Source organism: Thamnophis elegans, chromosome 2, assembly GCF_009769535.1.
Source record: "Thamnophis elegans isolate rThaEle1 chromosome 2, rThaEle1.pri, whole genome shotgun sequence".
Taxonomy (NCBI): Eukaryota; Metazoa; Chordata; class Lepidosauria; order Squamata; family Colubridae; genus Thamnophis; species Thamnophis elegans.
In genome coordinates, this window is record NC_045542.1 from 4,730,129 (window position 1) to 4,874,307 (window position 144,179).

The 144,179-nt window shown below is 44.1% G+C and overlaps 2 protein-coding genes across 5 annotated transcripts; one reads left to right on the forward strand and one right to left on the reverse strand.

The window, feature by feature from the left end:
* The first annotated feature begins 8,994 nt into the window (after nucleotides 1-8,994).
* On the forward strand, nucleotides 8,995-25,512 carry LOC116504364 (nuclear factor interleukin-3-regulated protein-like). Of its 4 annotated transcripts, none has more exons than XM_032211344.1 (3): nucleotides 8,995-9,158; nucleotides 11,625-12,023; nucleotides 23,276-25,512. In XM_032211344.1, exon 3 carries the CDS (start codon nucleotides 23,767-23,769, stop codon nucleotides 25,102-25,104), a length of 1,338 nt encoding a protein of 445 aa, XP_032067235.1. In that variant the 5' UTR covers nucleotides 8,995-9,158; nucleotides 11,625-12,023; nucleotides 23,276-23,766; the 3' UTR covers nucleotides 25,105-25,512. The 4 variants fall into 4 exon arrangements, with proteins under 4 accessions (XP_032067235.1, XP_032067234.1, XP_032067232.1 ...); XM_032211343.1 differs by having other exon boundaries at nucleotides 11,625-12,019; XM_032211341.1 differs by lacking the exon at nucleotides 11,625-12,023.
* An 11,708-nt stretch (nucleotides 25,513-37,220) lies between these two features.
* On the reverse strand, nucleotides 37,221-108,113 carry MAST1 (microtubule associated serine/threonine kinase 1). The gene is made up of 26 exons (XM_032210788.1): nucleotides 108,028-108,113; nucleotides 94,345-94,433; nucleotides 93,114-93,189; nucleotides 89,457-89,535; nucleotides 86,984-87,144; nucleotides 83,567-83,642; nucleotides 82,448-82,657; nucleotides 82,047-82,148; nucleotides 73,500-73,632; nucleotides 71,375-71,442; nucleotides 68,186-68,271; nucleotides 66,642-66,850; nucleotides 61,705-61,843; nucleotides 61,473-61,605; nucleotides 59,503-59,668; nucleotides 58,426-58,527; nucleotides 57,442-57,564; nucleotides 53,792-53,901; nucleotides 49,620-49,783; nucleotides 47,347-47,612; nucleotides 44,177-44,383; nucleotides 41,420-41,649; nucleotides 41,130-41,252; nucleotides 40,893-41,029; nucleotides 39,731-39,918; nucleotides 37,221-38,583 (listed from the first exon to the last, which is right to left on the reverse strand). Exons 1-26 carry the CDS (start codon nucleotides 108,111-108,113, stop codon nucleotides 37,490-37,492), a joined length of 4,557 nt encoding a protein of 1,518 aa, XP_032066679.1. The 3' UTR covers nucleotides 37,221-37,489.
* Between the last annotated feature and the right edge of the window lie 36,066 nt (nucleotides 108,114-144,179).

A 144,179-nucleotide genomic window follows, 5' to 3' on the forward strand; every position in this document is an offset into this window, starting at 1 on the left:
ATAGAAGGGGAAATAATATAAGGTGAGTGGTATCGATTGAGGATTGCTATTATAAAGAACAGGAAGTTCCCGTTCATATTGTATAAATGTGATATACGTCTAATTTGTGTGTGTTTGTGTATTTTACGTTTGTTAATAAAAATCTTTTTTAAAAAGTAAAAATAATAAACCATGATAATAAACTCACTATTACAGCTCAAAAAAAATAAAAATAAAAAGTTACATAAAATGTTGATGGATAATCTGCCCGGGACAAAATAGACAATGGAGAAAGGGAAGGAAAACTGGTTTGTTTACCAGTTCAAGTATTATATACACACTACATTGCCAAAAGTATTCGCTCACAACTGCTTCTGATTATGTGGATGGGTGAGAGAATACTTTTGGCAATATAGTGTGTGTGTCTGTGTGGTGTGTGTGTGTGTGTGTGTGTATGTATGTTGTATTTGTGCTGATAAATAAATAAAGGGAGACTGGTATAGATCTATTTCAAGCTATTTAGCTCTCATCAGCTAGCCATATCCTTACTGAGAATCGAACCTGTGCTGTACTGCATCTAACTCTTAACATATATATATGCAGCAGAGGGACATTAGGAAAGTTCAAAAATGGGGAGTACCTACCATGGTGCAGGATGGTGAGAGATGCAGCCAAGGACACTCACCGAAAGATGGGACTGGATCAGTGGTGGGTTTCAATTTTTTTTTGAACCTACTGTATGGGTGTGGCCTCTTTTGTGGGAGTGGCTTGCCGGCCATGTGTTCTCTCTCTCTCTCTCTCTCTCTCTCTCTCTCTCTCTCTCTCTCTCCTTCCTTTTGTCTCTCTGTCCCTTTTTTATTTTTTTCTTTCATCTCTTTCTCACTCTTTCTTTCTTTTTTCTTTTTTTATTTCTTTCTTTCTTCCTTTCTTTCTCTTTCTCTCTCTCTGTCAGTCTGTCTGTCTCTGTGTGTGTGTGTGTGGCAGTGGTGGGTTTCAAAAATTTTTGGAATCTCTTCTATAGGTGTGGCCTGCTTTCTGGGTCCACTGGTGGAACCTCTTCTAACCGGTTCGGTAGATTTGACAAACCGGCTCTACCGAACTGGTGTGAACTGGTAGGAACCCACCTCTGGACTGGATGAGGCCACCCAGCTGGTCAAGGATGTGTTTTTCCAAAGCAAATCTTCCACACCACTGGTATTTATTTAATCTCATTTCTTCGCGTGGAAGGATGGAGCCCATTTGGATAGAAAATAGCAATCTGTCCTTGTAAAAATCCATGGGAAAATGGAGTAAGACTCTTACAGAAATAATTTTACCCAAGTGATTAGTAAACACAAAGTTGTTTGCTTTTCCACCCAATGATTAGCATGATTCACCAGCATGGCAAGTTTTGCCTCAGTTTCTTCCATGGTCTGAACTCCATGATTTGTTGGGCTGAAATAACAGATTCTGAATATTATAAATGGCCAATTATTTCCATTATGTTATTTTACTACCGTGGTGGTGGTGGTGGGACATTCTTTGGATATTCTGAACCCCAACACCAGGATATGCTCCATTTTTGCAACCATTCTGTTCTGCAGAATCCAAGATTTTCCCTTAGATGGTGGATTAAGGGTTTCTTGACAGATGGCAAGTTTGTGGACCCACTGGCTTGGGGTGCATTTTGATGTATTTATCGAGCCCAACAACAATTTCAGGGGTCTTTTCTTAAAATGATTTCTTTATTGAAAAACTTAATACACAAAAGGCATACTCTTAGTCATATGCATGGTAACAAGGAAATCATATATGTTAGAGCAGTGTTTCTCAACCTTGGCAACTTGAAGATGTCCGGACTTCAACTCCCAGAATTCTGGGAGTTGAGGTCCGGACATCTTCAAGTTGCCAAGGTTGAGAAACCCTGGTTTAGAGGCATTTTTAAAACATTTTAGAAAAAGTTTTTTTTACAAATATTTACCTCCCCCCTGCCCTCCCCCCCGAACCCCCTCACCTCCCCCCCCCCCGACTTCCCAGAACCAATACAGGGTATAAATCTTTAACAAAGATGTTCTAAAATAAACTTAAAAAAAGTTAGTATCATCGTTCATTTGAGCTTTAACTCCTCTTTGCTAGGCTAGCTCTAAACAGATTATATCATTCCTTGCTTCTTCAGTCATAAGCTATCTGGAATTTCTTAGTCCCGTATTTATTTTGAGTATAGTCAATCCATCTTCTCCACTCCAGTATATATCTCTCATTTGAATTGTCCTTGAGATATGCTGATATTTTAGCCATCTCTGCTAAGTTTGTAACTTTTAATGTCCATTCTTGAATAGTAGGCAAATCTTCCTTCTTCCAGTATTGCACCACCAACAGTCTTGCTGCCGTTATTAAATGCAAGATCAGGTTAATCTCTATAACTGTACAATCAGTAATTATACCTAACAAGACTGAGGGGGTAAACTTTATCCTTTTTTAAAGAACATTTTGCATAATTCATAAGTCACCTTTTCAATGCCATTGTAACTTTGAACAAATGAATGTTCAAAGTGATGAATGCTTGTAAATAATGCTTGTAAGTTGTAAGTTGTAAGTTGAGGACTACCTGTACACATTGATAAATACGTTATCCCATCTCTAAATAGCATGACTGTCACAGCCTGAATTCCAACCACTGTGGATGAAATTCACTCATGTTGCAACACATACATGATGAAAAATGTGACCATTATGTGCACACCAGTGGTGGGATTCAGCCGGTTCGCACCTATTCGGGAGAATCGGTTGGTAACTTTCTAAGTAGTTCGGAGAACCGATTGTTGGAAGAAATCTCCTTTTGTTTTTTCCCACTTTACAGGGCTAATCCTGTAAGGAAGGCAGGAAGGAAACATTCTGGTGTTGTTTCTAGCCTCATCTTTATTGATCTGTTTACAGAAACTGCCTCCCTAGTTAACCTTCATTACCATTGTAACAACTAAGGCGAAGCGCCCATCGACCTGAGTGACATTGACGTGGCCACGCCCACATGATCACATGACCCCTGAGCCCCTCCTACCCAGATAGTCATTAGGGCAGAGAACCGGTTGTTAAATTATTTGAATCCCACCACTGGTGCACACAACATGTTCCACACAACTCTGACCTCACTATCTGGCCCATAGTTAACCATGGTACAAATACTATGTTGAAACTGGGACGCTGGTGAGAATGCGGAGAAATTAGAACACGGTGAGATTTGGAGCACCGATGCGCTTGTCTGAAAGTCCTGGGTTTCCTACAATAAATGAGTAACAATTGTTGGAAGCGTTGGGCCAGGATACAATGTACGGTGGCAGAAAATGGGACAGTAATTGCACCCCCCCCCCAATATGAGATCATATTCAATCATAAGGATACACCAATGCCAAGTCACTAATTTATAAAGCGTTAAATGATCTGAGTGAGAATGTATTCATTTACACCCCATTTTTTAAAGAGGGCCCATGTGGCCTGAGCTTACTGAAGTGCAAATGAAGGCAGACAAGCAGACCAAGTTCTTGCTTTCATGTTGTCTCATGCACCATATTGTAGAGATGCCGTGGCACGTGAGCAGAGCTGTGCCTGATTTTAGCTGATGAAAGAAATGTCCTCCTGGGTTCGGCTCCAAGTGGGTGAAAAGACACTGGAGACATGGAGGCTGCTTGGAAAGATGGTTTATTGTTGGACAGGGCCACATGGCTTGAGCCCTGAACAGAAAAGGTGATCACATGCTTCAATGTTGGTGGAGAAGAAGAGAAGGACTGAGGGAGGGGCTTGCTAGGTTTTTTATACCCTGTTTAGTCCCACCTCTCTGTTTCCTGTTCCTGTGTAAGAAATGCATTCTGATTGGTTGTCAGACTCCAAAGGTGCCATGCAGGGGTGCTACTCTCTAGGCTGGGTTTTGAATGCAGGTTTGGTTGAGTTCTCAGATGCCATGTGGTCAGTTGGGGCCAATATTATCATGCTTTAATCCCACCCCCTTGAGATGAAGGGGAGAAGTCTTTATTATGTAAAGTGGACTAGCTTGGCCTTCTTAATGGCCCATTGACAAAAATGGGGATGGGCAGGAAGCTGCAGGCAGCTATTCTGTCTTTTAAAACACGTTTCTTTCTTTTCATATCCAGAGAAATATTCTGCCTTTTCAATATTTCCTAGGATTATTTCATTTTTCTGGGAGAGGGCTGGGTGATAACTTCCCACATAGCCTCCTCTCTTTCCCTGCATGGCTCAATATTCAGCCCAAAGTAGTACAGAAAACGTTCTCCAATCCTCTCCTGCAAAACTGGACTTTTGGGGCTCGGAAACATGTATATTACTGCTCACTCACAACCCTGAGGGAGAAGTTGACCCACTCACAGGATTTGCTCCTAATAATTGCTTTTTTTTTTTTTACTTTTATCCCATGATGAGGGTCATCAGCTCCATCTTTTCCCCAATTTCATGCTTGGAAAGTATGTTTAAAATAAGGCCTTTAACAAACAGGAAGTTTCGGGGCAGGAGAGAGGAAGCCGCCAATCCGCTGAAGCCACAATTTTGCTGTCAAGGGAAACCTTTGTTCCTCCTCCTTCATAACCACTTTAAAGGCTTCCCAAGTTGGGTTTGGATGAGTAAGTAGCTTTTTACTGACCACATAATTTGTCTAATTGACTTGCCTGGTATATTTATTTTGTTATTATTTTTTTTTACGCTGATCATCTCACCTATAAGGTGACCCCGGGCAGCTTCCAAGTTATAATATTGATCTATGTCCTGTTTTAAATTTTTAATACTGTACTAATACTTCTGTTTGTTCTTAAGCTCACGTAAATTAAGCAGTTTTGGAAGGATTATTTATATGTGATGAAAGAAATGTCCTTCTGGGTTCGGCTCCAAGTGGGGGAAAAGACACTGGAGACATGGAGGCTGCTTGGAAAGATGGTTTATTGGTGGACAGGACCACGTGGCTTGAGCCCCGAACAGAAAAGGTGATCACATGCTTCAATGTTGGTGGAGAAGAAGAGAAGGGCTGAAGGAGGGGCTTGCTAGGCTTTTTATACCCTGTTTAGTCCCACCTCTCCGTTTCCTGTTCCTGTGTAAGAAATGTATTCTGATTGGTTGTCAGACTCCCATGGGGTCATGCAGGGGCAACTCTCTAGGCTGCGTTTTGAATCCAGGTTTGGTTGAGTTCTCAGATGCCATGTGGTCAGTTGGGGCCAATATTATCATGCTTTAATCCCATCCCCCCTGGAGCTGAAGTGGAGAAGTCTTTATTATGTAAAGTGGACTAGCTTGGCCTCCTTAATGGCCCATTGACAAAGTGGGGATGGGCAGGAAGCTACAGGCAGCTATCCTGTCTTTTAAAACATGTTTCTTTCTTTTTCACATCCAGAGAAATATTCTGCCTTTTCAATATTTCCTAGGATATTTCATTTTTCTGGGAGAGGGCTGGGTGATAACTTCCCACATATGGAAATGTAATTTTAAAAAATCTCAGACAAGATGGGTTTTATTTATATAGATGTTTAAAAATCCTACATTTATTATTTTTATTAATAACCCAAGCTGCCAAACATACATATTATTCCTTCCTCCATCTACTTTTTGCAGAGCCACCACCCTGTGAGATGAGCTGAGATAGAGATAGTGACTGTCCTAAAGTCACCCAGCCAGCTTATATGATTAAGATGGCACTAGAACTCACAATTTCCTGGTTTCTAGACTGGTATCTTAACCACTAGACCTAAAAATATAGAGCTTTATAAGAAAGACAAATGTTCTTAGTATGTCCTATTAAGTCAATTAGATATGGCTAAATACTATGACCTATAAGCCACAAACTCTGCTCAGTTAAAATAATTTCTAGAATTCCCATAATGAGCAATCTGTTTCCATTAAAATGTATCTATCAGAATGGTACATAGAGCCCACCTTCCCTTAAGCTCTTAGAGCAGAGAGAGATCTATTGTTAATGTCCCCCGTCTGCATCTATAATTAAATGCACCTTTGCCAGCACACAAGTAATCACAATCTCTTCATGTTTGGGCATGTCTAACTCAATGTTTATTTTTCAGGATAGAGGTTCTGAAATTGTTCACGACGCCGAGGGGAAGCATATGGCTTCTGTAGCAGACAGACAGACTTGGAAGCATTTCCCACCCACCAGCTAAGATTAAAACTCACGATGCAACTCCCCAAAGCTGTAGATGAAGGAAGAGAACATGCGAGCATTTCTGTCACATCACCTCCTTCGCCTATAGCTTCACTAGTTCTCCCACAAAGCACACAGTCCTCGATTCCAGTGGTCTCCAGCCTTGGCAACTTTAAGACTTGTGGACTTCAACTCCCAGAGTTCCCCAGCCAGCTTTGAAATGTCAAAACATGGTTGAAATAAACAAATTTATATATAGACCCGCAACACAAAGAGAGATGTTGTATATAGGCTTCAATTCATGAAAAGCACCGACAGAAGGATATAGCCACGTTTAGAGAAAGCCAGAAATATTCATAGAAATACCAAGCACGTGTATTTTGATCTACTAATCAAATTTTGTATTAATTGATATCTATTCTACCAAGTTATTTTTTTAATTATTTTTTTTTATCTAACACCTCTAACATATGAACAAATTTCAACCATAGAGCTTTGGTTCTCTCTATATAGATCACATGTCTATAGTCTATGGCAGTGTTTCTCAACCTTGGCAACTTGAAGATGTCCGGACTTCAACTCCCAGAATTCCCCAGCCAGCGAATGCTGGCTGGGGAATTCTGGGAATTGAAATCCAGACATCTTCAAGTTGCCAAGGTTGAGAAACACTGGTCTATGGCAATTCACAGTTAGCAACAGGCTCCTCATCAGTTTGTAAGTGTGACATAATGGCATGATGTGGTCCTTGATAAAATATTGGGTGCACTAAATGGGGTAGATTTATTTCCAATCTAGCATTATAAAAATGTATGTAATGAAAGTAACCAATTAAGCTTTGCTGGCTGAGGAATTCTGGGACTTGAAGTCCACAAGTCTTAAAGTTGCCAAGGTTGGAGACCACTACTCTATTCCAATGTTTCTAAACTTTGGCTGCTTGAAGGAGTGTGGACTTCAATTCCCAGAATTCCTCAGCCAGCATGACTAAGGCTAGGGAATTCTGGGAATTGAAGTCCACACATCTTCCAGCTATCAAGTTGGAGAAACACCGCTCTAGTCTCTTTTTCCTGTTATACCACAAGTCTTAAAGTTGCCAAGGTTGGAGACCACTGCTCTATTCCAGTGTTTCTAAACTTTGGCTGCTTGAAGGAGTGTGGACTTCAATTCCCAGAATTCCTCAGCCAGCTAGGGAATTCTGGAAATTGAAGTCCACACATCTTCCAGCTCTCAAGTTTGAGAAACACCGCTCTAGTCTCTTTTTCCTGTTGCACCAGTAGGCGGCTGATTGTACGTGACACATGTGTACACAGCGCTGTGCCCGTTCTGAGTAGGGTCAAAGCTCATGGAAATTCAGACCCTTTTCCCGAGTTTAAAACAGGGAAGAGAGAAAGGGCTCAAGTGAAGTGCTTTTTGGTTTCAAAAGTTTTATTTCTTTTAAGGCAAACATTTCATCATTCCTCAATCAGTAAGACATCGAAGTACAATTTTTGGTATGTCAAAATAATTCTAGTTTACCACCAAATTCTTGTCTACCCTAATATATACCCCTCCCTCCCTCCACCCTCTCCCCCAACCCCCCTCCACCTTCCCCACCCCCCAACTTCCCAGAACCCGTACACGGTATGGATTTCTAACAAACACACTCTAAAATCTGTTGAGGAAAAAAAAAGAAATAAAAAAAATTAATAACATCTCTACATTGACCTTAGCTTCTTCTTGCTGAACCAACTTTAAACGATTTAAATCATTTCTGATCTTAAGCATAGGCTAACTGGAATTTCTTGATCCCGTATTTATTTTGTATATAGTCAATCCATTTTTGGATTGTGAAGTGCTTTTTCTTGACTTATGTAAAGCAATGCATTAATGCAACGTCTCCCTTCCCTTCCCAAAGGTTCTTACAAAATAATTCGGATCCCTTTGTCAGCCTTTTTCCCCCAAAAGGTGAGAATAGACTCAATGCTTCCAGCTTCAACCTTAGGACTCAACGCTGAAAGCTATGAAGAGGTAGAGGAAAGAGCCCGGGGTGTGTGCGTCTTCCCAGCCACTGGGGTATATATTGGGGTTCAGGATCAGCCCTCTTCCCCTGCCTGCCCTTCGCTCCTTTTCTTCTTCGCTACAACTGGTAGGGAAACCCTCGCCTTGCTTCGCTTTTAAGCGATTGTTCCGGTGCCGCAAGTGGCGCGTTCCGGCTTTCAGCTTCAGCCCCCGTCGCTGCCCTGCGATGATGCCTCGGCCCCGCGGAGCCCCCGCCGGGCAGGGAGTCTTTTCCTACCAAACAAGCCAGCTCTCTGGCTACACGTCAGCAGCAGCCGAGATGGGTCCGAAGCCAGGCAGAAGCGAAGTCCTTAAGAGGAGCAGGAAGGCGGCGTTGCAGCGCACGGGCGCGCTTCTTCGGTGGAGCCCAGCAATAGCAATAGCAATAGCAATAGCAGTAGACTTATATACCGCTTCATAGGCCTTTCAGGCCTCTCTAAGCGGTTTACAGAGAGTCAGCATATCGCCCCCAACAACAATCCGGGTCCTCATTTCACCCACCTCGGAAGGATGGAAGGCTGAGTCAACCCTGAGCCGGTGAGATTTGAACCGCTGACCTGCTGATCTAGCAGTAGCCTGCAGTGCTGCATTTAACCACTGCGCCACCTTGGCTCACCTTGGCGACCCTCGGGGAGCTTCCAACGTTGGACGCAAAGCGGGCGAGGCAAAGAGGGAGCGGCTGGCTGGCTGGCTGGCTGGCTCCGTCTCTTCCCCATCAGCGGCGGCGGAGGCGACAGCGCCTCCCGCGTGGCTCTTGGCTCGCTCTCCTCTTGGCTCCGGCCCAGCCCCTCTCGCCCGCTCGTCCGCCTCGCCTCGCCTCTCCCCCGCTCCTCCTCCTCCTCCCCTCGGTTTGTTTTGTGCGGCGACTTCGGGAGCGTGACGGAGGCGCTTATGCAACCGGCTGACCTACTAACACACATTCGCCCGGGGAAAGAAGTAGGGCGGCGGCGGCGGCGGCAAAGACGCGCGGAGACTCCTTCCCGCCGCTGGAGAGGTGGCCGAGGAGCGCCTGGAAGAGGTGATTTCACGCGGACGCCGTGCGGAGGCTCCGCCAACACCCCCCCCCCGTCCTTCCCCCACCTGCAGACCCCTCCCCGGCCTGGGGGGTGGGTGGGTGGGGGTCTCCCGGGGGAGCCCGGCTGGTTCCTCGCTTGCAGGAGTTGTCGGCGGGCGCGGATGTGCTTTGTTTGCGGGCAAAGGTACATGGCGGGGCATGCGGCGCTGGGCTCCTGGTTCCCCTCCCTTCAGCCCCGTTCAGACCAGCTCTGTGGCTGCGCCCGCTTGGAGAAGGGCTGGGCGGCGGAGGGGCCGCGCTTAGGCGTATCTGGGTGGGTGCCGATCCCCTTCCTCGCCTCTGGTTGCAACAGAAACACTCCGGCTCTTCCCTTCCCTTCCCGACTGAGCTACATTTGTGAGGATGGGTCGAGGGTGCGTGGTGGTCGTGTGGAGCGGAGGAGGGAACTCGGGAGGCTTCTAGACGGAGCTTTGGAGTTGCTGAGAAGAGCGAGTGGTAACAAGAGTGACACGTATGTGGCTCGGGAGAGCGATGCGAGTACTCTACGTCTTCACGACCCTTCAATCCACGATTGGGGTTTGCAGCCTCGCCCTGCCAGATTGTCTCTTGAGGAGGGTGCAGAGACCCTCTCCCCAATTACGACACCCACACTTGGCTTAGCAAGAGGATGCAACTACTAGGAGCTACAGAAAGAGGGCCAGGAAGGGTTCCTTCCCTTTCTTCTCTAAATGAAATTCTCCACCTGACCACAGGAAAGTAAATAAGGAACAGGAAGTTTGTAATCTAGTGACTGGTTGGCCCAGAAAGGTTTCATCCCTCATTCCATAATGCTTGTGGCTCTTGCAAGTCAATTAAAAAACCTTTTAGCTTCTTGCAGGGCTGGGCAAGGGAGAGGAGATCCAGTGGCTTCCCTGTAAGCAACTGGTCCCTTTCTGATTAGGAGGATTCTTGCAGATACGTGAAGTAAGTGGGATTTGTTACGATTTTAAAATGTACAGTGGGAAGGATTGCTTAATACGGCTTGCTTATTATTGGAGTGGTTAGGAAATCCTGATTCTGCTTTTCAGATGATAAAACTTGAACGCAAGTAAAATGAAGGACTATCAACTATTCCACTCGGTACATTATTTATATTTTTCTATATATATATATATATTTAAATCCAAAATCCATCAATGCAGAAAAAAAGTACTTTTGGTATTGCTCGTTAAGCCACCTTTATTCATCCTGATCTTCTTCAAATATGTTATTGCAACACCACTGGTTTAATTAAATTTATGCCCCCTCTTTTGTCCATTTTTATTCTTAGAACAACAGCCCTGTGAGGTAGGTTCAGCTAAGAATCAGTGATTAGTGAAGAATCAGTCACCCAGTGGACATCCATGGCCTGGTTCTAGTCCAGCACTTTAGCCACACACTAGATCTCCTGCTGTCCCGTTCTCAGTTAGGAGAGTTGAGAGAGTTGCAGTCTAATATAATAGCAATAGCAATTAGACTTATATACCGCTTCATAGGGCTTTCAGCCCTCTCTAAGCGGTTTACAGAGTCAGCATATCGCCCCCACAGTCTGGGTCCTCATTTCACCCACCTCGGAAGGATGGAAGGCTGAGTCAACCCTGAGCCGGTGAGATTTGAACTGCAGAACTGCAGTCAGTTGAAGTAGCCTGCAGTGCTGCACCCTAACCACTGCGCTACCTCAGCTCTATAATTGGAGATAAGGTGCCATACTGGACTGGTTTTCAATGTAGAAAAATAATATTGTTTCTCTACTTAATTAGTAGTAAAGAATACTACTAATGTGATACATTTCTTCCTGTTTAAAGGGACACGAGAATATTTCCATGTGGTTTTTATATTTTGTGTAACACTTCATGTTCCTAAACTTAAAATGCCCTTTTGAAACATACCTTCACCATGCAGTCTGAAGAAACATAATATATTTAATACTCAGAAATATTTGAAACACTGATAGGTCCAATATGTACAGTAGTGCGCAACTAACTGATTTTGGATGAATAAAATCACCAAGCAAATCAGATAGAGAATCTTCCCTCCCTCCTACAAATGTAATCACAACGGCTGGGCTTGGAACAAGGCTTAACTAACTAATATTCTGGATTAATGCAATACGAGTAACAAATTAATTAAATGTCTTTATACAGGGAAGTGCCCAGTGTGTTGTGTAGTTTAAATGATGGCATGTCTGGGAGGATAACTGCACTGACATAGCTACTTCAGGCCAGGAAATCAATAAAAGCCTTTGCATTATAACATCATCACACATACATTCTCATTTGGGTGTCAACGCCATCTGCTATCTGCAAACCCATATGCATATTTTTTTTTCCCCTCAAGCTTCTTAGGGCAATTTTTACAGTGGCTCCTCCATCCCACCATCATTTTTATCTTTGCAAGAGTCCTGGAATGTTGTTTTGGAGGGTCTGACTTTATGCTGTATGCTTTACATAGGATCGGGATTTTGAACCCAGGACTTCCCAGCCTATGCCTACAGCTAGTCAGCAAATCATAATCTCTTGATCATGGTGGAGTGGAATGGAGGCCCTTGCTGAAGAGGTGGAGCTGATGAGAGGCATCCATGTTGCCGAATGGAACCTGTGATGCTGCGGTTGGAGGCTAAGTATAGAGCAGAAGAGGCTGTGATTCTGCATTTAATTGGGAATACCTGTTTTGTTCACCTGCTTTCCATGCAGATACAAAAAAATCAGGCAAAGGTTTGGCTAGCAAACCTCTGGATGAAACATTCTTCTTCTGCCCATCATTAGCCTCCGTTCTCTTTCATTGGCTGTCTTCCAAAATGAAAATCGGGAGAAAAAAGATTTTGGCCTCTCCTCTTTGTTCCTTGGGTAGGTAGGTGTTCCTTACCCCACTAAGTACTCCGTAGAGCCATTTCAAGGCATTTCAATAGTTGTGCAACACTTGCAATCGTTTTCAAGAGATCCCGTAAAAAATTCTTAAGAGAAATCTGTAAAATGAACTCAGGGGGAACATTTGTATTTGCTCCATTCCTCATTTTATTCAGAATACAAGATAATCTGTACAGAGTTCCCTAATTTTATTTTACTCCGCTACAAGCATCGGAGGCTGGGCTGACAGAGAGTGATCCTTACCCAGATCCCAAAGTGAGATTCCAAGGTTGAGGGTGGGCTTGGGTCTCCTTCCTTCTAGACCAGTGGTTCCCAAACTTGGCAACTTTTAAGACTTGTGGACTTCAACTCCCAGAATTCTCCAGCCAGCAGAGTTCTGGGAGTTGAAGTCCACAAGTCTTAAAGTTACCAAGTTTGGGAACCACTGTTCTGGACCAATACCTTCACCACTACACCCCACTGCCTGGTGCATATTTCAACATGGTCTGTATAAGGGTGAGGCTACATGCTTAGTACAGAATGATTGAGCAATTTTTGCTTTAGAAACACTGCCTGATTCAAGACACTTAGCTCAGCTGGCCAAATTTTTGCAAACAGAAAAAAAAGGGGGGTTGAGTTATAGACATGCAGTGGGAGGCGGTAGCTGCAAAGGCAGTTGTGAAATCTGAATTCTGGAAGCTTGGTTGGCATTAGATAATTCATATGCATGATAAATTTTCTTTAAAAAAAAAATCAGTCTCCTACTTAATATTTGTTTTTTAACAGCAGCTTGAGTTCCAGCCACAGCAAGCAACGATTCACTTCACGTATGCAAAAACCCTGCCTGGTGATTTTTGTGCAGAGCAAACTGTTTTTAAAAGGCAAAAGAACGAGCCAAGCTATTTTCCCTCTTGATTACTTGGCAAGCTTGTCTACCCGTTTATTTTTAAACAACAGCCGAATGTGTAGAAAACAAGCAAGGGAAGTTTTCTCCATTTCAGAAAGGTTTCCCTGTTCATGACTTTTATGCGCAGGTGTCGTTGGAAATGTGTACAGGTGGTCCTCAACTTAAAACCATAACGGGGGCCCAGAACTTACGTTGCTAAGCAATGCAGTCATTGTGAGACGTTGTGTGATTTCACCTGATCTTATGGTGTTTTTTTTTCACTGTGGGTGTTAAAGCGAATCCAGCTTCCCCCATGGATTTCGTTTGTCAGAACCCAACTGGAAGGCTGCAAATGGGGATGATATGATCCTGGGATGCTGTGATTGTTGTAAATAAATATGTGCTGGTTGTCCAGTGTCCAAATTGTGATTGCATGACAGCAGGGACACTCCAAAGGTCGTAAGTGTGAGAGAATTAGCTGTAAGGCACTTTTTTCTGCAACTTTGAACAGGGGTTGAACAAATGGTTGTAGCAATAGCAAAAGCAGTTAGACTTATATACCGCTTCATAGGGCTTTCAGCCCTCTCTAAGCTGTTTACAGAGTCAGCATATTGCCCCCAACAATCCGGGTCCTTATTTTACCCACCTCGGAAGGATGGAAGGCTGAGCCGGTGAGATTAGAACCGCTGAACTGCAATAGCAATAGCAGTTAGACTTATATACCGCTTCATAGGGCTTTCAGCCCTCTCTAAGCGGTTTACAGAGTCAGCATATTGCCCCCACAGTCTGGGTCCTCATTTCACCCACCTCGGAAGGATGGAAGGCTGAGTCAACCTTGAGCCAGTGAGATTTGAACCGCTGAACTGCAGCTAGCAGTCAGCTGAAGTGGCCTGCTGTACTGCACTCTAACCACTGCACCAGTTGAGGACTACCCGTAAACTGAAGTCTTAAAAAACATTGCAGCTCAGTTGCAACTTGGGCTTTATCGGCGTTATCAAGGCTGTGTAGATCCTGCTCTTATGAGTACTCCCTCTGAGGTGTACTTCAATGGGGAAGGGAAAAACAAAAGTCATAATCATAATGGGAGAGGTTACTTTCTATTGTACGGAGAATGAAAAAGGTTTTGAAACGCCTAACTCTGGGTCATTCCTTGTCATTCTTCATCTGCTCAGGCTTTTCTGGAAAGTCTGGCAGGCCGAAAAGAGAACGATGGAATTTGACACTGGGATGCGAAATGTATTTCATGAGTATTGCAGGTAGGAGGGGAGGGAGCGAGAGGGAGAGGGAGAGGTTTCATTGACCTGTCGGGTACCTGTTGCTCTGCCCTGCTGACCAAGTTTCCCCAGGTTGCCCTAAGCGGCGAAACCTTTCAAGCCAAAAAAGAAAAGTTCAGATGAGCTGTGACTCATCTTCCAGACGAGATCCATGAAGCATTTGATCAATTTTACATATAGCAATAGCAGTTAGACTTATATACCACTTCGTAGGGCTTTCATCCCTCTCTAAGCGGTTTACAGAGTCAGCATATTGCCCCCAACAACAATCCGGGTCCTCATTTCACCAACCTCGGAAGGATGGAAGGCTGAGTCAACCCTGAGCCGGTGAGATTTGAACCGCTGAACTGCAATAGCAATAGCAATAGCAGTTAGATTTATATACCGCTTCATAGAGCTTTCAGCCCTTTCTAAGCGATTTACAGAGTCAGCATATTGCCCCCAACAACAATCCGGGTCCTCATTTTACCCACCTCGGAAGGATGGAAGGCTGAGTCAACCTTGAGCCGGTGAGATTTGAACAGCCGAACTGCAGAACTGCAGTCAGCTGAAGTAGCCTGCAGTGCTGCATTTAACCCCTGCGCCACCTCGGCTTGACTATAACCCCTTCAAGAGACCCTTCCCATTTTAAAAAAAGATAAATGAACACACACCCCTTCGTTTTGACATCAGTGCATTATGTTTATGATTCCCAGTCGCTGAATATAATGGGAAAAAAGCAACTTTAGGTCAGAACAAGATGACCTAGCGATGATGATGATGGTCAATTGAAACACAGAGGCCCAAGTTGTAACAGCAACTTCTTTGGGGCTATTAGATCTGGGTTGCAAAAATCTAGACCGAAAGCCACAAAGGTCCTAACAGGAAGCCCCTCGTTCAATTCTGGAGCCGACCGGAAGTCCAGTTCCCCTACCATAGAGTCTCTTCCTAGCACAGCATCCTTTCCCCTCTACCTGTCCTAACCGAAAGTCCTATCAATTGTGGAGCTGACTGGTGACAGGGAGCCACAGCAGAGGGATGAAAGAGCCACACGCGGCTCCAGCCCCTCAGGTTGCTGACCCCCTGATCTAGTCAATCACTAGGTGGTAGAAATGAAATAGAGAAAAACTTCAATTCTTGCTGCTATGTATTTGTCATCCAGACTCTTTAGGTCAATCAATCTTTGCCTAGATTTGCTATCATTGGAGTAACTTGACCTTTACCAGCAAGTTACTACACCTGCTTTACTTCTGCATGCTAAATTGGCTGGTTCCTTTCCAGTTGGTATCTTGATATTTCTGCTTAATTTTATCTTGGTTAGTCCTGAAACAACCTGTGGCTTCCCTCCCCCCCCCCATTGCCCATAGGACCATTGGAAACCCTTTGCTCAACACAGATTCCCCTATGGCTCCTCAGAATCTTTCTTGCTATTTTTCTTTTTTTATTGAAAATTTTGGCTTTTACAAATATTTACCTCCCTCCCCACCGTCTTCCCCAAACAAATACAGGGTATAAATCTTTAACAAAGATGTTCTAAAATAAACTTTAAAAAAGTTAGTATCATCTTTCATTTGAGCTTTAACTCCTCTTTTGTTAGGCTAGCTCTAAACAGATTATGTCATTCCTTGCTTCTTCAGTCATAAACTATCTGGAATTTCTTAGTCTCGTATTTATTTGGAATATAGTCAATCCATTGTCTCCACTCCAGTTTATATCTCTCATCTGAGTGGTCCTTGAGATATGCTGATATTTTAGCCATCTCTGCTAAGTTTGTGACTTTTAATGTCCATTCTTGAATAGTAGGCAAATCTTCCTTCTTCCAGTATTGCGCCACCAGCAGTCTTGCTGCCGTTATTAAATACAAAATCAAGTTAGTCTCTATAACAGTACAATCAGTAGTTATAACCAACAGGAATAACTGAGGGGGTAAACTTTATCCTTTTTTTAAGAACATTTTGCATAATCCACCATATTTGTATCCAAAATGCTTTAACCTTTTTACAAGTCCACCATATATGGCAATACATAGCATCAACACAATCACATCTCCAGCATTTAGGTTGTAAATTCGGATACATGCAAGCCAGTTTTTTAGGATCTAAATGCCGTCTATAAAACATCTTATAAAAGTTCTCTCTCAAATTTTGGCCTTATGTGAATTTTACATTTCTTCTTTTTTTTCTTGATTGAGACTTGGGACAGATTATTATAACTGGGCCATCCTCTCGTCACAGCATTATAATCTGCATTTACTTGTTGAGTTGCTAGCCAGAAGGTTCTTCCCCACCCCCCACCCCCACCCCCCCAAAAAGTGGCAGTATGGATTATGATGAACTGATTATGCAGAATGTGGAGTAGATGTGGAAAGCAAAGGGGGGGGGGAGGCAGCTGAAGGGTGGTGGCTCAGCTCCAGAGTTCCCGACAGGAACAGAACATTCTTGCTTGGAAAGTGGAGACACGATCTGCAACGGTTATTACATCACGAAGCAGTTGTGTGGGAAGCCCTACGGGGAGAGAACCTAAGAGGAGGGAGTGATATTTTGGAAGGGGCAAGTCAAGGGAAGGAATCCGCAGAGCAATAGCAATAGCAATAGTTAGGCTTATATACCGCTTCATAGGGCTTTCAGCCCTCTCTAAGCGGTTTGCAGAGTCAGCATATTGCCCCCAACAACAATCCGGGTCCTCATTTCACCCACCTCGGAAGGATGGAAGGCTGAGTCAACCTTGAGCCTGGTGGGATTTGAACAGCCAAACTGCTGAACTGAAGTCAGCTGAAGTAGCCTGCAGTGCTGCATTTAACCACTGCGCCACCTTCCCTCCAGGAGGAAGTGTTGGCTTGCTTCCTGCAGGGAATTTTTGGATTAATTTAAGTACACCGAAATCCATTCCAAATAAACCAATAGGAATATTAGTCCTGCCATCCTAGAATTTTGCAGAGAGAGAGAAACTGGCCATAAAATTGGTTGTGGATAACTTCTTGTTGCTGGGAAGTGGGAGAATAAAGCGAAGTTGACAGTGGGTATCTGGGACGTTTCTTTCAGTGGATTTGAAGAATCTTAGGTGGGTGTGGTGGTGGGTGCACACCAGTGGTGGGTTTCAAAAATTTTTCGAACCTACTCTGTGGGTGTGGCCTCCTTTGTGGGAGTGGCTTGCCGGCCATGTGAACTAGTGGGAGTGGCTTGCCGGCCATGTGTTTTCTTTCTCTCTCACACTTTTTCTTTCTTTTTTTTTTCTCTCTCTTTCTTTCTTTCTTTCTTTCTTTCTTCCTTCCTTCCTTCCTTCCTTCCTTTCTTTCTCTTTCTCTTTCTCTCTCTGTGTGAGTCTGTCTGTCTGTCTGTCTCTGTGTGTGTGTGTGTGTGTGTGTGTGTGTGTGTGTGTGTGTGTGTGTCAGTGGTGGGTTTCAAAATTTTTTGGAGCCTCTTCTGTAGGTGTGGCCTGCTTTCCGGGTCCACTGGTGGAATCTCTTCTAACCGGTTCGGTAGATTTGATGAACCGGTTCTACCGAACTGGTGCGAACTGGCAGGAACCCACCCCTGGTGCACACCATCCACAGATCAAGAAGCTAATAACATGGAATTTGGATTGTGTCATAGTATATCTGCTTATTTCTAAAGCACCAAAGGCATTTTCCCCCCCTGCAGCAGACAAGCAGTTTCCTTCTGGAAGTTACCTGTCATGATGAGAATGGCATCAAGTTAGATCCTCCGTTTTCTGTGTGGGTAGCCCATTATCCAATGCACTGATTAGCATCATACTAGTTATTCAAGAAGGGAAAATGCCCTTTGGTTTGCCTGGCTTCAGGGCCTTGAAAAGAGAGAGTTCCCGGGCAGAGATTGAACAGAAGCTCTTGCCAGCGTAACCTTAACCATCCTTATTTGCCAAAGATATAGCATTATAGGGGCACGTTTAAAAGTTCAGCCCTGTGATAGCCATGCCGTTGAAGAAAGATGTCCAGAGACTTGATACCCCAGCACTTATTAATCCCAGAAGCTTTAATAGCCCTTGCTATAAATTTGCTGACATGACCTCGTTTTTCCTTTTAAGACAGTGTTTCTCAACCTTGGCAACTTGAAGATGTCCGGACTTCAACTCCCAGAATTCCCCAGCCAGCGAATGCTGGCTGGGGAATTCTGGGAGTTGAAGTCCGGACATCTTCAAGTTGCCAAGGTTGAGAAACACTGCTTTAAGATGTTTTTCCAGGATTATTTAAACTTGTAATTCAGAACTCAAGGAAGTCATTCCAAGAGGAATGTAAACTTGTTCCATTATGACTGCATTCTCACAACACACTCAACTAAATCTGTTCATTGCCGCGTTCACATATCCTGCTGTGTCCAGATAAATAAATCATGTTAATAGTTTACCATGATAGCCTGAGCCGGTAATAATAAACATTGGATTCTTACAGCAAATTGAGTCACAAACAGCCTTATCCTATATTAACTGGTCTAATGTATTGTATAAACCTAACATGGATGTCAATTTGGAGGTATGCCCTCGTTGATTTCATAATCAGCCCCGTGGCACGACAAAACCGTGCTCGACTAAAGCGCGCCCGATTAAACCGCGTCGCTGACGTCATCAACAGGGCGACAACAGCGAGCGCGGAGAAAGAAGGGCGCTTTAAATAGCGCTTTGAAAGCAAGCCGATTCAACTTAAGGTAAGGGTTAGGTTTAGGGTTAGGTTTAAGGTTAGGTTAAGGGTTAGGGTTAGGTTTAGGGTTAGGTTAAGGGTTAGGGTTAGGGTTAGGTTAAGGGTTAGGATTAGGTTTAGCGTTAGGTTAAGGGTTAGGTTTAGGGTTAGGTTAAGGGTTAGGTTTAGGATTAGGTTTAGGGGGGTTAGGTTTAGGTTTAGGGGTTAATTTTAGGTTTAGCGTTTACAGCGTGCTTTTTTCTCCGCGCTGTTGTCGCGCTGTGACGACGTCAGCTACGCGGTTTCGTCGAGCGCCCTTTAGTCAAACGCGGTTTTGTGGTGGAACCAATCAGCCCTTCTGTTCCACATGCTTTTCTGCTTACAGTCAGGTTTGATTTTCAGAACTTCATCGTACTCTTAACGTTATTGCACACTCGTATCCCTTTCCTTTGTGCCGAACGATTTCTAGCCATTCGGCTTTTTATTACAGGAAAAACCCCAAACAGAACTTGGTTTTCAAAGTGAAAACGTTCGAAGGTTGTGTTGTTCTCTTTTAATTTGGAAGCCTGCCTCTGACACTTTTGTGAATGCAAAGCACTTGGCGTTAGTTCAGATGCACGCTTATCTCTTGCTTTTGATTGCTGCTCTTATGTAAGCGTACAACTGTATTTTTATTCTGATGCTAGATTGAATTGGTAAGTTGCAGCTCCTCCTCTGCTCAAAGTGAGTCTCCTGACCTCTTTGGAATCCTATCAGACCTTCTGCCCCAAGGGGGTGACGCAGACTGAGAAGTAGGTCAGCTTCCTATTCATGCCTGAGCTTGTAGGATCCTGGTTGTATACACCCAATCCAGCTTAGTAGTAGTCCCATGTGCCCTCTAAGACACGCGGCCAGGCCCTGTAGGCAGATCAGGGTGTGGGATTTGGGCTTAGCTGGGAAAAAACACTCTTTCTCATTCTGGGTCAAGGCAAGGAAATAATATGTGGACCTAAAGGGAGGATGTTACCTCTCTTTGACATCAAGAACCCAGGAAGGCCGGGGATCTGGTGCACCCCAGCACAAATTGATAGCAATCGCACCCTTTCGATTCAGAACCAGGTGATGGGATTTGGGAGACCAAATAAAAGGTAAAGTTAAAAAACAAAGAAAAGCCTGAAAATGGAGACTGCTCCCTCCTCCATGCTGATCAACCATCTTTTTCTTGTAAAGAATAGAATGGCTGTGATGAGAGCAGAGTCCTCTTTTCATCCTTCTTCATATATATATGATTTTCTCCCAATGATTTTATATTACATATCTATCTATCTATCTATCTATCTATCTATCTATCTATCTATCTATCTATCTATCTATCTATCTATCATTTATCTTTCTATCTATCATCTATCTATCATCTGTCTGTCTGTCTATCTATCATCTATCTATCTATCTATCTATCTATCTATCTATCTATCTATCTATCTATCATCTATCATTCATTCATTCATTCATTCATTTCATTTCATTTCATTTGTCTTGTATGCCGCCCACTCCCGGAGGACTCCGGGCGGCTCACAACAGACAAGGGAAAGGGGATAAATAGACAAGACAACACTTAAAAAAAAAGGCGCAACATTCACAATTTCCGTGGGGCTGGGTGTTTCACAAGCCCCCCGGCCTGCTGGAGCAGCCAGGACTTGGTGGCTTTGCGGAAGGCCAGGAGGGTAGTAAGGGTCCAGATCTCCACGGGGAGGTCATTCCAGAGGGCTGGAGCTGCAACAGAGAAGGCTCTCCCCCGGGGAGTCGCCAGCCGACATTGGCTGGCAGATGGAATCCGGAGGAGACCTAACCTGTGAGATCTAATCGGTCTGAGGGAGGTAATCGGCAGGAGGCGGTCTCTCAGGTACCCAGGTCCGATGCCATGTAGGGCTTTATAGGTAGCGACCAGCACCTTGAAGCGGATTCGGAGACTAATGGGTAGCCAGTGCAGCTCGCGGAGGATAGGTGTGACGTGGGTGTACCTAGGTGCACCCACAATCGCTCGCGCGGCTGCATTCTGGACTAACTGAAGTCTTCGAACACTCTTCAAGGGCAGCCCCATGTACAGCGTGTTACAATAATCCAGTATCTATCTATCTATCTATCTATCTATCTATCTATCTATCTATCTATCTATCATCTATCATCTATCTATCATCTATCTGTCTGTCATCTATCTATCTATATCTATCTATCTATCTATCTATCATCTATCATCTGTCTGTCTGTCTATCTATCTATCTATCTATCTATCTATCATCTATCTGTCTGTCATCTATCTATCTGTCTATCTATATCTATCTATCTATCTATCTATCTATCTATCTATCTATCTATCTATCTATCTATCTATCTATCATCTATCTATCATCTGTCTGTCTGTCTGTCTATCTATCTATCTATCATCTATCTATATCTATCATCTATCTATCTATCTATCAATCTATATATATAAAATCATTGGGAGAGTTAACGAACATCTTCTGAGGCCTATGAATTTCTATGAATAAAACTTAGAAATCTTGGTTTTATGTGTAACTGCTGATGTAGCAGTTACTATTATTATGAATTAAAATCGTTACAGCTACTCACTGCAAGAGACTGTTAGATTTGTTGCCTTTTAGTGAGGGGGTTCTGTCAGTCTATCCTCCCCTTGGATCTTTGCTCTCTGATGGCCATTTTCTAAAGACTGAAATTTCCTCTGTCTAACTGGAGGCTAGTCTATTTTAAACAGACTGCTTTGTTTAGTATGCTGCTGGTAGGGCCCGCTGCATAAATGTTAAGATTTCTATTTGGAATACATACAGTGAGCCTTATGGATTTGTGAGGCATTCTTTTGTCCACGGAAGAGGTTTTGTAGGGCAGAGGGGAGCAAGGAGAGAGGAAATATCTTCTAGAAGAAATGCCCAGGTTTGAAAAAAGAAATGTGTGGTCCAGGAAGACACTTGAATGAAACATGAATATCAAAATGGAAGCTAATATGGTTCGGTGGATGCATTTTAATTTCACCCAAGATTGTTCAAAAGCTCACAAAATATTGACGCTTCCTCTGTAGAACTCTTGTTCGTGGCTTTCTCTGTAGAAATCCTGGACCACCCAAGATACTGAAACTGCTGAATCTGCTTGGAAATTGGAGCAAGGCTGATCGGGGAACTGACTAGTTATCAAGATGGCTCTAGGGCCAATTGTTAGGAGTATTTTCTCCTCTTGGTCGCCAATATTGCCTCCTCTGCCTCCCGCTGCTATTATTTCTCTGCGAAGAAACAGTTTGTGGGCCAGTAGGTTGTTGGCGCTGTGCCGCTCTCTCTTATTCTGGAACTGTTGTGCAATCCATAACCATCAGACCTGTTTTGACTGCCTCGCTTGATAAATATTCAGTGTTTACTGACCTATATTCCTGCTGCCTGTGCCTGGTGCGCGTTAGATCACGTGCGAAGGGAAAGAAAGGGAGGGTTGCCATCATCGCGGGGGAACCGTGCGTGCCACTGGGTACACATGGCCTTGCCTTCTCGGGAAGGAGAGGCTTCAGCATTCCTATCTATGTGTCACGGTGAATGTGGAAGGAAGGTTTGGGGTGGTGTCCTTTATGCAACCTGTCTGGCTTGCTGGCCAATCCCTCAGCGCTCAAAAGGGGGCTGGAAGATTCCCTGCCTTGGATCTCTCGGCTTCAAGGTTAAAAATCCCTTCTTGTAATTCACTTCTTGCAATCTCCTTTACTCTCCCTCCCTCCCTCCCGGTGGTATGAGAATTAGGGGAGGGTTTCTCTCTCTCTCTCTCTCTCTCTCTCTCTCTCTCTCTCTCTCTCTCTCTCTCTCTCCCTCCCTCCCTCCCTCCCTCCCTCCCTCTCCCTCTCCCTCTCCCTCTCTCTCGGGGTGCCTGTATGTGTGTGAGAGAGACGGGGAGAGTACATTTGTGAATGAAATGGAAGTAAGTGGCACATTTTGGGTGTATCAGAGTGGCATTGTCCCTACAGGGATATCTATATGCAGAGATCTCCGAGGGAAAGAGGGGCTTAGAAGAGGAGAGCCTTAATATAATGAGTGCATCCCTGTGATCTGGAAAAGATCTCCTTTGCCTTTCTTGGGGATATGTGCAATTAGGAAAGTAGTTTTTCTCTTGTATGTTTGGGAGAGATCTCAATGTGGGTGCAGCATCTCTGGGGTGTGGCACGCTTTGGGGCTGGGACAGGGAAAAGGTGGGGCATATATTTGGATTGCCAAGCAGAAATTACAGCTGAATGTAGTTCTGCTTTGTAAGGCAGGGTCGTGTCACCCCCCACCTCCCCCCGGGAGAGGCAACCACACATTTGTTTCTGAGGGGAGCCGGAATTTGGGGTGTGGCCCGTGCAAACCGAGGGCCACGGTGATGCTGCCTGAACCTGCTGGATTATGTAAACAGAGCCCGGGGTGTGTGACAGCACTAGGCAGAAATGTAACACCCTCTTTTTTTGTATCCTTCCTCCCTAGGCGTTTCTGCTGCCTTCTGGGCCTGACCCAGCAGTCGATGTTGATTCTCCACCCGTACCACTGTGCCTCTGTTGTCCAGCCACGTCCAGCGCTCCTGTTGTTGTAGCGTTTTGGCAGCAGAGTCACTCCGGCGTTAACTGAGCTGAAGACTGAGGACAGTAAAACCCTCCCAAGGAATCTGGAGACGGTCCCTTTTCGGCGGGCGATTTAGAAGATGGTCTCCTTCTATCGGACAGTTCGTTTTCCATTGATGGGAGCCCAGATCCCGCCTGACTGTAGCAACTGGAGGACAGCTCAAGGCCATATTGGATACAGCTTCCCAGGCAATACAGCTTGGTAACAGTTTGGGGTGCACCGCTAGGAAGAAGTATCCTGCGGGACAGCAGGAGCAACCGCCACCACAGTTCCGAGGAAGGGAAATTCTCCAGCGGGAGACAAAAGTGCATCTGGACGTTTTGCCCCCACTTCCCTCCCTTCCCCCACCCCCCGTGATGGAGAGCCTCAACTCCCCCACATTATGTGTGGCCGGGAACTTTCCCGAGTTCCATCCCAACGGCATCATTCAGAGAGCCCGATCTTTGAAGAGCAAGCCGAACGCTAACTGTCGGCGAAAGCGCGAGTTCATCTCCGACGAGAAGAAGGATGCCAGCTACTGGGAGAAGCGTCGGAAGAACAACGAGGCTGCCAAGCGTTCCCGGGAGAAACGGCGCTTCAACGACCTGGTTCTGGAGAATAAGGTGCTGGCACTCAATGAGGAGAACGTGCGGCTGAAAACGGAGCTGCTGCAGCTGAAGCTGCGTTTTGGCCTCATCAGCACGACAGCCTTCATGGAAAAGAGCCAGCAGCTGAGCACTGCCAGTGCCAACAACCCAGCCCACTTATACGGTGTCAGCAGCGGCAGCAGTTTGTATCCTGGTTCCTTGTCCCGAGCTTCCCACTCAGAGGATTCATCTGAAACAGAGCAATCGAGCCGGGACAGTGTAAGTGTATCGGTAGCCAAGTATTCCCCCCGGGACTCTCTCTCTGACCTGTCTGATAGCTCATCTCGGGACAGCCCTCTCCCCCGGACGCTTGAGGAAGCCCAGGCCATCCATCGTGTCTATGGGGATGCCCCCTTGCAGCCTTACCCGGACCCCAAGGTCTCCGTTCCCCGCAGTGTCATCCTCTTCAGTGCCAATGGCTTCACTGCAGTGCCCCCTCCTCAGCCCTTGCTTCCTGAAGAAGTGGGGCAGGCAGAAGGCTGTGGGAACCAGAGTCCCCAAAGCCACTGTAGGGGGCGTGATCCGCACTGCTTGCAGGAGGAGCTCCAGACGCACTCAGGATATTGCTCAAAGCCCCAGAACTGTAGTGCTTCCGATGGTTATTTGGAGGGCGAGCACATAAAGAAAGTTGAAGAGCCTAGATCCCCCTTTGAGGGTTACACCAGTGAGGAAGGTGAAGAGCCCTCCTGGGGATGTCCCTCTGCTCCCTTCCCCGTGCCGCTGGACACCCACCCTGACGTGAAGACCGCGGCTCTCCCACACAAGCTTCGGCTCAAGTGCAGAGCGCACAGCAGTGGGGTTCATGAACCATTCCCCGGATCTAGCCCTGCTCCAGCTAGCTGCTGCCAGGGAGCCTCCGCAGCCTCCGATTGGGACGGTGACCGACACGAGGAGATGTCGGCCCTGGTGCGGCAAGCCTTGTTTCTGAACGAGCCCCCCGCCTCCAGTGGCAACTTGGAAAGACTTTTGTGCCAGGGCTCAGGGCTGCCCTCAGATCACTCGGTCCCAAAGGACCATGTCAGCAGGTGGGAGGATGCTTGTCATGAGGATGGCCCCAGACCAACTTGAAGAAGACACCTAGGTCTGGATAAAGATTTGGAAAGTAAGAAGAAGAAATTGAACTGGGTGTTGGTACAAGAAAGGGGTTTTTACATGGCCAAGTGAGCATTGGAGAAGGGGGCCATGGCTGACCTGCACCTGCTGATTTCAGAATCGGGGGGAGGGAGAGGGGAATAGGGATCCTGAGATGGCAAAAGAGGGTACGTAGGTTGAACATGGGGGGATAGGGTGGGGTTGTCTCAGAAAAAGACTTTGGAATTACTAAGGTATACTGGGTGATGGGACTCCTATTTTCTAAGGCTCCAGAATTCAGTGTGTAGATGAGATGTGATTTACGGGGTGAATGCCAGAGGTGGGTTCCTACCGGTTCACACCGGTTCGATAGAACCGGTTCATCAAATCTACCGAACCGGTTAGAAGAGGTTCCACCAGTGGACCCGGAAAGCAGGCCACACCTACAGAAGAGGTTCCAAAATTTTTTGAAACCCACCACTGGCTGAATGCCTAATGGTATTCTAACTTGATAACAATTCTGGCATTGTGGTTGATTGGAGAGTACCCAAACATTGGCATTTAATCCATTCTGTACTGATGTTAAGGTTCTTGGATACCCGCAGTAAGGATGCCTAAATGGATTGTCAGTGACTGTATTTTCTCTGTCAGAAATTGCTTGACCAAACCAAGCATTGTGTGTTTTTAATTACTAAAATAAACCTGCAGAAAAATGTTAAGAAATGCTTAAGAGTTGTTGACTGACTTGCGAGCAGAGGAAAATTGACACGGAACACAGAGGTGGGCCCCTAACTCTTTTAAGGGCAAACATTATACCTTTCCATCCAAGATCTTCACAAAGAGAAATAAAACAACATGACGTATACTAAAAATAGCCAATGAATTAATAAAATAACAATTGTTTGGAATGGTGTCCCTAGAACTTTCATGTAAGATCAGGATCAGGCCACAAATTATTCTTCATAAATGAATGACAATCTTAACGGGTTTGAAACCAGCAAAGAAGGATCTAGCAATGTGCTGTTTTCTCTGAGCTTCTGGAAAAATTTGGTTTCACCTCAACCAGAAAGCGGCGTCTGAAAAGGTCAGGGTGCAAGGAAGTTGCCCTCTCTGGTTATGTAGAGCTAAGAAGGCCAAGCTTTAGTAACAAATTGATAGCTGATATAATTCTTTCAATACCAGCGTAATGTGTTTCTTGTATCTTGTGCCAGTAAATAGCATTTGTTTATTTGTGTTCCAAGTCTTCCTTCTAGTTGTTAAGCACACTTGACATAGTTTTAATCATTTGGGGGGGAAATCATCTTTCTCTCCATGTGGATGTGAAATATTTAAGTCTACAAGCAATGGATATTTGAGAGGGCGATGAGGGGTTCGATTAAGCTGTCTTTCAACTTTTGATGTTTTCATCGTGTGCATTTTATTTTCTTGGAGGAAATGTCTTAAAGTTTAGGGGAAAAAAAGGATTCTTGTAATGGAGCATTAGTGTGATTGCTATTTAGTACAGTAAACCCTTGATTTAATGGACCTCTGCTTAGTGGCTGTTGAACTTAAATGGCAAAATCTGCTTAATCCAGGCACTGAGCTATACCCTAAAATACTGGCAAGTTCTGTTTTTGGCAGGTGATGTTTGGCCACAAAATGGGTATTATTGTTGTGAGTAAAGGAGGTTTTCACACGTGCAAGTGTGTTGGGGGGGGGGAGGGATTCCAAAAAGCCTATTCCTTATTTAAAAGGTTTTTTTTAAATGCTTGATGCATTTATCAAACATTGAACTTTAACAGACAACCCTTAATCTTGCTATTAGATGGTGGTGGTGATTATTTGCAAGAGAGGCGTTGCGATTTAGCTCTGGGAAGCCAACCATTTTTGTATTAATTCTATTCTAATGAGACAGGACAAAGACTATCCCTGACCTAAAATTTCTGATTTCTTCCATCATACATGTGTACTGTTAGTCGCTTTGGACAAGGAAGACTTGAGCGAGAGATAGGAGTGATGCTATCCTCTCATTTTAAATCACTTGCCCATCACCTAGTTTTCTGCATCACTGACAGGCCCATTAACCTCTTTTTCAAAGCTGGACTTTCTCATTTGGTTGAATCTGTGGGTGAGGGTAGGATTATCCATGATTACCTGGGGGTGGGTGGGAAGGAAAACTGTGTCATGAAAAGTAGGTCACTAGCGCCCCCCCTTTCCACCCCCACCTGCGCACGCACACAAGCATGCAGCTCGAGGCTGGCTGAGAGCCAGTGTTGTATCAGGAAGGCAGGCCCGCCACAAAGCCTAGCCTGCGTTGCCATAGGAACAGTAGCAGCTGAAAAGGGAGCAGAGAACCAAGAGGGAGCGTGGCCAGCCTGAGATTTTTTTTTTTAATATGGCTCTGCCCCAGTGGTGGGATTCAGCCGGTTCGCACCTATTCGGGAGAACCGGTTGGTAACTTTCTAAGCAGTCTGGAGAACTGGTTGTTGGAAGAAATCTTTTGTTTTTCCCCCCACTTTACAGGGCTAATCCTGTAAGGAAGGCAGGAAGGAAACATTCTGGTGTTGTTTCTAGCCTAATCTTTATTGCCCTGCTTACAGAAATTGCCTCTTCGGTTAACCCTTATTGCCATTGTAACAACTAAGGCGAAGAGCCCATCGACCTGAGTGACATTGACTTGGCCACCCCCACATGATCACATGACCACCGAGCCCCGCCCACCCAGCTGGTCATTAGGGCAGAGAACTGGTTGGTAAATTATTTGAATCCCACCACTGCTCTGCACTGACTACTAAGGGAACTGCTGGTTTGGCCATATTCAAGGGCACTACAGGAACTAGCAATAGCAGTTAGCAATAGCAGTTAGATTTATATACCGCTTCATAGGGCTTTCAGCCCTCTCTAAGCAGTTTACAGAGTCAGCATATTGCCCCCAACAACAATCCGGGTCCTCATTTCACCCACCTCGGAAGGATGGAAGGCTGAGTCAACCCTGAGCCGGTGAGATTTGAACAGCCGAACTGCCGAACTAGCAGTCAGCTGAAGTAGCCTGCAGTGCTGCATTTAACCACTGCGCCACCTCGGCTCATCACCTCGCCCGTCAAAAGAGGAGGATGCAATGGAAGTCAAGCGGTGGTGCCAACTTGTTTTTTTCATTATTATTATTACCAGCCTATTACACAGACCTTTTGCAGATGGCTATCTTCCTCCTGTGAGGGTGAAAGAGTAGGGCCACTCATGGCTGTATTGTAGCAGTGCGCTGCACATGGAGCTGCTCTTGAAGACCACACAAAAGTTACCCTTGCTCCCAAGGGCTGTGGTACATGCTGTGTTGGGACGCCCCCTCGGTTTGCCCATATCACGTGGCAGTGCGAGTTGTACTGGCTCCCATTTTCTTTCTAGATGAAGCCCTACATGCACAAGGCCAGGTTATTTGCATTGGGAGGTTGCGCTCCAGGCCCCATCCTGCCTTTTTTATAGCAGTCCCAGCTCTATGGAGCACCAGGCCCCTGCATTTGGCAAGCCCCGCCCTTTTAATTTGGCTCCTCCCCCAGCACCGGGGCGTAGTGAGATTGGTTATCGGTTGCTGGAAATGGTTGCTGGATGCATTGGACAGCAATGGCTGAGGTGCAGGATTTGGGTTTGATGGTATTTATCGGTTCCACCACAAAACCGCGGTCGACTAAAGCGCGCTCGACGAAACCGCATACCTGACGTCATCACAGCGCGACAAAAAAAGCATGCTGTGAGTGCTAAAGTTAAAATTAACCCCTAAACCTAAACCTAACCCCCCGAAACCTAACCCTAAACCTAACCCTAAACCTAACCCTTAACCTAACGCTAAACCTAACCCTAACGCTTAACCTAACCCTAAACCTAACCCTTAACCCTAACCCTAACCCTAACCCTAACCCTAACCCTAACCCTTAGCTTAACTTGAATCGGCTTGCTTTCAAAGCGCTTTTTAAAGCGCCCTTTTTTCTCCGTGGTCGCTGTTGTCGCGCTGCTGATGACGTCAGTGACGCGCTTTAATCGGGCGCGCTTTAGTGGACCGCGGTTTTGTCGTGCCACGGTATTTATCGTTGTTGTAACTTCCTAGAGTTGTGTTTTTTTGAGATCACACGCATCTTTTAAATTAAAAAAAAAACCCTCTACTCAATTTGTAAATCCATAAAATGTTCAAGAGTGGAATGAAATGCAAAAAACTAACAAACATTCAGGCAACCCTTCAAGAAAAGAGACATAAATTTAGAGGTTGGGTTTAATATGATTTTAAAAAATGTAACCTCCCCAACCTTTTGTAGCTGAAATTCTGAATTTATTAACAGTGGCGGTATATAGAACACACCCATTGTTAGCTGTAGCATTGGCAGAAACCTTCATTCATTTTGGAAGCATTATAGTGATGTAATAACCATATTCAAACATACAGCCAAATAGAAATGAATTGCCCTAAAATAGCTGCCTCCAACAGGATGCCCTTTAAAACTTCTATAATTCCTGGACAGGATGGGTAAGGCTTGTTTAGGTTGCCAATGACTGCAATAAAATAATGCCATATAAAAGTTACGAATGTCATAGAACAGGCGAGAAAGGACGAGGGCATGAGTGACTGTGCACAGAGCATCCCGATCCAGAAAGGGGCGCAGAAACTGACGTATCAGGCGCACCTGGTAAAAGGCCCCCCTGGTCACGGCCGTCAGGTGTTCTAAACTAAGCCCCCATATCCAGGAGGACTCCCAGATTGTGGGCCCTCTCCGAGGGGCGTAAAGTTTCTCCCCCTATCATCAAAGATGGAACAAGATGCACAAATCGGGATGATGGAAACCACAGCCACTCAGTCTTGGAGGGATTGAGCTTGAGCCTGTTCCTCCCCATCCAGATCCGCACAGCCTCCAGGCATCGGGACATCACATCGAGGGCATCGTTTGGGTAGTTTGGGGTAGAGATGAAAAGTTGGGTATCATCAGCATATTGATGATACCATACCCCAAAACCACGGATGATCTCGCCCAGCGGTTTCATATATATGTTGAACAGGAGGGGTGAGAGAACCGACCCCTGGGGCACCCTATAAGTGACGTGCCTCGGGGTCGATCCCTGTCCTCCAGTCAACACGAACTGCGACCGATCCGACAGGTAGGAGGAGAACCATCACAAAACGGGCCCCCCCGTTTCCAACCCCCTGAGTCGTCGCAGTAGGATACCATGGTCGATGGCATCGAAAGCCGCTGAGAGGTCTAATAGGACCAGGACAGAGGAGCAGCTCCTGCCCCGGGCCTGCCAGAGATCATCAACCAACGCGACCCAGGCCTGAAACCCGACTGAAACGGATCCAGGTAGGCAGCTTCATCCAGGTACTGGGGAAGCTGACGTGCTACCACACTCTCGACAACCTTCGCTACAAAGCGAAGGTTGGAGACCGGGCGATAGTTGGCTAAAGAAGCTGGGTCCAGGGAAGGCTTCTTAAGGAGGGGTCTCGCCACCGCCTTCTTCAAAGTGGCGGGAAAGAACCCCTCTCTCAATGAAGCGTTGGTAATTGCCTGGAGCCAGCCTCCTGTCACCTCCCGGGAAGCCGAGACTAACCAAGAGGGACACGGGCCCAGCACACAAGTGGCAGCACTGAGTCTCCCCATAATCCTGTCCATGCCCTCGGGGGTTCACAGGGTCAAACTCATCCCAGATAGTCTCCACAAGATTCATCCCCATCGACTCGCCCGAATCTACCCAGTCAGAGTCCAAGCCTGTCCGAATCTGAGCGATTTTATCTTGCAGATACTGAACAAATTCTTCAGCCCTACCCTGAAAGGGGTCATTCCCAGTTCCTTGGTTAAGTATGGAGCAGGTCACCCTAAACAGGGCGACTGGGCAGTTATCTGCGGACGCGATAAGAGCGGAAAAAAGTTGCCGCTTTGCCGCTTTTATCGCCATTAATCTAGCAGTGTGAAGAGACCTTTGTGCTGATTGTGGGGCAGGAAAAAAAATGAATATGTGATAAAACGGTTCCACCACAAATGCGCGCACAACAAAAGCGCGCCTGACTAAACCGCGGTGACTAAAGCGCGGTGACAAAACCGCGCGACGAATGAGCGACGAATTAGCCCTAAAGCGCGCCGACAAAAGCGTGCCGACAGAAGCGCGCTGTAACGTAACCCTAAACCTAACCCTAACCCTAACCGTAAACCTTACCTTAAATCGCGCTTCTGTCGGCGCGCTGTTGTCGGCGCGCTTTTGACATTGCGGTTTTAGCGCCGCGGTTTTGTCGGCACGCTTATGACGTTCACGCTTTTGTTGGGTCACGCCTCAAACTATTGCTTCATCTCAATGGCAGTATTTGCCCTGAAGATGAAGCAGGGGAGGGATCCACCATGAAACCTACCATTTCAGTGTGAAGGTAAAAGCTTTGTGATTACTGGGAGAGTTTTCATTGTTCCAGGGGCTCTTCGTCCTTGGGATAAGCATGTTGGTAAACTGGGCCAGGAGGTGTTACCTGCCAGTATCTCCCTCAACCAAGAGGAAACAAGGAACCCAGTAACTAGGTGAGATCATCACCACTGACGTTTGAGATCAGGTGACCGCCTAGTCACCTTTTCTCCTTCAAAGCCATGGCCTTCCAGACACTGCTGAGTCACTATATCAAGTGGGTGGTGAGAAGCGAAATCTCCACAGGCTTGTAAATGAGTGTCTGAAGAAAGGCAGCTGCACCTCCTCACCACTGATGAACCTGGGCTTAACCAGCACCTCTGTGGAAATTGTTATTAGGCATTAACCTCATTCTATGTAGGCATTCATGCTCTGCAAGAGGCTGAGAGCAGCTGCTTAAGAGTTGGTGGAATTAAGAATGGGCCTAAGCCAAAGGCAGATGACTCGCAGACCCCAGGGGTTCCCTCTTCCTAATATCAAAACGCCTTTGGAGTAAATTCAGATTTCTAGCAAAAGTGATGGCCCTTGTTATGTGAAGGAGGGGGGAGGGATAGGATGCTGGGCAAATACACAGGAGGGAAAAAATGTGACTTTTCCCCCCTCTCTACTCAACTTTTAAGATATCATATACTTCCCAAAATTTTCTAATGAGCTTCTGACATCTTGGTAGGTCAAGCTCAAATTTAATATTATAAATATAATACTATACTTTAATACTATAAATATAAAATTATGCCGATAGTCTACATCTCTCTTATTGGACTCTACTTTTGTGTACCATCACTTCCAGCAATAGTTTGCCACTTTCTTCAAAAAGCATGCTTCTTAGTATTTCAGACTGATCTTCAGCTACTCATTCACTGATACGGGATTATCCACTGGGAAGTTGTCTGTTTTTTTTGTTTTTAGTTTCCAAGGTGTTTTGTGAGTTTGGGGAACAGGTCTTCATAACTTCCCTTATTTCAGTGCTCCATCCCAAGGTACGAAGGGGAGAGAGCTCCAGATGAGTCAGGCTTAAGCGAGAGAAGACATGGTCATGTAGAAGCCACAGTGTGTGATGGACATGGTTCAGGGCTGGCAAATATTCGAAGATTCATTCTAATTAATTCTAAAATTTAGGACAATGACAGAGGTGGGTTCCTACTAGTTTGCACCAGTTCGGTAGAACTGGTTCGTCAAATCTACTCAACCGGTTAGAAGAGGTTCCACCAGAAAGCAGGCCACACCTACAGAAGAGGTTCCAAATTTTTTTGAAACCCACCACTGACACACACACACAAACACACAGACTCACACAGAGAGAGAAAGAGAGGAAGAAAGAAAGAAATAAAAAAAGAAAAAGTGAGAGAGATGAAAGAAAAAAAGGAAAAAGGGACAGAGAGACAAAAGGAAGGAGAGAGAGAGAGAGAGAGAACACATGGCTGGCAAGCCACTCCCATCAGGTCACATGGCCGGCAAGCCACTTCCACAAAGGAGGCCACACCCACAGAGTAGGTTCGAAATTTTTTTGAAACCCACCACTGGACGATGACCTTATCAATCAACCAGGTCTAGAGTCACAAATTTGACCAATGAAACCATTCAACTGGACCAGAGATAACCAGATCACATTGGCCAAGAATTGCTTTACTGTTTAGTAAGTGTGTTGGCCATATTGAAAGAGTAGCCCAACCAGTCAACCAGACCCAGTGACAGAATAGCCTGGTAGGATGAATTGACTCTGCCCTAGTTTCCTTGTCTTGGCACAGAACGCCGTGTGAGAGGAGCCTCACGTGCACAACAGAAGCCCTGTTTGTAACAGTAACCTCCTGGCACAATGCCTTTGTTCTTATGTAACACCCGGCTCAGGCTGCTGGAGGGAGGAAGCCAGAGAGTGGAATGGGGAAATGATTCGGAGGAGCCATGCGACTCAGGCAGCACATGGAAAAGGCGAATATCCCTTTGGTTAAGGCTAGCTGGGACAACTCTACCTTTCAAGCCCAATTCCTTCCACACCCTGGTTTCTCACCAGTGGTGGGGTTCAAATAATTTAATAACCAGTCCTCTGCCCTAATGACCAGCTGGGTAGGCGTGGCTTGGTGGTCTTGTGACTGGGTGGGTGTGGCCAACTCAACGTCACTCAGGTCGATCGGCGAAGCGCCTTAGCTGTGACAATGTGATAAGGGTTAACCGGAGAGGCAGTTTCTGTAAACGGGAATAAAGATTAGGCTAGAAACAACACCAGAATGTTTCCTTCCTGCCTTCCTTACAGGATTAGCCCTGTAAAGTGGGGGGGAAAAACAAAAGCAGATTTCTTCCAACAACCAGTTCTCTGAACTGCTTAGAAAGTTACCAACCGTTCTCCCCGAATAGGTGCGAACCGGCTGAATCCCACCACTGTTTCTCACCCTAAAAACTTTTGCCCAGTCCTTGGGAGTCTAGGAAAGGAATGGGTGAGACAGGCAGTCTTGAGATGAACCGTCTGCTTTTCCAGCAGGCATTTCCCCTTCCCAACCCAAATAATCCGTAATCAGAGAAGGTAAAAGCCAAACACGCTGTACAGGTTGGTTTATTAACATGAGAATGCTTCTCTGCCTGCGTAAGTCAAAGAGACAGTTTTGACGGTCCAAGAGAAATAACTTCGCAGGCAGATTACGTGGCAGCTTCCTAGCTCCTTGGGATGGAAGATAGGGTATATGTCTTTATTCACAGTACAGATAGTAGAGCCAGTCTCTTTCATCGAGCACTCATGCATTACATCGGAGAGGGGAGAACATTCATACACATACACAATACCTCCCTGTAAGGTAGGAGCTCCAACCCTGGAGGTTCCCTCCTGTCTTCCTAATTGCTTTGCACCCTTATAAGGAAGAGCTCCTTAGCTCTGGATTTGGAAGGAAAACGAACTTTGCAAATAAAACGCTTTCCCCACCCACATATTTGCCTCCCAATACCCTTCCCCAAAATTTAGGACTTCTGCACCGCTCCTTTTCAACCTCTACACAGTAACACTGCATTGCAGACTTGCTTGGAGCAAACCTGATGCCTAGGTACTGGGCCAGCTCTTATGCACCTGGGAGAGGAGTTTTACGGGCCAGGTGTGATATTTAGGGCCAAATAAAATCTGCCATGAAACCTTGCCAAGTGTGCCATGCTGTGTAGCTCTGGGCAGGCAAGGCAGCTCCGTGGGACTGCATTTGGCTTAGGGAAGTGACTGAAGAGGAGCAGGGAGCTTGCGAGGGTTCTTGGGGGACATGGGATTGTGCTATCAGAGTAAATGGGGGGGAGCGTGAATGAAGAGATGGTGATGCAGGCTAATAGGATTGGAATTGAGGAGAATCAAAAGGGGAGAGGGAAACAGACTCCTACTATTGAGTTGATATTTGCATAGAGAATACCTCTCCTTCCAGTTGGAGAGGGAAAGCATTGGTGGTGGTGGGGGGGGGGGGCGGCAGAGACCGTGACCCGTCAAAACCGCGCTCGACTAAACCGTACTCGATTAAACCGCGTCGCTGACGTCATCAACAGGGCGACAACAGTGCGGAGAAAGCCAGCGCGGAGAAAGAAGGGCGCTTTAAATAGCGCTTTGAAAGCAAGCCGATTCAACTTAAGGTAAGGGTTAGGTTTAGGGTTAGGTTAAGGGTTAGGGTTAGGTTAAGGGTTAGGTTTAGAATTAGGTTTAGGGGGGGTTAGGTTTAGGTTTAGGGGTTAATTTTAGGTTTAGGGTTTACAGCGTGCTTCTGTCTCCACGCTGTTTTCGCCCTGTTGATGACGTCAGCGACGCGGTTTAGTCGGGCGCGGTTTTGTGGTGGAATCACAGAGACCAGCAGCTACACCAGGCAGTGGCAGTAGTGCTATTACCATTAAGACCACTTTGATACACTCCTAATGATATGGTGCCAGATCTGGGTTGCAAAATTTGAGAGTTGGACTTCTTTTTCAAGGCAAAGCAACCGAGTCTCAGGATGAACAGAAGGAAGCCAAGGGGAGCAGGCCCTTTTTCTCATCCACTGGACTCCATTGCCTCAGAACTGGCATCTGCAAAACGCTTCTGGATAAACAATCTATTAACTGCAACCTGATTTGAGGTCACAGCTGTACCCTTAAACATGACATTGCTACTTTGCAAGCACCATCACAAGCACGATGGCGTCTTTGCCCAAATACCAGTGACCTAAATTCACGAGTGGGCAGGATGGCAACCTCGTGCGTTTTGACCAATGTGGCCAAGCAGCCACCTTAAATTTTTACAGGATCCCTTTATTGCAACTTAGCAGTTTACATGGAAGCTCCTAGTACTTCCTCCTGTCCCTTTACGAATTCCACAGTAGTTCTGTAATCCCTATCTGTCCTATATGCCAATTCGTAGGCTGTGCCAATTTCCCTCCTATCCCTGATAGTCCTAGGAAGCCAACCAATGTCATCCATTTCGAAAGAACAGGGAGAGGGGAAATTGCAACAGGAGTTTTGAGACGTGTTCCTGCCCTTCTTCGAATCTGAGCTTCACACGCCCTTCCAGATTTACCAGTTTAGATTGCAGCATTCTCCCCAGTCATTGTCTGATAAGGCTTTTGTCAGAAGCCCAACATCACAGTCTGAGAATCCACTTGCATAATGGGACTACCAGGCTGAGAGTGAAACTAAGGGCCGTGGGAGAGAAGAATGAATGAGTGGCTTGGGGTGTTGTGTCTGCCATCAGAGGCAAGGATGTCGTGAAAATTTATCTTTCCAAAAACACTTATGGGCTGGTTGAGGTTTCATCCATTACACTGCAAAAAGACAATCAAAGATACTTTGGGTACAAAGATGTCCCAAAAGCATCCCACATGGTACACCCCTCTTGAAGAACTGCCCAGAGCAAATCCCACTTCCCTGGAGCTTGCATAGTAAAACCTCCCAAACATCATGCCCTTAGATTCAGAAGTATTCTCCATCAATATTTTTGATTCTACAAATCCACTGCTTCAGGAGACTACCTTAACCATGTCTTCATGTCAGGCAAGTTTTTTCAGGTATAAATAAATTTTAAAAAATCAGCTCCTCTTTGGGATGGAAGAGATTTACAACCCCACAACTAAAGGCTGACCCACTTACTCCACCTGCTAACTCACTTGCTATTCCAATTGCTCACATGTGAAGAAAGTAACTGTGTATATAAATCCAACAATTGATCGTTGAAATTAGGAAAGCAAAATGGAATCAAGAACCAGCCTCACCTGAAGCAGAAAGAAAGGCGACTTTGTTATGCAGGTGGAAGAACTGAGGACGTGGATATGGGAGCTGCTCACTCGCAGTTCCTTTAATGCTACTCTGACAAGAGCCCTCCTGTCAACCCCCGTGCCCCAGTGCCAATCATTCCGTGACAAATGTGCATGAAATCGGGACCCTTTGCATGCAGAGATTCAGATGCTCCACTGGACTTTTCGAACTTTGCGAAGGAGCAAAACTTGCCGAGTTCAAACGTTTGCCTGGTGTTCTGCGGCCCAATTCTAATTGTTTCCCTAAACGTCCATTCTTATTACTTTTTATTATACTGATTTCAAGAAATAGCCTGAAGCACAGAACAATGGGTGTGAGGTTGGGGAAAGGGAGTGATCACAGTATTAACCATGTCATGTATAGTTTTACTTGTATAGGTGTGTGTGTATATATATATATATATTTATATATATATATTTGTATTTATATTTATATAAATATTATAATATAATATATATATAGAGAGAGCGAGAGATATGTATAGGTACTTTACAAGGCTTATGAGCAGACGTGCCATTCGCGAAGGGATGGCTGAGGCCGGGAGGCGCTATTACCGCTGCTCTTTGTCGTCACAGAGCGCGTAAAGAGCGCCCCCTTCCAGCTCTGTTGGGAATAGAGCTTAGCTACCTTACCGCTGCCATCACCGTGAAGGCAAAGACGACATTGGTGTTCTACTAGTATGGTCCTGGGGGCGGGGGGGAGTGCGGGGCAGAAGGGTGAGAAAAATCAACTGTCCTCTGGTTCAGTGAGCAGCCCCTTTCTTCTCCAGGGTGGGAGCTGGGGGTGGGGGCGTGTCTCCTGCACACTTGCTCCCCGATGCCAAGACAGGAAGCTCTTCTTTCCCCCGTTTTCCCTTCGCTTCGGCCGAGCTTCGCTTCAGTCCGTTCTTGGTTTCCTCTGGGCAGAGGCAACTGGGTTTTTTGACACAGGTCCCCAACATGGTGTGCTCTTCCACGACCTCCAAGATCCACTTCTCCTTGGGCGAGCCCGTCTTGTCTTGCACGGGGGCTTTTCCTGGAGGGCCAGGATCTTGGATCTCCTTCGGTTCCAACACGATTGGGACAGGGCCCCGTGGGATCACATCTGCCTCCAGGCTGCCTTTCCTGCCTTGCTCGTGCTCTTGGACAGGGCTCAGGGCTTTAGTCAGGGCTCGGTTTGCTGCTACAAACGCCTCCTCGGTCTGCACAGCTTGGCTCCTCCTGCAATCCCCAGGGACAGCATCCGGCCCCCTTGTTTTGGCATTGGTCTCCGAAGTTGCCTCTCCATCTCCGACCCCAAAACTAAGGGGGGATTCCTGCCGTCCCAGGCGCCGGGTGGCCAAGGGCTTCGGAGCGCCAGATTCACTGGGACTTTCCCCATCTGACTCAGCTAGGCTGTGAAGGCCAGGCTCCCCGTAGAAGTCTTTGCGGTACTCAGAGTGCACCACTTCCAGGCTATGCTTTCTCACCACCACCTTCTTCTCCGCGCTTAAGAGAGAGCCCAGTTTTTCCGCTGATTGCACCCGCTTCAAAAGGGGGGAACGGGGGGGCTCTGCGCTCTTGGGGCGTGGCCGTACCACCGGTGGTGAAGAATGAAGCTTGGCGGGAAAGCTCTGGGTGGTGTTGGAGCTGCCCACGGTATGGCCGGGAAGTGGTGGCGGTGAAGATTGTGTAGGTGAGGGCGTATGCGCCAGGGGGGAGAGGGGAATGTTTCCAGCTGACTTGCAGCGGGCCGAACGGTACTGGCGATGCAGTTTGGGAGATAGGCCATGCAGAGTGCTGGGACGCATGTGGTGGGATGTGGTGGCGGGGGAATTGGGTGTACTGGAGGCTGGGGAACTGCTCTGAGAAGAGGCACCTACAGAGGGATAAAGAGAGGAAAGGTGAGATGTACCACGGAGCCAGTGGTGGGATTCAAATAATTTACCAACCAGTTCTCTGCCCTAATGACCAGCTGGGTGGGTGGGGCTCAGTGGTCATGTAATCATGAGGGCGTGGCCAAGTCAATGTCACTCAGGTCGATGGGCGCTTCGCCTTAGTTGTTACAATGTCATAAGGGTTAACCGGAGAGGCAGTTTCCGTAAGCAGGGCAATAAAGATGAGGCTAGAAACAATACTAGAATGTTTCCTGCCTGCCTTCCTTACAGGATTAGCCCTGTAAAGTGGGGAAAAAATAAAATAAGATTTCTTCCAACAACTGGTTCTCCGAACTGCTTAGAAAGTTACCAACCGGTTCTCCCGAATAGGTGTGAACCGGCTGAATCCCACCACTGCATGGAGCCCTTTCTCATGCACCATTTAGAGAATCAGAAGAGGTGCAAGGAAACGGCACAGGGCTTCCATCTTACAGACCCACCGGACGATTGACCAGGGCATGTTCCTCATTCACACATTTTTACACCGATCTAGATCAGTGGCTCTTAAACTGGGAGTACTACGGCCTTATCTTTGGGGTATTGGAACAATTTGTAATGGCTTATTTGTGAGATAAGGATCCAATTTAGGACTGCAACTGCTGTATTTCATGATTTCTTTAAGTGAAAAATGCAGAGTAGAACCTTACAATTTCTCTCAAACCTACTACACAGGATTAGGTGGAAGGGCCACCGGGGGGGGGGACGGGACTCCTAACTGGCAAGGGAAAAGAGCATTTTACCAAAATCAGACCTTTTGAGGATGGGAAGTGGAGAATCTTTGGCTCTTTTGATAAGGCTGATTGGAAATGCTAGCTAATATAACCATTGGGCAATCCTAGAAATTATACCAGCAATCTTTGGATTACTGGTTTCCCATCTGAACTAAAGAATATCACCATTTTTTTATGAAAATAAAGCTTGATAAAAAAAAAAAAGAAGCCAGATGCCCCAGCTACGTCTTTAGTCTTCTTTAAAGGCCAAGAAAATTATTCCCAGCATGTAAGTCAGTTCTCATTATCCTTCTAACCCCCACCATCTAACCCCATCTAATCCCCACCAATAGCAACCACAGCTGTCCTAACCACTTACCTAGGTATGCAGAGTCAGGAGTCGACCGCAGGCTCTGGGTGGGTGAACGGGCACCCAACCCATGGGTGGGTGAGCCAGGCAAACTATCGCTGGAGGATAAGGAGCGATTCAAGGATGATAAGCTACGGCTGGTGTGCAGCAAATTTGACTGCTTGGTGATCTTGCGGAACAAGGAGCTGCGCTTCTTGCTGCCAGAGTGAAGAAATCACATTGAGCAGGGAATTATTAACTATTTGGATCGGGAGGCACTTCAAACGGTTACTCAGGCCCTTGTCACCTCAAGGCTGGATTATTGCAACGCGCTCTACATGGGGCTACCCTTGAAAAGCGTTCGGAGACTGCAGCTAGTCCAGAATGCAGCCGTGCGAGCGATATTGGGTGCACCGATGTACACCCACGTTATACCTATCCTCCACGAGCTGCACTGGCCACCAATTGGGGGGCTACCCTTGAAAAGCGTTCGGAGACTGCAGCTAGTCCAGAATGCAGCCGTGCGAGCGATATTGGGTGCACCGATGTACACCCACGTTATACCTATCCTCCGCGAGCTGCACTGGCCACCAATTGGTCTCCGGACACAATTCAAGGTGTTGATTATTACCTTTAAAGCCCTACATGGCTTAGGGCCAGCGTACCTTCGAGACCGCCTACTGCCTCATACCTCCCAGTGGCCAGTAAGATCCCACAGATTGGGCCTCCTTCAAATGCCGTCAGCCAGACAGTGTCGGCTGGCGGGCCCCCAGAGGAGAGCCTTCTCTGTGGCTGCTCCGACTTTTTGGAATCAGCTACCCCCAGAGATCCGGACCATACCCACTCTCATGGCTTTCAGGAAAGCTGTAAAAACTTGGCTGTTCCGGCAGGCCTGGGGCTGTTGACCTCACTGTTGAGGTCCAGCCCCGATTAGAATGAATGCATGTGATCTTGTGATTTTTAAACTGTCTTTTTTTTCTTTCTTTTTCTTTCTCTTTTTCCCCCCTTCTTTTTTGTAAGCCGCCCGGAGTCCTTCGGGATTGGGCGGCATATAAATTTTGATAATAAATAATAATAATAAATAATTACACTACATGAACTCCCAATGAACATAAGAGGGGATCATCAAGCTATCCTTGATACACCTTGTTCGTTGCTTTCATTCCCCTCCTGTCCTCTCTATGCTGCTCACCTCTCCTGCCCTTCTTTGCTGGTGCTCCTCTTGTTTCTTCTAGCCATTTTGGACTTGTAGCTGCTCTTGCGGGCTGGTCCAATCCGGATGGAAGTGTTCTCAAAGGGCGTAGTAGTCACCATCACCTTATTTCCACTCTAGGGGAAAGAAAGGTAAGCTAGCTGTAGGAAAGTAAGAGAAACACCGTTTCTCGGCCCCATCAGAGGTTCTCCTCATTTCTTGCATATTTCTGCTTACCTTCAGGATGAGTTCCACCACCTCAGTGTGCACCAGACCATGTACTGGCTCTCCATTGACATGAGTAATGAGGTCCCCTGCACACAGACCTGCCTCGTGGGCTGGACCCCCTTCCTCCACATGCTGCCAAGACAAAAAGCCAAGAGAAGGTCTCTCAAGACCGCTGCATCTCATTTATTCACAGGACAACAGGATCGTCGTTGTGACGGGAGAGTCCTTGCGACTGGTTTCCATCTCATTGGCTACAAGGCTCTTTCTTGACCATTTCCCTACCCAGAAGGTCTTCTCACCCAGACAATGTGATCCACGCTGTAGACGTCGCTGTCCCCCAGATACACACGGATGGCGCGCAGCGTGAAGCCATACTTCTTGCCTGACCGTTGGATAGTGATTGGTGACCGCAAGCTGGTGACCGCAGGAGAGTAGTCTCGGGATGGGGAGGAATCTCGGGATGAAGGGTTAGAGGAGAGTGACCGGGGAGACATTGGGCTGGCCAGTGGTGAGCTGCTGTGTTGCTCCACTGAAAGGAGAGAGAAGAAGAACATTAAGGGGGAAGCAAGATGCTTTCCATGGACACAGAGGACAAGCGCACCACAGGGGTCTTTGCTTCCCTGCTGTAGTAACTGGAGACCAGTTTCTTGTGGGGTTTGGCACCAGCTTAGCTCTAACCTCTTATTTTGTTCCCTGCCAGCTCCCAGGACCTTTTTGGCAAGGGAGCGGTACAGAATTTAGAGCACTGGGGAGTTACTGGAGGACAGGTCACCTTAAAAATTGGTCCGTAGAGGGTTTTTAGTGAGGATCAAAGTGTGTTTCCAAGGTGGGGCGTGGGAGGAGTCACTGAATGGGTATTGTTATGGCCCAATTGCCTGGAGACTGAGTTAAATCTGAGGACACTCCCTCTGTTCCTCCCCAGATTAACCTCAGTCTTCGGCCTAACAGGAGCTATTCAGTGACTCTCCAGTAATTTAGTTTTTAGTTTAGTATTTTTGTAGTATTTTTTTTCCCTTTCTAGCTTTTTGCAGGAATTTTTCCTTAGCTACCTTTTATTTTTCCCTCTTCTGCCTCGGTTTCGCGCCCTTTTGCCAGGCTGCCTAAGCGCCTTCTGCGCTCGTTGCAGGCCCCGCAACACCGGCACCCAGTGGAAGGCCCCCCCCCCCCCGAAAGCTGCTGCCCGGAGCCCCCGAAAGCTGCCGTCCGGAGGAAGGCTCCAGAGGTAAAAAAAATATCCAGTACAGATAGTCCTCGACTTATGACCATGATGGAACCTGCCCATTATGGTTGCATGTCGCAATGGTCTGCGACAAGCTTCTGTTTGCTTGTGTCGTTTCTGGAGCCTCCCTCAAAAAAAACAGACCCCTTACAATCTTGCGAGAAGGTACTACTGGCTTGCAGAATAGCACGAGAAAGCTGAGCTTCCCTTCGCATCACATCTGCAGGGCTCCTCTGTGTGCTGGTCACTTCTGCTAACTGGCTTTAGGCTCCCATTGTGTGGCTGAGCGGCTGGCTTGGGAGCAGGCCGAGCTTTGCAGGGACCCAGTGGGATGGGTGAGGGTGATAGGTGGAGTATCCCTGCGGTTGATGGTGAGGATAAGCAATGGTGAGGGCACTTGTAACACAGTGGTGGGTTTCAAATTTTTTCAGAACCTCTTCTATAGGTGTGGCCTGCTTTGTGGGAGTGGCTTGCCGGCCATGTGACTGGGTGGGAGGGGCTTGCCAGCCATGTGACTGGGTGGGCGTGGCCAACTTGTAAAATTTGGTGAAACTCACTTAACAACGCTCTTACTTAGCAACCAAAATGTTGGCTCAGAAACTCTGGCATTTGAAGCACGCAAGTCTTAAAGCTGTCAAGTTACAAGACCCTTGCACCCCTAACCCTTTAGAGAAAAAAAACCCCAGGGGAGTTCAAACTTGACAGCTTTAAGACTTGTGGACTTCAACTCCCAGAATTCCTCCTCTCTCGCTCTTCATCTTGATGATGTGCGGACGGGCGGGGGGGAGGGAGCTGGAACCGGTTCTAAACGGCACTGTAGATTTGTGGAACCTCTTCTATAGGAGAGGTTAGAACTGGCAGGAACCCACCCCTGTTGTAACAGCAGTAACTTTGAAACCAAGTCATATAAGCATCTTGGGGGAAGGGGGAGGGATCTGTTGCAACTTTGAATGGTCCTTAAGCGGCCAGTCATAAGTCGAGGGGCTACTTGTATTGTGTTTTTCTAGCTGGAAATGTTTCCCCAAACAATGCATCGTTGGGATATTTTAGGCGACTCTTAAGTACATGGTACTGATACATACGGGGAACTATGAGGGCTGCGGGTATGGTGCATTTTCAAGCTGCACACAGGCTTCCCTGGCACAAAATACGCCCTTCCTAGCCTTGATGGCTAGAGAGATCCAACCGAATGCGTGCCAAGCAAGACCTCAGTGGGTATGACTGAATCAAGATTCTTGCTCCTGGTCAGGTGAGGAGATTTGGGGTGCCTCCCCCCTAGCTTATTGACCTCTTCCCATAAGCAACAGAAGCAGAGGGTTTGAACAGAAATATCAGCCATGCAAAGAACATTCTAACAAGCAAATCGGCTTCCTTTGCATAAACCCTACGAGGAGTTGCAGCATTCCACTTGTGTTGTGACAGGCTTTTTTTTGCAGAATACACACAGCCCAGCAACTACACTAGAAGAAGAGCCAAAGGGCAGGGTGGGTGGGTGGAAGAGATCATGCAAAGCCACAAGACAACCATTACGGGGACGCTACTGAAGGCAAGTTGTTCGGTGTTGATTCCTATTAGAGTGGGGAGAGAGAATCCCTGGACCAGAGAAATGGGGGAATCTAGAGGTGCTCAGGGCTCAGAAGGGTGAAGGGAGCATGATGTGCAAGAGAGGGGAGTGTGCCTTAAGCCAGTGGTCTGTGTGGTGGGGCAAAGACAGAAGGTGACTGGAGGGTGTTCAGTGAGTGTGGCAGGCCGGGCTCACAGGAGGATGGCATAACTAGGGGTTTGGGGAGTGTGTGTCGGGGGGGGGAGGGATGAAGAGGAGGAGGAGGGGGCGTACCTGTGGGGATTATGACCGACAATGCAGTAGCTGAGGCAGATTTGATGACCTTGCCCCCTGTGCGGGAGCTGCGCTTCTCAGCCGTGGCGGTGTCCCCTGAGAACTGTTGGTGCCGGGCCCGACGCAGCACCAAGTCATTGGTAGCTCTGGGGGCAGATGGGTCCAGCTCTTTGGGGGGCTGTAGCTCACCCGCTTTTGATTTATCGCCTATTGGGGAGGGGAGAGAGAGGGACGATGACTCAAGCCCTGGATCACAGGACCACACTCAGGGAACCCCGCCTCCAAACGAGAGCCACAGGGCACCACCACATGAACGTCCCACCATCGCCTCCCCGCCCCCCCCCCCCCAGGGCATTGCAAGGACTACAGATCCGCCCCAGTTCTTTGAAAGGACCACTGGCAAATAAACCACAATGCTGCTCGTCACACCCTTCCCACGGTTCACCGACAAATGCGCACTCGACAAAAGCGTGCCGCCGAAAACGCGCTGAGAAAACCACGAGTTTGAAAGCGTGCCGACGAATGAGCGCAGAAGCACGCCGACAACAGCGCGCCGACAAAAGCGCGCTCTAAACCTAACCGTAACCCTAACCCTTACCTTAACCCTAATCGCGCTTCTGTCGGCGGTCTTTTGTCGACGCGCCTTTGTGGACGCGCTGTCGACGTTGCGGTTTTATCGCCACGGTTTTGTCGGCGCGCTGTTGTCGGGCGCGCATTTGTCGGGTCACACCTTCCCACAACAACAGCCTTCGTCAACCTGATGCTGTCCGTGTGTTGTTTCAGCAATCCCAGCCAGCATCATTAAAGGAAGATAAAGCAGCAGGTAGCAGGATTCAATAGAAAGTGGAGATTGCGATGTGAGAATGCATGTTGCCTGTTTGTGTGCATGTACACCGAGGCCTTTAATCTTCATCCTCATGTAACTCGAAAGGCTTAAGCTGAGGTCTCTGGTCCACGTACCAATAGGAACGTTGTGAAAAGGAATGACAAATGACAGCTGATCTTTTAAAGGGTGAAATGTGCTTGCCTTGGTATTGCTATTGCTACGCGCCCAAGAGGGCTCTTCATGAACAGGACAGTCTCGTGGTCTGAAAGAAGGTGCTGTTACACAATCGAGATTGCCACAGAGTCAAAGCTGTGCAATTCAAGATTCTCGGGCTGCAAAACTCTTAGAAACCTTGTCTGTTTTTTTGCTGGCCTGTTAGAGAGCATGCAAAGGGATGGAATGGGTCCTGTTTATTCCCCTTGGGACTCATCACCAAGGATGTTGTGAAGCGGCTTGTGCCTCGCAACTGTCTCTCTGTTCCACAAAGGGGTAGAACCACTTTTACATCGGTTCTCAAGGCATTTGTAAAGCAGAGCTGGAGTTTAATGGTTAGGAAATCCCAAATTACAATCTACCATTCAGGGGACTCCAAATTCAGAACAGTGAGTGATGAACAGCTTCCAAAAATCACATCACATTTGGAGACCCTGAACACTTACAACTGAGCAGCCTCTTGCTGGAGAGGAACCAGGTCTTCGAAGCATCGAAAGCCAAGCACAAGGGAGAGCAGACTTCCCATTCAGACAGGAGGCAAAGCTTCTACTGTGCAGAGTTTCTTATTAAACATGTCTCCTGGTTCTCTTTTCCCACATTAAGTAAGACATACCTTTCTTAGCAGCAACGTAACGATAAAATGTAGCTCCAACCTTTTGTTTACGATACAAAACTCAGCTATGCAAAACGAACACCACTATGTTGTAAATAAAATGGCGTGGGGAGGGAAACAAGTTTCTAAAGCTAAATCACGCACACATTCTCTGCTAAAGGGAAACAAACACGACTGGGATAAAAATAAAATAAAACGGGTTCGAACGGCACTGTCTTTTTAGGGCTGCTAATATGAAGAAGGGGCTCTCTTGTTTCTGCAGAAGTAAGGCAGCGTGGAAGCTTTTATGCATACATAAATAGGCACACAGTTGTAGAAGGAAGCGTTGCGTCACTCAATGCCACTAAATAGCAATAGCAGTTAGACTTATATACTGCTTCATGGGGCTTTCAGCCCTCTCTAAGCGGTTTACAGAGTCAGCATATCGCCCCCACAGTCTGGGTCCTCATTTCACCCACCTCGGAAGGATGGAAGGCTGAGTCAACCTTGAGCCGGTGAGATTAGCAATATCAATAGCAGTTAGATTTATATACCGCTTCCTAGGGCTTTCAGCCCTCTCTAAGTGGTTTACAGAGTCAGCATATTGCCCCCAACAACAATCCGGGTCCTCATTTTACCCACCTCGGAAGGATGGAAGGCTGAGTCAACCTTGAGCCGGTGAGATTTGAACAGCCGAACTGCAGAACTGCAGTCAGCTGAAGTAGCCTGCAGTGCTGCATTTCACCACTGCGCCACCTCGGCTCTTAAAGTTTGAAGCCATCCCTCTCAAAAGGAAGAGAGTTGCAATGGTCTTAAGAGCATCCAAAATCTTCCATCTCTGGGTGTATGTGCGCATGGGAGCACAATTCCTGCCTTAGGCCTCCCAGTCAAAGGCCAACTTTAATATCCATTGCCACTATTTGGAGACGTTGCTTGAACATGCACATCTTGCAACAGCTGCGCTACCAGTGGGAGTGGGAGGCAGGGTGGAAATATGCATTTTCTCAAGCCAAACCCTGAGGCAGGCATTTCGGAAAATCACGATTTCCTCCAAACGGATGCCTACGCTGGGGAAGAAATCGTTGAATTCCCCCCCCCCACACACACACCTGCTGGCATCTGGGCATCCAGGTTGCAGTATCTACTGGGAAGACAACCAGACTCTGAATAGGTATTTCAGGTAAATACTGAAAAGGAACCCCCAGGGGCTTGGAAGCAGTCAAAGGTGACTCAACCGACACTATCCAGGTGCTGTGCTATCCAATACTTCCAGGGAAATGAGATCACTTTGACCAGGAATGCTACTCCTCCCTAGAGATTGGAAGGGAGCGGATTTGGGGGCCTAGAAAAGAGAGGTGAAAAGAATGGTGGTGGACCAAAAACTGGTTTAAGCCTTAGTGCAGAGATCCTGCAATGTAGGAATGTAGGAAACCTTTGAATCTGGCTTCTTCTTAGCCCATCAAAGCCACAGGGTGGTGGTGGTTGTTGTTGTTGTTGTTTTGGCAAACGGCTACCTACCTTGCCATAGCCTGTACTCACCAGCCTCAGTCTCCACAGGAGCAGAACCCTGTGCAACGTCTCCTGCTCCTTCCTTGCTCTCCTTGCCTTCAGACTGAGGGGTGGGTCCTACAGGCCCATTTTCTGCAGGAGCCTTCAACGGCCCCTTGCCGGGGACCTCGTTGTCACTTTCCAACGGCACAGCAAAACGGTTGGTGTCCATCAGGGCAGAGAAACGGCGTCGGGCTCCCAGTGGGGGACTCGAATCGCTCTCGGTGTAGGATGACTCCGAGGCTGAGAGTTGCTTCCTGTGGGATAGAAGCCAGCAAACTGACTTAGCCTCGAGATGTTTGGGCCAAAGCAGGGGCGGGTTCCGGCAGTCGCTACCGCTGGTTTGCTCGTGGGTGCTTCGCGCATGCACTTGACACGTGCTGTGCATGCATGCGCAGTGCAATAAAAATGGCTCTGCGCCTGCGCAGAAGCAAAACACAAGATGGCGCTGCCATAGGCACCGCCCAAAGAACCAGTTTGGGGGCGTGGCAGGCCTGGGTCGCTGCCGGTTCCAGCGACCCAGACCACCAAACCACTACCGCTTCGGCTGAACCAGGCCGAAGTGGTAGGAACCCACCAGTGGTGGGATTCAAATAATTTACCAACCAGTTCTCTGCCCTAATGACCAGCTGGGTGGGCGGGGCTCGGTGGTCATGTGATCATGTGGGCATGGCCAAGTCAACGTCACTCAGGTCGATGGACACTTCGCCTTAGTTGTTACAATGGTAATAAGGGTTAACTGGAGAGGCAGTTTCTGTAAGCAGGGCAATAAAGATGAGGCTAGAAACAACACCAGAATGTTTCCTTCCTGCCTTCCTTACAGGAAGTGGGAAAAAACAAAAGGAGATTTCTTCCAACAACCGGTTCTCCGAACTGCTTAGAAAGTTACCAACCGGTTCTCCCGAATAGGTGCAAACCGGCTGAATCCCACCACTGGAACCCACCACTGGAAGGTTGTCATGAATAATTCTGCCAGGGCTAACTGAAGTCCACAAGTTTCATCAGGTCTGGTTCACTGAATATCAATTTGGTTCTGCTTTAGTCCATGATAACAAATTGTAATCAGTGAGGTTGAAACTGGGCCCATGAGCGCTCCTCCTTTTGGCTGCTTTGCATCTTTAGAGTTAATACTACGTGAATAAACAAGACCTTGTAAAATATGACCTTCCCACTTAATAAGCAAATGTATTATTTTTACATTTTATCATTGTTTTTTTTTTCTTGAAAAGCCATCTAGGTTTCATTGGGACAGATAAGTTTCTATTTCTACTCGCCAACAGACATTTTGATTGAGTTCTTCTTCCTTTTCAATCATTTTTTTTAAAAATAAGAAAACATGTAAAATGAAAAGCAGCACTTTTTACACCTCTTCTATTTCTCTCCCTCCCCTCCCCCCCTCTCTCACGCACAATTAAGCTGCTGCTGATTATGCTAGATTTATGAGCCGTTTTCTCACTGCCACATCACCAAGCATTTGAATCAGTGGTGGGCTTCAAAATTTTTTAGAACCTCTTCTGTAGGTGTGGCCTACTTTGTGGGAGTGGCTTGCCAGCCATGTGGCCAGGTGGGAGTGGCTTGCTGGCCATGTCACTCGGTGGGCGTGGCCAACTTGTAAAATGTGGTGAAATTCACTTAACAATGCTCTTGCTTAGCAACCAAAATGTTGGCTCAGGAACTCTGGCATTTGAAGCGCGCAAGTCTTAAAGACCCTTGCACCCCTAACCCTTTAGGGGAAAAAAAACCCAGGGGTGTTCAAACTTGACAGCTTTAAGACTTGTGGAATTCAACTCCCAGAATTCCTCCTCCAGTCATGTTGGCTCAGGAAATCTGGCATTGAAGTGTGCAAGTCTTAAAGCTGTCAAGTTACAAGACCCTTGCACCCCTAACCCTTTAGAAAAAAACCCCCAGGGGTGTTCAAAGTTGACAGCTTTAAGACTTGTGGACTTCAACTCCCAGAATTCCTCCTCTCGCTCTTCATCTTGATGATGTGCGGACGGGCGGGGGGAGGGTGCTGGAACCGGTTCTAAACAGCACTGTAGATTTGTGGAACGTCTTCTATAGGAGAGGTTAGAACTGGCAGGAAACCACCCCTGATTTGAATGTTCAGAAAGAGTCCTCCCATCCTTTGTTGCTGAGTAGCAACAGCCAGCTCACCAGATCTCCTCAAACCCACAGTGATCTTCTCTTTCCCTAGCCACCCTAAATATAATCCTCCTGCCCTGGGAAAGGGGCAGTCACTGCAGAACAGCCCAGGTGAGACTCACATTTCTGGAGAGCTGGTGCGCCAGCTCTTGTCCCGAAGCGTGAAGCTACCGAGGCTTTCCCGTTTGCTAAGCCGGTCGTCCTTGTGTTTGTTGCTCTGATCCCTCTTGGTGACACCTGAAGTCTTTTGCTCATGCTGGGAGAGGTGCTCCATACTGCTGTACACCTGGAATAAAAGGGCACAGCAGAAGAGGAAAGAGATAGCAATAGCAATAGCAGTTACAGGAGGTAATTGCACTCAGCTGGTGGTAATTAGGCTCCTCTCATGACTATAAAAGGAATGATTGTGCACAACCCCTTTGCAGGAGTCAACATATTCACTAAAGTTGGAGAACTTTCATGGCTAGCTTGGCAGGCTGGATTGCTGCCAATAGCAATAGCAATAGCAGTTAGACTTATATACCGCTTCACAGGGCTTTCAGCCCTCTCTAAGCGGTTTACAGAGTCAGCATATTGCCCCCACAGTCTGGGTCCTCATTTCACCTACCTCGGAAGGATGGAAGGCTGAGTCAACCTTGAGCTGGTGAGATTAGAACCGCTGAACTGCAGATAACAGTCAGCTGAAGTGACCTGCAGTACTGCACCCTAACCACTGAGCCACCTGGCTTGTACCAGTCTAATAAGAAATATTAGGGGAAGATATACAACACAATCCTATTCAAATTCACCTCCCTTCCCAGGATAGGAATAAAAACCCTCTCCCCAACACAAGGATTAATGATGGGCCTTCACAACCTCCTGTTGGCCAATTCTCCCACTTTCCAGTCTATCCCAGATCACTTTTTCCACCTATCAAGGTTTGATTGATTTGATTTGATTTTATTACATTTATATGCCACCCTTTTCCCCAAAGGGGACTCAGGGCGGCTCACAATTCAAATCAGGGAAGGGGGGTACAGACAGGAAATAAAAAGATGAAACATAACAATACATAATTTAAAAACACACAACAGTCATACCATTCGAGGCGGGGGGCAACAGCTCTTTAGCCCCAGGCCTGTCGGAACAGCCAGGTTTTAAGGGCTTTGTGGAAGGCCTGGAGGGTGGTGAGGATTCGAATCTCCACGGGGAGCTCGTTCCAGAGGGTCGGAGCAGCCACAGAGAAGGCTCTCCTCCAGGTAGTCGCCAGTCGGCATTGGCCGGCGGATGGAATTCGGAGGAGGCCTAATCTGTGGGATGTAATCGGTCTATTGGAGGTAATTGGCAGCAGGTGGTCTCTCAAGTACCCAGGTCCAATACCATGAAGGGCTTTATAAGTGACGACTAGCGCCTTGAAGCGCTAGGAGGAAGGAAAATCTTGGTAAGAGGTCATGTAGAGCAGCGTCCCCTAACCTTTCTGCCTCAATGGACTGGCAGTGGTTGTGGAGGCAGTGACGGCGGGGGGTATGGTTTTCGCATGTGTAACCTAGATCCTGCGCGTGTGCAAAAGCTTCATTTGCATAAGCGCAGGTTCTAGGTTATGCTCACCCAGCACTTGGGTGCCCCAGTTCCCAACAGGTTGCAGACCAGTAGGGTCTGCGGGCCAGGGTGTTGGGGAGCCCTGGCCTCTGATATAGAGAATTGGCCAGGGCCAGAGAAATTAAGCCCCCCTCCCCTGCAAATCATTTCGTATAACTGGACTCCCCTTAGTTTAGTTTAGTTTAGTTTTATTAAACTTGTATGCCGCCCTATTCCCCAAGGGGACTCAGGGCGGCTAACAAACTAAATAGGGAAAAGGGGAAGTACAAAAAACAAGAAGAAAAGACAAATACAAAAAAACAAATTAAAAACTCGTCAACAGCCGCACAATTCGAGTGGGGCTGGGAACTCATCAGCCCCAGGCCTGCCGGAACAGCCAGGTTTTAACTTGAGAGACCGCCTTCTGCGATTACCTCCCTTCGACCGATAAGATCGCACAGACTGGGCCTCCTCCGAATTCCATCTGCCAGTCAATGCCGACTGGCGACTACACGGAGGAGAGCCTTTTCTGTTGCAGCTCCGACCCTGTGGAACGATCTCCCCGTTGAGATACGCACCCTCACCACCGTCCAGGCTTTCCGCGCAGCCCTTAAGACCTGGCTATCCCAACAGGCCTGGGGATAAGTCTTCGATTTGCCCCACCCGAGTGTGAATGTTGAATGCAAGTTGTGTTTTTATTATTTTACTTATTTTGTGCACATATTGTTTGTTTTGAATTTCACCCCCCCCCCCCTAATGATTGTAAGCCGCCCTGAGTCCCCTCAGGGAAAAGGGCGGCCTATAAATCCAAATAAACTAAACTAAACTAAACTAAACAGCTTTGCAGAAAGCCTGAAGGGTGGCGAGGGTCCGAATCTCGACAGGGAGATCGTTCCAGAGGGCCGGAGCAGCCACAGAGAAGGCCCTCCCCCGGGGGTCAACAGTCGACACTGGCTAGTTGATGGAATCCGGAGGAGGCCTAATCTGTGGGATCTAATTGGTCGTAGGGAGGTAGACACAATCTCAGCAAATATGGAGGTGGGAAAACACATGGCAACTTATATGTGAGGGAAAAGGTATTTCATAGGATTGTGGGATAACCATCCCCAATCCATGCTTCCTTATGCTTCTTTGTAACATTGTAACATAAAATATCTGCATATCCATGATGTAAATCTCAGACCTAATCTGTTTTCATTTCAACCTTGTATAATCTTTTGGATAGATCAAGCTAATAATAAAAGCAGCAGAAGCATCAACTATTTCGCAGAATTATTCAAGTGTCTGCACATTTTATCTTCAATCTTGGCTTCAGATTTTGAGGCATTATTTGTTAGCTTAAAAAAGATACAGGATATAGTCAAATAAAGGAGGGATAATGATGACAACCTATATATATATATATGTGTATGGGTACAATATAAGGAAACTAGATGAAAATTGCCAACGGTGATTTGGAAAGGAGGATTAGAAAAGTTTGTTATTAAATATTATGGATATTTAAGAGCCAAGGTGGCGCAGTGGTTAAATGCAGCACTGCAGGCTACTGCTAGATCAGCAGGTCAGCGGTTCAAATCTCACCGGCTCAGGGTTGACTCAGCCTTCCATCCTTCCGAGGTGGGTAAAATGAGGACCCAGATTGTTGGGGGCAATATGCTGACTCTCTGTAAACCGCTTAGAGAGGCCTGAAAGGCCTATGAAGCGGTATATAAGTCTACTGCTATTGCTATATATTGCTATTGGATGTTTAGCTAGAATAGGACATAAGGATTCGGTGTTATTGGAGGATTTTAGAAATATTAAATGAAATGCCAGTATGTGGTTATATGTATTAAATCTTGGTATATTTTATGATGAAGGACGTTTAAATAATTATAGTCAAATAAAAATGGAGGTATAAGGGTAACATGTATAAATATTTGAGTTAAAATACTTGAGCTAATATGAATTATGCTCGATGACTGTAGAAGAGATGCACGAAAACCTTTTGTAACCAAGTGATACACTTTCTACAGTATGTAAAGGAGGAAGATTTTATGCGTTGAAAATAAAAACAAATTCTATTTTTTAAAAAAAGATTTAAATATGCACTTTAAAAACAGAAAAGATCGTCGTGTGAGATGGGTGGCTATGCAAATGTAATAATAATAAATGAACACAATTAAAATGCAGGTGAATAAACGAGGATATGAATCTAAGTTGGCTTTCCCTATCTTGGTTTTAATGGAAGCCAGTAACTGTATTTTCTGGTTTGTGTTTACTGGGAACAGTTTGCAACTTGCTCATACATCCCATGGTTCTTACAAAGCAAATGGCAAACTTTGGTTGCCGTAACACTTTTCCTAATTCAGTGATGAATATGAATCTGGCACTCTCCAAGTTGTGCTCTAAACAACTGGATGGGTCACAGAATACCCACCCCTGCTCTTTATATGTACTCCACAGCATTGGCACAAAGGTGTTACCAATCCAAATCCATATTTATTATTAGATTTTAAGCCCTTTTTTTATTTTGTACAACTACAAGGGGCATACACAGTGCTCCCTCCACTTATTTTCTCCACCATAGTCAGCTGTGGTTGGAGGACAGGGTCGAACTGGCCCGAAGTTCACCCAGCCCATTTCCATGCCTAAGGGAAGACCAGGACTCAAGGTCTCCTGGGCATTTTGTCCTAATCCTTTATTCTCAACACCAAAGTGGCCGTCAGGAAGAACTGCAGTAAATAAGGGCTTTTACCTTGCTGAATCTGGGAGAACAAGATGAAAACTGGCGTATCTCCACTGGTTCATCTTCGGTCGTATCTTCATCATCGTAGGAATTAATGTGGTGGTAACGATCAGAGCGGGCTGAAATGAGAAAGAAGACCTCGTGAGGCTCACAGAAATCCAGGTAGTGTAACTTCTGGCCCGATAATTCTGCTTCTCTTTGCCCGCTACTCAGTGGTGGGTTTCAAAATTTTTTGGAACCTACTCTGTGGGTGTGGCCTCCTTTGTGGGAGTGGCTTGCCAGCCATGTGTTCTCTCTCTCTCTCTCTTTCCTTCCTTTTGTCTCTCTGTCCCTTTTTTCTTTTTTTCTTTCATCTCTCTCTCTCTTTTTCTTTTTTTTCCTTTTTTTATTTCTTTCTTCCTTTTTTTCTTTCTCTCTCTGTGTGAGTCTGTCTCTGTGTGTGTGTGTGTGGCTCTTTGCCTCTCTCTCTCTCCCTCCCTCCCTCCCTCCCTCTGTGTCTCTCTATGTGATTCTCTCTCTGTGTCTGTCTCTCTCTCTGTGTATCTCTCTCCTCCCTCCCTCTGTGTCTGTCTCTCATTCCCTCTATCCAATAGTGGGTTTCAAAAAAATTTGGAAGCTCTTCTGTAGGTGTGGCCTGCTTTCCGGGTCCACTGGTGGAACCTTTTCTAACCAGTTCGGTAGATTTGATGAACTGGTTCTACCGAATATGTGCAAACTGGTAGGAACCCACCTCTGCCGCTACTTAAGTGACCTTAAGTAAACAATATCTCATTAGAGAGTGCTCTTTCCCATGCACCTGGAAAGAGTTCTCTTTTAATGTCTCGTAACTGACTGGACTACAAGAACAATGAAAGTAACATTTCTCCTGTCAGAATCGCACAGATCTTGTTTTCACAAGACAGTCAACGTCATAATATACAGATAGAGGAGTAGATAGATATGCTTTAAAACTTTTCCTGGAATAGAGGCAGTGTCTTTTCACAGTGCCAGAACGTTGGCTCAATGGATGCCAGTTGCTGTCTAGGAAAGTGCTTTTCAAAATTAACAACTTTTACAGATAATCCTTGACTTTACAACCAGTGGCTTAATAACAGTTGAAAGTTACAACAGACTCAAAAAAAAAAGTTGCAACTGCTTCACTATCCCCAATGGTCACGTGATCACATATCAGGCAACTGGCTCACACTTACAACCAGTCATATGATCATGTTTTGAGATATGATTTTTTTTTGCTGTTTTTTGACAAAAAACGCCTATTGGATAAGCCAATTGTCAGGCCTGCAGTGGTTTCTTTAAGAATCTTTGGCCTGCCACACTCTCATTAAGGGGAGGGGGGCATTTAGCAAGGGGTAGAATGTGTTGTTTTCAAAATAAAAAATTCCTTTCTAGAAGACCAAGGTCATCTTTTGTCTCCGCACCTTTGCACCTGACCGGAAGCAGCTGGGTGTGGATGCCAGCGTGGAAGAAGAAGATTGGACCATGTGATGGATTGTGGGCGTGGGGACAAGATCATGAACTTTTAACTGGGTGGGATTCTGATGTAATTTCCAGAATTGGGATTTCATAGCATAATGCCAAGATGTCTGATTTATTAAACTGGAACTTTAAGGATCGTTTTGCCTTGGACTCTGATTTAATTCTACATGATACTTGGAACGCTGACATTATCCCAGTTCTCCCTTAAGAGAAGTTATCAGCATCCCAAGCTGGGAAGCTGTCAGGGGGCACTGAATCCAATTTGGCTTTCTGTGACCACACGATTCATTTAATGATCACTGTAAAAATGGTCATAAAATGGAGCCCAGGCCAATAGTGATTCACTTATGATTGCAATGACCGATGAGTAAAATTCTGGATTCAACAGTGGTTGTAAGTCAAGGACTACTGGCTGGAGATTCTGAGATGTCCAGACATCTTAATGATGCCAAGGTGGAGAAACACTGTTCTAGGATGTTTTCCTGCCTTTCTTGGAAATATCAGACAGCTATTCTGCTTGGCAAACAAGAATAATTCCACTAAACTACAAAGCCTTCCACCCCCTCTCCCCCTTGTTGTGGTTCCTATGAATATTGCTCATTCACAGCTGCTATTTTATCAAGAGAGGAAACAAAATTACAGAAGTATTTGAGATCTTTCTATAAAGGCCAGGCGAGTGATGGGTGTATGGACAGGGGCAGCTGGATAACTGACTTCAGAGAAGTTCAAACTATTAACCAAAATATTCAGGTTTCTATAAAGAACTAACAGAATTAGACCAGATATTAACAGGGACAGATTAAAAACTAATAAAGAAAATATTTTTTAACTATCAAGAAGGAAGATGAGCAAGTAAAGGAGACAATGATAGTATGGGCTAAAATATATGGTTATCCAACTGAGTTAGATAAATGGCAGAAAGTATGGGATAGAAATTATAAATTAACAACGTCAACTGCATATAAAGAAAATCTTTATAAAATGTTTTATAGATGGCATTTTCCACACTAAAGGTTAGCAAAGACGTTTAAGGATATGTCTGCAAAATGTTGGAAATGCCATCAGATACCTAGTTTGTACTTTCATATGTGGTGGCATGGCACGACAAAACCGCGCTCATCAAAATAGCGGTGATAAAACCGCGTCGCTACAGCCGCGACATCATCACCATGCGTCATCACCGCCACGACAACAGCGCGGCGACAGAAGGGCGCTTTAAAACAGCGCGGCGGCAGAAAGCCGATTTAAATTAAGGTAAGGGTTAGGGTTAGGATTAGGTTTAGGGGTTAGGTTTAGGGTTAGGTTTAGGGTTAGGTTTAGGGGTTAGGTTTAGGGTTAGGTTTAGGGGTTAGGTTTAGGGTTAGGTTTAGGGTTAGGTTTAGGGTGCTGAGTGCTTTGGAAGGCACGGATTTGCCCTCGCGATTATGTCATCGCAGTAGGGTCGCGTTTTTCCTTAGCGCTTCGAACGGCGCGGATAAGGGCTTTGCGGTTTTGTGGTGGAACCATGTGGTAGACATGCCCAAAAGCAATATATATATATATATATATATATATATTGGACAAAAATACATACATGATTGGAAAAAATGGTAGAGCAACATCTTGATCTGAAACTAGAAATATTTTTGTTGGGCATTTTACCGAATAAGTAGAATAAAGGGAATGCATCTTATTTTACATGCATTGGCTGCAGCTAGAATTGTATTTGCCCAACCATGGAAAAGTGAAGAGATCCTACAGATGAAAATGTGATTGAAAAAAATACTAAAATGTGCAGAAATGGACAGGGTAACACAATTAAGAAAAAGAAAGAAACTGAATATTTTTTTAACCTGGATTTATTTTGTCAATGGTTAGCTGATAAAAACAGGAATTAGAAACGGGGAAATATAAGGAAGGGATCAATGATATAAGGAGGTATGTTAAAATGGATAAGTAGTTATAGTTATTATTGTTACTATCATTATTATCATCAGCACCGTCAGCATCATCAATACTAATGTAATGAACACTGTTGTAAATATTTTGATTACTATCTCCTAAAACTATTTGTACTCAGACAACACACTATTTAATTGAAAATGGAATTTTTATATGTTATAAAATAAAATAAAAACTTGATGGAAAAAAAACCAAAATATTCATTCGAGGCAGGGAGCTTTTACAGAAAGGTTAACACTTGCTGTCAAAATAGCTGGTGTCTTCCTCGGATTCCAGGTGAGGAATGAACTCAGCTTTCTGCCTCAGAAGCCCATTCCAATCTAGTTCTTTGAAAAACGCATGCTGTTTCACTTCATAGGCGCCACCTGTGTAAATGAAAGAAAACAAGGGTTTGCTGTCCTCTACTGGACAAGATCAAAAATCACTCTAAGTAAAAAGAATGAGCCAAGCAGCTATCATGATGCTTAGCTAAGAAATTTGGATCCTGTGGCCAGAGATACTTTATGGAGAGAAAGGAGGGGGTACTGGGAATGCTTCAGTGGTGGGTTGCTCATCCCGTTCCAACCGGTACGGTTGGAACGGGGCTGGCGGCGTCCTCGTGCACGCGCGCAGTTCACACCTGCGTCTTAGTGCCTGCACGATGCTCCAGCTGCTCGCGGAGAATTGCGCAGGCGCTGTATGTGCCATGTGCCTGCGTGGAAGCACAGAAGCCTTCAAAGACCGGTAATATAGCAGTAATAGCAATAGCAGTTAGACTTATATACCGCTTCATAGGGCTTTCAGCCCACTCTAAGCGGTTTACAGAGTCAGCATATCGCCCCCACAGTCTGGGTCCTCATTTCACCCACCTCGGAAGGATGGAAGGCTGAGTCAACCTTGAGCCGGTGAGATTAGACCCGCTGAACTGCAGATAACAGTCAGCTGAAGTGGCCTGCAGTACTGCACCCTAACCACTGCGCCACCTCGGTTCTCTACCTCTCCACCTCGGTAAGGAGCGCGGGCGGGCGGGTGGGCCCTTCGGCGTTCCCGGAAGTTATTTACTTCCGGGTTCACCGACCAACCGGTCCGCGGGGACCGCTGCGAACCGGTTGAAACCCACCCCTGGAATGCTTGCTATGACCATACTTGGTCAACCCTTTGAAGCCTAAGAAGACAGAAAACAACCTCTCTCCTGATGAGCTGGAATGCTCTACCCATAGCTCCTTCACTCTCTTGTCTGACCTTACCTGCTCCCAGGCGGAGGAGAGGATTGGTTTGCAGGAGGCAAGAAATCAGATGCTGAGCATCTGAAGGGAGCGCCTCCTCTCCTTCTGGCCACAAGATGTCATCTGAAAGCAAGGAAATAAAGACAGGCTGTTGCAATCTGATAGCGGCACTTGGGAAAGCAGATTAGGTCGAAGAGGCTGGAAATAGGAGGGGTTATAAAAATAGGTCCTCCTACTGAGGCTGCAATTTAAGAATACAGGGTAACAGGAGCCGCATCTCAAAACATCGGCTCTACACAATGCTTCCCTCACAATATCATGTTGCTCTTCACTTCCTCCACCTTACTGCTTTATCTAAAGCAGTGTTTCTCAACCTTGGCAACTTGAAGATGTCTGGACTTCAACTCCCAGAATTCCCCAGCCAGCATTCGCTGGCTGGGGAATTCTGGGAGTTGAAGTCCGGACATTTTCAAGTTGCTAAGGTTGAGAAACACTGATCTAAAGGAAAAGCCACCTTTGAGATGAACCTGTTGACTTCATGGAAATGCCCATGTGGTCTTCTTGGCAAAAAAAAATATAGTAATTTGTATTTCCTCTCCCCCCTTTTTTTAACTTATCAGTTCAGTCTAAAATCCACCTACAAATGTGGAACAAATTCTAAAGTAAGTAACTGTTGTGACTCAGCAGATGTCTGCTGTGAGTCTTGTCGGAATGCAATGATTAACGACGCAGCTGGGGCTCGTTAGTGGGGTTTTGGAGATAAAAGGATGGATACTGCCACGCCCTAGTTGCAGGAGTCAACATACGTTCCTTCGTGGGTTTCTTGGTTCGTACAACATTGCTTGTTACACTTGGATAAGTGCTTCGGTGTTTCAGGTAAACCTGATTCGTGGAGACTTTGGAAGAAGTGCATTGCTTGTAAGAGTTTTTGTTTTGCATTCTTGTCGGAGACTTGTATTTATGTTAGTTTGAACTGAAAACTGATAAAGAAAGACTTCCTTTTAAGTTTTGTCTGCCTGCCTTTGTTAGGAGCCATGAAGGGGGGGACAGAACAGTCACCAATGAGCCCCTAAGAGAAGCAACGCTTGTTCTACGTACCAGTGATGACTTGGCCAAAGAGCTCTTCAGGAGTGTCTCCAAAGAACGGTACACAGCCCACCAGGAATTCATAGAGGATGATGCCCATGGCCCACCAGTCCACGGGCTTCCCGTAACCTTGGCGAAGGATCACCTCGGGTGCAATGTATTCCGGGGTCCCACACACCTGTTGAGATAATTGTCTTTATTCAGCTGTCAAAAATCCACTGAGTCTCAGGTATCTCAAAACTTGCAAGTGCATATGGTGTTAATTGGTTCAAATTAAATTTGAGAACACTATAATTTTCTCTCTTATTTATTTATTTATTTATTTATTTATTTATTTATTTATTAGACTTATATACCGCTTCATAGGGCTTTCAGCCCTCTCTAAGCGGTTTAAAATTTTTTTTTTTAGCAAATTGAGTCAGCAACTTGCCCCCAACAGTCCGGGTCCTCCTTTCACCCACCTCGGAAGGATGGAAGGCTGAGTCGACCTTGAGCCGGTGAGATTAGAACCGCTGAACTGCAGATCACAGTCAGCTAAAGTGGCCTGCAGTACTGCCCCCTAACCACTGCGCCACTTCGGCTCCTTACATATAACACAATTCGACATTGTTTTTTTCCCCTAAATATAGAGGTACTGATCTGTTGAAATGAAGCAGTAAACAAAGCTTTTCTTTGATCATTAAAAAGTCAGCGTGCTAAATAGTTAGAAGTCCACCACAGATGTTAAAAAATGAACAAAAAGATTGCTATCAGTTGCAATATCATTTTGTATTATCATATATTTGGCCTCCGTAGACCTCTTTCAAGTGGCATAAGAACTGTGCAATACTTTATAGGTTTTCTCTATTACTGTATTTCAAATGAAAACACATAACCTCAGAGCTGGAGTAAAAGAAATCAGAATGGAAAATCTACTAGATTTATAGATATATTCATAGATTCAGCATGGCTCAGAAACAGTGGTGGGTTTCAAAATGTTTTAGAACCTCTTCTGTAGGTGTGGCCTACTTTGTGGGAGTGGCCATGTGACCAAGTGGGAGTGGCTTGGCAGTCATGTGATTGGGTGGGCATGCCCAACTTGTAAAATGTGGTGAAACTCACTTAACAACGCTCTTGCTTAGCAACCAACACGCCAGGAACTCTGGCATTGAAGCGTGCAAGACTTAAAGCTGTCAAGTTACAAGACCCTCGCACCCCTAACCCTTTAGAAAAAAAAACCAGGGGTGTTCAAACTTGAAAGCTTTAAGACTTGTGGACTTCAACTCCCAGAATTCCTCCTCTTACTCTTCATCTTGATGATGTGCAGACGGGCGGGGGGAGGGAGCTGGAACCGGTTCTAAACCGCACAGTAGATTTGTGGAACCTCTTCTATAGAAGAGGTTAGAACTGGCAGGAACCCACCGCTGCTCAGAAACCAGGAGACTGTGAGTTCTAGCCCCATATTAGGTATCACGTCCACCTGGGTGACTTTGGGCCAGTCATTCTCCCTCAGACCAACCCACTTTGCAAGATTTTTGTGGAGAAAATAGGAGGAAGAATTAATATTCGGTATATTCGCCATCTTGAGTTAAGGGGCACAGTGGTTAGAATGCAGAACTGCAGGCTACTTCTGCTGATTGCTGGCTACCAGCACTTTGGCAGTTCAGGTCTCCCTGGCTCAAGGTGGACTCAGCCTTCTGTCTTTCCGAGGTTGATAAAATGAGGACCCAGATTGTTGGGGACAAAATGCTGACTCTATAAACCCCTTAGAGCAGGCTGTAAAGCACTGCCAAGTAGTATATAGGTCTAAATACTGCTGCTATTGCTATTAATAAAGTAACAAAGATGGGATAAAAATCTAATAAATGCATCAATAATAAAATAACGCATCACTACTTTCATGCAGTTTTCTGACAGCTTTAGCTTTTTGAGTATCTGACTTTTTTTTTACATTTAATATATGCGCAGAATCACATAACAAACAGACTTAAACAGGGCTCCACCTGTTTGTCTAGAAACTCCCTGGCATCCTTCTCAATATGACCTTCATACAGGTTTGTGGTAAGGCTCATCAGCCCCATCTTGGAAAGACCAAAATCCGTCAGCTTGATATGTCCCATGGAAGTGATAAGTAGGCTGCGGAGAAAGCAGAGGAACAAACATCAGTCCGAGAGAACCAATCATAGCCACTTCCTAAAAACACCTAAAGACAGGCCTGGTCTTTTAACTTCATACTTGTCAGGCTTGAGGTCACGATGGACGATGCCATAGTTATGCAGGTACTCCAGGGCCAAGACAGTTTCAGCAAAATACATGCGGGCCATTTCTACAGGCAGAGCCCCAATGTTCTTCAACAACGTTGCACAATCCCCACCTGCTAGGAGGAAGGTGAAATGGTTAGGAAGACGGCTAGGATGTCATTCTGTTTAGCCAGCTACTCTCGCCAGTTCTTCGACTGAAACCCGCGGTCTCAATAATGTAAGAAGTATGATTCTGGAGACTGTTGTTAGCCTTCTTTAGCAGATGCTTATAGGGGACCCACAAACAAAATAAGTATATAAAAACTTCTTCAAGCACCTCTATCTGCACCTGATATTCAAACATATTGTAATCAGACATTATTATTTTTTTATTTTATCAATTTCATATATACATTCACAATTATATGATCTCATAACTGTTATTAATAATATGTATTTATAACAATTTTTTCCCTACAGGTGACAATATACTTGAAGATTGCTTTCTTACCATCCCATAGATCCATCTTATCTTACAACGGTCCTACTTCTTCTTCCCTCCCTCCCTCTTTCCTTCCCTCGTTTCTTCTCTCCTACTCTCCTTCCTTCCCTCCTTCCTTCCCCCCTTCCTTCTCTCCTACATTCCCTCCTTCCTTCCCCGCTTTCTTCTCTCCTTCTCTCCCTTCCCTCCTTTCTTCTCTCCTTCTCTCCTTCCCTCCATCCCTCCTTCCTACCCCCCTTTCTTCTCTTTCTTCTCTTCTTCCTTCCTTCCTCCTCTCCTTTCCCTTCTCTCCTTCCCCTTCCTCCCCTTTACCCTTCCCCTCTTCTTCCCATTCCTCCCCTCTTTCCTACTCTTACATTCCCTCCCATTCTTCCTCTGCCTTTCCCTTTCTCTTCAGACATTATCTGAAAATGGGAGATAACAGCCTCAGTCAGGAGTCATGCTAAGCCAGAAGTTTGGGGGATTCTCAATTATTGGTGCATACCAATTTATTATGGTCTTTTATTACGTGACCCGACAAATGCACGCACGACAAAAGTGCACCGACAAAACCGTGGAGAGAAAGCCGCGACATCTGTTGATGGCGCGCTTTTGTCGGCGCGCTGTTGTCAGCGCGATTTCGACGTTGCGGCTTTCTCGCCGTGGTTTTGTCAACACGTTTTTGTCATGCACGCATTTGTCAGTGAACCCTTTTATTATTATGATAAACCAAACTTGTAGGGCTCATATTGATATGGTAAGTAGATGCTGATAGCCTTATTCTCCATGAATTTGTCCAATTAAAACCTAGCGACACGTTTACCTTTCTTCCTACCTAAAACCATTTTTTTGTAATATTTTACAAATGTATGTGTTATCCATTCCTGTATGTTTCTGGGTAGCAAAGATTCCACTGTCAAGCGCATCAAAACTCAAAACAGAAGTTGCGAATCCTATTAAAATGTAATTTAATGAACAACCTCAACGACAATTGCCTTTCCATAGAAAAAGCTGCCTTGGCTAGCAGTTGTGAATATTTTAAAGGTAAGAGTTAAAAAAATGTCCCACCGAAAATATAGGACCAATTGCATGGGAGTAGGCGGCTTCCTACTTTGTCTACCCTATTTAGGTCCATGCCTCAGACTTACTTTCTGAAAGTATCAGTTCAGGTAGTTTTCTGCCCTATATCTTCTAGAGGGAAGACAGGTGGAAATAATTCATTCAGTTCTCTGCAGTCCTTATCTTCCTTCTATATTTCTTTTCTTCCTTTGTGATGTAATAGCCCAGTTAGTTTTTCCTGTTTTAGATGTAATTATTGTTAATTGTTGCCTTTAACAATTAAACTCAACTTTCTCTTTTATAACTCTCATTATCTGTTCATTTTGTCCCCTGGCCTCTTCTATTATCTTATTTACACAGAGTTTGTAAGATAGTGATTATGGACTGCATGATCTCTGGATTTCAAACCTCAATTTCTTCATTGCAAAAATAATACAGGATGCTAAAATGTCTTCTGAAATTCACAATCATAAAGTCTTCTACAACCTGTCTTAATTTGCAACTGTTGGAAAACTCTTCTCAAAGTTTAACCTATGTTTATTTGGTTAATGAAGGATGCATATATTTTATACTTAATAGTATTTGCTAATAATTATTCTTGGAAGAGTGTTTCTGCAAATCGCATATGTAAATTTTAATGTGGAATTTAAAGTGATTGATGTGAACTTGTCATGCTACAGAATGAATCTGCTATCATGCTAACTCCTCCTCACTCCTTTATGTGAATAAAGAGCAAATTAGATGTACCATTTACTCTGAATTCCTGTTTAGGTGTTCTCCTTTCATAGGGAGGAAAACCTGTTTTTCCCCTCCATCCACTAAAGGGAGGAAAAAATCTGTTTTTTCATACTTGGCCTATTTATATCAATCCTCTTGATTTAAAAACTCCTTTCCTGCCTAGTGGAAAGGACTGGTTTTATTAATAGGAAAAACAAATTGGTGGATAATGTGATGTGATTTCTTAAAATTAAAAATAATTCTGGCTGTATTAAAATGAATAATAAATCAGTAGGGCAAAAAGTGCAGTCCAATGGCCACAACAGTATCCCTTTTGCAATCTTCAAATCCTGTCTAGTATGACACTATTTTGCAATTTTGCAAGGTCAGGGGATGAGTCAATGAAAATGGTTGATTAAAGCTAGCCTGGTACACATTTTTTGTTTGCAGAAGTTGTATATTCTTGTAATTCATTTCATTGCCTTAAATATATTAGTTATAAGGTAAAGGTTTAGGTTTCCCTCGCGCCTATGAGCTAGTCATTCCCGACTCTAGGGGGCAGTGCTCATCTCTGTTTTAAAGCCGAAGAGCCGGCGCTGTCCGAAGACGTCTCTGTGCTCATGTGGCTGGCATGACTAAATGTCGAAAGCGCATGGAACGCTGTTACCTTCCCGCCAAAGGTGGTTCCTATTTTTCTACTTGTATTTTTACATGCTTTCGAGCTGCTTTGTTGGCAGAAGCTGGGATAGGTAACGGGAGCTCACTCCGTTCCGTGGTGTTAGTAAGGATTTGAACTGCCGAACTGCCAACCTTTCTGATCGACAAGCTTAGCGTCTTAGCCACTGAGCCACTGCATCCCTTGTTTGCATTAGTTATAAGGCAATGCCTAATTCATTGCCATTGTGTAACTATTGGTGGATTAAGTTTCAGATGCTTTTTCAGATGCTTTCCAGGCATACAGTGGGTTAAAAGAGATCCAAATAGACCAAGTCAGAACATGGATCTCTTGAGAATGAGGAAATCTGTAATGTCTTAGAAAGACAGGCTAATGGGATTGGCTGCAGTACAGAATCAGTCTTGTCTTCCTGGCTGTAGCTGCCCGATTCAGTCAGGTATGGAAAACCTATGCCAAGTTCTCAAAAGTTTTTGTAGTATGGTATCTGCATAAATGCCAACTGATTTTCAAGTCCAACCAAAAAGGCAAGTTGGAAGAAAATAAATTTGTCAATGTCCCAAGCTTATTGGAGGCGATAGGAATTTATTGGATACTAATCCTCTTCTCTTCATATTTTTTCATCTCAGCTCTTAAAGTTCTTCAAGTGTTCTCTGCAAAGTCAGGACTGAGTCTTTTCAGCGTCTTCGAGAGGTTGTATCACATGATCAAAGAGCGTCAACAGGATATTAGACTATAATTTGGACGTGGACAACTTCAATGGTCATAATTTCCAATCTAGAAAGTTGTATTAAGTCAATACACTAGGTAAGTGAGCTCAAGAGTGTCCGTGACCTGACAATTGCGCGATAAGACATATGCGCGCTGACAAAATAGCGCCGATTAAAACGCGACGTCGAAATCACGCCCACAAAATCGCGCCATCAAAATCGCGCCGACAAAAGCGCGATGACAAGCACAATAAAATCGAAAATTTTTTAGGGTTAGGGTTATAACGTACGTATACGCCTCCCACTATGTTAAAGGCCCAGCACACTCACTGGGCTGTCTATAGTTGGTTGATGACGCGATTTTGTCGTCGCGCATTTGTCGTCGCGATTTTGTCGAAAATCAATTAGCGATTTTGACGCCACGATTTTGACTTCGCGGTTTTGTTGGCGGGCATATGTCTATTGCACATTTGTCAGTGAACCAAGTGTCTACCTGGATGGAACAGCTGATTTTCAGAGTTGCAGGCAAAATCTTCCCTCACCTTACCTGAGCATTTCAGGGAATAAACGTACATTCTTCTGTACATAAGATATCTGCTTAAGTACTAAGTTACGACAACCTCCTAAACTATCATTCTTGTAGGCAATCCATTTCTTGACACATTTATTATTATATTTAAGTAAGATATTTGTTATATTCTTTAGGAGTTCTTACAAATAAATGTGCTGTTAAACTTAGTGTTTTCTTTATAAGGTAGCCTTTTCAAACCAGCTGCTTCCAAATAGACTAACATCACCTATAATGCTGCAATCAGTACTGCCTATGTCCAAATCATAGATTACAGAAGTTGAAGTCTAAAATATTTGGAGTCCAGTTTGGACAAAGCCGTAAATGACCAGTATTTAGAGCATATCAATGCAACCAATTCCCATGGATTGCTGCTAACATGACATAACTATGTTAAGAGCCGAGGTGGCGCAGTGGTTAAATGCAGCACTGCAGGCTACTTCAGCTGACTGCAGTTCTGCAGTTCAGCTGTTCAAATCTCACCGGCTCAAGGTTGACTCAGCCTTCCATCCTTCCGAGGTGGGTAAAATGAGGACCCGGATTGTTGTTGGGGGCGATATGCTGACTCTGTAAACCGCTTAGAGAGGGCTGAAAGCCCTATGAAGCGGTATATAAGTCTAACTGCTATTGCTATTGCTAACTCTTGCATGATATTGGATGGAGACTTCCATAAAGACTTTGCATCTCACAAGTTCCAACCCTTACAAATTCTGAGACTGCGTACCTTCAACATACTCCATGACCATGCAGAGGTACCGCTTAGTTTCAAAAGAGCAGAACATGCTGACCACGAAGGGGTTCTCTGCAAAAGTCAGAATGTCACGCTCCACAAAGGCTTGTTGGATCTGATTGCGCAGGATGAGGTTCTGCTTATTAATTTTCTTCATGGCAAAGCGCTGGCGGGTCTCTTTATGTCGCACCAAATACACCGCTCTGAGAGAGAAGAAGAAAGCAGAGGTCAGCAAGAGGCATTTTTAGGTTCTGCCCCAAAAGTCTATATTCGCCTGCCACAAAAAAGGAAAACCTTGCAAAATCCATGTATCATAATCCTTCTGTAAACTACCTTTTATTTTCATCAACTTTAAAGAAAGATTGCGGAAGCCTTCATATTTATTAGAGTTCACCTCCTTTTATCAGCTGGCTAAAAAAAAATCTAACATTTACAGAATGCTTTGTACAGGAGAAAATTAAACATGGTTATACGTCTTTCTAGTGTACTTTGCTACAGCACATTTTAATATAGAAAAATCTACTACTCAGCGGGAAGTCAGAATCCAGAATTATCCTGGATTTGAGATCTTGGTCTTGGAAAGAATACCTCCTCCCACCTATTCACTAACATTATCCTCAGAGCAGAGGTGGGTTACTACCAGTTCGCACCTATTCGGTAGAACCGGTTCGTCAAATCTACCGAACCGGTTAGAAGAGGTTCCACCAGTGGACCCGGAAAGCAGGCCACACCTACAGAAGTGGTTCCAACATTTTTTGAAACCCACCACTGATCCTTGGATATGATTATTCTACACTATCATGCTCCTATTTCTAAAACTCAGTGCCTCTGTGAAAGGTAAGGATGACTACTGCGTTTGTGGTGCAATCAGAACATTGTGTGGGTTGAGGTTGTTTTAACGCAAACCAAAGATGCCTTTTAAAAAACAAGTTTACATCGTATTCTTATGCACGCCAGTGCTGTGTGTGGGGTAATTTAAGGTGGTTCTGACAAGTGTCGTCGGCATCTTCATATCCGGTCACATGGGTGGGAAGCCACTCCCATCCGGTCACATGGGTGGCAAGCCACTCCCACAAAGGAGGCCACACCCACAGAGTAGGTTCGAACAATTTTTGAAACCTACCACTGTCTCAGAGGTTCTCCTCCAATTTTCCATATAGCCCCAGGGATGCTAGTATCTTCTCGAGGAATGTCTTCGTCAGACAAGCTTGTTCGGGCACTTAGTCATACCTCTTCAATATCAGGCTAAATTTTATTTTATTTATTCATTAATCAACTAATCCAAATAGTGAACTTGCTTTCAAAATCACCTATTTTTATGGCCTCTTTGAACCACTGTTGTAATTTATACTCCAATTTGCTACAACTGCTATAATTTTCCCCTTCTGAGCGACATCATCATGGTAAGAAACAGAATGACTGGCTCAAATAAACATTTGGAGGCCACGCGATTTGGAGCTCCAATTGTCGACCCAGAAGCAAAGATCCTTTCCTGCAGCCAATGGACCCAAGGACCCTGATGCTAAGAGTGCACTCACCCGTAGGCCCCGTTGCTTATAAGTTTAATAGTTTCAAAGTCTCCTTCTCCTGGCGGCTTCTTTGGCTTTGGAGTAGTCCCACGGCTCTGCAACATTAAACATTCTGAGTGTGAGGCCATAAATGGTCCATAAGGAGGCAACAATTCAGTTCTAACAGAAGTTTACCTTATAGGATGCTTTTAAAATACAAGTTAACATTTGAATCGTTCAGAAACAGGAGTCATTTTGTTGCAGGAAATGACAGGCTTTAGACTTCTCAGGATATAGGAAAAGTTTATTTGGCAGCCAGGTTCAGAAAGCCAGCCCATGGCTTAGCATTGCAAGTTCTGAACCACCTTCGTTATCGAAGCACGCGTTCTTATACATTCTCAAAGGCAGCGCAACACGGAAATACTTAACACATTTCTTAGTGGTTACCTTGAGGAGAAAGCCTTATAAGGAGATGGGGTCTTACACGTATGAAGTACGTGTCATTAACGAACTTTAATTGAACCTTGTGGTTTGGACTTTTGACATAGGTTTTGACATAGGGACGTTGGCTAGAACATCTTCTGGTTAGGCATTTGCTTCCTGTTCTTTTGCAAGCTCCAACTCTGTCTATGTGGCTTTTTAATATAGAAGTAAAGGGGCCCCGAGAGGCTGTCCAGCCTGACCCAGTAGGTTTCACACTTAATGTCCAAATCTCACTTTACGTCCTACTTTATCTTCATTTATAAATTATTCATTTATAAATGCAGAAATATCCAAATTTAAGAAGAATCAAGTGCGCAATGAAATACACAGTTAAGCAACAGCATTCAAGTCCTAATAAAGCATATATATATATATATATATATATATATATATATATATATATATATATATATATATATAATCAATCTATCTATCTATCTATCTATCTATCTATCTATCTATCTATCTATCTATCTATCTATCTATCTATCTATCTATCTATCCATCCAGGCAGAATCTCTGTTCTTCAGTAAAGAGCTACTATCATAGGTATGTTCATCACAGTCTCACCAATAAAGAACAGGAAACTTAGAATAAAGCTGCCAAACCTTTTCTAAATTGCAAACCACAATAGATCTCGCAGTGGCCTAATTATGAGCTGATACCACACTCCATAAAAGTAGAGCTAAGATAAACTATGCGGGAGAAATACCAAAATTATAAGCCATTCTATGTAAACTTTTAATCTTCCATTGGAAGTTAATCCGAGCCGAGGTGGCGCAGTGGTTAAATGCAGCACTGCTGGCTACTTCAGCTGACTGTTAGCTGCAGTTCGGCTGTTCAAATCTCACCCGCTCAGGGTTTGACTCAGCCTTCCATCCTTCCGAGGTGAGTAAAATGAGGACCCGGATTGTTGGGGGCGATATGCTGACTCTGTAAACCGCTTAGAGAGGGCTGAAAGCCCTATGAAGCGGTATATAAGTCTAACTGCTATTGCTATTGCTATTGCTACATTTCAGCACTTCCCCCAAAACGTTAACTGCTTTAAACTTTAAAATGTGAGATGTGAAAATCCTAAATCAGCCTACAGGTTTTACTATATTTAGTCAGTAGTTGATTAACTAGTAGGATTCCAAATTAAAGGCGCATTTATTTCACTTTTTATTGAACAAAATATTAAAGATAGCCTGTCCTTGTAACAAGCAAAGCTGGCATTTGTTTACTACGTTGTACCTAATTTCAAACATTCTTCAACAGCTCAAAAACCACACACACACCCAAAAAGGTTGAAATATAATTAAACAAATCCATGAGAGTTTGGATGGCTGTATTTTAGTTTCCACCTGCCCCTCATTCCAAACAACCAATGTAAAAATAATTGTTGAAACTGACGGAGGCTTGCAATATTGTAATTTACTGGATAAATAGCATTATTAGTTGTCCAAGGGAAAAAAAAGTAAGAAAAAGGTAGTGGGTTAGTGCAAATCTCTTCCACAAGCAAAACCTACGGCTCTTTGAAATTAGGTTTCTGATTTAGAAATAATATTTATTGTATCTTAATTAATTTTTTCTAGAGCACAGCGTGCATGAAACTTAAGGGGATTAACTTCTGCAAAGAAATGCAATCTATGTTGATTCTCTCATATAAATACATATTAATTTACATAAGACTGATGTAAAGCATATTGGGGGGAAATTACTTTGGAAAGCTAAATACAATATAAAATGAACATATGAAAGATACAATAGACGACATAGTGATTGAGCAATGCCACTTCCACTACCAAAAGCAACACGGTTCTCTGGAGATCAGAGAAGTAATGCTGCTATTTAAGTAGCACCTCTCCTCACGAAGCATCCATATTATTGATGTCTAATTTATTTCCGATTGCTGCCAGTAGAAACAGTATAGAACTTTAGTTATATTCCTGAATTTCAAAGACTAGGAATTCTAAACATGGGTGTCTGTGGAAGGAAAAGGCAAATGACATGTGCCTGGTAAATGCCATAATTTATATTTTTACACCAATACAGTTTTTGAGTATTATACTGTTGCAGAAAATGACAGGCTTTAGATTTCTCGGGATACAGGAAAAGTTTATTTGGCAGCCAGGTTCAGAAAGCTAGCCCATGGCTTAGCATTGCAAGTTCTGAACAACCTTCATTATCGAAGCACGCATTCTTATACATTCTCAAAAGCATTGCAACACGGAAATACTTAACACATTTCTTAGTGGTTACCTTGAGGAGAAGGCCTTATAAGGAGATGGGGTCTTACTTCTCCTTTTGTTTATGGAGTATGTGTCATTAACGAACTTTAATTGAACATTGGACTTTTGACATAGATTTTGACAAAGGGACATCTTGTGGTTAGGCACTGGCTTCCTGTTTCTTTTGCAAGTTGAAACTCTGCCTATGTGGCTTTAATATAGAAGGGGCTCTAAGAGACTGTCCAGCCTGATCCAGTAGGTTTCACACTTAATGTCCAAAATCTCACTTTACGTCTGCTTTATCACCATCATGCATTTTTACTTAATCTCAGCTTGTTATGAAAATTTCTTTCTTCTTACACAAATGGGATGTTCCTCTGAGGCTTAGTAGGAATGACAGGCTGCAAAGGAGGCATTTGCACAGCTTAGTGAACAAATCACAATAAAGTTGTCTCTGTGGGAGTCCCCGTGTGGGGGGAAAAAAACTGGCTAGGATGGGGTTGGCCAAGCCGACCTGTATACTAACCTCGGTGAACTCCTCTGTCTCAGGTGTGTTGGATCCTCCACTATCGTGCTCCTCCACATACAGCACATCTGACGACAACAAGGTTTGGGAAGAGCCAAAGGGAGAGCCAAGGGAACAAGGCTTTAGCAACCCCATCGTCATTTATGAAAGCACAGAAAGGGTGAAATCTAGACACACACAGAGCCATGCATATACACAACGGCACATGCATGTGGTATAAATGGGTATATGTGAAAGCTCCATGTGTTCTAATGGCAAACCAGAAGATTTCAGCCATGCACTTGCAAGCACATCTGCATGCAGCCTCGACACACCGCAGATATGCAAAAGCCTCTTTTATGCTGATGTGCACATTTTGGCAATTTTACTCACGCTCACAACGCAATATAGATGCACTCATGAAATCCGGCTTAGGGAAATGTACACATGTATATGCACGCATTTAACACTGGACGCAGATGAGCATATGCTACCTTGCCCAGTGTGAAAAATGTGCATTGACCAGCTGATGCAGTAAAAGATAAATTGTCCTAATGAAGAAACATGCAACAGACCTTCCAGCACCTGGGGCCTCTGATCTACCACTTTCCAGAATTTGTATGCAAATTCCATAACTACTTCTCTGGAAATCCAGATCATGGTTCCTAGTTAGACAACTTTCAACAATTATCAACCCTGTTTCAGGATCAACCACACATGATGAATCCATACAACGCGCTTCCACCGTGGAGAGGAAAGAGTGAAATGGAGAATCAGTTTTGAATGGGAAGCCAAGTTGAAGGAAAGTGGTTAACACCCCTCTTTTGCCCAGATGCCTACAGCAAAGGTCCTACAAATTAAAACAGAAGCCATTCCAAAAAACCCTTCACATGGTGCACTGTTTGTTCTTAGTTTTATTCAGATGAAGCAAGCAGGAATCTGTCACTTGTAGTAATTTCACAACCCTGGATGTCATGGTTGGAGTATCAACATTTAGATAATTCAGCCCAATTCAACACACAACAAATACAAAGTTATTCGGCTTGGTAAAAGACCGAAAGGAGGGAGATTGAGAGATTTTTATGTCAGTGTCTTTCCACACAATTTTAATGGCTATGTTATATATATTTAGCTACAATTGATTGGGGGGGGGGGGGAGACAATGGGGTTCCAAATTTCATTGTCACCATGTGTATGTAGACAGCTGATGCTGTAAAATAAGGTTTTCCGTAACCCTGAAAACTTAGGTTTGAAGTCAAGATGAGAGACGACTTCATCCAGCATCTTTTTGTCATGTGAAAGATTCCGATCTCCTATCATAACCAGACTTCTTCTGTAACTAGACTGATTTTCCTTTTCACTATCCCATATGAATTTCAAATAAAAAAAAAAAGAAGTATGCATGCTTGGGATTTCTTAATAATTAAGGCCTCACTGTCAGTTTTTCTCTTATTCATCTCCAAAAAGTGCCTATCCGCTCCAGCATTCTTGAAAAGAATCCCAGAAATCACCAAATACAAGATGGCAATCCAGAAATTTACTCGTAGACGACAATTTACCTTATTCTCTTTCTACTGGACAGTTTGTTAACAAATTCTTAATGGCTCTTTAATAAACCTAACTTCAGTATTTAGAAATATGCCTCTAGGCCAGTGTTTCTCAACTTTGGCAACTTGAAGTCCTGTGGACTTCAACTCCCAGAATCCCCCAGCCAGCCTGTCTGGCTGGGGGATTCTGGGAGTTGAAGTCCACAGGACTTCAAGTCATCATCAAGGTTGAGAAACACTGCTCTAGGCTATCCTGGCTAACGTCTTTTTTTCAACCGTCGAACTAAATTCTGTGTCGATTTATTTATATCCTACCCCCTACGTAGAATAGGTAGTCAGGCAGATTTCCCTCACAAGCTGCACAAGGAACAAACATGGCCAAGAATAAAGGATCATATTGAAGAAAACAAACAAATTTGTGCTATGTGGAATCCATGTAATGTTGACAAATTGCCACATATCCAAAGAAGTTATGAGATGACCATGCTAATACATGCAAGAAATGACACACGAGTATGGTCACTTGACATATAAACAAATACTGGGTACATGTACAGAGACAAGGCCACTTGGATAGCAGACAATTTTGGTTGTATTACCTGGAAATGGGTCTCGAGTCAGTCCCAACTGGCTTATGATGTAACGAGGAATATCTGTCTTCACCAAATGTCCCTCTTTGGCATGGTCCTCAGCTGCTTCCAGCAAGTGGTAAAACTCCTCAGGGTTAAACTCCTAGAGTGAAGATGCAGAGCAGGCCAGAATTAGGATGGAGATTAGCAGAGGAGAACTGATTTCAGGGAACTACAAAAGAGACAGCTAGGGAGATGTAACGCTAAAAACAATGGATGTAGACCTGGGTAACAGCGTGACCCGTCAAAACCGCGGTCCACAAAAGCGCGCTCGACGAAAGCGCGCATTTGACGTCATCACAGCGCGGCGAAAAAAATTAAAAATGGAAATAAAAATAAAATTAAAGCAAGCCGATTCGCATAAAGGTAAGGGTTAGGGTTAGGGTTAGGGTTAGGTTAAGGGTTAGGGTTAGGTTTAGAGCGTTAGGGTTACGTTTAGCGTTAGGTTAAGGGTTAGCGTTAGGTTTAGGGTTAGGGTAAGGGTTAGGTTTAGGGTTAGATTTAGGGTTAGGTTAAGGGTTAGGTTTAGGGTTAGGTTTGGGGGGGTTAGGGTAAGGTTTTCGCTTTATTTTTACATTTATCGATCACAGCGCGATGTTTTCGTCGCGCTGTGATGACGTCATGTACGCGCTTTCGTCGAGCGCGATTTTGTCATCCGCGGTTTTGTGGTGGAACCGGGTAACAGGACTCACGGGATCCATAAATTGAAATAGCTGCTGTTGCTCAGGCTAACAGTTCCCTCAGCGTTTTTAGATGGAGTTCTACCATCTCAGTTCTACCAGATACCTTGCAGCTAGTTTCCCCCCCCCCCTCCTTAAGGATTTTTTTTTTCTGGAAAGAAAACAAGATAAAAATAGGAATGGGAAAACATGGATCATTTCTTATGGAGGTGGTTATCTGAAGTGCTTATGAAATTCTGTGAATTAGGTTGGGCAATTTCGTAGTAAACATCTAAGCGGAAGCCTTTGTAGGGAAGAAAAATAGTGAGAATCAAGAGGAATAGTTGCTAGAGTTGCTATGTCCTGAAACCCTTAGTAGACAAATATGACATTTCTCATGGCTGTTCCTTGAACCTGACTATAAATACAACTCAGGAATGCAAATGCACATCAACATAGTTAACAGACAAATCAAGGAGGAGGCTTGGATAGATAAGTGTTCCGACCCCCCCCCCCCTCATCCTACACCAAAGCACCCCGAGACAAAGATACTACAAGGATTTATTAACACACAGACAGGACCTTGACTGTAGTCTCCGAACACTCTTCAAGGGCAGCCCCATGTAGAGTGTGTTGCAGTAATCAAGCCTATGGGGTCGCAATGGGTCAGACATGACTTCGCAACCAATAACAAAATTCCTCAAAATGCTGGCTGCTGAAAAGAAGCAGTGGGAGAAGGCCTTGCCTGTTGGATTCCCAGAAACATTTGCATTGATGGATACAAGATACTGACTCCCTTCCCTAATCAGATGATAGTTAATCCCTGATACTGAATACATGGTTAAAATGGTCTATCCCAGTGTTTCTCAACCTTGGCAACTTGAAGATGTCCGGACTTCAACTCCCAGAATTCTGGGAATTGCGAAGGAGAGAAGAAAGGAGGGAAGGAAGGAGGGAATGTAGGAGAGAAGGAAGGGGGGAAGGAAGGAGGAAAGGAAGGGGGAAAGGAAGGAGAGAAGGAGAGAAGAAAGGAGGGAAGGAAGGAAGGAAGGAAGGAGGGAAGGAGAGAAGGAGGGAAGGGGGAAGGAGGGAGGGAAGGAAGGAGGGAAGGAAGAAGAGTAGGAGAGAAGAAAAGAGGGAAGGAAAGGGGGAGGGAGGGAAGAAGAAGTAGGACCATTGTAAGATAAGATGGATCTATGGGATGGTAAGAAAGCGATCTTCAAGTATATTGTCAACCGTAGGGAAAAAATTGTTATAACTCTGGGAGTTGAAGTCCGGACATCTTCAAGTTGCCAAGGTTGAGAAACACTGGTCTATCCTATCGGGTGGCAATTCATATTAGTCTTGCTTAGCCTGGCCCTGGGAGTTGAACTGAACAACAACTCCCATCATATCCTGCCATCATGCTGTGTCTGACTGGATTTTCAACTGGTGGCTCTAGTAGGGATTACATTGGGGAAGATTGCTATGAGGAATTAAGAAGCCTGTTTACGGCTCCGTTTATAATCTGACCTGGATGAAAAGGGGTGGAGGTGGGGAGAAGAGAAGCCAAATAAACAGAGCATTTTAATTTTGTTTGCAAGGAAACCCTTCTGAAACCCATGTTTGAAACACAAGCTTAGTTTGTCTTCAATTCCAGGTTGGAGGAAAAGGAGGGCATAAAGAGGAACCCTTGTCTGCCAACCTCCTCCTTCTGATGCTCCCATGTTTCTGAGCAGGACAACAAAGACAGCATCAGCCTAGCCAATGCAGCACACAGCAACTGGCCGGTTGAGAAAACATGTTCTGGGATTGGCGGTTGTGTTGTCAAGGTAACACACAGGAACCTTCAGAAGTAGCCTAAGCCAGTGTTTCTCAACCTTGGCAACTTGAAGATGTCCAGACTTCAACTCCCAGAATTCCCCAGCCAGCATTCGCATTCGCTGGCTGGGGAATTCTGGGAGTTGAAGTCCGGACATCTTCAAGTTGCCAAGGTTGAGAAACACTGGCCTAAGCAGATACAAGCTGGGTTGATGATCTGAACCCTCCGATGGTAAAGGGAAGAGCCCAGATGGGGAGATAGAAGGGATTCTTGAGCCAGGTTGAAGCTTGCTCATGCTCAGCTCGGAGCATGGTTTTCAATACCTGACTTAAAGGAGTATGGGAAGCAGAGGTGGGTTCCTACCAGTTCACACCTATTCGGTAGAACCGGTTGGTCAAATCTACCGAACCGGTTAGAAGAGGTTCCACCAGTGGACCCGGAAAGCAGGCCACACCTACAGAAGAGGTTCCAAAGTTTTTTGAAACCCACCACTGGTCCTTGGATATGATTATTCTACACTATCATGCTCCTATTTATAAAACTCAGTGCCTCTGTGAAAGGTAAGGATGACTCCTGCGTTTGTGGTGCAATCAGAACATTGTGTGTGTTGAAGTTGTTTTAACGCAAACCAAAGATGCCTTTTGAAAAACAAATTTACATCCTATTCTTATGCATGCCGGTGCTGTGTGTGGGGTAATTTAAGGTGGTTCTGACAAGTGTCGTCGGCATCTTCATATCCGGTCACATGGGTGGCAAGCCACTCCCATCCGGTCACATGGGCGGCAAGCCACTCCCACAAAGGAGGCCACACCCACAGAGTAGGTTCGAACAATTTTTGAAACCCACCACTGATGTGAAGCAGCAACATGGTGCTCTACCTTGGGAACTGAACTAGAAGAAGCTTAATTCCAGCTGAAAGAGGATCTCACTTCCTCCAGGAGGGCTTGTGATCCTAGTTTTGGTGCTGAGGCAAAAATCCAAATTCTCACCAAAAAAATAATAATTCCCAATGACCCATCATGGAATAGCATGATATACTATCCACATAGACCTCTGCTGAAAATCCCATTTAGGCAAACAGCAAAACCACTTCTTTAAAATAGGCTGTTTACTCATCAGTCTTTTTAATTGAGGGCAAGAAGAGCCGAGGTGGCACAGTGGTTAGAGTGCAGTACTGCAGGCCACTTCAGCTGACTGTTATCTGCAGTTCGGCAGTTCAAATCTCACCGGCTCAAGGTTGACTCAGCCTTCCATCCTTCCGAGGTGGGTGAAATGAGGACCCAGACTGTGGGGGCAATGTGCTGACTCTGTAAACCGCTTAGAGAGGGCTGAAAGCCCTATGAAGCGGTATATAAGTCTAACTGCTATTGCTACTGCTACTGTCAACAGCTATCACCAACACTGTTCACAATCACTTTTTATAAATATGAATCTCTTGAAAGTTTAAAACAGTGTTTCTCAACCTTGACAACTTGAAGATGTCCGGACTTCAACTCCTAGAATTCCCCAGCCAGCATTCGCTGGCTGGGGAATTCTGGGAGTTGAAGTCCGGACATCTTCAAGTTGCCAAGGTTGAGAAACACTGGTTTAAAACAATCTCCCAAACATTAACTCCAACCTCCCAATCTCCATATTGAGCCAGCTGCTAGTAATTTCAAAGGCCAAATATGTCTTTTAATAAACCAAGAAAGTAGAGGCCAATCTCGTTTCTAAAGAAAACAGTTCCACATTTGGAGATAGGAAAAAACCTTTCACGCAGACCAGATGGATGAGCCTCTAGGACAGGGGTGTCAAGCTGGATTTCTTCGAGAGCTGGATCAACATTCTAGTTCTCCTCCATAGGCTGGGGGAGGGGGGGGCAGGACGGATGCCTTCTGCAGCACCCTGCTGGCCAAAAGGAGGCACGGGGAGTCTGTGCGCAGCCCGACTGCACCTTATTTTGGGGGCTGTTTTCAGCCAGCAGAGTGCTGCAGGAGGCCATAGAGGGTGAAAACGAGGGGCAGAAGGGCCACACGCAGCCCTTTTTAGCTGCCAAAGGCGCCGCGGGTCAGTCCTTTGATATTTCCAGGCCAGCCCCATGGATCGGATTTAAGCACCCTGTGGGCTGGATGTGGTCCGGGGGCCCTTGAGTTTGACATTCCTGCTCTAGGAGAAATCTGGTAGATTCCTCAAACAGCTATAAGTAGTCCTCAACCTATGACCATAGTTGAGTTCAGAATTATGGCCATGTCATTGCAGTCATCTGTCAAGGCATCACATGAGTGGATAAGTGGTGGGATTCAGCCGGTTCGCACCTATTCGGGAGAACCGGTTGGTAACTTTCTAAGAAGTTCAGAGAACCGATTGTTGGAAGAAATCTCCTTTTGTTTTTTCCCACTTTACAGGGCTAATCCTGTAAGGAAGGCAGGAAGGAAACATTCTGGTGTTGTTTCTAGCCTGATCTTTATTGCCCTGCTTACAGAAACTGCCTCTCTGGTTAATCCTGATTACATTATAACAGCTAAGGCGAAGTGCCCATCGACCTGAGTGACCTTGAGTTGGCCACACCCACCCAGTCACAAGACCACCAAGCCCCACCTACCCAGATGGTCATTAGGGCAGAGAACCGGTTGTTAAATTATTTGAATCCCACCACTGGAGTGGATCAAATGTTGGGGGCATTTTGTGTGGCAGTTGTTAAAGAGCCGAGGTGGCGAAGTGGTTAAATGCAGCACTGCAGGCCACTTCAGCTGACTGCTATCTGCAGTTCAGCGGTTCTAATCTCACCGGCTCAAGGTTGACTCAGCCTTCCATCCTTCCGAGGTGGGTGAAATGAGGACCCAGACTGTGGGGGCGATATGCTGACTCTGTAAACTGCTTAGAGAGGGCTGAAAGCCCTATGAAGCAGTATATAAGTCTAACTGCTATTGCTATTGTTCAGCAAATGAGGCAGTAAGTACCCAATGGGCATTCTGTGACAGAAAGTGGAAGTCGATGCTATAAATAAGCAAAAAAAAGGTCTGTAAAAAATCAGTCACATGACTGTATAATGCTGTACATGACCATAAAGGTGAACTGGTTGACAATCACCTAAAATGCAATCATGTGATTGGGGGAGAATTATGGCTATCTTAACTTCAAAATCAGATCGTATTTTTTGGGGGGCGGGGAGCGGGAAGTGTCTATCATAACTTCAAATAGTTGCTAAACGACCATTCATAAGTTGAGAACTACCTGTAGTCCGTAACTTGTTCAAAGCTTTAAGAGTTGGAAAATAATCAGTTATCTTTCAACTTTGGAGTAATACAGTTAAAAAACATCATATACTGGTTAGAAACCCAGCTCTCACGTTTGACAATGAAATTACCAGACCAGCTCTTCAAAAGTACTGAAAACAAGCTGCTACGATGTTAAGTGTGATAAAGACCAGATGTGTGTCCTTCCGCTTATCACTCTGAATTATTTCCAAATCTTTTGATTGATTTAAATACTTTTATCATTCTTAATGGTGTCTCTTCCATTTTCTATTACATAAATAATTTCTGAGAGCAGCTTTTCCCTGCTTCTAATTTGCTGGCCTCTTAAGTTCTACCAGTATAGACCATGTCTGTACACACTAGGAGCAAAAGGAAATAGCGTGTCCTCAGATTTACTGGAATAAAAAAATGACTCTTAACAAAAAAACCTTCTCTAAAGGAGAGAAGAAAGGAGGGAAGGAAGGAGGGAATGTAGGAGAGAAGGAAGGGGGGAAGGAAGGAGGAAAGGAAGAGGGAAAGGAAGGAGAGAAGGAGAAAAGAAAGGAGAGAAGGAAGGAGGGAAGGAGAGAAGGAGGGAAGGAGAGAAGGAGGGAAGGGGAAGAAGGGAGGGAAGGAAGGGGAGTAGGAGAGAAGAAACGAGGGAAGGAAAGAGGGAGGGAGGGAAGAAGAAGTAGGACCGTTGTAAGATAAGATGGATCTATGGGATGTTAAAAAAGCAATCTTCAAGTATATTGTCAACAGTAGGGAAAAATTGTTATAAATACATATTATTAATAACAGTTATGAGATCATATAATTGTGAATGTATATATGAAATTGATTTAAAAAAAAACCTTCTCTATCACCTAAATTACATTCATCCCGCCTGGTTATTTGGTTCTTGTGTTTCAAATCCTTTTCTGCACATTCCATTTTCTTCTTTTTAATAAGAAATGAATGAAAATGTGCTCAGTTTTTCAGGAGTCCAGTTTTTTGTTTTATTTTTTAGATATGTTCTCAGTGTTTGAAAGTGTATTATTTCAATGACATTATTAGCTAATGATCTTGCCCATTTTCTCCTTTTCCTCATGGTCTGCGTGCCAGCCTACCTGCTCTGTCATCTTCCTCCAGTGGTGGGTTTCAAAAATTGTTTGAACCTACTCTGTGGGTGTGGCCTCCTTTGTGGGAGTGGCTTGCCACCCATGTGACCGGATGGGAGTGGCTTGCCGCCCATGTGACTGGATATGAAATTATGAATTAGTACTTAGGTCAGTCCAAGTAGCTATTCAGAAACTCTGGCATTGAAGCATGCAAGTCTTAAAGCTGTCAAGTTACAAGATCCTTGCACCCCTAACCCTTTAGCAGTAGTGGGTTTCAAAAAATTTTGGAACCTCTTCTGTAGGTATGGCCTGCTTTCCGGGTCCACTGGTGGAACCTCTTCTAACCGGTCCGGTAGATTTGACGAACCGGTTCTACCGAATAGGTAGAATCAATCAATCAATCAATCAATCAATCAATCAATCAATCAATCTATCTATCTATCTATCTATCTATCTATCTATCTATCTATCTATCTATCTATCTATCTATCTATCTATCTATCTATCTATCTATCTATCTATCATCTGTTGTGGCCCAGCAGGAGCCATCAGAGCGGCTACCAGACTCCGACAGCGAGGGGCCCTATGAGTCGGCCCTGGAGGATGTGGACGACCCTGGACAGGGTTCCGACTCCGAGCAGGGCACAGAGAGACTGGTTGGCCACCAGGAGGCACCTGAGCCCTGGATCAGTGGGGAGGAGACAAGGGAGAGTGATCCAGAAACCAACAGTGAGTTGTTCCAGGATGCACGCCGTCAAAGAGCTACTCGGCGTCAAGAACAACTACGTAACTACAGGAGGTAATTACGCTCAGCTGATGGTCATTAGGCCCTTCTCCAGACTATAAAAGAGACTGCTTGTGTCACGCCCTTCTTGCAGAAGTCAACGCTTGGACTAAAGAGAAACTAACTTGGCAGGCTGGATTGCTGCCAGAGTTTTTTTGAATTGCTGCCAAGGTTTGTCAGACTTGCTGCCAAGGTCCTTATCTGTTTGTTTACTTGGCTTTCAACCACTGAGATTCTAGTCTTGTTATTAAAGGACATTCCATTTAATCTTGTCTCGGTTTTCGTTACTGGATGGAGGAGGGGGTCAGAACATCTATCTATCTATCTATCTATCTATCTATCTATCTATCTATCTATCTATCTACCTATCTATCTATCATCTATCTATCTATCTATCTATCTATCTATCTATCTATCTATCTATCATCTATCTATCTATCTATCATCCATCTATATCTATCTATCTATCTATCATCCATCTATATCTATCTATCATCTATCTATCTATCATCTATCTATCTATCTATCTATCTATCTATCTATCTATCTATCTATCTATCTATCTATCTATCTATCTATCTATCTATCTATCTATCTATCTATCTATCTATCTTTGTGTCTGCATGTTTAAGAATGGGGTGTGTGGAGTCACTGTGCATTCCACAATGACTCCACAATATCACAAGCAAATTTTAAGGCCAAATGAAATAAATATAAACAAGGGGAAAGGAAGACCAAAACCATAACAGTCTTCTTCCTAACTCTAATGCTGCCATTTCCATACCTGTTAATTATGTGCTGATCTTCCATGTGTGGAATGTTATATAGTCACTAAGAAAGGCTTAGGATAAGTTCGTATATAAAAATCTATTGGCAACAGTGGCACACACTTTGGATCTTTCTGCCGATTCAAAGCATACCCACACATATGCATGCACTCCACCCTTCTATGCCTCACCAGGCATTCTAGTAGGCGAGCCGGACGGGAGATGATGATGAGTAGCTTCTTCACCAGTTGAGTGACAAAGGTCACCTCTTCACTTTCAGAACGTTCATAAGCCTACAAGCAACAAAAGAGATGGCTCATTAGTGGAGGAATTAGCCTGCCATTATGTAAGACCACAGCACTTATCAAAGCTACCTCGTCCCAACCTCATTATTGGAGCCTCTAATTCCACCGGCGGACTAGGCACGTCATGTAAGCAGCCTTCCCAATTTCCATCACTTAAATCCATTTTTCCTCGTAAAGCCTACTCCAAGCCAACTTGCTTTTTCATACCCCACCCCCTTGTGAACCAAGCGATCTATAAGTTTTATTCATATTTGCGATATTTTATTTCCTGGGCTGCTGACACTCACATCTTTCAAGAGCTTCTCCATGTTCTCTTGCAACTCATAGAAATAGACCGTAGTGATGAGACCCTCCTGGGACTTGGCTAAGCAGTCTCGTGCCAGCTCAATGACTTGGTGGTGGATGAAACTGAGCGCCCCATCAGCCAAAGGCAATACACTGTCTGGCTCGTAAGATTTGATGAAATCTTGTAGCTTCTCTTCCATCTGCGCTGTGGCCTATTGGGGTAAGAAACTTTAACTTTAACTTTTAATAAATTTATATGCCGCCCAATCCCGTAGGACTCCAGGCGGCTTACAGAAACAAATTAAAATAAGAAGTTAAAAATAAAAAGAAACAAGAAACAATTTAAAAACAACACACCATACACTCAATCTAGGTGGGGCTGGACCTCATTCATGAAGTCAACAGCCCCAGGCCTGCCGGAATAGCGAGGTTTTAGTGGCTTTTCAGAAGGCCGAGAGAGTGGGAAGGGTCCGGAACTCTACGGGTAGGTCGTTCCACAGGGTCGAAGCAGCTACAGAGAAGGCCCTCCCCCGAGGGGCCGCCAGCCATCACTGTCCGGTCGACGGCATCCGGAGAAGGCCCAGCCTGTGAGTTCAATTCTTGAACTCACAATTCTTGAATGAGGTTAAAAAAAAGGACAGTCCCAATAAATCAGACTAAGCCCCATTTTTTTTAAAGCCCAGAAAAGAATGTGATAATTTTACCCTCAAACTTTACACTGCGGTGACCACACTATCCAGATTATCAGAGAGAGAAAGAGAGGGAGGGAGAGAGATCTGGATCATAAAGCCATTCCTTTATTACTGTCTTTTTAATGGGAATTATTCAGGATATTAGAGCTGTTTTCTTTAAAAAGTGTGCTCTATTCTTGTATCAATAAACCTGTTGTCCTCTGACTTTGTTTCTTTCCTCAATTCTTTTGTTGGAACATTATAATATTCAGGAGAAAAAGGGACAATCTAAAGTGATTCTGTTCATTCTCAGATTCATTTAAACGTCAAAAATAAGAAGGTGGGATAGACCCAATTTTTCTCTGTCCAGCTTGGCCACTGTTTTTTTTTTCCTCCTGTGTAAAACAGTTTGAGCTTCAATGATTAGGCTCTTCCCTACTCAACCCTTACCTTGGGGAATCGTTCCTTGTAAACATGATTCATCATGACTATCTCATTATCATAGGAGGATGGAGACCGGCCCGGGCTGCAAAAAAAACACAAAAAAATCACAAATCAGTTCTTGGTGATAGTCTTTTCCATTTCTTTACACTTTCTTTCCCTCGTTTTATTTGGAAAAAATCTCATACTGTGTTTATTTTGCTTTATTCAGTGAGGCGGTATATACTGTATTGCAGAGGTTGGCAGACGGCAACTAGGCATGTACTAAAAGATACCTATATAAATTTCCACAGGTTTCTCACTTTAAACTAAATAATAATAGCAATACTCGAAGAAAACCCTGCCTTCTGACATTAGATAGTTCTATTTTTATTTATTAGATTTATAGGCCGCCCAATCCTGGAGGACTCCGGGCGGCTTACACAGAACAAGAAAGAAAAACAGACAAAAAATAAAAATAAAAATTTAAAAATTCTCCAACACGCATACATTCAGATTGGGGCTGGACCTTATATAATAAGGCCAACAGCCCCAGGCCTGCCGGAACAGCCAGGTTTTAACAGCTTTTCTGAAGGTCATGAGGGTGGGTGAGGTCCGGACCTCTGGGGGCAGCTCATTCCAAAGGGTCGGAGCAGCCACAGAGAAGGCCCTCCTCCAAGGCCCCACCAGCCGACACTGTCTGGCTGACGGCGTCCTAAGGAGGCCCACCCTGTGGGATCTTATCGGCCATTGGGAGGTATGTGGCAGTAGGCGGTCTCGCGAATACGCTGGTCTTGAGGCATGTAGGGCTTTAAAGGTGATGACCAACACCTTGAATTGCGCCCAGAGACCAATTGGCAGCCAGTGCAGCTCATGGAGGATAGGTGTAATATGGGTGTATCTCGGTACACCCAATATCGCTCGCGCGGCTGCATTCTGGACTAGCTGTAGTCTCCGAACGCTTTTCAGGGGTAGCCCCTGGTTGGGAGAAAAAACTGTGCGCACGGGAAGGAAGGATGGTCTAAAGAAAACTATTTGTGCAACTTTCTTGTGAGCACTGAAAACAATTTTCTGGTTAAGTGTGTGCTTATCCTAAGTTCACATCCACCCTAATGAGCCAGTATTTTGCATCTAGAGTCCACTGCTCAGTCTAGAAAGAAAGCAAAGTAGATCCCACAACATCAAATAATCCTACTCTTAGTGCACTCACTTCCATAACCAGTAATCATTACACACCAACAAAAGAGTGCACAAAATCAACAATAGGTAACAAGCTGGTTAAGGGGATGTCAGCTGGGATGGTAAAAGCGTACAATGATAACCCCCATCTTATGTCCAGGGTACCATCTACAGCAGGTACGACGGCAATAAAAGGTGAAACCTACTGTCAGCCTCTGCTTTGCTGTTGCTTCGACTGCCATGAAACGGGGAGGGAGGGCATGGTATTTGGGAGGGGTTACTCATTGTGCTGGAGGAAGGTTCTGGAGTTCAGCTGCCTGTCGGACTACGCGTGCATAGGAGATTCCCGCCAGGACTAACGGCACCGACATTCCATCTTCGTGATGCCTTTTGAAGTTATCTCACACCTGACACTTGGGAGAATTATGATTGGACTGTAACTGTGATGCCAAGGGGTGGGGAATGGGTTATTCTATATATCAATCGCTTTCGCGCCTAAATAATCAGACTTCACTTCGCTATGCCTTTAATCATTTATAATTAGTAAAAGTACACTTGATTTCTACTCATGGAGTCTTGTGGTCTTCTTTCCTAATTATCTAATGGAGAGGATCTGACACCTACAAAATGAGATCACTCTTCTATTATGCAAGTTTAACTTTTGATTAAGGTAGTGCATAATAATAGAGGAAGAATTGTAAAAATATTGCCACCGCTTTGGAAACAGTATGGCATCCTTCCCCAACTTATTGTTCCTTAGAGACTACAATTCCCAGCATTTTCAGCCAGCACGGAATTCTGAAAATTGTACTACAACATATCTGGAAGACACTAAATTGGGAAGGCTGGTAGAGGAGAATTGCAACAGAGCCCTTTGATTATAGATGTATTTCACTAATTGTACTGCAGGAACCTTTCAATACAGTTAGTATAACTTTTCTTTCACCCTTCCTGTTTGGCTCATATTAGAATAGCAAATTGATCGTCTCAGGAGTAACCGCCAATGAGATTTTGATAAGTGTACATAAGGCTGTCTCTTTGAAAATGTGAACTACAACGTATTTCATATGGTGTAAGTGATATTTTGCAATTATTTTGTGATAAATGATATGACATGTTCTATTCCAGTGGTTCCCAAACTTGGCAACTTTAAGACTTGCGGACTTCAACTCCCAGAATTCTCCAGCTCTGCCACTGTTCTATTCTATTCCATTTTCTCTTTTAATTTCAAAGGTTTTATTTCTTTTAAAACACAAATATTTCAACATTCCTCAATCATTAAAACATCGAAGTACAATTTTTTTGTATGCCCCTCCCTCCCTCCACCCCCCCTACGCCCCTCCTCCTCCACCCCCCGACTTCCCAGAACCCGTACACGGTATGAATTTTTAACAAACACAGTCTAAAATCTATTGAGAAAAAAGAAATAAAGAAATTAATGACATTCTACATTGACCTTAGCTTCTTCTTGCTGAGCTAACTTTAAACAATTTAAATCAAATTCTGATCTTAAGCATAGGCTAACTGGAGTTTCTTGGTCCCGTATTTATTTTGTATATAGTCAATCCATTTTTTCCAATCTCGTTTATATCTCTCATTTGAGTGATCTTTAAAATATGCCGATATTTTAGCCATCTCGGCTAAGTTTGTAACTTTCAATGTCCATTCTTGAGTTGTAGGCAAGTCTTCCTTCTTCCAGTATTGCGCCACCAACAGTCTTGCTGCCGTTATTAGGTGCAGAATCAAGTTAGTCTCTACCACTGTAAAGTCAGTACATATACTTAGTAAAAATAACTGAGGAGTAAACTTTATCCTTCTTTTAAAGATATTTTCTCTTTTAGAAAACTAAGTCCATTCCTTAAAACTATCATACTGCCCTTTCAAAAGTAGAATCATACTTGCTTTGGATGATATTATTTTAGGAATGAGGAGTACCCTAAATTACATAAGAGATATTTACCCATACTTCATAACAGTCCTATAGATTTTAGGACTGGTAGCAAAGAAGCATCTCCAACTATTTCAATTTGTAAAATTGTGGTAGACGTTAGTGACTCGCTTAAATATATAGCTGTTGTACGATTCCAGAAGGGGGTTGTTTTAAACTCTTTGGCATAAAGTGTCCCTTCAGGGTTGATAAGGGACAGAAAAAAGAAAGCACATCATACGGAATTGGTAATGCAGAGGGGAAAAAAATTAGAAAGCAGATTTTCTTTGTATGTCATAATATAAAAAAGTATTGCTGTTTAGGCTTGTCTTGGCGGCTACCTGAGGCTCCGGGACCGAGGCCGTACTGCGGGAGACCGCCGCCCCCCGTCATCATCGGTTATACTCTCGGTGCTTCCAAAATGCTTGGACAGGAAGTGTAGCTCATCCATAGTTGGCTGATAAGGCAGCTGATGAAGGCGCTCTTGGGAGGAGCAGGACGACTGTGAGGAAGAGAAGGGACAGAGTTGGCCATGTGACCATTCATTCATTTCATTTCATTTGTTGAATTTCTATGCCGCCCAATCCCGGAGGACTCCGGGCGGCTTACAGAAATGAAAAAAAGAATTAAAAAAGAATTATTAAAATAACGGGACACAAGAAGTTAAAAAGGAACACAATCAAACGGGGCTGGACCACCATCAAGGGGTCAACAGCCCCAGGCCTGCCGGAAAAGCCAGGTTTTAATGGCTTTGCGAAAGGCCATGAGAGTGGGTAGGGCCCGGATCTCCGGGGGCAGCTCATTCCATAGGGCCAGAGCGGCAACAGAGAAGGCCCTGCTCCTAGGCGTTGCCAGCCGGCATTGTCCCGCTGAAGGTACCCAGAGAAGGCCCATCCTGTGCGATCTTATTGGTCTGAGAGAGGTATGTGGCAGAAGACGGTCCCGTAGGTATCCGGGTCCTAGGCCATGTCATCATTCACCATTGATGAGATGCAGCAGCTCTATCGTGTGTGCGTGCCTGTGTGTGTGTGTGTGTGTGTGTGTGTGATTTCAAACCTCACACTGATATCTCCAGTTCCTCTACATGGGACATTCAGCTTTCCAATACATCCCACAACACTTGGCAAAAAGCAAAATATCATCCAACTGCTAATTACAGGTAATCCTTGACTTACAATAGTTCATATACTGACCGTACAACTTCACTGAAAAAAGTGACAAGACCATTTTTCACACATACGGCCACTGCAGCATCCCCTTGGTCACATGATCAAAATTCAGGTGCTTGGCAACTGACTCATACTTACGACAGTTGCAGGGTCCCAGGGCCACGGGATCACCCTTTGGCACCTTCTGACAAGCAAAGTCAACGGAGAAGCCAGATTCCCTTAACAACCATGTTCCTAACTCGACAACTGCTGTGATTCACTTAGCAAACGTGGCAAGAAAAGTCGTAAAATGGGGCAAAATTCACTTAACAAATATTTCACTTAGCAAAAGAAAATTTGGGGCTCAATTGTGATCATACGTCAAAAACAACCTGTACACATCCGTATTACAATCAATCTATCTAGAGCTCTTCATCAAGTCAGCATCAAAAAGAGCCGAGGTGGCGCAGTGGTTAGGGTGCAGTACTGCAGGCCACATCAGCTGACTGTTATCTGCAGTTCAGCGGTTCAAATCTCACCGGCTCAAGGTCGACTCAGCCTTCCAGCCTTCCGAGATGGGTGAAATGAGGACCCGGACTGTGGGGGCAAGTTGCTGACTCAATTTGCTAAATAAATTTGTAAACCGCTTAGAGAGGGCTGAAAGCCCTATGAAGCGGTATATAAGTCTAATAAATAAATAAATAAATGAATGAATAAATAAATAAATAAATAAGTCAGATCGCTGTCTTATGCAGTTCAGTACTGTCAATACTAACCAACAGGAACCTTCGTATTTTTGGTGGTAAGCCTACTTCTCCTTAGCAGTGAAAAGAGATTGAACTAGCAGGGGTGGGTTTCAACCGGTTCGCGGTGGTCCCCGCGAACCGGTTGGTCGGCGAACCCGGAAGTAAGTAACTTCCGGGAACAGCGAATGGCCCACCTGCCTGCCCGCGGTCCTTACCCGGTTTTGATGAGTTCTGCGCTTCCACGCATGTGCAGGACGCATACAGCGCCTGCGCGATCCTCCAGGAGCAGCTGGAGCATCGCACAGACGCTAGTACGCATGCGTGCCCTGCGCGCGTGCACGAGGACGCCGCCGGCCCCGTTCCAACCGAACCGGTTGGAACGGGGCGAGAAACCCATCCCTGTGAACTAGGGCCACTGCCATGCTCCCCACATGACCTGCCACATGATAATTAAATGCATGTTCATCTGTAACCCAAGAAGCTTGCGTGGCATTACAAACAGTGAATTGTGCACATACAGCATTATATAGATGTGACTGCAGCCAACTCTGTGGAATTAAAGGGAGCGGGCAGATCCAATCTGTTGCCTGTGTTCCATTATCTCACCTATCAAAGCAGAGAGCTTAACATTATGTAAACATTTCCCCTAGAAGTGCACTAATGTGCCTTAACAGCAGAGACCGAATCATTCTCTTTCCCCGGCCCCTTGGATGACTTGCATTATGCAGAGAATACGGCATATAAAACTTTCTCGATGGTGTTGTTTGTGTGAGCAGTTGTCCTCTGGTGATGAGTGAGCTGGTTTTAACAATTTCTTCTGAACGCATCCATTATTTCTAGTTCTCTGGGCATAGTGTTTCATAAGCAATTCTGGCCTATAAAAAAAGCTCTTTTATCTAGACAGTTTTGGTTTATCTTACTGATACTGTAGAACTTGGAGTGTTGGTTCCATATCCAGATGATGGTAAGGAAGCCAAAGACCATCGCCGTCCATCTGCCCTGAAAGTAACAGGGTGAATATAAAAATGGGAATCCTGAAGATGGGATGAGTTGAGGCAAATCACAAAATGTGTGTGACAGAGGTGGGTTCCTACCAGTTCGCACCTATTCGGTAGAACCGGTTCGTCAAATCTACCGAACCGGTTAGAAGAGGTTCCACCAGTGGACCCGGAAAGCAGGCCACACCTACAGAAGAGGTCCCAAACATTTTTTGAAACCCACCACTGATCCTTGGATATGATTATTCTACACTATCATGCTCCTATTTCTAAAACTCGGTGCCTCTGTGAAAGGTAAGGATGACTACTGCGTTTGTGGTGCAATCAGAACATTGCGTGTGTTGAAGTTGTTTTAACGCAAACCAAAGATGCCTTTTAAAAAACAAGTTTACATCATATTCTTATGCACGCCAGTGCTGTGTGTGGGGTAATTTAAGGTGGTTCTGACAAGTGTCGTCAGCATCTTCATATCCGGTCACATGGGCGGCAAGCCACTCCCATCTGGTCACATGGGCGGCAAGCCACTCCCACAAAGGAGGCCCCACCTACAGAGTAGGTTCGAACAATTTTTGAAACCCACCACTGGTGTGTGACAACATCACTGGGCAAATGCTGTGACATATGTACTACTATCACTGGGATGTAAGTGTATAACTGCTGCTTTACACACAGATTCCGTCATCACACGTATAATTATCTTAATATCGCTGTAATGCTCCAGATGTCATTAAACTTTAAGTGACTCTAATACTTAAGAATGAAAGGCAGAATTAATCCTGATTAGAAAAAGCAATTTTGTTATAAATACCAGTTTAGCCAATTGCGTCTCATTTGCTGAAATGTCATTTACTGTAAATAACTAATATCAACAAGATGAGTCAAATTTAGCTTTTTGGAAGATTTGGGGCCATTTAACAGATTCTTGAGAAAATGTTTGTTACAAAAACTAGTTTAACCCTAAATGCTAGGAAATCTAAGATTCTAAAAAGTCAGTTAGAAACAGCACCCACCCCAAGATGTTAAACTGAGTAAATGCTGAGACACGATAAAGGTTTACTTGCCCTCTAAATCTTGGTCGTATCAAAACCTAGGAGCTGAATTAAAATGTATAAGATTAAGGCTAAAGCCATCAACAGCTGTGGAGAGTCATACTTTTACTCTGTTGAAAAAAAGGATTTTATGCATCAAGAAATAAGACAAATGCAGCACAGGGAAGCTATGAGACCGTTAAGAAGGTATGACAATATCATATGCCACTCATATTTTAACCATAAAATATGATGAATGACTCCCAAACTGTAATAAACCCTCACCAAATAAATGTAGCTCTGGCTTATATGTCTCCAAGATTGCAGAGTGGTGCTTGAAGCAGCCTTCCCTAAATTGATGCTTCCAAATCAGTTGGCATTGCTCATATTGATCAAATGGGATAGCAATCCCACCCAAATGGAAAGCACTAGATTGGAAATATTAAACCAAAGGGTCAATATTCTTATATTCCAGCATGGATTTACGTTTTTCTTCCCAGGTATATTTCTTCATTCAGACCTACCAGTGTTATACTGTGTCACCAGTCCAAATCTGTCACTGATTCTTCAGCAATATATCCATATGTTGGTAAAACTATTTTAGTACTGAATGGATCTAGGGGGACAACATTTCTGCGCAACAAATGAAACTTTTGACCCAAAGGTTCATGATTTTGCTTGCAAAGTTGGTTTCCTTTCCTACAGGTCCTATATATCAAATGCCTTTTGCTACCTGTTCTCCAGTATGAATCCGTATGACCTCCAAAAAAGGCCATTTAAGATAATATATGTAAAAAAAAATCAATATATCTAGGAAATGGTATGTGTGGTGTGAAGCACATTCAAAGTGTTCTTTCCTGCTGTAAGACTTTCATGTGGCTCAAGTATTTTTTAGGAAAGCATCCAGAAATGTAGAACATTCTGTCAGAAGGAAATTATTCGTGACTGTATAATAATGACTGTAATTTGGGTTATACTTCCCCTATTTACTATCAATTAACCATATCAATAATTCACAGTGTACCAGATTGCAATTATATAATTCCGATCTCTTCATCTAATTTGATTACATAAACTTTATCAAGCATAGGCTTTACAAGCAAAAAGCAATAAAAGCACTCATGCCTTGAGGTGCAATGCAAAAAATTTGCAGAACAAAAATATGTCAACAACCCAGAATGGATTTACTCAATATTTCGCTAAGGGCCTGATGGAACCTCACAGTCTGTTCCTTTGGTTTTGTGGGTGGAAGTGGGCAGGAGAAGTTTTATGTCCGTGTCTATAAAAAGAGCAGAGAGCAGATGGGAAGTAGGGAGCAGATGGGAAGTTCTTCCATAACCTCAAATGTCCCAGATGGGATGGCTTAATAGATCAAATACTAGAACAATAGCCAAAATCCCGCCTTCTCCTTCAAAGCTTACAACAGCCAGGAAGCTGATTGAACCAACAACATGACAACCAGAATGAGAATAGAGAGCCGAGGTGTGGCGCAGTGGTTAGGGTGCAGTACTGCAGGCCACTTCAGCTGACTGCTATCTGCAGTTCAGCGGTTCAAATCTCACCGGCTCAAGGTTGACTCAGCCTTCCATCCTTCTGAGGTGGGTAAAATGAGGACCTGGATTGTTGTTGGGGACAATATGCTGACTCTGTAAACCGCTTAGAGAGGGCTGAAAGCCCTATGAAGCGGTATATAAGTCTAACTGCTATTGCTATTGCTATCTATCTATCTATCTATCTGTCTGTCTGTCTGTCTGTCTGTCTGTCTGTCTGTATGTATGTATGTCTCTCTCTCTCTCTCTGTCTATCTATCTACCTATCTATCCATCCATCCATCCATCCATCCATCCATCCATCCGCCCATCCATCCATCCATCCATCCATCCATCCATATCTCTTATTTATCTATCTATCTAGAGCCGAGGTGGTGCAGTGGTTAGGGTGCAGTACTGCAGGCCACTTCAGCTGACTGTTATCTGCAGTTCAGCGGTTCAAATCTCACCGGCTCAGGGTTGACTCAGCCTTCCATCCTTCCGAGGTGGGTGAAATGAGGACCCGGATTGTTGTTGGGGGCAATATGCTGACTCTGTAAACCGCTTAGAGAGGGCTGAAAGCCCTATGAAGCGGTATATAAGTCTAACTGCTATTGCTAACCAAATATGGAAAGGTTGTGGCTGAGAATAGTCTAATTCCTGTATTATAATGGCAGGCTTGAATTCATAAAGACCAGGCATCACCAAAGGAAGTGGTGGACATTAGAAGGAAAGAGGCAAATACTCAAGACTGCAAATACAAAGAGCATAGGAGTTTGGTATTTTTGTATATAAAAATATTAGCTTTTTTTGTTGTTTTCCAGAGGAAGGCAAGCAACTTCCTCACTCTAATTCTGGCATTAGTACCTTTCCTATAGAGGAAATATTACTGTTACAGTACAGTTATTGTGGACTGCTAACAGCTGATAGGTAAAAAGGAATATAAAGTATGGATCGCCAGTGGATCTTCTGTGCAATTCATGTTTCTCTTGAGTCCCAGAAACGGAGGCCCCCCCTCTTACCTGCGGGAAGAAGCGAAGGAAAAATGGGCTGGTGTGTTGGGGGAGAAATTCCGAGGACTGTCAAGGGGGCTGCTTCCTGCGGACAGGACAGGGTAGGAACATACAAAATACAATCAAATGTGTTGCTCTATGAGGCTGCTATTGAACTATGATGAAATCGAATCTATTTCCAGAAGCCAGCAAATTCTAGAGTTTGAAAAATCAATCAAGATGGCGCAACAGTTAGCTAGCAAGATTGAAAAGGGCATAGAGAAGCTTGTTAAATATGAAAACAGCAGACAAAAGGAAGCCAAGAAACAGAACACTGGATGGATGGATGGATGGATGGATGGATGGACGGACCAATGGCCAAACACAGCAATGGATTGTTGACTGACTGTTAAATGGTAGATTAGAAACTAATTAGGGGAAAGATGGAAAATCAGGCTAACGGACAGACAACTTCGGAGAGTTAGAAGGATGGATAAAATACATTTTGGATACATTTACATACATACATTTTGGATACATTTACATACATACATTTTGGATACATTTACATACATAAAATCCATTATGTTAATACTGTATATATGTGGAATAAAAAGGCAGATGCCCTGGATACATAAAATAATGAAAAAAACAAAGAAGGAACAGGGTGTAGAGAATTACAGGAAAATGGATGCACCACTTCAGACCAAAACTGCTTCTGAATAATTTTCATAGGACTACTTTGGAGTCAATGTCATGCTTGCTGCCAAATACACAGATAAACTCATAAAGATGAATAAGGTGTGAGCGAACATAAATTCAGATTTCTGTGGACATTTTGCCTCACTATGGCAAATAGGTACAACATAAAATTATGGAAGACTCCACCCCCCAACCCCCCCCCCCACATATATCACATTTGGTCAGTTCCGACAATGAGAAGGAATCCCACTTTAAAGACGAGGGACAGAGCAAAGATTAAAAGACAAAGAGATATGCCCTTGATTTTTTTTTTAAAGGGCGTTGAATGATTCCTGGATAGGGACATTAACAATCGGGATGCAATATGTTCCTTTCTCAGTAACTTATTCAGTCTTAATAGGCAGCTTATTTAAAGAATGGCTTCTTGTCTAGGCAAGAACAGAAAAGCAGGACTTAAAATGCCAGGAATTTACAGTGTCTCCTGCAAAATATACAGTTTTGCAGAAGGCACATCAAGGCTGGAATTCTTGGAAGAAGGAGGGCCAAGGGCCTAACTCACCAATATGACCTGGGAGTGGAGAGTGAGGTCGTGGCAGTGTTGGTGATGTACTTGTCAGGATCAGGCTTTTTCTGTTGCTGGTTCGGCAGCTGTACAAAGAGCAGGAAAGAAGAAAGGCTTAAATCAAGGTGTGTGTGGACAAAGAGCCGAGGTGGCGCAGTGGTTAGGGTGCAGTACTCCAGGCCACTTCAGCTGACTGCTATCTGCAGTTCGGCGGTTCTAATCTCACCGGCTCAAGGTTGATTCAGCCTTCCATCCTTCCGAGGTGGGTGAAATGAGGACCCAGATTGTGGGGAAAATATGCTGACTCTGTAAACCGCTTAGAGAGGGCTGAAAGCCCTATGAAGCGGTATATAAATCTAACTGCTATTGCTATTGCTGTTGCTAGAATGCCAGCCAGGAAGCAGGCTCCTTAGAAGACCACAGATGGAAAATTTGGCCAATTAATTAACTCCAGCTCAATTTGACGGACTACTCCAAACTGTAGCAGATGGTTACCTTTTGCAATCTCCCACTTGATTATTAGCTCAGCAACGAAATATGAAGTTGGATTGTTCCACTGAGTCAGACCATTGATCTGCCTTACACAATGTTGCTTGTTTTGATTACTGGGTCTCAAGCTGACAATTTTCCCAGCCCTGCCCCACTTGAACTGGAAGGGGTCAAGTTATCTTGACCCCTTCCAGTCCGGCTTCAGACCTGGTTACAGCACAGAAACCGCTTTGGTCGCATTGACCGATGATCTCTGGAGAGCCAGGGATGGAGGCCATGCGTCCATCCTGGTTCTCCTTGACCTCTCGGCGGCTTTCGATACCATCGACCATGGTATCCTTCTGCGACGACTGCGGGAGGTGGGAGTGGGAGGCACTGTTCTGCGGTGGTTCTCCTCCTACCTCTCGGACAGGTCGCAGTCGGTGTTGGTTGGGGGGCAGAGATCGTCCCTGAGGCCCCTAACTTGTGGGGTGCCGCAGGGTTCGGTCTTATCCCCCCTACTATTTAACATATACATGAAACCGCTGGGCGAGATCATTCGGAGGCACGGGATAAAACACCATCAATACGCGGACGATACGCAGTTGTATCTGTCCGCCCCGTGCCAACTCAATGAAGCGGTGGACGTGATGAACCAGGGTCTTGAGGCCGTTAAGAACTGGATGAGAGCTAACAAACTGGTACTCAACCCGGACAAGACCGAATGGCTGTTGTGTTTCCCTCCCAATAATTTGGCCAGTATTCCATCGCTCAGGCTGGGGGGTCAAATTCTACACCCCTCAGATAGGGTTCGCAACTTGGGAGTCCTCCTGGACCCACAGCTGACTTTTGACCACCATCTGTCGGCTGTGACCAGGGGGGCATTTGCCCAGGTTCGCCTGGTAAGCCAGTTGTGACCCTACCTGAACCGGGAGGCTCTCACAACAGTCACTCGAGCCCTTGTGATCTCTAGGCTGGAATACTGCAATGTGCTCTACATGGGGCTGCCCTTGAAGAGCATCCGGCGACTTCAGCTAGTCCAGAATGCGGCCGCGCGAGTGATAGTGGGCGCACATCGGTACGCTCACATAACACCCATCCTCCGCGAGCTGCGCTGGCTACCTGTTGATCTCCGGGTGCACTTCAAGGTCCTACTTACCATCCATAAAGCGCTCCATGGTAGTGGATCTGAGTACTTGAGAGACCGCCTTCTGCCGATTACCTCCCTTCGTCCCATCAGATCGCACAGAGTGGGCCTACTCCGAGTTCCATCCGCCAGTCAGTGCCGACTGGCGACTACGCGGAGGAGAGCCTTCTCAGTAGTAGCTCCGACTCTTTGGAACGATCTCCCCGTAGAGATTCGCACCCTCACCACAGTCCAGACCTTCCGCACAGCCCTTAAGATCTGGCTATCCTGTCAGGCCTGGGGATAAGATCTTCATACACCCCACCCGAATGTTGAATGAATGTTGTGTTTTATTGCTATTTTTATTTGTACTCATATTATTTTACGTTCTGTCTTGCACCCCCTTCCCATGAATTGTAAGCCGCCCTGAGTCCCCTCAGGGAAAAGGGCGGCCTATAAGTGACAATAAAATACAAAAAAATACAAATACAAACTCTGTTAACCATAGAAACTTGGAGCAGAGGCCTCTCTTTTGTATAAGTGAAGTATGACCTCCTTCTGGGGTCAGGCCAGTTTTGTTCATCAAGTCATGGATCCAACATGGCGTATGATGCAAATCTACAGCAATGGGAGCCCATTATAAATGGGAAGGACTTATCAACAGATGTTGCAAAAGTGGAAGTACTTACTAAGTTCCCTCATTCCTTCAACCTGACTTCCTTTTTTTTATCGTTAAAATGTTTTTATTTTCCATTTTCCATTTTCAAACAGTCACATATATACTGTGCATAACCGGGGCCATACAACATTAAACAATAATCACAGCAGTTCCTCTTGTCAGCAATACCCCCAGAAATATAAATAAAATAAAACTCAAACTCAAATAGAAACCCAATATACCTCTTCCGCTCTCCATACACCTCTTTCTTCCGCCCCCCTCCAACTTTCCATCTTCCCTCCATCATTCCCCTCTACCCTACTTCCCCTCCCCCTCTTCCCCTCCTCTCTCCCGATCCACTCCCTTCCTTCCTTCTCACCCTCCCTCCCATCCTCTCTCCCGCCCTCTCTAGCCCTCTTCCTTCTATCCCATCCTCCTCCCCTTGGTGTATTTCTACTATATGTCAACGTATTCAGCTTGTCCTATTTTTACGGAGAAATTAAAGAGAAACAGTATACATGTGAAATCGCATTACGTTGAAATCTAACTCATAGTATATGTCCCCCCCTACCCTACCCTCCCCCCTAACACCCCAAACCTGACTTCCAACTGGAGCTCTAAGTACTAGATTCTCTCTTTCTTTCACTCTCTCGCACATATTTTTTTTAAATTTATAAATTTTGGATCCATTCTTGACAACTAGAACCACCAGATTTTCAGCTTTTTTCTCCCCTGAAAGACAAGCAGGAGGGCATTTGGCTGTTTAAGAAGCTCCATTCACAATCGCAAAACAAATAATTTAAATAATCAATAAATAACATTTGTAAGCATGATTAGCAGCCTTACTTTCTCTCCCAAAAATTACAGTGCCTTTCACCCGCGGTACAGAAGACTCAATTCCATACTTGTTACACCTTGCCATGATGAAACTGTGAGTAATTGTCACATTATATAATGCAAAATATGCAATAAGCAAAGCACTCAAAACAAAGATGCTCCGCCAGAATATGTAGGGTATGTAATTGGGGCTGGTACAGAGGTGGGTTCCTACCAGTTCGCACCTATTCGGTAGAACCGGTTCATCAAATCTACCGAACTGAGGAAGGAAGGGGAGAAGAAAGAGAAGAAAAGGGGGTAGGAAGGAGGGAGGGAAGGAGGGAGGGAAGGAAGGAGAGAAGGAGAGAAGAAAGGAGGGAGGGAAGGAAGGAGGGAATGTAGGAGAGAAGGAAGGGGGGAAGGAAGGAGGAAAGGAAGGGGGAAAGGAAGGAGAGAAGGAGAGAAGAAAGGAGGGAAGGAAGGAAGGAGGGAAGGAGAGAAGGAGGGAAGGGGGAAGGAGGGAGGGAAGGAAGGAGGGAAGGAAGGAGAGTAGGAGAGAAGAAACGAGGGAAGGAAAGAGGGAGGGAGGGAAGAAGAAGTAGGACCTTGTAAGATAAGATGGATTTATGGGATGGTAAGAAAGCAATCTTCAAGTATATTGTCAACTGTAGGGAAAAAATTGTTATAAATACATATTATTAATAACAGTTATGAGATCATATAATTGTAAATGTATATATGAAATTGATAAAATAAAAAATTAATTTAAAAAAAAAAAAATCTACCGAACCGGTTAGAAGAGTTTCCACCAGTGGAGCCGGAAAGCAGGCCACACCTACAGAAGAGGTTCCAAATTTTTTTGAAACCCACCCCTGGTCCTTGGATATGATTATTCTACACTATCATGCTCATATTTATAAAACTCAGTGCCTCTGTGAAAGGTAAGGATGACTACTGCGTTTGTGGTGCAATCAGAACATTGCGTGTGTTGAAGTTGTTTTAACGCAAACCAAAGATGCCTTTTAAAAAAGAAGTTTGCATCCTATTCTTATGCATGCCAGTGCTGTGTGTGAGGTCATTTAAGGTGGTTCTGACAAGTGTCGTCGGCATCTTCATATCCGGTCACATGGGTGGCAAGCCACTCCCACAAAGGAGGCCACACCCACAGAGTAGGTTCGAACAATTTTTGAAACCCACCACGGGGCTGGTACCATTTAGATGTGCACCTTGAGAAGGACCAGCTAGGATTACCTTGCAGTTCCTCAGGTGCAAGTGGTTGGATTTCGGCATTATTCTGCCAACTCTTGTTCAGTATTGCAAGAGCGCTACGGTGTAAGTTACTAGCTGTAGACAAGGCTGGATGTCTGCCCAAGCCTGTTGCTGTCAGATCCTCAGGTTGAACGGCAGCTCATATTAAACTTGTGTTTTATTGAGGTTGATTAACAAATGGGTTGGATTAACAGGGCAAGAGGGAGGGGAGGGGGCACAGCTTGACCTGTGAACAACAGAGGAGAGTAAATATGAACCAAGGAGACAGTCGGGGGGGGGGCACAGGAGAGTGCTAGTTGGTTTAAACCCCCCTTCTCCCCCCACCAAAAAATAATATTCCCTCACCTGAAAACAGCCTCTTGGGATGGCGAGTTACCCAGCACGAGGGGGCTTGTAGAGAGAGTGGGGGGGGGGGGGGCGATGCTAAGTCCCACAAACGAGGGAGGGGCTCGGAGGCAGTTACAAGCACGGGAGGGAGGGGGGGTGAGGAAAGGAAACCAAACATGATTGACAGGGACCAGAGTATAACCCTGCCCCTATACTCCGCAGAGGATAGGTCCCTGTCATTCCCGGCCAAGGGGTCTTCCTGCCCCAAGGTTGCAGACAAAAGGGGGCTCCAGTGAGGAGGAGGAGGAGGAGGAAGAAGAAGAGTAGGGTTTAAGCCAAGCTCAGTAACCAGAGCGGGGGACACCCCCCCCAAAAAAAAAAACATCGTAACCTCCCAGCATGAAGTGACCCGAATTCTGGGAGTTGGTCCAGACCTCTTCAAGTTGCCAAGGTTGAGAAACACTGATCTAGATTCCTCACTGACTTTCCTTGTCAGAGGGTTGCGAAAGGTGATCACATAAACACTGGAATACTGTAATAAGTACATGCCAGTTGCCAAGCATCTGAATTTTGATCACATGACCAGGAGGGTGCTGCAATGGTCGTAAGTGTGGAAAACTGTCGTCTTTTCCAGTGTTTCTGGAATTTCAAATGGTCACTTAACAAATGGTTATAAGTCAAGAACTACCTGAGTTATACAGGATTGATAGCATAGCTAATATTAAAAGAAACACAACAATACGCATAAGAAAAATGAATCTATCTTTCTCTAAGTCAAACTTGGCTTCAGCAAACTTTCAAATAGAGGAATGGACTCTGAAAAGAAGAACCAACGAGCATCCCAATTGTTGCTTTATATCAAAGGATACCACTAAAAGTCAAGTCACCACCACTTGTTAGCCAGACATAATTTCCAGCAACTTCCTTTTCCTTTTTTGAAGTCTTGGACAAGCATGAAATATTTGGGAGGGGGAAGATATTTTATTTGCACTGAGGAGAGAAAAAAAGACAAGTCTCCCTCCCCCGCCCCGAAATTTCTCCAATTTTGCTGTAAATGAGAACATACTCGACCATCCTTTCATCCTTTTCAATTAATTAAGAGGCAAGAGGAAAGGAAGGACTTTTCTGCAGGGATAAAATGAAGGTTATGAACATCTATAAGATTAGTTATGATCAAGGAGAGATTTATGGAATCCTACTCAACAGCAATTACTATTACTGGAAGCTGTAAAAATCCCGATGTGTGTCTGATCTCTACAAATATTTCATTCTAAATTACTTAATTAGTATTAGAAGTCAATCCTTATGATTTCCAAATAGTACACTTGATTCTGATTATTCTGATTAATCAAACATCTGGAGAGCAGAAGGATGGGGGGAAAAACAAGGAAAAATGTTAAGGAACACATAAACACAAACATACCATTTTTCATAGATTGTTGTTCTATGCTGAATTTCCCCAACCATCAGAAGTATTCAGAGAGCACCAAGGACCCCACATATTTGTTTCTTCCAGATAATTCTTTAAATTCCATATCTAAAGTTAAAAATTCCATATCTACAGAGTACAGACAAAACTGCTTATAGATAAACGGTAGATATCTTGTGAAATGCAGCTTGGACACTTTTACTCTGTTTCATCTTCTGCCACCTGAGGTTACAGGCAATCTATCCCAAAGCTTAATAATTATCAAATATATGCTTGAACTATGTATGACTCATTCTGGCGGTTGAAATCTCTAAATAAGGGCTGGGATTATGGATCCATCCTTTCAGAAAGAAAACTAGATCTGGTGCAATTTTAAGTTTGCAGGAGTGGTTTTGTGTTTTTTTTTAAAGAGTAAAGTCTTGATAATCTAAACCAAACCTCATTACTATTAACCATTTGTAATATTTTGAATTATGTATATTTTCGGGCCTCGTTAAAAGGCTGATATTATATTATTCTGTAGCTCTGGTCAAGAAATCCCAGGACTTGGGTTGGGTTGGGAAGTTTTTAAAAAACGGCATTGAAAGTGAAAGAAATCCATTTCTATATAACTCTTGGGAGTCTGTCTGTCTGTCTCTGTCTCTCTGTCTCTGTCTCTCTGTCTGTCTCTCTGTCTCTCTCTATCTGTCTTATCTATCTATCTATCTATCTATCTATCTATCTATCTATCTATCTATCTATCTATCATCTATCTATCTATCTATCTATCTATCTATCTATCTATCTATCTATCTATCTCTATCTATCTATCATCTATCTAATTTATAAGACTGCCCATCTCATAAGAAGAGATGAGCCTTTGCAGCCTACAGCAAAAAGAGAGAGAGAGAGAATAAAAACAATAAACATGCCAAGCACAGTCATTTTTAATAAGAAAGCAAACAAGAGATTTGATCATCAATAAAACCACCTCAAGATCTCATTGTCTGCGGAGACCCACAGGACCTATAACAAAAGCCAAGCCTTGAAGGGACTTCAGGAAACTAAGGATGGATGGAGCTGGCCTCATTTTGGGGTGTGTAGGGAGAATGTTCCATAATGTGGGTGCACCAGCAGAGAAGGCTCGCCTCCTTAAGCCTACCAAGTGTGATTCCCTAAAAGGCACGGCCTGAAGCGTGCCTCCCTTGCCCTATCTGATGGGAAGAGCAGATGTAACTGGGGAGAGGCAGTCCTTCAAATTTCAGTTGAGCTTTCAAAAACAGGAGATTCACATATTACCTTTGTACTTGAGAGACCGCCTGCTGCCAATTACCTCCCAAAGACCCATTAGATCACACAGATTAGGCCTCCTCCGGGTTCCGTCTACTAGCCAATGTCATCTGGCTACTACCCGGGGGAGGGCCTTCTCTGTGGCGGCTCCGGCCCTTTGGAACGAGCTCCCCGCAGAGATTCGGACCCTCACCTCTCTCCAGGCCTTCCGAAAAGCCGTTAAAACCTGGCTGTGTCGGCAGGCCTGGGGTCGATGAGTTCCTTTCCCCTCTCGAATCATGTGGCTGTTGGTTGTTTTAAATTCCCTGTACTTTTTGTTGTAGTTCTTGTGTTTCCCTTCCCCTCCTTTGGGTTTGTGCGCTGCCCTGAGTCCCGCCGGGAATAGGGCGGCATATAAATAAAATGAACCTCGAACCTTGAACCTTGAGTATCGAAGATATCCAACTTATAGAAACTCTTGTACAAATTTATATGCTTCATAAAAGACAATGTAGGAGGAGCCAAGCCACGCATCTTATGAAATGAGTGTATGCATTTTAATAAATTTCTTAGTCTGAAAAGATGTTACTGGACACTTCATAGAAGAATAATTAATCAGGCTGGATGAATTAAACTGGTTCCTTACAATTTCTTAAGATGTTACTTACAACCTCTATAATTAATCATTATGTGATTTCACATCACTCCATGATTCATAGCCGTCTCCAATGAGAAAGATTAATTAAAGTTTGGAATAATTTGGAAAGTTCATCTTCAGGGCAACGGAAGGAGAAAAGCCTCAATCCCAGAAGTCCTATGCCAGAACCTTACTGCAAGAAAATGTTATGAATTACTTTTACTTATTACATACCAACATACTGTATATACTCGAGTATATACCCCGCAGAGATTCGGACCCTCACCTCTCTCCAGGCCTTCCGAAAAGCCGTTAAAACCTGGCTGTGTCGGCAGGCCTGGGGTCGATGAGTTCCTTTCCCCTCTCGAATCATGTGGCTGTTGGTTGTTTTAAATTCCCTGTACTTTTTGTTGTAGTTCTTGTGTTTCCCTTCCCCTCCTTTGGGTTTGTGCGCTGCCCTGAGTCCCGCCGGGAATAGGGCGGCATATAAATAAAATGAACCTCGAACCTTGAACCTTGAGTATCGAAGATATCCAACTTATAGAAACTCTTGTACAAATTTATATGCTTCATAAAAGACAATGTAGGAGGAGCCAAGCCACGCATCTTATGAAATGAGTGTATGCATTTTAATAAATTTCTTAGTCTGAAAAGATGTTACTGGACACTTCATAGAAGAATAATTAATCAGGCTGGATGAATTAAACTGGTTCCTTACAATTTCTTAAGATGTTACTTACAACCTCTATAATTAATCATTATGTGATTTCACATCACTCCATGATTCATAGCCGTCTCCAATGAGAAAGATTAATTAAAGTTTGGAATAATTTGGAAAGTTCATCTTCAGGGCAACGGAAGGAGAAAAGCCTCAATCCCAGAAGTCCTATGCCAGAACCTTACTGCAAGAAAATGTTATGAATTACTTTTACTTATTACATACCAACATACTGTATATACTCGAGTATAAGCCTAGTTTTTCAGCCCACTTTTTGGGCTGAAAAAAGCCGCCTCGGCTTATACTCGAGTCAGTGAAAAATTTGCCCGAAATGGAGGAGAAAAAGGGGCGGGGCCATGCTGCTGGGTGACACTCGTGAATGGCCCAGTGCCCCTGTGAGTTTCCCCTCCCTCTGTGTCAGTTTGCCGCGCAGTGCGCACCGCACCATCCCCCCTCCTCACGTTCTAATGTAATGCAGGGCTGTCTTACGATTCCCCTTCCTCCCCCTCCTGCCGCTCTGCAACGATGTCCCACCTCCTCCTTGTTATGGCAAGCAGCCACATAGCGATGTCCCACCTCCTCTGGTACAGTGATCCAATGATAGGAATCACTGTGCCGTGTGTCATAGGAGGCGGGACATCGCTCCCGCGGCTGCACGGGACATCATCATCACAGCGGGACATCAGCATCATGAGGTGAGTGAAGTATTTCATTGAATACACCGCTAGTTTACTGTTTTTCTTTGAAATAAATATTCAAAAACATTATTGGTATCTATTTTTATTTTTGAAATTTACCGGTAGCTGCTGCATTTCCCACCCTAGGCTTATACTCGAGTCAATAACTTTTCCAGTTTTTTGTGGTAAAATTAGGTGCCTCGGCTTATATTCGGGTCGGCCTATACTCGAGTATATACGGTAATTGTTGGTTTTTATTTATTTTATTTTTGTAGAACTTTCTAAGGAGCCCTGAAAAAAATTATCATAAAAATGTGGCATATTTATGTATAAAAGATTAAAGCGAGCCCTTGAGACAGAACAGTGAAACCTTCTTTGAAGAGAGGACTCATTCGTTTGCATAACTGGAAGTAAATAGGATTACGAGTTTACAATTCATATTCAGCATTTCCATAGTGCTTTAAAGAAAGTGCAGCTGGCTTATTCTGGTGTCAGGCCATGCATATGCAAAAGAGCAGTGGGATTGGGTTTTTAACAAGCTGGACATGTGAGTTGGAGGTCCTTTCTCTTTTTTCATACTGCTGCTTCCAGAATTTTAATTCCAAAATTGATTTTAACTCCCAATTTATGTTTCACAGGACCAGTGGTGGGATTCAAATAATTTAACAACCGGTTCTCTGCCCTAATGACCAGCTGGATAGGCGGGGCTTGGTGGTCATGTGACTGAGTGGGCATGGCCAACTCAATGTCACTCACGTCGATGGGCGCTTCGCCTTAGCTGTGACAATGTAATAAGGGTTAACCAGAGAGGCAGTTTCTGTAAGCAGGTCAATAAAGATTAGGCTAGAAATAACACCAGAATGTTTCCTTCCTGCCTTCCTTACAGGATTAGCCCTGTAAAGTGGGAAAAAACAAAATGAGATTTCTTCCAACAACTGGTTCTCCGAACTGCTTAGAAAGTTAACAACCGGTTCTCCCGAATAGGTGCGAACTGGCTGAATCCCACCACTGCATAGGACTATAATATATAGGTAATGAAGTACTGGGAAATATTTTAGAGGCATTCCCTATCTGGACTACAAAATTCCAGATGACTTCTAGAGGTGGAGATGGCTTTCTACATCCATCTATACATTGGACCTTTACAGACTAATTATGGTATGTCAACCCTTTCATATGGGAGTAAACCTGATTGCACACAAACTATTTTATCTTCATTTTTTCTAGTCCTGGTGCCCAATAGAGATTTTGGCTAGGGAGGGTGGGGGGTTGTGATCTAATCAGGACTGTGATAATTTTGAAAATGATTAGGAAGAGGTAGATCAGATTCTTGCAAGAACAAACACAATTCTTTTTTGGGGGGAGGGGGAGAGGCACAATAACAATGGTTATTAAAGGAGCTGCTTGCGTGGAAAGCTGAAAAAATCAGGTTGCCCTTAGTGCAGTGGTTCCCAAACTTGACAACTTTAAGACTTGTGGACTTCAACTCCCAGAATTGGCTGGCTGGAGAATTCTGGGAGTTGAAGTCCACAAGTCTTAAAGTTGCCAAGTTTGGGAACCACTGCCTTAGTGAATACCATACTGCACAGATGCTTCTGTTGTACAAGGTAGAAAACATTTGTTCTGGATGTATGCCACTACATTCAATATTATATATATCAGTTGCGGCCCTACCTGAATCGGGAGGCCCTCACAACAGTCACTCGAGCCCTTGTGATCTCCAGGCTGGAATACTGCAATGTGCTTTACATGGGGCTGCCCTTGAAGAGCATCCGGCGACTTCAGCTAGTCCAGAATGCGGCCGCGCGAGTGATCGTGGGCGCACACGGTTCGCCCACATAACACCGATCCTCCGTGAGCTGCGCTGGCTACCTGTTGATCTTCGGGTGCGCTTCAAGGTGCTACTTACCATTCATAAAGCCCTCCATGGTAGTGGATCTGACTATTTGAGAGACCGCCTTCTGCCAATTACCTCCCTCCGTCCCATCAGATCGCATAGAGTAGGCCTCCTCCGAATTCCATCCGCCAGTCAGTGCCGACTGGCGACTACGCGGAGGAGAGCCTTCTCAGTTGCAGCTCCGACGCTTTGGAACGATCTCCCCGTGGAGATTCGCACCCTCACCACCCTCCAGACCTTCCGCACAGCCCTCAAGATCTGGCTATCCCGTCAGGCCTGGGGATAAGACCCTAACCTTGCCCCACCCGAATGCTGAATGATTGTTGTGTTTTACTGGTTTATTTTTTTTATTCACATTTTTTTTTCTTATGCTTTGTCTTGCACTCCCTTCCCATTAATTGTAAGCCGCCCTGAGTCCCCTCAGGGAAAAGGGCGGCCTATAAATGTCAAATAAATGACTAAAAAAAAAATGACTAAAAATATCCGTACACCAAGTTAAAGAAGACTAGAAAAACGAACAAGGGATGTGGTTGCCACTATTAAATTTGGCCTAGCCTTTAATTTGCAGCTATGTCTCCAAACACTTAAAGAAATCATAGCCAAGATTTAGAAAGTAACAGGAACTGTTTTTTGAAATCATTTTTCCATTTCCCCCAAACTACACTTAGATTCCTCCTTAATTATTAAGTCTTTCAGTTCTCAGACTATCCTACTTGGTCAATCCATTGAGAAATAATCTTTACAAACACTGCTCAGAATTCCTCAACGGAAGAAGGATAAAAATGTGAGGGGGGGGGGAAAGCCATTCAGCCAATTAACAAATTAGGAATATTCCTCAAATAACGTAATTCTTGAATAACTTAGAACGTAGCTTTCCTATAGATGGAGCAATGGGGCAGAAGATAGTTCTGTCTGTCTGTTCTCGGGTTCAGCTCCCTTCTTTTGCTACAAATATTGTGCTTTTTAAGTCTCCCAGATATTATGTGCTTTAAAAAAAGCCTAAACTTGCTTTGTTAAGTGTCTTTTTACTATTGTAATTCCATGCAAAGAGTTACTGTAAACCACCTGGACACTAGCTGAGCTATATCATATATATCTATGTCGATTATGCCCTTCCATTACCTATGTATATCTTCTGCACAGGTCTACTTTCTCATCTTATCTTTTTATTGAGTTATTAAGCCAAAAATCCATCCTTCTGATTATCAATGTTTAAACAAAGGGCCTATTCTCTCTACAGAGAGATAAATGAGGCACAGTTAACTGAACCTCTCCAGTAGAAATATGTAAATTTCTACTATGTTAGCACAGCAGGGAAAACCTAAATGCAAACCTTAGCTGTGCCATAATCCTTAGAGACCTGCAGAGATAAGAATGCAGCTCTGCAGCCGAGCAATCCTGCAGTTGTGTTGCATTAGGTGCGTAGTGCCGATTAGAAGCATGGCATCTGCATCTATTCCCAGGCCTTACCCACCACTGCCCTCCCATCCCAATAGGAACCGCATTAGTGCTGTGCAGCTGTTATCAGTTGTGGTGAGTAGGAGAGGGAAGAGTTTATGTTGCTTTAAAATGCTTTCCATGCGATCATCCCCAAATGCTACAGAACCTGTGTCGGATTCTTAAGTGCCAACTGTGGTAGTGGTAGCATGAACATGATGACCACCAAATCTCTGCCCCACCTCTAGGCACCCATCTTTCTAAATCAACAGTAAAATGCCTTCGGCTCTGCACCTCTCCATCAATTCAGCCCCTCGTAATATCCCAAGTACTCTCAACCTCCCTCCAGTCCCTCCGCTAGTCTCCCCATCATCCTCAGGTCCCCCCCTCTGGCCATTCAGCACCCCTACGCAGGTCAGAGAGCAAAGGATTCAGACGATGGGGCACTCCTGGGCTGGAATCTGGGAGAAAGATGCAGAGAAGGACAGAGCAAGAGGAAGAACATGCCACTTCTCCATAGGCTGGGTAGCATCCATATACATTGCTGGCTGTTGCCATGGCATCCTATTTTTCACAAGCCCTTCCCCCAACCCCTACCTCCGTGAACTGCGCCACATCCCCACCAGCCACTGCAGCCCCCACACACACCCCAGAGCCTCCTCCCCAGGGATCCTGAGCTGCCTGGCCAGGATTTTCAGGGAGGGGGGAAATCACACCCCACCTCCCTCTCGGATGCAAATAGCTTTAGAGTCTGTAAGTTTCAAGGCAGGAAAATCAAGGGAGGATGCCGCAGGAGTTAAGAAGAGGATAATAATGAAAAAGAGATGGGAGAGCAGGAGGAGGGGTGGGGGAGAAAGTGACAGGAGCAGCAAGGATGGAGGAACAGAAGCAGGGGAGAATGGGGAGGGGCTAGCAATGGATGGAGGAGAAGAAGGATGGAGGGCTCCCTTTCCCCCTCGGTACTGTTTGTTACCTTTTCGTGCGGCGAAACATGTTGCTGTCAAGGAAATCGGGCATAGAGAAATTGGAGAGCGCTGTCCACAAGGACTCAGACATCATCCCCCAGGGGGGCCATAGTGGTGAGAGTCTGGGAGGGTTGCCTACTGCAGAAGCTACTTCTCAGCCCCAATGGAGCAGGAGTGGAGGCAGGGGGGGGGGAGGGAAACCTTTCCTTTGGAAGAAGAAAGGAGATCTGCAACGGAGTGTGGAAGAGAGCAGCAGAGAAATAGAGGGAGTGAAGGGAGGGGCGCAGAGAGAGGGCGAGGAGGGGGAGGCGTGAGGGGGCGGTGCTGTATATGAGTGGTAATGTGTGCTAGAACACACACTGAAAGTGCCTGTGCTCTGCAAATGGGTGTGGATTGTGTACACACACGTTTGTTCGGTACAAAGACAAAGGTTTGGTTCATGCAGTATTCCTTCCAGTCAAGGACTGGAACCAAATAAGGACCCACTGCATGCAAATAACCTGATATTTTTCTACAAATAATACACTACTTCTCAGCTACATCTGTATACATCACTACCTGGAATGCAAAGTAGCCCTGAGCTATAAAAATCCAAAGATTGTTTATGGACATTCATAGATATGCACAAGATGCCTGACTATATGTGATGCTGTAGGTGTTGTCATCAAAAACCAAAATAAAACAAGGAAACTCTACCCAAAGTTGGAACACAATTGCCTGCTTAATTTTAAACTGCTCAATCTGGGTTGATGATGATTCATCTACCTAACAGCAGCTGATCTGCAATTTAATGCTAAATCTGGGAAATGGGACACCAGTCACTAAATGGGGATTCTTTGGCTTACAATATTTCCAACAAGGATCCATTATTTGTTGAGTCAGTGGGACTCAATAAAATCATTTAGAGATGGATATTAATATGAGGCTTGGGATCAAGCCAATAATAATAATAACAACAACAACAACAACAGGGTCGCTGAGAAGGAACATGAAGAAATCGCGAAATACCAGGACTTAAAAATCGAAATTCAACGACTATGGCACAAACCAGCAGTGGTAATTCCAGTGGTAATTGGCACACTGGGTGCTATTCCAAAAGCACTGGAATTACATTTAAAACAGTTAAAAATTGACAAAATCACCATCAGTCAAATGCAAAAAGCCGCACTGCTTGGATCTGCACGCATATTACGAAAATACGTTACGACGTCCTAGGCCCCTGGGTGGGGCCCGACTAGTAACCAATGCCAAATCCGGCGAAACAAGTGGCCGCTGTGATACAATTCTGCTGTTGCGAATAATAACAACAACAACAACAACAACAACAATAATAATCCCTAATATGTGTTGTCTCGATTGCAATTGGTGATTTTCTATCCCACTGAAAATAATTTATAGGCTGGGAACCGAAATGCAAAAACAGATTCCTGCATGTGGCAAATTAATCCAAGGGTCAATCTGCCTGAACAAAGAATTATCACAATTACGTTTCAATTATGATAACTGCAGTACTTGGACTGAGCAAATTCTTCTTCGCATCTTTCCTGTTCTTTGCCCTACCTGCTCCCATCTCTTCCACAGCATGTCTTTATTCCTCATACAGCTATGAAAAAAAGATAGATTTCTTTGCCTCCACCCCAACCCCCCTACTGATGTTTGAGAGAAAAAAGCAAATGTTGTCTTTTATCTAAGAGAGTAGTAGAATGTAATCTAATGGGTAAATTGTTGAATTAGGATTAGGAAGATTCGGTGTCATTTCCATCTCATTCCTGCAAGTTTACTAGATTCCTTGGGGTAATATCACCATCACACATTCCAACCTACTTCATAAAGGCCGTGTTATATAGGATGTGATTAATGTCACCTTGAAGTCTTGGAGAAAAGATGGACATTTATCTAACAATAACTCCGATAATAAATAAACCATATAATTTAGATATTCAGCTGGGCTGGGAATTTGGGCATAATCCTCCAAACAACAACAACAAGAGGGCTCTTCGATAAAACCTAGACAGACTTGTGTGAAGGTTTAGGTATAGGTTTATTAGATTTATATGCCACCCGTTGGATTGTGAGCCGCCCTGAGTCCCCCCAGGGAAAAGGGCGGCATATAAATAAACCTTCTAAATCTAAATCTTCTCCCAAGGACTCAGGGCGGCGTACAACATTAAAAGAAACACATAATACAAAATTTTAAAAAAAATTAAATAGAATATCCCAAACCCAATTAAAATTGACAATGACATTTTTTTAAAAAAAATTCGAATTAAAATTAACAGTGATCAATAATTTATTTTGCTTTGTTCAGGCCAGGCTGGCTTGCTGGAAAAGCCAACTTTTTAGGGCGTGTCGGAAGGACCAGAGGTCGGGGATTATACGAAGCTCCGGGATCAGCTCATTCCAGAGGGAAGGCGCTCCCACAGAGAAGGCTCTCCCCCTGGGGGTCACCAGCCGACACTGTCTGGCCGACGGCATCCTGAGGAGGCCAACTCTGTGGGATCGCACTGGACGATGGGAGGCTACCGGTGGCAGTAGGTGGTCTCGCAGGAGCCCTAAACAAAATTTCCACATAGATGGAAAGTTTGGTTCCACCACAAAACCGCGTTCGACTAAAGGGCGCTCGACGAAACCGCGTAGCTGATGTCATCACAGTGCGACAACAGCGCGGAGAAAAAAGCACGCTATAAACACTAAACCTAAACTTAACCCCTAAACCTAAACCTAACCCTAACCCCCCACTAAATCTAATCCTAAACTTAACCCTAAACCTAACCCTTAACCTAACCCTAAACCTAACCCTTAACCTAACACTAAACCTAATCCTAACCCTTAACCTAACCCTAACCCTAACCCTAACCCTTAACCTAACCCTAAACCTAACCCTAACCCTAACCGTAACCCTAACCCTAACCCTAAACCTAACCCTAAACCTAACCCTTACCTTAACTTGAATCGGCTTGCTTTCAAAGCGCTATTTAAAGCGCCCTTCTTTCTCTGCGCTCGCTGTTGTTGCCCTGTTGATGACGTCAGCGACGCGGTTTAATCGGGCGCGCTTTAGTTGAGCGCGGTTTTGTCGTGCCACGGGAAAGTTTAAATGTAATGAAAACAACTAGAATAAACACCTTCTGTTTTGTACTTCCTCATCATAGTGAGGTTGGGGAACAGAGTGCATTAAACCAATAATTCCTGCTGGTCCATTCCCGTAACTATAAGCACTGCCATAACAAATATAGATTTTGAATGCTTACTGTTGTACGAAATGATGCATGAAATCTTCAAATCTAAAAACAAAGTCTGTAAACTATCTGTGAATCGTTCATCTCTCTACTACTCAAGAAGGCAACGAATAAAATCCATACACGGTGATATACAATATACCAGGCTTCAATAACATTCACACATCATTTTTTTTGGTAGTTGACAGAAAGTGAAACATACATAAATGTACAGAAAATCTTCTTCAGAGATATATGTAGAAATACCCTTAATTGTAATAAATGCTAAGAGTATTTATCAAAGAAACTACACTATTAAGAAACAAGTATACAGGTGTCCACCTAAACTTTAATTTTACTTTAATACATTATTATTTTTGCATGAATGAAAAAGGCTCTCTTAAAGGTATGATGCCTTTTAAGGTTGGCTTAGCCTATTTTGCCATTTCAAATATGTGGACTGCCTAAGATGCCATTGCATCCTAAGGCAGGGGAGAAGTTTTTCCATTTTTGAAAAGGTGACGCCTTGCTCTAAAAATTAGAAGTACTCGGAAAGAAGTTGAAAGCTTGAATTAAAATCTCAGAAACATTAAAACCTTGTCTTTGACTTCCCCTGCCTATCATTGGTCATTTGTCCCTAATATTTCTACACTTCATCTCTGCTCCATTCAATGCCTTTGACTTCACCTCAATGTCGTTTTAAACCAGAACAGTGCTGGGGAATGCAGCAAAAACATGCATTAAACACAGCAGCGGTATTCATTTTTGTGCAAACGGCATGTTGACATTATAATGCAAGTGAAATGCAAACAGTGTTGGGGAGTTGGAAGGGGAGGTAACTCGTTTCTAGCTTCTGTTATCTCAGTTCTGGACCAGCAAAGGATCGCAATCAAAAGTTGGAGAACAGTTTTGTGTCTAATAAGAGTAAATTAATGTATGGTGTCTGTTCTGACCCCCCTCGTTCCACATCAAAGCACTCCAAGCCAAAGATACTTTACGGAATTTATTAACAGACAGACAGGTCCTTGGCAGCAAACCGGCACAGATAAGCCTTGGCAGCAATCCAGCCTACCAAGCTCACAATACTGTTCTCCAACATTAGTTAATGCGTTGACTTCTGCAAAAGGGGTAGGTGGACAATCATTCTTTTTATAGTCTGGAGAGGAGCCTAATGACCACCAGCTGAGTGCAATTACCTCCTGTAACTGCGTAATTGTTCCTTACGCCTATTAGCTCTCCAGTGGTGGGCATCTAGGAAAAACTCCCTTAGCTCCTCCCCACTGCTGACATCCAGATCACACTCCCTTGTCTCCTCCCCACTGGTCCAAAGTTCAGGCACCTCCTGGTGGCCAACTAGCCTCTCTGCGCCCTGCTCGGAGTCGGAACCCTGTCCAGGATCGTCCACATCCTCCAAAGCCGACTCATATGGCCCCTCACTGTCGGAGTCTGGTGGCAGCTCCAACGGCTCCTGCTGGGCCACAACAGGTATCTATACCTGAATAGGTCCAAGGATAATACTAGGGTATACTGTTAAAAGATGTGGCTCCATCTGAATGTTTTGTCTCTACTGACAAGTTGGTGTTTCCATATATGTCTATGAATGAAAATGAAAACCTGTACTCTGGAATTCTATGCAATAATCCTCTACATATAAGGCCAAGTGGTCTGTCCACTTTCTCTTGAACTATTTCACCATTCTGTGTTAAAAAAGATTCTACAAAAAGCTGGAGCCAAGAAAATGATGCTAGATCAATATGAAGCTAGGCTTTCATTTTATGAGATAGCTACTCAAATTCCTCCAGAAATGAATTAAGAAGTAAAGTCCCTCACCTGTTGGGAAAACCATAAATATCCTTGTGATATCAATAGCCAATCCCTATCAATTGTACAATCAGTGTACAATCAGTGTAAATCATTTCAGATTTACTTCCATACATAGCAACTTATACAATGCAAAAAAATCCGTCCTTAACAGATCTGGAAGCATCAGGTAAAGAATAGATGAGAGCATGCAAAAAATAAGCAAGAACCTTATAAATACACATTTCTTGTTTTCTCCATTTTATAAGTTGATAACTAGTAAGTACATTTTGAGGGAGAGTATTTATAGCAGTAATAGCAGTAGACTTATATACCGCTTCATAGGGCTTTCAGCCCTCTCTAAGTGGTTTACAGAGAGTCAGCATATTGCCCCCAACAACAATCTGGGTCCTCATTTTACCCACCTCGGAAGGATGGAAGGCTGAGTCAACCCTGAGCCGGTGAGATTTGAACCGCTGAACTGCTGATCTAGCAGTAGCCTGCAGTGCTGCATTTAACCACTGCGCCACCTCGGCTCTTCAAACACATTTGTCTAGAAACATCTCCAGAATTCCCAGTTAGCATGGCTTTCTTCAGTTTTGAAAGCTACAATTCAAACACATCTGTGAGCTTCCAGGTTCTGATGAATCTTTGCTAAATAATCTATACGGACCAGGAATTTCAGAGTAGCTTCGTTTTATACATGCATCTCTATTTATCTCTCCATACATGGAGAAAATGCAAGAGTAATAATGTAAAAATGAAAGTGTAAACAATACTGGGGCTTAAACAAATTCTTTCGAAAGTTTATTATACATTAATTCCAACATTAGATATGAGACATTAGTTTTAATTTAAACAGTTTATTCAGGAAGGTAAGTGTACTTCAGAATATTTGACCACAGAACTAAAAATGATATATATTCCACAATTCCCAAACTACAATATTCAATAAAGAAGTGAAACAGGATTTTTTTAACAGTGGTATAATCATCAGCCATTAGATTATTCCTCCAAAGTTTGTTGCATACTGCTTACCATTGAAGCAGAGACTTAGCAACTGCTGAGAAAACTTTGTTCTTAAGGAATACAAACACAGTTGCTGATAAAATGGTAAAAAACAACAACTGTAAAGGTATTGTCTACAGGCTACTTGTGAAGACAAATATCTTAGCCTTAGACATATTATTATTCCTTGGATGGATTTCCAAGAAACTTAACTGCTATGCAGGAAAAAATATACTGAATAGAATCTGGATGTGTCCTAGGTTGCAATTAACCAAGGTACTATCATTTCTCAGCAATTACAAATGTTTCCACTACATTGCCTCATTCCAGTCCATGAGTGACACAGATTTAACTTGGCCATATTGGGGTTAAAGTAGCCTTTCTTTTGGAGGTGAGGGGATTCTCTACCAGCATTGGACGCTTCTGCTGCTGTTTTGCTATTTGTTTCCCAAAGAGTTGGATTTAGCGGTTCCACCACAAAACCGCGAAGCCCTTATCCGCGCCGATATAAGTGCGGAGGTCAAATCCGCGCCGTTCGAAGCGCTAAGGAAAAATGTGACCCTACCGCGATGACATAATCGCGGAGGGCAAATCCGCGCCTTCCGAAGCACTCAGCACCCTAAACCTAACCCTAAACCTAACCCTAAACCTAACCTTAAACCTAACCCTAACCCTAACCCTAAAGCAAACCCCTAAACCTAATCCTAACCCTTACCTTAATTTAAACCGGCTTTCTGCCACCGTGCTGTTTTAAAGCGCCCTTCTGTCGCCGCACTGTTGTCGCGGCGGTGATGACGTCGCGGCTTTAGCGACGCGGTTTTATCACCGCTATTTTGACGAGCGCGGTTTTGTCGTGCCACGGGATTTAGCAGGATGTAAAATTTTAAGGAAGTTATTTGGTCTATAATGCGAACCTTTACTAATGTTAGTTGGTCTGTAAAGTTGTAGAGCCTGAACTAGCCTAACAGAAAAGTAGTGTAACAGTGTAAAAGTGTAATAGTGAAATATCAGGACCAATACACACTCCTTATTGTCTCTACAATAGAATGTTTAGAAGTCTGCATGTCAACAATTGGTGACTACAAAGAAAAAGAAAAAGGGAGAAATCCTAAATAAAAGTACTGCGTTCCCACTATTATGTTGCCAGCATGGAGTCTAAGACTCCAATAGAACAGAATATTTGTAACTCAGGGTTGAACTGTGGGGTCCTTGGTGCTCTCTGAGCTTTGTGGGGTTTTTTATAGATGTTTCACTACTCAACTAGGTAACATAGTCAGTACTACTTAGTTTTAGGCTCTTCTGCACTGCAGCCTTAAATTGCTTGATTTCCATGCACAGCTGGATGGAAAGAAAGCTGGCTTAAGACATTTCTTTTCAGACTTCCTAAACTATTCCTAAACACAATAGCAGATGTGCTGACCATGGCCTCTGGTGGGAGAATTCTTTATCCTCCCAATGCCACAGCAGCTGCTTTCTTTTCTGTGAGTGGGTCTTTATGGATACGTGGTCCCCACTGTTAGATTCAGAGGGATCTTGGACTCTTAGTGGACAACCAGCTAAATATGAGCCAGCAGTGTGCAGCAGCAGCCAAAAAAGCCAATACAATCCTAAACTGCATTAACAGAGGGATATAATCAAGCTCAAGTGAGGTACTAATATAAAGCCTTAGTAAGACCACACCTAGAATACTGCATCCAGTTTTGGTCAAATATAAAAGAGTCACACTATAAAAAAAGATGTTGAGACTCTGGAAAGAGTGCAGAGAAGAGCAACCAGGATGATTAGGGGACTGGAGACTAAAACATATGAAGAACGGTTACAGGCACTGGGCATGGCTAGTCTAGTGAAGAGAAGGACCAGGGGAGACATGATAGCAGTCTTCCAATATTTCTGGGGCTGCCACAGGAGTAAGGGGTGAAGTTATTTTCCAAGGCACCCGAAGGCCAGACAAGGAATAATGGATGGAAACTGATCAAGGAGAGATTCAACCTAGAAATAAGGAAGAAATTTCTGACAGTGAGAACAATCAACCAATGGAACAGAAGTTGCCTTCAGAAGTTGTGGGCATGGCACGACAAAACCGCGGTCCACTAAAGCGCGCCCGATTAAAGCGCGTACCTGACGTCATCAGCAGCGCAACAAATACGACCGCGGAGAAAAAAGGGCGCTTTAAAAAGCGCTTTTAAAGCAAGCCGATTCACATAAAGATAAGGGTTAGGTTTAGGTTTAGGGTTAGGGTTAGGTTAAGGGTTAGGGTTAGGTTTAGGGTTACGTTAAGCGTTAGGGTTAGGTTTAGGGTTAGGTTAAGAGTTAGCATTAGGTTTAGCGTTAGGTTAAGGGTTAGGTTTAGGGTTAGGTTAAGAGTTAGCGTTAGGTTTAGCGTTAGGTTAAGGGTTAGGTTTAGGGTTAGGTTAAGGGTTAGGTTTAGGGTTAGGTTAAGGGTTAGCGTTAGGTTTAGCGTTAGGTTAAGGGTTAGGTATAGGGTTAGGTTTAGGGTTACGTTAAGCGTTAGGGTTAGGTTTAGGGTTAGGTTAAGGGTTAGCGTTAGGTTTAGGGTTAGGTTAAGGGTTAGGCTTAGGGTTAGGTTTAGGGTTAGGTTTGGGGGGGTTAGGTTTAGATTTATGCATTAATTTTAACTTTACCGCTCACAGCATGCTGTTTTCGTCGCGCTGTGATGACATCACGTACACGCTTTCGTCGAGCGCGCTTTAGTCTACCGCGGTTTTGTGGTGGAACCAGTTGTGGGAGCTTCTTCACTGGAGGCATTCAGCAGGAGATTGGACTGCCATTTATCGAAAGCGATGTAGGGTCTTGGATGGGGGATTGGACTAGATCACCTATAAAGGTCCCTTCCAACTCTGTTAATCTAATCTATTCTAAATGTTATTATTTTCCAGACTTTTTGTATGAGCCTTCCAATAAACCAGTAAAAAACAAAACACCAGAGTTTCACTAGTTCACAGGTGAAATTAATAAAACCAAGCCAAATCGGAGATTCATCAGTCGTGATCCCTTCCGAAGGGGACAGGCAGCCCAACAACCTAGGACAAAATCACTGTGATGGGTAACTGGAGAGGCAGAAGCATTCCTGCCACAATGCAATCAGCCTATTTATTTATTTATTGGATGCGTACAGCTCCCCATCTCACACACGTGATTTTCTTAAAGCACAGGAGGAAAACCACTCAGAAGTACTTATACCGGCACAAGTCGGAAAACATTATTTTTTATTGCACAGAAGGGAAAGAGAGATGGAGGTGGTCCTCCCATTAGCTTGAGGACACACAGAAGGCAACATCATGCCTTCCTGCTCCTAAGAAGCAATTAGTGGTCGTACCTGGCTGTGCCAATCAACCTTAAGAGAAATGGCAGACAGAATTCTGCTTTCAGACTTACCCCTTCCTGCCATGGTGTCCTTACGGGTGGGTTTTGTCCCTGCCAGCAAGTAATAGCTTGAAAAGAAAGAGCAGCAAAGCCACAAGACTCAACCAATGTCTTTGGCTATCATATGTTGCATATACATCCATGCAGAGGTGGGTTCCTACCAGTTTGCACCAGTTCGGTAGAACCGGTTCGTCAAATCTACCGAACCGGTTAGAAGAGGTTCCACCAGAAAGCAGGCCACACCTACAGAAGAGGTTCCAAAAATTTTTGAAACCCACCACTGACACACAAACGCACACAGACAGACAGACAGACAGACAGACTCACACAGAGAGAGAAAGAGAAAGAGAAAGAAAGGAAGAAATAAAAAAAGAAAAAAGAAAGAAAAAGTGAGAGAGAGGGGAAAGAAAAAAAGGAAAAAGGGACAGAGAGACAAAAGGAAGGAAGGAAGGAAGGAAGGAAGGAGAAGGAGAGAGAGAGAGAGAGAGAGAGAGAACACATGGCCGGCAAGCCACTCCCACCAGGTCACATGGGTGGCAAGCCACTCCCACAAAGGAGGCCACACCCACAGAGTAGGTTCAAACAATTTTTGAAACCCACCACTGAATAGCATCATTCAGCAACAACTCACAATAGGCACCAAAGAAGCAGGGTAGCATTTCAACGTAATGCTCTGCACCTTCAAAAGTAGATGAATAATTCAGTAAAGAGATAAGACCCCTTGTCCCCATTATTCAAGCTGAGTTTAATAAAGTAGGACAGGGGCAGGCTGGGTGGGAAATTAAAGAATAAATAATAATAACAGCAAAAATACTGAACGTTAGTTGTAGGGGCTTTAAAGGATAACATTAGAATGGCTCCTCTGTTGCATTTACTAAACTTTTCCTCCTTTAGTTATTCTCCGTGATTAAAAGTTCCACACCGTGTTCTTTACCAAGCCAACTGTAGACAATTGTGCTCATCTTGTGCTTTCCAGATGTATTGGGACTGCCACTCTCACAATCCCCAGCCCCGAGGTTATCAGGTTAAGAAAAGGTGAGATACACCTTCTGTTGAGGATGTGAAGCCTGGAAAGAGCACCCTGCACACACCAGGGCAATTTAAACACCGTTGTGCACATAAAACATTATTATGGGAAGGTTTGGCCACCATATGTTTCCTTCATTTATATAAATTCTTCAGCTAGAATAGAATAGAATAGAATTTTATTATTTGTATGCCGCCCTTCTCCGGGAGGACTCAGGGCGGCGAACAATTCAAGGGGGAAAAAGGGGGAACATAAAAAAACAAAATACAAATAATAAAAGTAAACAACAGTCGCACAACCATACATGTCGAGAGGGGAGGGAACTCATCGACCCCAGGCCTGCCGGCAAAGCCAGGTTTTGACGGCTTTTCGGAAGGCCTGGAGAGAGGTGAGGGTCTGAATCCCTGCGGGGAGTTCATTCCAGAGGGCCGGAGCTGCCACAGAGAAGGCCCTCCCCCGGGTAATAGCCAGGTGGCATTGGCTGGTAGATGGCACACGGAGGAGGCCGACCCTGTGCGATCTAATGGGTCTTTGGGAGGTAATTGGCAGCAGGCGGTCTCTCAAGTACCCAGGTCCAATACCATGAAGGGCTTTATAAGTTACGACTAGCACCTTGAAGCGTATCCGGAGACTAATCGGTAACCAGTGCAGCTCGCGGAGGATAGGTGTAACGTGGGTGTACCGAGGTGTACCCACAATCACTCGCGCGGCTGCGTTCTGGATGAGTTGAAGTCTCCGAATACTCTTCAAGGGCTGCCCCATGTAGAGCTAGGGAGACAGCACGGATCATTACCAGGATAGGAGAAACGAACAAGGGCTACAATCATTCACCCACTGAAATGTTCTGATCAGTGAAAAATATGTTACTCACCTGCTGCTTTTTCTGGGCAAAGGGAGGTCCTTCTGGAAAGGAAAAAACAACAATACTTTCCATTAGTTACATCTCCAAACTGAGAGCCAAGAGAAGGGAAAACTGATTGCTCATTTTCACATCCTATTCTTTGTGGGAAATAAGCAGTAAACAAATCAGTCTTTCCCATTTCTTGAATATAGCCTTGTCATCAAAAGGGTATTCTGGTTTATACCAATATAAGGTAAGGAGATTGTTTATATGGAAACCAGCTGTTCTACAGGCAAGAGTCACCGCAGCTAGTCGGAGATTATTTTCTTCAATTGAGAAAGTTATAACAATAAAACCCAGTCAGAAACGTTGATACAGACTAGATTCCACTAGACAAAAAAGAGGATGAGGAAATCCAGTAGGGTTAGAGCAGCAGCTAACACAAAAGCAGCTGAATTTGTGACTATGCAAGAATGGTTTTCAGGAGGTTGAGGGAAGGATACGTATTTGTTATGATTGCAGGAAAGCAGAGGAAAACAAAAGGAAAAGACAATGATGATGATTTGCACATAATTCAGCTTCCTCAATTAGGACCCTTGTGGAGTAGACAGAATTCTACCTCTCATGGTAGGGAAGTTGTAAGTATTTAGTCACCACGCGTCTGCTGAAATCTCAGAAGCTGAAGTGATTATTAGCAATTACTTTAGCTTCTGAGATTTCAGCAGACATGCAGTGACTAAATACAGTTCCTGTGCTCCAAGGGTGAAGGCATTCAAGTCCTCCATACATTTGCCTCCTTGCTTTGAATAAATGATGTAATATAATGCAAACGAAAAGGCAGAGTAAATTACACAAACAATAGAAAGTAAGCAAATTAACTGACTTTATGCTGTGTGAACACATTGAAAACCTTTTTCCTTGGGTCTTACAAGGGGGGAGAATTTTAATTAAAATGTTGTCATAGAATAGACAAATTATGCTTCTGGGTTGATGGGCAGGAGAGAAAATGCTTCTGAGGCAGTGTTACAAATAAAAATGAAAAAGGAACAGGCTGAAGGTTTCCATAGACTAGGAGTGTGTGTGTGTGTGTGTGTGTGTGTGAGACTGAAACACATACACGCACAAATTTATTTTGACAGAGATATTGGATTTTCCATTTTGATCACATGCCAGAACATATACTTATAAAATGCAGTACACTTGCCAAAACTGTATTTAATATTACTGTTTTGAAGCTTGGATTCCAGTGGCAGTCATTCATTTTGAACTGAAACCTCCCTTTTTTTCTGACGCGATGAAAAAATGTGATATCAATGATTACCAGGGTAGCAGGATTCAAAAGGTGATTTTTGTAAACACTCAGGAGGGAGAGGGAGGAGAGAGAGAGAGAGAGAGAGAGAGAGAGAGAGAGAGAGAGGGAGAGGGAGAGAGAGAGGGAGAGAGAGAGGGAGGAGAGGGAGGAGAGGGAGGGAGAGGGGGAGAGGGGGAGGGAGGGAGGGAGGAAGGGGGAGAGAGAGAGAGACAGAGAGAGAGAGACAGAGAGAGAGAGAGAGGGAGAGAGGGAGAGAGAGAATAAATATATCCCTAAGCTTCATATGGTCCCGGATGAAAACTGTCAAAAGCATTATAATGTGATTTTATTTTTCATAAAATTGCGAAGAAAAACCATAAATACATCGTGCAATCCTATTAACTATCATTTTAATTCAGCTGAACTCCAAGTGAAATGAAATCAAAGTTAATGATTGTCTGGATCCGATTCCCTCCCCCAACTTTCTAAAGATTTTCATCCCAGAAAATATTGTGTGGCTCTGCCCTATATAAGCAATTTTCAGGAATCAGAATTTATTACAGAAAAGACAGGTCTGTGGCGGAGTCTTTGTGCTCAGTGGAATACAAATTGGTTTTATTTGAAGATGATGTTATTTTGTTTATTTCTCATCTAATTCTAATTCCAGTGTTGATAAAAGTGACAGATATTTTTAGTAAAATAGCAGGATGTTATATTAACTGATCCAAATTGAAATTGATGCCAATATGTGAAATTTCATTTAAAGAATATCAATGCTGCGTTTATATGTAGATTCCAAAAGATATAATTTGGTTAGCCATAAATTTATATACCACTTCACAGTGCTTTACAGCCCTCTCTAAGTGGTTTACAGAGTTAATATATTGCCCCCAACAATCTGTGCTTCTAGTTATGTGTTTATTATTTTATTATGTTACTGTAAACTACCCAGAGTCACTTAGATGAGAAGGGCAGCATAGAAATGTAATAACTAAATAAATAAAATGTAACATATAAATAAAATATAGGAAGATATTGGTTTAGATATCGATAATGAGAGTCATTAAATCTTATCCTTTGGGGGGGGGGGAATGAAAATTCTCAAAATGAATATTATTCTCAGATTTATATGTATACTGAGAGGAATCTTAGTTCATGTACCTGGAAAATATTTTCAAAAAATACATTCTTTGTTTAGAAATTTACTATGGGGTTCTTTGATTCTGACAATACTTTACAAAAAATGCAACTACACAGTTAATGAGGGAGAAATCAATTTTCCAAATCAGAAACTATATATCATGCTTATTAAATATTGGGAGCCAGCAATTGGTGTTAATTTTTTGATTTAGGAAACTTTGGAATATATTTGGTTGTATGGACAGTATTAGAATCAAAATACACCAGAACTCTAGTACCTATGGAAACAATGTCAGAACATTATTTTAGTCTACTTATTTATTTGGATATTTTTTTAATCCTGCCTTTATTATTTTTATAAATAACTCAGAGGAGTGAACATATCCAAGATATATTTCTCCTCCTATTTTCCGTATAATAATAACCCTATCAGGTGGGTTGGCCTGAGAGAGGGTGATTGACCCAAAATCACTCAGCTGGCTTTCATGCCTTATTAAAATCCAGAATTTCCTCGTCTCTAGGTTGGTACCTTAACCATCAAACTTTGGACCAAATGAGAAACAATAGAGGTGATTTTAAACATATATGAAGAGATAAATATCATTTTCTAGATGTAATCCAGTCATAGCATTTATTAACAAGTTTCTTTGAACCAGCAGGATTTTCAGCTTCTGAGAAATCTGAGATACTAAAACAACTTGTTAAACCCTTTATTTTTTTAAAAATAAAACCTACCACAGTATGAGTTTTTGTAGATATTTGTTGTCAAACCACTTGATATGCAGATACTAAAAAATAAATTAATGGCCTAATGGTTATCCAGGAAATTGTCTTAATCTCTATATCAAGAGTGACAATAGACTTTAAACTATGAGTTATGCAGCAAAAAAATAATATTTATAATTTAATGGACTCCAGTAAATTTAATAGAAAAGGTCTAATATTTTTTTGAATCACATGCACAGAGCCGAGGTGGTGCAGTGGTTAGGGTGCAGTACTGCAGGCCACTTCAGCTGACTGTTATCTGCAGTTCAGCGGTTCTAATCTCACCGGCTCAAGGTTGACTCAGCCTTCCATCCTTCCGAGGTGGGTGAAATGAGGACCCAGACTGTGGGGGCGATACGCTGACTCTGTAAACCGCTTAGAGAGGGCTGAAAGCCCTATGAAGCGGTATATAAGTCTAACTGCTATTGCTATTGCTATTGCTATGGATATTATATGGAATTTGACAACTGGGCAATATAAATGGATTCTCGATGCCCTCACTATGGCCAAATGGTGATACTGCAGCTTTGAAAAGATAAATGTATGGCCCCATTCACTCAATGGCTTAGAGACTGATTACACTTGCCACCTATATAAAAGATGTAGACTTTATATGGACAAGCATGATGAAATATGGAATTCATAAAAAATACAGTAAATGAAAATGATAGTTATATAAGTGTATTATATGTGGTGTGTGTGTGTGTGTGTGTGTGTAGTTCAATAATATTTATATTAGATAAGTACTGAATATACAGAATTATAACTACTAACAATAGTTACAGTTATAATATAACAAGTATTATAAAACAAGTATTTATTTTTCATTTTTCTGTTGTATTTTTTAAAACCTTTTTCAAGGTTTTAAAAACCAACCTTACTTGTGTGGGTTTATTTTCTTGAGAATGTTAATCTTTAATTCTTTTTCTGTTACAGTTACTATTTTAAAAGCGATAAATAATAAACAATAATATTTGAAATATCAGCAGCTACAATATCAACAATGATGTCTATTTCTATGAAGAGATTATTTCCAAAGGATGCTAATGAAGGAATGACAGATATGAAGCTATTTTTCCTGATGCAAACGCACTAGAACCAGAAATACTGGGTAATAAGAAAAGTGGGAATTATATGACAGAGAAGACATCTGAAGCTGAAACACAGATGACAAGTGAAGAGCATGGCCTAGGTGAAGACTTTCCACTGGATATACAAAAAAGTTGGTTCTTTTTCAAAAGCTTTGAAAATCAAAGTGGAAAGCCAAACGACAAATCTAGACAACGGCCTAGACAATGACTTTTTACTGCCTTTACAAAAGAGGTTTGGTAAAGCATTGAAGAAACCTTTGTGACGAGAAAAAGAAAAATTGAACCAAAATAAAATCCTATAACAATATCTGACTGAGTTAAAGATTGAGATTGTCAGAAATAAAAAGGAAAAATATATATACAATTGACCAAGGTTAAAGTAAGACATTTCTATAAAGCTCTGTTAACTCTTTACAGATTTTTTGGCTGACACTATGGTTCAAAAAAGGGTTAGGGGTGATAATTTATGGATATGCATATACCCTGTTTCCCTGAAAATAAGACTTCCCTGGATAATAAGCCCCATCGGACTTTTGAGTGCATGTGCTAAAATAAGTCCTCCCCCCAAAATAAGCCCTCCTCAAAGATATTGCAACACAGAAGCAGTCATGAGGTGACCACGCTCGCCGTCTCCTGCACCTCAAAAATAATAAGACCTCCCCGAAAATAAGGCCAAGCACTTATTTCCTGGGGTCATAAGAAAATAATACCCTGTCTTATTTTTGGGGAAACGCAGTAGATAAAGAATCTGTTATGGGAAGAAGAAATATTTGCAACATTATAGAGGGGGAAGAATTAGGTTTGTGTATACTTGTTGCTTGTTGGAAGATTGCAGGTCACTTTTTTATTTCTCTTAAAAATTACTTCTTTTTTTTGCTTTTTTCCTTTGCATTTTATTCTTTCTACTTCTCCTTCTCTCTATGAGTTTAGTTTGTATTTGGTTTTATTATTGTAAATAAAATCCTCAGTAAAAAGATCATTTTAAAAGAATACCTCTCTGCCTCTGCAAATTGTCATCTCATCATTCTGCCAGGCTGTTTGGAAGTTTAAAGGAGTGGTTAATGGACTATCTTGCTCAGATTATTATTATTATTATTTATTAAATTTATAGGCCGCCCAATCCCGAAGGACTCCGGGCGGCTTACAGAGTAGAAAAAAAAGAAAAGAAAAATAAAAAGAATAGTTTAAAATTCACAACACGCATTCGTTCTAATCGGGGCTGGACCTTAACAATAAGGTCAACAGCCCCAGGCCTGCCGGAACAGCCAGGTTTTAACAGCTTTCCTGAAGGCCATGAGAGTGGGTAAGGTCCGGATCTCTGGGGGTAGCTCATTCCAAAGAGTCAGAGCAGCCACAGAGAAGGCTCTCCTCCGGGTGCCCGCCAGCCGACACTGACTGGCTGACGGCATCCGAAGGAGGTCCAATCTGTGGGATCTTATCAGCCGTTGGGAGGTATGTGGCAGTAGGCGGTCTACTGTCTTTAGGACACTTTAGGAAACAAAGCAGTGGTGGGTTCCAGATCCCGGTGCAACTGGAACGGTGCAACAGGGCCGGGCGTCCACCACATGAATGCGTGCAGCGTGCATGCATGCGTACTTACCGCCTGCGACACTCCGCAATGCCTCTGTAACGCTCCAGCTGCTCGGCGGAGTGTCACGCAGGCACAGTATGCTCGGCGGAGTGTCACGCAGGCACAGTATGCTCCGTGCGCGTGTGCGGAAGCCCTGAAAACCTCTAATATCGATAAAGAGCGCAGGCGGGTGGGCGGGCCCTCCAGAGCACCGCACCAGAAACGTACCTGTTGCTCCCGGCAGGCACTGGCACTGGCAGGGCGTACCAGTTATAACCCACCGCTGAAACAAAGTGATATGAATTTTCGGGTTCTTCTTTCATATTCTCTTCCAGCCCACTTTCAGTATTTAGCTGTCTGCAGAAGCCTCTGGCTCCACCTTCTTGAATGCAGATACATCACATGGTTATAATTTCATTTTCAAATGAGAGTTGGAACTTTTTATTTCTTCCCCAGCCAGATCTATTCGACTACAACTCTAATAATGCCCTCTGTTGCTTGGGGAGATGGGAGTTGTGATCGCAAGTATCCGGAGAGTACAAAAATCACAAAAGTTTTTTAGGCTCCTATTTTTTGCCAAGCAACTAAGACTTCTCCAGACTCCTTCTAACTGTATTTATGGATGGTTGATAAACCTACTATATATTGCCATCTAATGGACATTGGGAACTTTGCAGCCCAGATATGATGGTCCTCCTTTTTCCTGTTTATCTCATCTTCATGGATTATAAACATGAGATAAATATGCAGCAAAGGATGCTCCTTTTGATGAAAACCTACTGATTGAATTGAATTGAATTTATTTCATTTATATGCCGCCCTTTTCCCCGAAGGGGACTCAGGGCGGCTCACAATCCAAGTCAAGGGAAGGGGTACAAATAAAGAATAAAAAAGACGAACAAAACAATACACAATTTAAAAGCACACAACAACCATACGATTCGAGGGGGGGGGGCAAAAGCTCTTTAGCCCCAGGCCTGTCGGAATAGCTTTTAAAGTTTTAAGGGCTTTGCGGAAGGCCTGGAGGGTGGCGAGGGTTCGAATCTCCATGGGGAGCTCGTTCCAGAGGGTCGGAGCAGCCACAGAGAAGGCTCTCCTCCGGGTGTCACCAGTCGGCATTGACCGGCAGATGGAATTCGGAGGAGGCCTAATCTGTGGGATCTAATCGGTCTATTGGAGGTAATTGGCAGCAGGCGGTCTCTCAAGTACCCAGGTCCAATACCATGAAGGGCTTTATAAGTGACGACTAGCGCCTTGAAGCATATCCGAAGACCAATAGGCAGCCAGTGCAACTCGCGGAGGATAGGTGTTACGTGGGTGAACCGAGGTGCACCCACGATCGCTCACGCGGCTGCATTCTGGACAAGCTGAAGTCTCCGAATGCTCTTCAAGGGCTGCCCCATGTAGAGCACGTTGCAGTAGTCCAGTGCTTTATTTCAGTGACAAAGCCTTAGTTCAGTCTTCTTGCCATTATTACATACAGTAAACAGAGGGGGGAAAATCCATGAGTTGCAAAGTCCAACTGTCAAGGATTTGTAATGTAGATCATGGGTTGTCAACCTGGTCCCTACCGCCCACTAGTGGGCGTTTCGGGATTCCAGGTGGGCGGTAGGGACTTCGGAGGTTAAAACCTCCTTTCGTGCGAGTGCGCAGTTGCAAAATAGGAGAAGCAAACACGTGGGAAGGGAAGGAGGGGATAGCAGGGACAAGCGTAAGCCGAACAGAGCAGTTGCAAAATAGGAGAAAGAAAAGTTATAGGCAGGAGAGAATTGTTGGCTAATAATAATAAGTGGGCTAACTAGCTCAACCTTACTTTTGTACATTGCCCTAAGGAAGGTTAAAAAAAAAGGAGATAAAAAGGTAAAGATCAAAAAAAAAATTAACAAAAAAAGGGAAGAAAAATAGAGAAAAGGGGATAAAATAAAGGAGGAGAGTACGCAGTGTTTAGTCTGGCTCATAAGGTTAAAAACATTATAAACTTGCATAAAGTAGAAATAAAAAGATAAGTGTACGTACATTTCTTTTTTTAAAAAAAACACCCTCCTTTATAAAATATATTCCGCACTTGTGCAAAAACTGGTGGGCGGTAAGGAAAATTTTCCATCAAGAAAGATCCATTAGAGGGTGGGGGGGAGGCGAAAAGGAAGGGGGGGAGTGGATCTGGAGAGAGGAGTGGTAGAGGGGGAGGGGAAGTAGGGTAGAGGGGGATGATGGAGGGAAGATAGAAAGTTGGAGGGTGGTGGAAGAAAGAGGTGTATGGAGAATGGAAGAGGTATATTGGGCTTTTATTTTCTGGGGCATTGTCGACAAGAGGAATTGATGCAATTATTGTTTAATACTGTATGGTGTATACATGTGAGTGTATGAAAATGAAAATAAAATATATTAAAAAAAAAAAAAGAAAGATCCATTAGTGGGCGGTAGGTAGAAAAAGGTTGACTACCACTGATGTAGATAATGTTGAGATACATAAAGGTTATTTGACCATCATGTGCCAACATGTCCTGCATTTACAGGTGATGCTTTTTGTGCTGGATATTTCGCAGGCCCCTCCAAAAATACGAATGCCTAGAGTTCCTTGAGTAGGCTTCATACAAATATTAATGAAAGATAAATGATTATCCAAATAACAAGATTAATTATTTAGCTGGTCTGCCTATAGACGTTTTCTAGTTTAAAAATATTTGCAGAATATCTAAAAAATATATTGAATTAACTACACTTGGAAATAATGCAATTAAATAAAATTGTAATTTTAATTGCGGGACTGCGGGAGGTGGGAGTGGGAGGCACCGTGTTGCGGTGGTTCTCTTCCTACCTCTCGGACAGGTCGCAGTCGGTGTTAGTGGGGGGGCAGAGATCGTCCCCTAGGCCCCTAACATATGGGGTGCCTCAGGGCTCGGTCTTATCCCCCCTACTATTCAACATCTACATGAAACCGCTGGGAGAGATCATCCATAGGCACGGGATCAGATACCATCAATATGCGGACGATACCCAGTTGTATCTGTCCGCCCCGTGCCAACTCAATGAAGCGGCAGACGTGATGAACCGAGGCCTTGAGGCCGTTATGGACTGGATGAGGGTTAACAAGCTTGTGCTCAACCCAGAAAAGACCGAGTGGCTGTTGTGTTTCCCTCCCAAAGATTCGACCAATATTCCATCACTCAGGCTGGGGGGGTCCAATTTTATACCCCTCAGAGAGGGTTCGCAACTTGGGAGTCCTCCTGGATCCACAGCTATCGTTTGATCACCACCTGACGGCTGTGACTAGGGGGGCATTCGCCCAGGTTCGCCTGGTGCGCCAGTTGCGACCCTACCTGAATCGGGAGGCACTCACAACAGTCACTCGGGCCCTTGTGACCTCTAGGCTGGAATACTGCAATGTGCTCTACATGGGGCTGCCCTTGAAGAGCATCCGGCGACTTCAGCTGGTACAGAACGCGGCCGCGCGAGTGATTGTGGGTGCACCGCGGTTCACCCACATAACACCTATCCTCCGCGAGCTGCGCTGGCTACCTGTCGATCTCCGGGTGCGCTTCAAGGTGCTATTAGTCACTCATAAAGCCCTGCATGGTAGTGGATCTGGATACTTGAGAGACCGCCTCCTGCCAATCACCTCCCTGCGACCAATTAGATCACACAGATTGGGCCTCCTCTGTATTCCATCGGCCAGCCAGTGCCGGCTGGCAACTACAAGGAGGAGGGCCTTCTCAGTAGTAGCCCCGACCCTTTGGAACGAGCTCCCCGTGGAGATTCGTACCCTCACCACCGTCCAGGCCTTCCGCACAGCCCTCAAGAACTGGCTAGCCCGTCAGGCCTGGGGACAAGGATAGCCGCCCCTCCCGAATGATGAATGTATGTTGCTTATTACTTTTATTATATGTGTCTATGTCACTGTTTGTACTTCCCCTCCCTGATTTTATGTGAGCCGCCCTGAGTCCCCTCAGGGAAAAGGGCGGCCTACAAATGTTAATAAAATCATTTAAAATCATTTAAAATCATTTAATATAGTTCACATACAATTACAATGAATCTTACCATGCCAAACTTTGACAATCTTTATCTTTGCTTAACTTATTCCCCTACTGTTCTTCCTTGGTATACAATTCCAAAGACTTTCCTTGCTCACCTTTCTTATATAGCAATAGCAATAGCAATAGCAGTAGACTTATATACTGCTTCATAGGCCTTTCAGCCCTCTCTAAGCGGTTTACAGAGAGTCAGCATATTGCCCCCAACAATCCGGGCCCTCATTTTACCCACCTCGGAAGGATGGAAGGCTGAGTCAACCCTGAGCCGGTGAGATTTGAACCGCTGAACTGCTGATCTAGCAGTAGCCTGCAGTGCTGCATTTAACCACTGCGCCACCTCAGCTCTTCTTATAATCCTCGCACTTGGATTGGACAGCTTTTTGTTTGAAAATTATCTTATGTAAAGTAAGGGAACAATGAATTACTTAAGATATAAGCACATAATGCTAAGACAAGCTTTTAAAACCATGATGTATTGAACAAGTTATAATGATCTGGATTGCACATATTTCTAAGTCATACAAATGTGCTTGTAAGTGTGCTACATCAAAAACAAATCATATTATGAAGTAATGAATGTGTGAATCTAACCGCTATGACTGTTAATTGAGTTGGTGACCTGAATTTGTCTCCCTTTCCAGCGTCCAATTCTACTTAATAGATGCCACAGTCTCTCTAGAGAAATAGCTTGATGATTACTCATTTCATAGGATAAATATCATCACTTCTTGTAAATCCAGCAAAGCTGGAACCAGAAACTGCGTGGCAAGATGATCATCACTGACAACTTGCTATGAGGGGGAAGATTATCACAGCACTTTTTGACACCTCATGTAAGAAAGCATCTCTCTTTGCAAAACTGATTTTTCAGCAAGTTTTTAAAGCCTTTCTTTGATTTGGAAATTTCAAAGATCTACGCAAAACTGGTAGAACTTCATCTGTTTAATTAAATGGGCTCTGCGGGGCTCTTTTGCATTAGTCTTGCGCCGAAAAACCGAGGTTCCTCATAATCCTGCATTGATTGTGTTTTCTTCCAATTACATTAAAGAGACACCTATCTGTTGTGGCCCGGCACGAGCCGTTGGAGCTGCCGCCAGACTCCGACAGCGAGGGGTCTTATGAGTTGGCCCTGGAGGAGGTGGAGGACCCTGGACAGGGTGCCGACTCCGAGCAGGGCGAGGAGAGACTGGTTGGCCACCAGGTGGCGGCGGAGCCTTGGATCAGAGGGAGTGTTCAGGAAAACACTTGTGAGTTGTTTCGGGATGCACGCCGTCGAAGGGCTACTTGGCGGCAAGAACAACTGAGTAATTGTAGGAGAGGATTGCGCTTAGCTGATGCTGATTAAGATCCTCTCCTGATTATAAAAGAGACTGTTTGTGCCATGCCCTTTTGCAGAAGTCAACGTTCACGGTTCAGAGAAACCAACTTGGAGAAGTGGTTTGCTGTGAGAGCTTGTTTAAACCAACTTGGAGAAGTGGTTTGCTGTGTGAGCTTGTCTGCATTATCTAGGTTTATAGGACTTGCTGCCAGAGTGCTTATCTCTTTGTTTATTTTGGGCTTGCAGCCAATGAGAGTCTGGACTGATTAAAAGTATTCTTATTTACGTTTGCTTTTGGCTTTCGTTCCTGAACGGAGAAGGGGGGGGGGGGTCAGAACACCTATCCATGTTACATTGAAGAGCCAGACTATCAACACATACCGGTAATCTCAGAGAAATGTAGTTCAGTTCTCACAGCAGTCTTCTGAGCAGAGGCCTTTTTTGCTTGCCAAATTTTAATTATCTGGACCATGCACAGATGTAGACCAGTGGCACACAGAGTTCTGTTTGTGCTGACTTGTTTTACTATGGCACAATAGCAAATCAAGACTAAGCCACAAACAATTATGTACTATCTAGACATCATGCTAGATTGCAGTTGCAATCCATCTTTGGGATTATTTTCAGAACAGTAAAATAGTAATAGCAATAGCAGTTAGACGTATATACCGCTTCATAGGGCTTTCAGCCCTCTCTAAGCGGTTTACAGAGTCAGCATATCGCCCCCCACAGTCTGGGTCCTCATTTCACCCACCTCGGAAGGATGGAAGGCTGAGTCAACCTTGAGCCGGTGAGATTAGAACCGCTGAACTGCAGATAACAGTCAGCTGAAGTGGCCTGCGCCACCTCGGCTCATCGATGTAGGATATAGCCAGTGACGTGCGGTGAGGTTTATGGCTGGTGAGGCAAAAAGAAAGAAAGTGGCTTTTAGCCGTCCCGCCTCTATGTCCGACATAGAGGCGTCCCGCTGTTTCACAATCACAGAGGATTTCAACTCTGCTCTTGCCTGCCATCATGAAAATGTAAAAATGTAAAAGGAAAAAGGCAAGAGCTGCTGAGGTCAGGCTGGGTTAGCCGCTGCCAGAGTCCCCAATGGACGACTCTGCTTAACTGTTTAAAAAAGCCTCTAAAAAAAAAGCGCCCTCTACAGGAGGAGGCGAGAGAACCAAGTGCCTCATCTACATACGGAATTTTTCAGCTTTTAACCCTTGCTTAACTCTGCTCGAGTGATCATAAAGAGGCACGTGGTTCTCCCGCCTCCTCCTGTAGAGGGCGCTTTTTAGAGGCTTTTTTAAACAGTTAAGCACTAAGCAGAGTCACCCACTGTGACTCTGGCAGCAACTACCCCAGCCTTTTTTCTTTTACATTTTTTTTTCTTTTCATGATGACAGTGACTGCACGTCACTGGATGTAGCACATATGTCCATTTATCACAAATTGTTTAAATATTTAGGTCTAGTGATTAAAGTACCAGTCTGGAAGCCAGGAGGTCCCTCCTTAGGCATGAATACCAGCTGGGTGAGGCTCAGATAAGGAACTCTTTATCCATCCACCTCATTGGGTTATTGTTATGGGGAAAATTAAGAGGAAACAGTATTAGGTACCCACTTGCCTTGAGTTACCTATGAAGTAATAAAGGTGAGATAAAAATAAATAAACAATCAACCAGTAGGTTAACAATAAGTCAAGCTTTGAAATGGTGATCTACTACTTTAAACAAATTGTGTTTTTGTTTCACTAATCCCTCAAAGCCAAAATAAGCAACCCACATTATATTTTCATAGCAGCTGTCCTTTTGGAAATGGTATGTTGGAAGAAATGTCCTTCTGGGTTCGGCTCCAAGTGGGGAAGAAGACACTGGAGACATGGAGGCTGCTTGGAAAGATGGTTTATTGGTGGACTTGAGTCCTGAACAGGAAAGGTGATCACATGCTTCAATGTTGGTGGAGAAGAAGGGAAGGGCTGAGGGAGGGGCTTGCTAGGCTTTTTATAACCTGTTTAGTCCCACCTCTCTGTTTCCTGTTCCTGTGTAAGAGATGTATTCTGATTGGTTGTCAGACTCCCATGGTGCCATGCAGGGGGCTACTCTCTAGGCTGTTTTGAATCCAGGTATGAGTTCTCAGATGCCATGTGGAGACCTGAGTAAAAGGCCAATATTATCATGCCTTTCTGTGGCTGCTGGTGAAGTCTTTATTATGTAAAGTGGGCTAGCCTGGCTGGTCTTAATGGGCCTATTGACAAAGTGTGGGTGGGCAGGAAGCTACAGGCAACTATTCTGTCTTTTAAAACATGCTTCTTTTCACATCCAGAGAAACATTCTGCCTTTTCAATATTTCCTAGGATATTTCATTTTTTCTGGGAGAGGGCTGGATGGTAACTTCCCACAGGTAGAACCAACTAATTTCGCATTTCTCAAGTAACTTTCCTTTCCTAATCCTTTTGCGTTTCCTAAACAGGCAACTAGACTATATGTGTAGAACATGTACATGCAGAAAGCTACATTTAGAGCCGAGGTGGCGCAGTGGTTAGAGTGCTGTACTGCAGCCACTTCAAGCTGACTGTTATCTGCAGTTCGGCGGTTCAAATCTCACCGGCTCAAGGTTGACTCAGCCTTCCATCCTTCCGAGGTGGGTGAAATGAGGACCCAGACTGTGGGGGCGATATGCTGACTCTGTAAACTGCTTAGAGAGAGCTGAAAGCCCTATGAAGCGGTATATAAGTCTAACTGCTATTGCTATTTAGAAATGGGAAGTTAAATCACACCCAAAGCCTCTTTCTAACACACCATTCTGAGGCTAATTAATAAGTAAGAGAACAAGGTGTGATGCTTTAAATAGGCTAATGTTATACTGGTCAGTTGTGGCAAATATATCCTGATACAGGTAGAAAAAAAAATACAAATAAAGATAATGGAAGTAGATTTAGTCATTAAAGGTTTTTGCAGAACACACTCACAGTGGTATCAGATTGGAAATTATTTTTTCTCCTTCACGGCGCTTGACATATTTAGAAGTAAAGTTTCAATATATTTAATGAGGATGTGTTTTTTAAAAAAAACCTTGTAATTGTGAAGATCCCAATGCTTTACATCTGTTCACTGCACATATAAATATGAAAGGTTTTCTTTCACATTCTTTTGAAATACCATTTACCTTTCTTATTATTGTACAACTATCTATTTGAAAACATACCACACTAAGCTCAACATGATTTATACCCAGGAGCAGGGGTGGGTTTCAACCGGTTCGTGGCGGTCCCCGCGAACTGGTTGGTCGACGAACCCGGAAGTAAGTAACTTCCGGGAACAGCGAAGGCCCACCCGCCCGCCCGCGCTCCTTACCAGTCTTTTAAGGCTTCAGCGCTTCCACGCAGGCGCATGGCACATTCAGCGCCTGCGCGATTCTCCTCGAGCAGCTGGATAGCACATATAGTGCCTGCTCGAGTCTCCGCGAGCAGCTGGAGCATCGCGCAGGCGCTAAGACGCATGTGTGAACTGGGCGCGTGCACGAGGACGCCGCCGGCCCCATTCTAGATAGATAGATAGATAGATAGATAGATAGATAGATAGATAGATAGATAGATAGAGATAGATAGAGATGGATAGATAGATAGATAGATAGATAGATAGATAGATAGATAGATAGGTAGGTAGGTAGGTAGGTAGGTAGGTAGGTAGGTAGGTAGGTAGGTAGATGATAGATAGATAGATAGATAGATAGATAGATAGATAGATAGATAGATAGATATGGATAGATAGATAGATAGATAGATAGATAGAGATAGATAGATAGAGATGGATAGATAGATAGATAGATAGATAGATAGATAGATAGATAGATAGAGATAGATAGATGATAGATAGATAGATAGATAGATAGATAGATAGATAGATAGATAGATAAATGTCTACTGTGTGCAAACACAATTTTCTGGATAGCTACTCCAGTGTTTAATATGTGATAGGTAATTGTTAAACTGGTATAATGTCTGAATTAGAATTGCAGAGGCTTTTCATTTTGTCTATCATTATATAACAACCTCCTCCTTCAATCATCTTCTGATATACTGAAAACTCCAGTATTAACAGATAATGTAACAATGCAAACCATATTGTGTGCCAATCTCCTTCAGTCTTCAAACACATCCAAACCAGTCATTATCAGAACTTCCTCTGTTGCAATTTGAGGATCCAGACTAAAAATATGTCCATGTACCATTAAACGTGTCTTCTCTTGAGAATGGCGGCCCTTTTTAATGATCATAGAAAGACATTCTAATGAGAGTTTAGATCTTTCCTCGGCCAATTTAAACATTTTTTTTAAAAAAAAATTATCACAATACACTACGATAAAGACACGAGATCACAAGAACAGAGGGGGAAAAAACCAGCATAAGGAGCTTTTCAACAAGTTAACACACAATTCTTCCCATGTTTATTTAAGGACCTACTCCTACAGATTCAGCCTCATTTCACCTGCTTCTTAGTCCCAAGTGCATTCATTACTGAATAAATAAAATGGAACAGAACCAATATTTGAGCACAATGAGTAACATTCTGAGGAGTAAATTGCTGAATCAGGGTTTTTTCCCCCTAGAATTGGGAGAGTATATGCACACAGAATTAAGGGGAAAAATGTGACTTGTAGTTCCCAAAGGGGAAGAGTCCCAATATTCAATAGCATTCATGGGTCTGGGGAACCACAAAGCAGACCTTACATAATGCAAAGGACTCTTGAATTTAGCCCAGGAAGACAATTTAAAGTTGGGTTGTCTCGCTTTTGAGTAAGAGGAAGCAAAGAGAGCATGGAATCAGGCTTCCGAGACTGATATCAGCCCTTTAAGACTGGCCAGGAGTCCATAAGAAAGACTGGACTTTATTTTCTTGGTATAAGGCGCTAATAAGCAGAAAGCCTGACAGCATTTCCCCAACTTTAAGGGGCAGCTTTAAATGCCTTTTCCTTCTTTTCACAGTTTAATCCACGTTTTGCTAACAGCCTTTGAATTCCTTCTCCAAGATCAGCACTGTGGTTCTTCACAACAGGGGGGGGATTATAATTGGCAGGACAGTGTGCGGAATGTCACAATGGAGACAAGGGTGCTTTTCTACGAGAGTCGCACATAAATCAAGAGGCACAGGGTTTGCATCCACCTGCCAGCTGCCAATTTTGACATCCCCCACTATAGATGCTGCTTCCAGGAGGAAAAAAAGGTGTGACAGAATGTAGTCTGAATTCCCGGGAGGGAGGGGGGGTGCATTCCAGAGGAACAAGGGACCATGCAGTTTAGATAATGTAGGAAGTTTATCACGCAGCCCTCTCCCAGAAAAATGAAATATCCTAGGAAATATTGAAAAGGCAGAATATTTCTCTGGATGTGAAAAGAAAAACATGTTTTAAGAGACAGAATAGCTGCCTGTAGCTTCCTGCCCATCCCCACTTTGTTAATGGGCTATTAAGAAGGCCAAGCTAGTCCACTTTACATAATAAAGACTGCTCCACTTCAGCTACAGGAAAGCATGATAATATTGGCCCCCAACTGACCACATGGCATCTGAGAACTCAACCAAACCTGGATTCAAAACACAGCCTAGAGAGCTGCCCCTGCATGGGAGTCTGACAACCAATCAGAATACATTTCTTACACAGGAACAGGAAACCGAGAGGTGGGACTGAACAGGTTATAAAAAGCCTAGCAAGCCCCTCCCTCAGCCCTTCTCTTCTTCTCCACCAACACTGAAGCATGTGATCACCTTTTCTGTTCAGGGCTCAAGCCATGTGGCCCTGTCCACCAATAAACCATCTTTCCAAGCAGCCTCCATGTCTCCAGTGTCTTTTTCCCCACTTGGAGCTGAACCCAGAAGGACATTTCTTTCATCAATAGTTTGTGTAAAAGAAAGAAGGTGAACATTACTCCTCCTTAATAGTTCCCAGACTACTTGTTTTACAGGGCTAGTAAAATTAGCCTGACAAGATTCCGTCTGTAAGTGAGGAACAATAAAAGAAAATCTGCTTAGAAGAATCACAACATGTCTTTCTTGGCTGTTGGAACCAGACAGAGGTTGAGCGAAAGGACAATAATAATAAAGGATAATAATAATTCAATCAAATCAAAGCAAATTGTCAAACAGATAGCAAGCAAGACTCTTCCTTGGGTTGGAAAAAGACTTCTTGAAATGCTGTCTTCTGCCCTGGACAACTTGCCATAGTGCCCGATGCAGACCGATCCCCAATTGTGAGCATGGCGCATAGTATCTAAATAGGCAATTGAGAAGCTGTTTGCATCCAGGAGTTTCCTTTCCTGCATATTAATTTGGTGTCTATATCAGCACTGCATGCCTGTGCCTTTTAAGACATGAATGCATTACATATCAGTATCATGTTGGATAATTTGTCTTGCTTTTCAAAAAGAAAAAGAAAGACAAAGAAATAACAACCCTAAACTATTTTTAAAATAAAATATAACCAGCCCAGCCCAGACTATTATTTTTGCCATCCAACAAAGTCTCAGCTCAGCTATCTAGCTAAACTAAGGGGCCAAAACATGGTTTATAGCAGGGACGTGCAGTCACTAGAGGCAGGGGAGGCGTGGCCTCACTAGTCGTGAGGAAAAGGAAAGAATTTTAAAGAATTTCTTTAAAATAATTAAAGCCAAGGTAGTTGCTGCCAGATTCCAAGTCACAGTGACTTGGAGTCTGCTTAGTGTTAACTATAGGAGGAGGCGAGAGAACTAGGGGCCTCCTGTGCATAAGCAATTTTTCGCCTTTTAAGAGTTAAGCAAGGGTTAAAAAGCGAAAAAGTTCGTATGCAAAGGAGGCACGTGTTCTCTCGCCTCCTGTAGAGGGCATTTTTAGAGGCTTTTTAGAGTTCTCTGGGAGCAACTAGCTCAGTCTGACTCAGAGCTCTGGCCTTTCATGAGGGCAGGCAAAAGCAGAGTTGAAATCCTCTCTGAAACAGCTGGAAAAGGTCCGTGTGTGGGGAGGGGGGAGGAACTCAAAAAGTTTGATTGCATGCAGAACCATGTTGCCTTTTCAAACACACACACACCCCTGGATAAAAGTATATAAGCCCAGCTTCACTGATTACAAGTTTGAAAAGGCAACATGGCTCCACCTGCAATCAAAGGCTCGGATCGGAAGGCAGCAGGGGAAGAGGGGGGTATGGCAGAGGAGCTCCTTTCAAGCCTTTGGAAAATATATCCAATCCAACTTCTGTGTTTGTGTTTGTTTGAGAGTGAGTGAGTGAGAGAGAGATCCAAGTTCTCTGTGTGCGTGTGTCTGTTTGAGAGAGGGGGGAGGGAGGGAGAGAGGGAGGAAGGAGGGGGAGGGAGAAGAAAAAGAATGAAGGAAAACTTATTTTGCAAGGGGGGGAAATGCTGTCGCTTTAAATCAGAACTGAGCATGCCTGGCTGTGGAATTCTGGGAGTTGAAGTCCACAAGTCTAAAAAAATTGCTGCCTCACCAGCTATAAAGCTCACCGCACGTCACTGGTTTATAGTTGGTCAACAAACAAGAATCAAACAAGTTGCTTGCAACTTTTAAACACTAGTTTCTTTGCCAACTCTAGTTTGGTATAATATTAGAACTGAAAAGAAACTAACTAGAATAATTATTTCTAATGAACTTGTGATAGGTGTGGATTTTATTAAACGGAGGCTTTCCTTGGCTTAGAGTCTGTAGCAGAATTTTGTACCTCGGCATTTCATTCAGGAACTCAGGAGGTGTACAGGTTTCTGTCATTTTATCCTCAAAGCTATCCTGAAAATTAGATTAAGCAGCAACAGGATTTACTGCAGTCACCCATTAAGCAAACACTTTGATCTTGGTTTCCCTCCATCGGACATTCGAAGCATGTCAACGTCTCCCAAAGATTCCCTGAAAGCTAGAAATAGTAAATCTGGCTTTTAATGAATGGTTTGATTAAAAGAGGAGTAGTGCTTGGTTATCAATATTCAACAATGTTTTTAGATCCACTTAAAATGCCTTTTCTAAACACTCTGCTGAACTGGCAAAATTCTTTTCTTCTTTTCCTTTTCATATGCATGTATAATGCTATTCAACACCCCCCCCCGCGTTTTTTTTTAAATTCAAAAATATGCAGCGATATCACTTGTGATGAATATGAGAAAGAAAACCTTGAATCTTGCTATCTGTGCATTGTAAATGAACCTTCTATCTACTGGAAATGTATTTATTTTTGTCAGGAGGCAGAGGAGGATGACTTCAGAGAGATTTCATTCTTGCATATATTAACACTGCTCATTTCGTGTTAAAGTTTATTCAGGAAATAGGGAAGAAAAATGGATTTAGCCTAGGGATCACACCAAAGTCTGCCCTAGATACACATATACACTCATAAAATACACAGTATCTGGGGGCAACAAAATTTCTAGGGTTCCTTTTACTACCAAAAATACACCTCAAGTTGTCCCAACAGTTGGCTGGAGCCAATGCCATCTTGAGACTTAAGGTTGGTGTGCTTATATATTCATAATATTCATAAATACTTTTGAGAATTGCTTTCTACAGCAGTGTTTCTCAACCTTGGCAATTTGAAGATGACTGGACTTCAACTCCCAGAATTGAATGCTGGCTGGGGAATTCTGGGAGTTGAAGTCCAGTCATCTTCAAGTTGCCAAGGTTGAGAAACACTGTTCTACAGGACAATCTCTGAGCTAGATGAAGGCAACATTGTGAAGTCACAATGAACCCTAGTACTGAAATAAGCTTGTGCATATAAAGGCAGGCCTCAGCTTTCAACATTCATTTAGTGGCAATTCAAAGTTATAATAGCATTGAAGAATCATTGACATGACCATTTTTCACACTTATAACCATTGCAGGAGCCCTATGGTCACATCAGTGGTGGGATTCAAATAATTTAACAACCGGTTCTCTGCCTTAATGACCAGCTGGGTAGGCGGGGCTCGGTGGTCATGTGACTGCGTGGGCATGGCCAACTCAATGTCACTCAACGTTGATGGGCGCTTCACCTTAGCTGTGACAATGTAATAAGGGTTAACTGGAGAGGCAGTTTCTGTAAGCAGGTCAATAAAGATGAGGCTAGAAACAACACCAGAATGTTTCCTTCCTGCCTTCCTTACAGGATTAGCCCTGTAAAGTGGGAAAAAACAAAAGGAGATTTCTTCCAACAACCGGTTCTCCGAACTGCTTAGAAAGTTACCAACCGGTTCTCCCGAATACGTGCGAACTGGCTGAATCCCACCACCGGGTCACATGATCAAAATTCAGCTCCTTAGCAACTAGCTCATATTTAAGACTGTTGCAGTGTCCTGGGATCATGTGATCCCTTTTTGTGACCTCACAAACAAAGTCCATGGGGAAGCCAGATTTACTTAACAACTGTGTCACTAATTCAACAGCGCCAGTGATTCTCTTAACAATCTCATGTGGCAAGAAAGGTCATAGAATAGGGCAAAACTCACTTAACTGTCCCACTTAGCAAAAGAAATTTTGGGCACATTCGTGGTTGTAAGTCAAGGACTACCTGTACTCTGAAGTCCCTCACATATGTTTTTCAGACTGAAACTGAATGGAAAAGGGGTGGAAAATCGAGCAAGCATGCAAAACATCATTGACTCTCAATGATTTGCTCCTTGGCCCATTCTTGGTGCCTTCCAGGTAGATTGGGAGTAAAAACGTTGAAAAGCGTTCGGAGATTACAGCTAGTCCAGAATGCAGCCGCGCGAGCGATACTGGGTGTACCGAGATACACCCATATTACACCTGTCCTCCGCGAGCTGCACTGGCTACCAATTGGTCTCCGGATGCAATTCAAGGTGTTGGTTATTACCTTTAAAGCCCTACATGGCTTAGGGCCAGCGTACCTTCGAGACCGCCTACTGCCACATACCTCCCAACGGCCGATAAGATCCCACAGATTGGGCCTCCTTCGGATGCCGTCAGCCGGACAGTGTCGGCTGGCGGGCCCCCAGAGGAGAGCCTTCTCTGTGGCTGCTCCGACCCTGTGGAATCAGCTACCCTCAGAGGTCCGGACCTTGCCCACTCTCATGGCCTTCAGGAAAGCTGTTAAAACCTGGCTGTTCCGTCAGGCCTGGGGCTGTTGACCTCATTGTTAAGGTCCAGCCCCGATTAGAACGAATGCGTGTTGTGAATTTTAACTTATTCTTTTTATTTTTCCTTTCTTTTTCTCTTCCTTCTTTGTAAGCCGCCCAGAGTCCTTCGGGATTGGGTGGCATATAAATTTAATAAATAATAAAATAATAATAATAAGAAGAAGTACCAGAATTCCCAGCAGGTTGTCAACTCATACATCCTACAAGGAGCTGAATTTTCAGTACTGGATGCTGTGATTTTCAGACGCAATTTAGGCACTCACAAAAATAAATAAACAAACCTTTACACCCTGATAGGGCAAGAAAGTTACATGATAGGATATCATTCTAATACATTTGTTTGCCATTACGGTCTTTCTCCTACAGCAAATCTTAATGCAAAGAATAGTACAGATGACTAGGAGATTATAATAAGTCGAATAACAGATTTAGAAGCCATGCCTGCTTTTAGTAAGTGATTATGCCTAACTGATCTTAGCTGAGTTTGGATACTAAACAGGTGTTTGGATAGAAGACCCCAAACCCCAAACCCTAGGAATTCAAGTACTATAGGCTTGAATTGAAAGTTGAAAAAATATTCTGGAAAGGGCAATGGCAAACCACTTCCATATTGTAGCCATTAGCTGCATGGACATATTTACTATATGTTATCAAAGCTACATGGACATGCCCACATAATCATCATGTATGTATTGAGGCCAACTTGAAAATATATTTCTTATGACTTCTTTTTCTCATGGGGAGAAACTGCAATGTCTCTATTAATGCTGTGGTTTTCTCTATTTCTCTAACCTATCAAGATCATTCAGAATGTTGCTGCCATAGTTTTAAGGTGCTAAGTATTCCACTCACCTTTGTGCTTTCTGCAGATTTGATAAGCACTGCTCCCACCCGGCCTCCTCCAACTCATTAATTTAAAATGTTGCAGTGCTACAGGACATAAAAGCTGCCTGCCTTCTCAAAACTCATTTTAGCTGCAATATTCTGGGTATCAGTTGACCTCATAAAGTGCTTTTTAAGAAATCCGTGGAGCATCTCAGCATGCAGAATCAGCAGCTCAACACACTGAGCTGAGATAGATAGCAATAGCAATAGCAGTTAGACTTATATACTGCTTCATAGGGCTTTCAGCTCTCTCTAAGCGGTTTACAGAGTCAGCATATCACCCCCACAGTCTGGGTCCTCATTTCACCCACCTCGGAAGGATGGAAGGCTGAGTCAACCCTGAGCCAGTGAGATTTGAACTGCTGAACTGCAGATAACAGTCAGCTAAAGTGGCCTGCAGTACTGCATCCTAACCACTGCGCCACCTCTGCTCCTTTTTAGATCCATCTCAGTGGTTAGCAGGTCCTTATCGCAACCAAGGGGCTCTGCAGTTTGATAGTTAGAAAGACTGGCAAGCACCGTGTGCTGTGCAGGTAGCCCTCGCTTAGCAACTGCCTCAATTAGTAACCGTTCGATAGTGCTAAAGCAACCTAGCCAGCAGTCCTCACATTTACAACCTTCCCAACATCTCTCTGCTTTTATTTTCACTCACTGATGTATAGCATCCTCAAAGAGAAAGAGAAATAACGCCGAAGGGAAGCATGAAGCAAAAGAAAAACTGAAGCAAAATTGTAAACACAGCCACGGCCTTGCGATTTGTACTTAGCAACCGTTCCTCTTAACAACCAAAGTTGCCCTTTTCCAATGGCAGTTGCTAAACAAGGACCTCCTCTAGGGCAGTGGTAGTCAACCTGGTGCCCACCGCCCACTAGAGGGCGTTCCAGCTTTCATGGTGGGCGATAGGGGTTTGATGTAACTCTGCTTTATAAATTTTATAAAGTAAAGTTATTTCCCTATTTTATAAATCACCGTTAGTGTGGAACCGTTGGGCGGTTAGAAAATTTTACTACTAACAGAGATACGAAAGTGGGCGGTAGGTATAAAAAGGTTGACTACCCCTGGTTTAGACCATTCTCCCACTTCTTCAAAGTCCAACTTTTGCTTTCATAGAGGGTCACAAGAAATACCATTGCTTGCACTATTTTGATCTTTGCGGATACAGTAGACGCATCACAGCAAGTGAATATCTTTTCCAAGGCCTTCGTGGCTGCTCTTCCAAATGCAACGTGTTATTGTTCCTAGCTGTTTTGCTCCAATTTTAAAATTATACCCATCTTCTTTCAGTCCAACTTGAAGTCAGTCTTGGCTAGGAAGAACTAATTGGACTAGCAGAAATGGATGGGTTGTTCCACTGTTTCATTTTGATTTCTTAAGCCATACAGTCCAATTAAGTTTTCCTTAATATTTACAACCTTGCCATTCCAGTGCCCAATCCCCAATCACAAGCAGCACAGTTCTGGGTTCAAATTTCCAATCCGTTTTGAAAGTTTACTGTGACATTTTGGAGCAGACACTAAACTCCTGCTCTGTCTAGCCTGCCATAAACAATAGAAGTGAGGTTGCAGTTCCAATAAGGGAGCTTCAGATCGATATCTCAGCAACCCTAGTTCATGGCTTCAGGGAGCCTTCTTGCTGCCTTCTTCCCAAACAACCTCACCTAGACAGACCACTAGTAATGAGCAGCTTGCAAGGATAAGAGTCGAGGTGGCGCAGTGGTTAAATGCAGCACTGCAGGCTACTTCAGCTGACTGCAGTTCTGCAGTTCGGCTGTTCAAATCTCACCGGCTCAAGGTTGACTCAGCCTTCCATCCTTCCAAGGTGGGTAAAATAAGGACCCGGATTGTTGTTGGGGGCGATATGCTGACTCTGTAAACGGCTTAGAGAGGGCTGAAAGCCCTATGAAGCGGCATATAAGTCTAACTGCTATCGCTATAAAATGTACACATGCATATTTTCTACCTAATCCAGTCCTCCAGGAAAGGATGGGACACCTGTCTTGCATTTTGCTGGAGGTCAGGAAGTCTTTGACTTACAACCACAACTGAGGCCAACATCCGTGCTGTTAAGCAAGACAATTGTTAAGTGAGTTTTGTCCCGTTTTGCGATCTTTCTTCCCACAATTATTAAGTTGTTGGTCAGAAGATTGCAAAAGGTGATCACATGACCTCAGATTGCGCTGCAACCATCGTAAATTTAAGACAGTTGCCAAACATCTGAATTTTGATCATATGATTGTGCCCTTCATGGTTTAGGACCTGGCTATCTGAGAGACCGCCTCCTGCCACTTACCTCCCAACGACCAACAAGATCTCACAGGTTGGGCCTCCTCCGGGTGCCATCAGCCGGATAATGCCGGCTGGCGACTCCCCGGGGGAGGGCCTTCTCTGTTGCTGCGCCGGCCCTGTGGAACGATCTACCTGCAGAGATCCGGACCCTTACCACTCTCCCGGCCTTCCGTAACGCCGTCAAGACCTGGCTGTTCCGGCAGGCCTGGGGCTGTTGACTGATATCCAGCCCTGGTTAGATGGAATGGGTGACATGAATTTTAATACTGTATTTTTATTTTTTATCTCTATTTTTTAAAATTAAATGTTTCTTGTCTGTTGTGAGCCGCCCAGAGTCCCTGTGGGAGTGGGCGGCATACAAATTCTAATAAACTTGAAACTTGGATGCTGCCATGCTCATAGGTGTGAAAACAG

Coding starts and splice junctions, on each gene's coding strand:
- MAST1 (XM_032210788.1), bottom strand. CDS start 108,113: ATGATGTCTGAGTCCTTGTGGACAGCGCTCTCCAATTTCTCTATGCCC. Junction 83,643..86,983: donor CCTCGGTCCCGGAGCCTCAG/GTAGCCGCCAAG, acceptor TTTTTTTTGCAG/CCCGGGCCGGTCTCCATCCT. Junction 71,443..73,499: donor GACTCGAGACCCATTTCCAG/GTAATACAACCA, acceptor TGTTGTCGTCAG/ATGTGCTGTATGTGGAGGAG.
- LOC116504364 (XM_032211344.1), top strand. CDS start 23,767: ATGGAGAGCCTCAACTCCCCCACATTATGTGTGGCCGGGAACTTTCCC.